The following is a 144179-nucleotide window of genomic DNA, read 5'->3' as shown; positions in this document are numbered from 1 at the left end:
TTTTTTTTTTTCATTTAAGAAATATAGAATGGAGAGTATTACAAAAGGCTTATTATTAATTATTCATGAATATAATATTTATGCAATAACATATTTTAATATATAATATCAATGACATTAGAAAAAAAAATAATAGTAATATTTTATTTATTTTTATTTACAAATTTCGAAAATTCAGAATATTAATAATAAAATTTTATTTACATATATAATTTTTAAATTTGAATGCAATGTTATTTATAATTATAAAATTTTAACTTATATGTATATATTTATATATAATTTGATCTATAAGGGATCATGTCAATGTGAATTTGGATCGACAACTTCGATCGACTTTCACTCGATGCGGTGACAGTGACGGGCTTTCGCGCTACTTAATATCAGTTCATAATACAATCACTTATTTATTATTTACCATATACTCAAAACGATAATTATTATTCTCTTTGAGTTTTATAAAAAAATTTCTATCATTGAACTGATGATTAAAGAAAACCCGAAATGAAAAATATAAATTTAGCGCATCAATAAGAATAGAAATTATCAATCAACGTCTACTATTTTTTTTCTTTAAATCAGAAGATTATTATCTTGACAAGCTGGACCTTTTGTTGGCCAATTACACGCAGCAGCTTTATTGTCAAAGGTCAAGTGAATCGGACAATTGAATATATGAAGTGTAAACTTTTTCTTCCAGCTGTCCCAATGACATGCGTAAAATTTATTACAGTATTTCGGATGTCTAAATAATCCAGGTCGCGCACACTCGGCTTTACCTTCTGGATTTAATTCAAGTACACCAACTTCTCCATAATCAATTCTATCATCAGCAGCAGGTGAGGCTATCGATTCAGTAACTTGATCGGGTGAATTGGTTGACCTAAAAGTACCGATACTTTTACCACTACGAGATCTAGCTCGCGTTGAATATTCTATGTCGCTAGCAGATACTCGTAAAGATGAAGAGGTCGTAGATTGTTGATTACTTGAAGATGGAGGTCGTCTTGTCGACGGTGAAGATGAAGACGAAGTACGATAGGCTGGCAAGTAAGTCGAAGAAGGTCTTCGTAATTTAGCGGACTTTGTTACTCCATTAAATTGAGCAACAACTGGAGTCACTCGGCTAGAAATTTTATTCAATGGGGATTTTGTAGATGAACCGTAAACAGTAATTGAATCATCATAATTGTCTAATGACGACTCTTTGCTCTTTTCTAACTCGACATAAATATCTGATTCGTCGTAATTACTTAAATCAACTTTTCCGTTAGATGAATCTATCAACAATGGTTTGTTTCCACGAATGGCAAATGGATCTGCTCTACAAGTACACTCAGCGCTTAATTTACCCAATAAAAGCGGATGTAGATCACTGAATTTCACGATTACTTTCCCCATCGCTGTTTTGGTTTGAGCAACTTCACTTGATCTTGAAATTAATTCGGATGTTTGTGTTGTTAAACTTTTTCTGTAGTTACCGGAGTACGTTGTAACTGATGGCTGATTTGTTGTGTAGGTATTTTTAGATAAAATGCCTACGGATTTTGATACTGATGACAATGATGATTTTCTAATTGACGGGAAATTTGTAGACTGATAACGATTACTTTCTGTTGGAGATCCGTCTTCGGATAATTCATATTTATTGGATTCATCATCAGTATTTGTTTCGTATTCTGGAACACTTGGCTGTGTGCCAGATAATCCAGAAGAGTAACGAATTTCGTCATAGTCGGCCGGAGCGTATTTAACGGTACCGCGGTTATAATTTGAGACTAGTTTTTTAATTTGATCGCGAGTAATCATAGGGTTTGATGATGTTGATGGATACTCTGTTGGTTCAAGAGTTGGAGCTTCACTACTGACAAATTCAATTGGTGGTTTACTATAACTCACATCGCTTGTATCATATGAGTCTTTATTTTCATCAAATTTAGATGATTCTGTGTAGGATATTATGAATGTTGGCTTCTTCAAGTCCTGAAAGTTATATTATTATAAATAAATTATGTACTGTGTAAAAAAAATTCGATAAAAAAATTTTCATATCAGCAAGCTTTCAAATTGGAGACAATTCAACTCTGAGTTTATCAGTTTTAGAACTTTAATGCAGATTCATTATTAATTTATATTTTTATATGTTTGCATAGAGTCAATACATATATATGAAACTGTATTCTTTAGGATTTCATATTGATATTTTTTTATGTACATAATAATTTAAATTTTAGTGCACTATTTGTATGCTTTTTGTATTTGCGGTCTTCAGAGGACATAAATTTTAGGGCCGATAATATAAATTTATTAAATAACAACGAGCAACTTACAGTCATTACGTGACTGCCCAAGTATTACTACCAAATTTATTAAATATAGTTTGAATTTAATTGCTTATTAAAGTCTCTACTCTAAAATTAACTCTAGAATCTTTTGTTTACAAATTAGGGGACTACTTTTATTTTTTTGATGAACATTGAAAAATCGAAAGGTTATCTTAAAATATGGTGACAGTTAAAATTTGAGCTCTTAATATTGATATTTAGAGGTAACTATTGATAATTTTCGATTTTTCATTTAGTAACATGGTAAAAAATACATAACTTCCGAAAAAATCAAGATACAAAAAACCTCTCCTCAAACATTTTGTAGCAAATTTAGTGATCTACAAAAAAGGTTTTTTATGATTTTTGCATAAATTCAACCATTCACAAGATATCCGACGTCAAAGTTTAATAAAATTCAAAGAACTTGTTTTTGCTCGTTCTGAATTTTATATCATGATAACTAATGAGAATTCAGAAATTCTCAATATTATTTTTTTATAGGAAATTGAATGCTCTACAAAAAAAAAAAGTCTCTTATCATTTTTTGATAAATCCATCTGTTCAAAAGTTATTGGAGCTTGAAGTCAAGTTAGAGTAAATTTCGAGATCTTTTTACTCTTCCGGTGAAACTATCGGACTAATCATAAAATATTATGGAATCTTTTTTGTAGGAAATTTTATTTCCTACAAATTATCTCTGAAAAAATTTTTTTTGAATTCGGCATTCTCTTCTAGTTATTTCCATTTTAATGTCGAGCTCCTAAAATCGATCAGAATACTTTTTTTAGGAGCTTGGCATTAAAATGCCTAATACAATTCCTATAATGTTATGGGTGTCGTTCCCATAATTATAGGAACTATTTCTATAATTATGGGAAACCTTCCTATAATTATAGGAACTGTGTCCCATAATTTATGGTCGTAATTCCTATACTGGTATAGGACAAAATTTTACAAAATTATGGGAACCATCCCCATAATTTTCTTTCCGTGTGGGGAAATTTTTTTTTGCTTTCTCTTAAATTCAAAAAATTATAAATTCAAAGTTTAAAATTGTCTCGAATTTCAAAATTTACTTATTAAATTATTTATAACAACTTTTTTCTATGCCGGTAGTATCAGTAATTAAAGCTTCCGCTTAAAATTATATACTAATATCAAAATTTTTATCATTAATCTATTAATTTTCTCGATATTCAATTAAAACCTAACGGTTTATTTGTAATTATATATATTTAAATTACTTTTTAATAGATAACGGTTAATATTAGTTCAAATTTATCCGTAAATTCAAATGTATGAGTATATATTTAATATACAATTTTAAAAAAATTATTATGCATATAAATAATGATTTTAAATATGCAATATAATAATAGTAATCAAAGGAAATTAATTTACTCCCGATACTGAGAAGTTATAAAAAAACAAAAAAAAAACTATTTGTTACCTCAGGATTAGCTGCAGTTCGTTGGTAAGCAACCGCTTCAGTAGTAGATTCTTTGTTATAAAACCTGCCTTCAAAATCGCTATCAGTTCGATCGTAGGTATATCCAGCAAATTCATCGCCCGTTTTAGTGACTTCATTATTATAATTATTTTCTTGTTGGCCACTAGTTTGTCCAAAGGATACCCTGACATTAAGGGAAGAATCATCGTTACCATTAACCGAATTTGTCATAATATTTTGATTATCAAAATTATTTTGATGAGCAGTTGCTACGGTAACTGAAGCCGCTGTCGGGGATATTACAGTTTTGAAACCGGTATCAATAACCGGTCGAACTCTTGGAACAGTCGGAATTCTCGCGGCCTCGAATAACGTCGACTGATAATCATCAAGGGGGCCGGTTGTGTAACCAACAGCTGGATACTTTCTCTGGGTAGTTTTAGACAGAGACTCTGAGTATTCTCCAGCAGAGGCAGCAGTAGATGTCTTATCATACTGATACATGTTTTCCTGATACTGCGGACCCGTTGATTTAGCGTAGGAGTACGTATTAACAACCGCCGGTGATGATGTTGCAACACTTGGATTATTGTATACATCAACATTCAAGAAAGGAGTAAGCGTAGGAATAGAATTATCTTGGCCTTGATAAGAAGCAGATTGCGATTTTGTAGAAATAGTATTTAATTGAACGGTCGGTTTATCGTATGAGTAACCAGATGTTACAATATTTGAATCCTGTTCACTTTTAGTCTTTGAAGAATCGACTGTATTTTTTTCACCTGTAGAATATGATTGTGAATTTTCTTCTTCAGGTGATTGAGTTACGGTACCGAAGGCATTCGCGCCAATTTGATCTGGTTTAGAAGTCGGTCTATTGTCAAGCTCAGCAGCTACATAACTTCCGGTTCCTCCAACCTGGGCAGTAGTAATTCCTGTTTTAGTCGGACCTATTTTAGTAAATCCCCCACGTGTGTAAACTCCACCGGAACTCAACGTAACCGGATTTGTCTGAGCGCTGTCTGGTGTTGGATTAATGGTAAAAGAAGTATGATGCAGACGTATATCATCTTCAGTATACTTGTGCGTAACTAGGCCATTGTTGTAACGAATTGTTCCGCGTCCACCGTTGTCGTGATATTCATTCGTTTTGTAACCAGTGCCATCATCAGCTGTCGTTATTGGAATTTCAAGATTCGTTGAAGTTGGATTAGCTGCTTGATTTGGGAAAAATTGATTACCGGCTGATGTTACAGACATTTCTGAAGTAAACAGAGTTCCGCGGGATGTACTGATATTTTTATTGTATCCTGGTTGGTTTGTGTAATAGGGATTTCCTGGATAACCAGTTGCTATTGATGGAGTAAAAGTAGTCTTACGGAAATCAGTTGTTGCGAATTTATTATTAATATCATTATTATTATTATTATAATATTCATTTTCAGTAGCAATAGAAGTTATTGATGGAGTATAACCGCTCGGTATATTTGAATTACCGTTTCCGTTGTATGAATCACTGGCTTTATTTGTGTAATATTCATTTCCAGTGGAAGTAAATGAAGTAAATGCTGGCTTAAATGTTTGTCCTTTAGATCCAGCAGCTCCATTATAATATTCATTTCCAGTAGAAGTAAATGATGGCGTAAACGTTCGTTCTTTAGATCCAGAACCGCTAGTGTAGTATCCGCTTCCAGTAGAAGCAATTGGTCTGAATGATGGAGTGAACGTTTGTCCTGGAGAACCAGCTCCTGTGTTATATATTGCGGCTTCGTTGGTGTAGAACTGATTGCCGGTAGTTAAAGATGAGCCTGCTGAGGTAAAAGTCCCTTGATTTTTGAAAGTAACACTTGGAGTAAATGATTCTCTGGCTTGATTGGGATAGAATTCGTTACCGAAAGATGTTGGTCTATGGGAAATTAATGTATTGCCGTTATCTAGGACTCCTGGGAATGTTTTACCTGCAGTAAATAGACCCGATGTGGTTCCGTAATCACTTTTGCTGTATCCTGTTTGTGAACTTCCGGTAGTTATGATGCCTTTTTTGTATACATCAGTTGTAATAGCTTCTGAAGTATGCGTAGCTTTAGTAAATTTACCAGCATCGCCGCGATATATAGGCCCTTGAGGAGTCGATAAGCTTCCGGTAGAAACATCGTATCCTTGGTTTATTGTGTATTCTTTGGTTCCTGGTTGAGGATAAGTATAACCAGAACTAGTGAGTTGTGGTTTTTGTGATCCAGAGATGAGAGTCGAGTGTTCAAAGCCTCCAGTTGAGTAGCCTCCGACGAGAATAGTTGGTATGCCTCCTCCAGCTGATGGAGTGTATCCACTGTGTAATACTGAGGGATAGCCGGCTTTAGAAGATGAATGAGCGCTGATAGTTGTGTATCCTTGATCCCCACCTTGATTTTCTTGGTCTTTCATACCGTAATTAACACTGGTAGTGCGGCTTCCATAGCCTCCATCATTTTCAGGAGAAGGCTCGTGGTAGCTACCATCATCTTCGGGGTTTTTACTTTCATGGGTATCGTAGCCACCTTGAGAAGATTCATCGTAGCTGCCTTGATTTCCTTCGTCTTTACCCCTGTTACCATCGTAACCATGATCCATACCCTTGCCTTCATAGCCATCTTCACCTTGTGGTTCATCATGTTCGGACTGTTCTGTTCCATCATGGCCACCATGGGAAGATTCGTCATAACCTCCCTGGTTTCCTTGATCTTTTCCATCATAACTATGATCCATACCTTGGCCTTCATAAGAGCCGTCGTTGCCGTGTGATTCATCATGCCCAGAAGGTCTTAACCCACCATGGCCATCTTGGTTTCCTTGGTCTTTTCCACCATAATCATAATCCATACCTTTGCCTCCATAAGAACCATCTTCACCGTTTGAATTGTCGTATCCAGAAGGTTTCGACACACCATGGCCATCTTGGTTTCCTTGGTCTTTTCCACCATAATCATAATCCGTACCTTTGCCTCCATAAGAACCATCTTCACCGTTTGAATCGTCGTATCCAGAAGGTTTCGACACACCATGGCCATCTTGGTTTCCTTGGTCTTTTCCACCATAATCATAATCCATACCTTTGCCTCCATAAGAACCATCTTCACCGTTTGAATTGTCGTATCCAGAAGGTTTCGACACACCATGGCCATCTTGATTTCCATGACCTTTTCCACCATTATCATAATCCATACCTTTGCCTCCATAAGAACCATCTTCACCGTTTGAATTGTCGTATCCAGAAGGTTTCGACACACCGTGGCCATCTTTATTTCCATGACCTTTTCCACCATTATCATGATCCATACCTTGGCCATCATAAGATCCGTCTTCGCCGTGTGATTCGTCATGTCCAGACTGCTCTGTTCCACCATGACCACCTTGATTTCCATGACCTTTTCCACCATAATCATAATCATAGTCCATACCTTTGCCTTCATAAGAACCATCGTCACCATGTGATTCATGCCCAGGTCCTGACCCACCATGACCTCCTTCTGAAGAACCATCATATCCACCGTCATTTCCGTTACCTTTTGCCCCATAACCACCATGTCCATGGGACCCATCCCCTCCACTTGATCCGTCATATCCTGGATGCCCTGATCCTCCATAACCCGAATTATCATGACCTCCATAATAATAACCACCACCACCTTGAGATGATTCATCATAACCACCTTCATTGCTTCCATGGCCACCATAATTACCTTGATTTCCATCGTAATCGTAGCCAGGTTGTCCTGATCCCCCATAGCCTCCTTGGTTATGTCCACCATACCCACCCCCAATTACTCCAGATCCAAATCCTTTGTTTTCATAATTAGTACCAGCGCATTTGGGAACTAGCCACGGCCATTCGCAGGCTAATTTATTTTCATCAAATACCAATCCGTAGGGACACTGGAATTCGTAAGCCAACATCTTGTCTCCTCCTGAAAATATCAATGACATCATATATTTGTAATTGGAAACAATAAATACGGGAGATCGGGGCACGATGAACCATTACAAAAATTAGCCAATAAAATTTCTTTTTTATAATCATCATATTTTATGAATGATCCTCAAGTTAGCAGACAATTAGTAATTTTCAGATTTTTTTTTTTCAACAATTTAATAAAAAAAAAAAAAAAAACTAATAATATGCACATGTAGAAAATTTTAAAAACTACAAGTGCAATTTTTTCAAATATTTTTTTTTGTATGATTTATTGTTTAAAAAAAAGTCCAAAAATTATTATACGTTGGCAAACTTTAGTATCATTTTTATGATGACAATTAACAATTGGATTTTTTTTTTCATCAAATCAATTACAAAAAAAAAAAATTTTTAATTTGCACATGTAGTAAATTAAAAAAGTTATAGTTGCAATTTTTTGAAATATTTTTTTTTTATAATTTATCATTTCTAAAAGAAATCAAAAAATTGTTAGACGTTGACTAACTTAAGTATCATCATATTTTTATGAGTTTGATTAACGCCTTAAAAAATTTTGAAAAAAAAAAAAAAAAAAAAATTTCATAGTATAGATTTATGAGTTTTATGTAATTTACAAATTTTCTCTTCAATAAAAATAATTTTTGATTAAAAAAAAAGTTCATTTTCTGTAAAATAAATTAAAAAAAAAAAATTGGCGACTTAAGTGGACCGCGGTGTCCTGGTCTCTCTTAAATGAATTATTTAAAAAAAATTTATTACCTAGATCCATACAAGCAAAGAACCATTGGCAGTTTTCAGGGTCAGCATAATAACCTTCTTTAGGACAACTGAATCTTCTTGGAGTCGATGGTGCTATTTCAGGACTTCCAGGACATGGTGAACTTTTCGATAGTGACCCAGGCCATACACAGACATCAGTACTTTCATCAAAAGCTAAACCAGCAGGACAGTCGAACTCAAAGACACTGTAGTTCTCAACTTGCTGATTAAATTTAACACATCGATAAAATCTATCCATAAATATCAACAATAAATTTAACATTCATATTAAATATTTATCGACTAATTATTTTTATTTTTAATAAATACCTGTTGCAACTGTGTGGGTGAACAAAATATCCTTGACGCGGACACGAAAATTCTGTTTGAATATTTTCACGTACAGCTTTAATTTTTCCCTGACTGTCAACGATTCGGGAAATCCTGAAGTCTGAAGATTTTAAATTTTTTGGGTATAAAGTTTCCGTACTCTATAAAAAAAGAAAATAATAAATTATAAAATCATAAAGTGATAATTGAAAAATTGATTACTCACATAAATATCATTTTCTAAAGAAGTTAAAACAGCTTCTCGAGTTTTTCTTCTGTTATCAGTTATTGAGTTGTAAACATCTTCAGTTATTGTATTTCCGCAATCATTTTTTAAATCATTTTCAATATCTCTGATAGCTAAGCCCGCTAAATCACGAAGTAAAATATATTTTCCCTAAAAATATAATTATTACAATGAAAATTAAATTTTATTTTTGTAATTTACGATGCTGAAAGTATCCGACAATTGAAAATTTTAGTGTTTTTAATTACCAAGTTAAGGACATTCTCAGATAGGGAAGACGTCTACTAGACAGGTTCCAATTGGAAAAGTAACCGATAAGATATATCCCAATAACCCAGATCCCTATTACCTGAATTACCAATTACTAATAATCCCGATGACCCAGATTTCCAATCACATAAAATCCCGATCACCAGTAATTTCAATTACTAATACTACCAATTACCCAAATTTCCAATTATCCAGAAGTTCGATAGCTTAATTTTTCGTTACCCCGATATTCCGATTGGACAGGTTTCGTAAGCTCAAAATCAATTTCTTTGTTATATAACAAAGCTAAAAATGGATTTCTTTGTTATATAACAAAGAAATTGACTTTGAGCTTACCTGTCCAATCGGAATGTCTTGTCACAAATGTTTCTGGTTAACGAAAAATTAAGCTACCGAACTTTTGGATAGTTAAAAATTCTGGTAATTGGTAGCATTGGTAATTGAAATTACTGGTGATCGGGATTTTAGGTGATTGGAAATCTAGATCATCAGGATTATTAGTAATTGGTAATTCAGGTAATAGGGGTCTGAGTTATTGGGATATGTCCTATCGGTTACTTTTCCAATTGGAACCTGGCTAATAGACGTCTTCCCCTCGGATAGTGCCCCCCACCCCCGGCTTTTTAAAAATTTTCAATGTCTTTCAACTGTCGTAATAAGTGTATCAAAATTTTATCAATTAATTAAAAAAAAATTAAAGCATTAATTGAAAAAAGAACAACGTAGTCGTAATTTCACAGAAATATAGATTTTTAAATAAATGACACAGTTCATATCAATTGAGACTTAAACCAAATTTGTTGAATAAATTTCAGTAAATTTTCATGTCAATTTTATAATTGGAATTCTCAAGTTTTGTAGGCCTAAATTTATTCAACAAATTTTCTTTAACTCTTAATTGATAACAACTGTAATTTTTTTAAAATTCTATATCTCAACGAAATTACGACTATGTTGTTCTTTTTTTCGCTGAAGGTTTCAACTTTTTTTTAAAATTAATTAATAAAATTTGAATACGATTATAACATTTGAAAGTCATTGCATATTTATAAAAAGTGTGGGGGGAGACACTGTCTTCGATGCCATTAAAAAAAAAAAAATAAAACTTTAATGGAAAAAAGGGTAACGTTGTAATTTCGCTGAGATATAGAATTTTTAAAAAATTAATTATAGTTGTTACCAATTAGGAGTTAAACAAAATTTGTTGAATAAATTCTAGCCTACAAAATTTAAAAATTCGATATAAAATCGATTTGAACAATTTACTTAAATTTCTTTAACAAATTTCGTGTAACTCCCAATTAATATCAACTTGAAGTAATTGTTGTAAAAATCTATGCCTCAGTGAAATTGCAACTACGTTGGCCTTTTTTCAATTAATGCATTAACTTTATTTTTAATCAATGAATAAAAATTTGAAATGCTTATGACTGTTAAAAGTCATTGAAAATTTATAAAAAGTGAGGGCACAGTCCGAGAATGGCCTTAATTGTCATCAGAAAATTTTTTAAAAAATATACACAATAAAATTTTTAAAAATTCTTCATATGCATTTCCAAAATTTCTGTCTGTCAATATTGATTATGTTTATTACAAATGAATAAAATTTTTTAATGTCTGCGACTTTCAGCGCCTTTTTAATTTCACCCTTAAAGCTCACACTGCCCTTGGTTTTTTTCAAATATTTCTGTAAATATTGAATTAAACAAAAAATTGCAAGAAACCTTCTTTGTAGTGTTTTAAATTCTCTACAAAAAACGTCTCTTGTACTTTTTTTTTAAACGCTATAGTTATTGAGATATTTGCAGTTGAAAACTAAAAAAATTAGTTGATAGAAATTTTGAGCCTAAAATTTTTTGGGCTCTGCTGGATCTCATGTGATCGCTAAGGGTTGAATTTAAAAAAAATGATTTTGTCGATGATAAACCTTTATTTTAGCAGATATTTTATCTTCAAAAGCAATCCAAGTGTTATTTGTGAATGCATAAGGCGCAGTAAGATCTTCGTCTCGTTCAATAGTCCATTCATCTTGACTAATCGCTTGACAAAGTTGGATCCGATTGATAGACACAGGATTTATTTGCTGAGTTGGTGCTCGCGGAGTGTTGAGATCCTTGATCTTCAGGGTAAATTTATAACCACTTGCTGGTAAGGAAACAAGAATTTTTCTCTTGGTAGCACCAAGGCCGTGAACAAGATCAACCAGGCTGTCGGTATTCAGTAAATCAAAGAGTCCCATAAGACGGGATGGATGAAATGTCTTGTAATTTTCCTCATCGTCAGTTAAATAATGGGTCGGAATAGTAAACAAGTCGACAAATCTATTTAAAGGAATAATAAATACAAATAAGATGAGTAATTAGTAACTAAATAATAAATCATGGCGTTATGAGTTACTTTTATTGCGAGTATTTATCTCTATATTTGGAAAATTTAAAAAAGTACGAAAGACAGCTGATGGAAAACATAAAAAAAAATAAACGCGCAATCCTTTCCAATTGAAGAACTAGTGCGTCGATTATCGCAAGAACTGGTCAACTAGACATCTGGCTCAAGGATATGAAGAGCCAATTAATCCTACTAATTGTTGTTAAATTACAATTATCAATAAAAATTAATATCGTTGGAGATTTATTACTTTGATCGCTAAATAATTCGTCTTAAATGGTAAAAAAAAATTACTTGTTATTTTATGTTTCAATCATTATCGATTTCTTGCTTATAAAGTGAGAGTTTAAATTTTCTGAAAATTTACTCAGACGAAAAAAATTATTTTTCAAAAGAGTAGACGTAAAAAATTTGCGTATTAAATGCGGAGTGGGAGTTTTTTTTACGCATCAGAGTAAAGTTTACGGTTTAAGAAAACAAGGGGTAAGTTGATCAGTTTGAGCCGTGCGGCTGATTCAAAATTTTTAGTAAAAAAAAGAAATTTATTAGCTCAATTTTTTTTTTTAAATTCTTTTTTTGTAATAGAAATTTTTTTTTAGCAGTCTAATGACGTATTTGGCTGTTTGTTCCGGGCTGCTTAGAACCTGAAAAATTTCAAAAGTGAATAAGATTTTCCGAACATTATCCGATAAGATCTCGACTTTTTCAACTTGAATTAAATTTTTTTAAACTTTTAGAGTTTTTTTCATCTTAGTTTCAACTTTTTCGTCTTAAATTGTGATTAAGTGAGCCAGTTAAATATAAACCGAGGCAAAAACTCAATGTATTTCATATCTTCGTAAAAAAATTCGAGTTTGTCTGATGAAAAACGGCTCTAAATTTCGACTTAGTAAACTAAGTCTAAATCAAGTTTTATTTTTGACCCGAGTACAAATCAAGATAAGGTAAAATAATCTTATTCATCAATAAATCTTCAGAATAAAATAATTTCTATTTTGTAAATTGACAATCGGATTCTTTCGGTATTAATCGGCTCTGCTCCAAAAAAAGAAAAAACAACACGCCATAAATAATTTTTCTTTTCGTTCATATATCAAATATATTTATTTATCAATAATACTATAAAAATAAATATAATTGATAGACTTCTATACTGACTCGTCGTACAAATAAATTCTTATCATTAAAATGTAGAATGTTAGGATCCTAGGGCGAAATAGAATGCCTCTTAAAAACAGTTTTATAAATTAAATTAAATTAAAGTTTTAAATGAAAAGGGCACCATAAATTTTTATAGAAAAAAAAATGATTTCAATCTATTATTCTGCTCCACAATCAATTATATAATTTATGATATAATTAATTACTTAAATAAATTAAATAAATCTTACTTTGAAAGTTCTTTAATGTCAAACTGCTTGGCAAGCTGCTCGGACTTGGTTGGCAAAGCTAAAATAATTCTTTTCTTCAATGACTTTCTTATGATTTCATTTTTCAACCCTTGAACGAAGTGAACTAATCGTTCTTTAGTTCCCGCCGTCACATTGAGTTCAACGCCATCCACCTCAAGCAATAAAACAAAATAATATTATTATTATTTTAAAACTTATGCCGGAAGTTTGTTGGTATAGTATACGATATTGCCATGAGGTTAGAGAGATTAAAGAAAGTAAGAACATTGAGCGATATCTAATAAGTAAGTGAACGTTAAAAAGCCTTTATACTTTCGTTCTATTTTTACATTCTCTTAAATCTATTCTTCAATTTTTCTAACCAACTGTCAAACCTTCATTGTAATTTATTAAATATTAAATTACACAACTAATTTATTTTTTTTTAACTTCCCGCCAAAAATATTTAAAATTTTCATAAATTTGGGAAGTTATTGTTTTCACCCCGATTTTCGAAAACCGAGTTTTCATCAAATGTCGACGTTTTGAAGTCCTAGGAAGCTCTTCTGACTAATTTAGAGATGATTCCCGAGTATAAGTATGTGTGTACGCATATACGTATGCATGAAAATATTCTATAAGTTGAATGGATTAATCAATTTAGATAATTAAGGCGGCATTCGAAGCAACTTATTAATTCTTCACTTATTAATCATTAATCACTTATTAATGAAGTGAAGAATTGAGCTTAATCAGTACTGTACGTTCGGAGTTCTTTGAATAATAAACTTTTTAAAAAAATATTTCTTTCAAATGACTTCCAACTTACTCCATGGATTGATTCCAAAATCTACTGGACTCTAAAACTTTATTAACTGCGTCGAATGCCACCACGAGCATCAAAATTAAATAATTTGTTCAATAAATATCGTTAATGAAAAAATTTCCAAAAAGTATCTTCTTGGAATAAAATCAAAAACTTTTCAATGATTATTTTCAAAAAAATTTGAGTATTAGAAACTAAAAACTGCGTCGAATGTTATGCAAACGTCAAAATCGATCAATTAATTTAAAAGATATCGGCGATGAAGTTACTGTTACGAAATTTATTGCAGAAATAAATATTATCATCCTGATAGTAAATATTACCATCCTGATAATAACTGTCACGAAATTTATTGCAGAAGTTATCATCCAATAATTATTAATTCTAGATGATTGGAGGATCTGCTGAAGCTCGAAGAGCTCAAAAATGCGAATGTATCAAAAGATATTCTCGAGCTCTTAAAGCTCGAATATGTATTTTGACAAAAGTGTTTTTGAGCTCGAAAACCAGCGGAAAGTTTTACACGGAGAGAAAATTATGGTAACAGTTACAATATGTTATGGGAATGGTTCTCATACTGCATGGTAACCGGTTTTTTTCAAATGTTGATTATAGGAACGGCACCCATATATATTATGGTAATCATCCCTATAATTATGGGTATAATTCCCATATGGTATCGGAATAATTCCTATGGAATCATGGTAATCGTTACCATGTAACTATGATAATGGTTACCATAATATTATAGTAACCATTACCATAATATTATGGTATTTGTTACCATAATATTTAGAAATTATAATAAATTTTTTTTTTGTAATAAGCATTTTTTTTGTATACTTAAAATTTTGCAATATAAAAAAAAACGCTTCTTACAAAAAAAAAAAAAATTATTATAATTTCTAAATATTATGGGAATTATTACCATAATATTATGGTAACCATTCCCATACTATTATGGTAACTATTTCTATAATATTATGGTAATCGTTACCATAATATCATGGTAATAATTTCCATACATTATGGGAATGATTACCATAATATGATGGTTATGTTTACAATAATATTATAGGAATAGTTACCATAATATATAGGGCGTATTCCCATATACACTTAGGAACCATTACAATGTGGTTATAGGATCGGTTACTATTTGCTTGTGGGAAATATTCCTATGAGTATGGTAATCATTACCATAATTCTTTCACATGCGATATGGAAACTGTTACCATAATGATAGGAATTGTTCCCATACTTATGGAAACTTTTCCCAGAAAGTATGGGTCTATATCCCATAATCCCAAGTAATCATTACCATAACGGTATGGGACGATATTTCATAAACGTACTAGGAACAGTTACTATAATTTTCTCTCCGTGTAGGGCTGGCTTGCCAAGTCTGCCGATTTTCAAATTTTCTTATTATTATTTAATTGTTTATTAATAAATAATAAATATTAAAATTACTTGATTCAATATTCTTGCTATTCGGGCAACACTTTCTTGTCGTGCATCAGCTGAAGTCATTAATCTGCCTCGAGCATCATTTATACTTATAACAAACTGGAGCACAGGATTTAATTGTACCAAGGACTTGTGAAGATCCGCAAGACCTTAAAAATAATTTTTTTTTCATTAATTACAAGCAACTTAATAAATTATTTAAATATTTACAAAAAAAAAAAAAATCATGAATAAATTACTAGACAAACAATTTGTAAGTGACAAATAATTAAATAATTACAATAGCACTTATGTTAAATGTCACGGTGACACTCGTCAATATAATTTGAATACATTCAATTTTTTTTTTTTTAAATATAATAACAATTGTTTAAAATATCTACAACAATTTGTATTGTTATGTATACGATATATTTATCTAATACTCTCATCGCGTTGAGTTCAATGCCAACACGTTTATAAATGAAGATAATTGAGAGTAAAAGTGAGTAAGAGAGTACGGTAGGTATTGAGGAATAAAAAAAAAACATAAAAGAAAGAGATGTCGATTGAATAATATAAGGCGGCGACCTCGTCTTGATAAATTAACATTACATCGTCTCTCGAGAAACTTTTACGTGTATTGGAGTGCATTAAAGTAAATGAAACTGTGAACTAAATTATCACTTGATGATTCGCGCATAATTATATGTAATATCTGTTTAAAATATATCGCGTGTTCAAACATACTTTCAATTTTAAAATCAACGCTCCATGTTAAATTAATGAAAATGAAAATTAAATTTCGAAAAATTATCAAACAATTTTCATTTATTTAATGATAAAATCCGGTTTCGTCGAAATGATGTAAAAAAAAACCACGATCTTGATACTTGATCTCAATATCAGTATCTGCTAATTTATGGCCTGTAACATTTAAAAGTTTAACGTAAATGCATTGACTATATATTTAAAATTTGTATTTATCTATTTAATGAAAAAAACTTTGTAGTTTGTTTTGCATTTTGTGTGGTCATATTACCCGTGTAAAAAAAATTGTTGAAAAAACGTTGACCATTCCAAACGTCAAAACGTGACACAACGACGAATTTTTTTTAAACTTTTGAAAATTCAAGAGAAAAATCAAGAAATATTTTAATATTATAAAAATATGCTTAGAAAAAAAATGTTCAGAAATAGTTCAAAATCAGCTTTTTTCTGAACGTATTTTGCACTGACATAATTATGAAACCTAGCACTTTTAATAATCATAAAAGCTTACAAAAGAGTCTAAAAACGTTCATATGTTATAAGTATTAAGTCAATTTTTCAGTTTTTTCTTTGCACCCAAATAGCACAGAGACAACTTTAAGATGTCATAAAGATGCTTATTGAAAGGATAAAAAATTTTTTTTTTGTCTCAAAGTCAATTTTTTTTATAAAACTAAGACGTAGAGATGTTAGTTCTAGGAGCCACAGAAAATTTCTGTTATTTTTCCTATCTTAAAAAAGACATTTCAATTGAAAAATCAATGACTCATTTGTAATCGTTTAGGTGACATAAATTTCTGATCATTTCGTTAACATTTTGATGCCTAATTGATATGTCAAAAAACAGCCAAAAAACTGATATAGATGTCACAAAGTCAAGTCTGCTACTTGGGTATTTTCGTAAGTTTAAAAATTGTTTTAAAATATTTAATCATTGTGTCACCTTTTGAAAATAAGAATCGTCAGGACTTTTTCAACGGCTTTTTTTTACACTATAATATATTATATTTTTCAACTTAAATGACCTGATCATCATTATTATTGAGGTATTTTATGTCTTATTATATATTGGAAATCCCCAGGACCTTCACTAACATTATATATATTAAGAGATTTTTCTTCGTTCCTTTCTGTTATATACATTGACTTTATTTACAAGAACTAAAAATTAAACATTAAATTATCAAGTAAATTTAAAACAGTAACAAACGATCGTGTTAATGTTTTATTGTTTTATAAATTAAACAATCAATTACGTTACTTAATTGAGTTTAGTCATGATTAAGCAAAACTTTTGATGTATTGCTATTAAACATCTACTTTGTCAATGTTACAAATAAAACAAGTAGCCCGATTGGCAAGTATAAAAAATATATATATGTATATGTATATAAAAAGGGGTGTGGCAAAATTTATTTCGTAACATTTAACATGTATGTTACATCGTTATTTTAAAAAAATGTTTATAAATGTATGAATGCAGAACCAGGCATCAACCGAAAGTCCCTTTGTGAAATATATATATATATATATATGTCTATTTGGATTTACGCAATTGATCACGATCTCATGTATCTTATGATGCCAACTTACATTATTTGAAGGGGTGGGGCGCGTGAAATTCCATATATGCGAATCGTTGAGGTACAACAAGAACAACAACAACGACAACGACGACGATAAAGACTACAACATAACGGTGAGTACCAAAGTAGCATTAAGATTTAAAAGTTGGAATGAGTTTATGTTTAACTCTTTGATATAATCCCCCGACGAGCAAGTACACTTGGTCAACCAAAAGCGAAAGTAAACTTGTAAATCCCTCGGGGAGCTTTACGATCCGTATCGTATATATAATCATAAATAACAATAATAATTATAATTATTATGATGATCAACTGAACCGGTATCGTTTAAATAAGCTTTTAAAGGTTTGATGCACGCTATTTTTATTAACAACAAAAAAAGATGTAGTATGCACGCTAAAATTGAATGGAATATTATTTTTATTTCATGGAGCGTGATTTTTACCAAAAAAATTTTACTATGCACTGGTAATTGATACCGTCTTGGGATTTCTAAGGTCTTTAAACTTTTTCAACGTTTACTTTCGAATTATTGAGCAAATTCAAGTAAACTATTTTCTTCCGTAGTAAATGAATGTGTAGTTTGAGATTGTTAATTAATTTATTGTAAATATAAGTAAATAATGCTAAAATATGTTGCTAGGAAGCATGTTTTTAATGTGTAGTAATAAGTTATCATTTTATTACTTGTGATTTAACATTTTTTTTATTTGCTGGTATTTAGTTGATAAAGGTGTGGACAAATAAATCTCGTAATTGGTTTTTATGATTTTGTACTATGTAATTTTAAGAATCTTTCACTGTTAAAAATCGGGAATCAGTTCAGAGTGAATATGTATTTTATTTCAACCGGAATTCACTCTGTATTTGAAGTTCTGGAATTCTGGAGACAAAAAATCACCACATACGGTGTGAATATGGAGTTTTTTTTCAGAAAGTGATTTCGGAGTGATGTAAATTTTATTTCAATCCGCATTCACTTCAATTCAAAGTTTAAATGTCAAAATGAACTCCCTTTTGATGTGAATTGACTCCGAGAGTTAAATAAATAAAAAAATCATCCGCTCCGCATTTAATTTACTCCGGAATTGATCCGCAAATTATATGCATAAAAAATATTTTTGATTTTTTCAAAATATTGTTGAATAACGTCGGAATTTTTTTTTTTTTTTTTTTGGAAAAGTTTAAAATTTTAATCACTGAAAATTAAGTAGAAAATTATAATTTTTTTTTTTTAAGATTTTATGAAATTCTACGCCTGACAATTTTTTTTTTTTATAAGCCTCAGTACACCATAAAATTATTTTGATTTTCTGTTAAATTGGTTGAGAAGAAAAAAATTTGACTCTTCTTTTTTTATTTCCTCAAAAATTAATTTGGCTAAAAGTTTAAAATTTTTCAAGTCTTAGTTTTTTGATAGTGCAAAGTATGTTCCAAAAATATGAAAAAATTTAACCGAGAAATTCAAAATTTTGTGGATTACCCCCTCATAATCCGGCCACTTTATCTCGCGTTATCCTCTCTTATATCATATGCATTATTTTAGAAATTATACATCAATTAATTTTCGCTTTTGACAATTTTTTCAAAACATTTTCTATCTCAGTAATTTTCTGCTCTCTTCGACGCAATTTAACAAACTCGATATCCGGTTACAAGTGCAAGGACATACTAGAAATTACATAATTTCCTGAGGATATTATTTCACAAGAGTTTTGTATTGTCAATTATAAATAAGATCGAATTTCAATACATTTAATAATAATTAATAACTATTATTTTTGTATTATTAAATAATATTATATTTATAAATTGTAGGTAATTGATAAATTGAGAATGTCAATAGTTAAATACTTACCAGTAGTTGTAAGATCTTGAAGATCATGACCTTGATGAACAAGAGTCGTGCACCTGCATATAGAATCTTCGAGCTGTTTTATATCAAAAGTTGACGTATAGCAAAAAATCTCCCTTCCAGGAGACTGTCTTTGCTCAGGACATTCTTGAAAAAAAAAAAATAAATAATAAAAAACTTTGTTTAATTTAAGAATAAGTAGAATTTAAATATTTAATATAAGTAAATAAATATCATCAATAATTAATGTATCAGTAGTCAAGACTTTTCTAAAGTTGACATCATCGGCTGCTTTTGACCTATGCAATAACTTCTATAATAATAATTAACATAATCACAGATATTTCCATCATATATAAACAGCAGCGATGGGATACAAGCATTAGGTCTTTAAAATATTACCGATAGTTTACATTTAAAATTTTTTATGTCACATATATTTATTTCTTAATGCAGAGTGATACTGAATTGTTATTATTTATATATCATATATTTTACATTAATGCGGTGTATGAAATATTTTTGACCCATGAGTCATTTTGGTGAATAATTTGGTGAATAAAAAAAAAATTATTAATTTTAATGAAATTTCATTTGCGTTAATCGTCTGATCTACTTGTTAATTGCACAATGCCCTTTTATAATTAACATTCAATTTAATCTTATCAATAAAAATATTAAAAAGTGTGCGTCATACTGGTTCACCTTTTTATCATCAACTGATTGCAGTAATAAATATTAAAGAAAAAAAAGCGTCTTACTTGCTGCACATCCAAGGGCGAGTAGTCCCAATAAAGGCAGAATCAAATGTCCTCTCATTGTTAATTGAGAGTCCACACTCTCTGAAATATAAATTTTTTTCCACCAAATTAAAAGAAAGAAGTCACTGCTATGAAAGAAAAATTAAACACTTATAAGAATATCAACAAATGAGTTAATTAATTTGGATAAAAGTTCTATTGAGTTTGAGAGCACGATCGATACTGGATCCTCGAATGAACAACGTGCTTACCTAGTGTTTGTTAAGTCTTGGTGTGGATGGAACAACGAGCGCTAAAGTAATCCTCCCGTACGTGTCTCTTTGCAATGAGGGGCCGCAAAGAGGGACCGAATGATCGCGATCCAAAGTGGGGTGGGGCCTTTACTTACATTTAAGTCCCCAGACGTTGATGTCTGTGCCCCAGAATAACTTTTGCCATACTTATTACAGTATTCTTTTTCTTATTTATCTGTATGTCACCAAATATGTTATACATCTGTATTTGCTACTAAATCAAAGGTTTGTATGTCACTTCATAAAATCAGTATATATATATATATATATATATATATATATATATATATCTATATATATGTACACACACATACATATTTATCTGAATGTAATTTAAAATGTGTGAAGTTGCTTGTGGCGGTTCTCGTGAGTCTGCCACAAAGACTTTTAAACTCAATGACTCTGAGATGGAATGAAAAGAAAAATAAATGTTCCCATACGCCACTTTTGGGCGATGATTTTATGTAATAGGGTGAGGTATATAATAACGATTGAGGTAGAAAGTCAATGAGTAATAGCAATAATATAATAATAAATATATACTTTTTGATATTTTTAATATAAAACTAAATAACAGTTTAAGGGACTGAGTGAGCAAAATGGACTCTAAAAATTTTTTTTCATCGTCAATTACGATTATCGACTCTTATCATTATTTTTTAGAAATGTTTCAGTGGACTCTGTATTGTTGGCCACAAAAAATATCTACGATGTCTTCTTCGCTGTATTTAAATTTTATATAAGTAATTTATCTTCAATATTTTTGTTTTTTCGGCACCTTTAATTACTGACAGTATTGCATATCTCTTTTTTGTAATTTGATTAGATATTAGCAATTTTGGTGATCAAAAATTTTTTTTTACTTTATTTTTTGGTGGTCCCATTTACCGGACCGAAAGAAATTTTTTTATGGCAACTGGGAATTTGGTTTGACTTCAAATGGACGTCAAAAGAAGAAGATTCTTTGAATTCAAATATACAAACATCCATTATTTTTTCAACGATCCCATTTTGCCCACCCGCCCCCTTCATATATATTTATATACATAAATTCTTTCGTGTTTTATTTATAATGAGTTGATTGAACCCAATACTATTTTTGGATTTATTAGGAAAAAAGATTTCAATTTCATTAATGCTTTCTAATCTTATCAGGAGTAACAAAAAAAATTTCTAATTATTAATTTTAAATAAATAACGGCCGTAGAGTTATGATAGTCATTAGTTGTAGTTGAATAATTATTTTATAGACTCAATGCAATTATATTTACAATTTTAATAAAAATAAATTTTTCACAATGACGTAATTTATTATGTCTAGTATTGTAAATAACAAGTTATCGAAATAGTATCGGTAACAAGTTACTACCCTTCTTAAATGGCAATTAGACAACAATTTACACCTCATTATAGCGATCATGAAATTCATAAACTTGTGTGTCCAGTTTGATACTCAATCATTTGCTTCAAATGCGTCAAAACAATTTGTCAACGAGTTTTATTATAAACTTCCTTTCTCTGTTTTTAACCTAAAAAAAACTCGTTATAATTTATCAGTTATTAGTTTTCAACAACTTAATTTATTGATAATTTATCATTACATTTTCGTAAGCTTATTAAATCAAAAAATTTAATTAAATAAGCAAAAAAATAAAATAAACTTATTTGGTATGAAGATTAAATCTTCACGCGTACGTGTAACCCAACCAACCTTTACTTATTTCCTCTCAATTTACACTGACGTACTGATGAGCATTCCACATTACAATTAACTATAAAGCCATTAAGGTTTTAAAAAAATTTTATTTGCATGCATTAATATTTAATGTGAGTATGATAACATTTATAATCATTTGATTTATCATAATTCAATAGAATAATAAAATATTACCATAAAACCATCAGATCATCAGAAATAAATACAAGATTAAATGAAAAAACGTCAATGATAACAATCAAACATGAGTTTTTTTTTTGTAAATTTATTACCATTATCATTATCAATAATTTAATAAAATAAATTTTAAATATGCACTGAGGTTCCATTCGTAAAATATTGAAAGATCGAGGTTATGTACCAAAAAATTAGTGATTGCATAATTTAATTTTTGAATTATGGATTTTAAAAGTGGGAAATTTGAAAAAAAAATTTCTCCTTAATTTGAGACCTCAATAAATTTTTTTAAATTTTTAACTTTTTTTCTTATTGTTCAATTTGCCAGGGAAAAATTTTGAAGCTGAAATAAATTTTAAAAAATACATAATTAAGATCTCAAACTTTAGAAAGAGATACAAAATAAATTATCTTTATTTTATTCGTAAAAAAAAATTACCTCATTAAAAAATAACGATTTATCAATGCATTGAATTGAATTCAATAAAAAAAATACTAATCGATCAATTCGTAATAAATCTCTTTAAGATTCGCGAGATTAATTATAGATTTCTAGTGGACATTGGACAATAAGTATCAACGTAATTTAATTGGGAAGTAAATAAAGTAAACTTTTTCATATATTTATGTTCTTACACCGTGCAAAAAAGTGGTGTTAAAATTCACTTACACGGGTGTAGAGGTGCTGAAATTAACTCCGATTGGAGTATGAATTTTTTTAGATCTACAAAACAGAAAAAAATAATAATGATATTTCGTTAAAATTACGAAATTATCATTAATTGAGATAAAAAAATTTTATTACCCACTTTATAAAAAATGTCGCTTTTTTAAAGCTGAATAAATTGCATAAATTTTTGATCACTTACCAAATTAAATATTTCGGAACAATATGATAATTATTTTTATTATAACTCAGATGTTTTTTCATGAGGTAATAACTAATTTAAAAATGATAAATTAATCATTAATAATTTTATTTTATTTTTATCGCTGATTTAGTTTGCAAAGAGACTTCAATCATAAAAATATTTTCATATTTCATACAGTAGCATTAAAACTTCATTACATACAAATATCTTTTGGATTTATCCATAAATAGATCAAATTCTCGTATGATTAATTTTTGAAACAATCAAAATATTTTTTTGTATTTGAAATACAAAGTCGACTTCATACTTCAAAGATAAAACTACTTTTTTTATCACTGCTTAACACTGGAAAAAATTTTAACACCCTGCCGGTATTATTTTAATACCGATTTCGGTGTTAAATTTAACACCCTGATAGTCCAGACTTACACCTTTTTTACAGTGTATCTATATGTAGTATAAAATAAATAGATTGATGAATTAGATAGTAGTAGTTACAGTGATATATATATGATATATATACATGATGGATCGCAAAATGAAAAATATTGAAGAAAAGTCACGATACGTCGGTCATCTGATCGCTGCAGGCAATCTGGTGCAACAGAATTTACAATTATATGATATGATGACCACGCCATTCTCGTGTTCTAAAGGAAAGGAATTTGAAATACGTCACGAAGAAAAATATGGCTTCGTGTACGATTAAGGATTGTATGTAGCGTGGGTGAATTTACGAATTTAGATTATAAAAGATTAATGGTTTTAAATTTAATAAAAAAAAAAAAAAAATAAATAAATAAATAAAATAATGTCTTTAGATCGCGGGAACTTATTGTTGTGAAATATTTAACTATAATTGGTTGGATATTTTACCCTCGTTGATTGTACTTAGTTTCGATGAGATCTATTTGTACATTTATATAAATACATTAGAGTTTTATAGATTTATATATAATGAAATAAAAGTGTTGATCACAAGAGTACGCAAACGCCAAGTGGATCTCTCTTGTATTTGCCAGCGGCTATTTTGTGTCTTAAAAGGAAGTTAAGTCCGTGATCATACTACTTCTTGGACTATTATCACACATTTTATTTAATACAATGGAGAATAAAAAATTGTATTGACTTGTGAGCGTGTATAAAAAAAATATACAATGCTTGATGTTTTGTATTTTTTTTTTAAACCTATAACACCTCAACGTGTATTATTAATCATAGATTAATAGCTTTTTTGTAAATGCAGGTATTGAGTAACGCTCTTCAAGGAATTAAATCTTCAGATACGGTAATTAAAGTTTAAAAAAATTAATATGTCAATTTTTTTTTTTAAGACAACATGTGACACAAATTTTTGTTTTCTATTTTTAGTATTTTTTTTTATGTTGTTAAAGTGCGCAGTATTCCGTGTGAATGTTTAAATCGTTTATTTATTACATATATCACAATTATATATTTTAAGTGGGTGGAGTTTCACACAAAACACAACGTTCCGCAGGCAATATTAACAATATTACTTTTAAAGACGCACGGAAGCCTGAGGACATGCTTTCCCTTTTGATAACCTACGACGTCAATTTTCTTTCTGTTTATATATAATTCACTGTACACTTTTTTTACTCCAATTATAACGGATACTTCTGGTTTTATTTATCATCTATTAAATTTTTTTTTTAAATTATTGTATGTAAATAATGAGAAAAAGAAAATTTGTAATTTTATTGCGGGAAAAAAAAATTTTTAAAAAACACTTAATGCAATAAACGATAGAGAATAATGAATAATTATATTTCATTAACACTTTTGCACTGTCAAGGTTGCTGTACTAAGAAGTTAAATGATGTAATAGAGCATATATTATTAAAGTAATTTATCAAATTTTCTTCAGTAACAATTAATGACCATTAGATTATAATAATACTATTAAAAAATTACTTGATAAAATGATAAATATTAAATAAAATTACATATACTTTATTTAAAATTATGGTAATATACTTTGTAATGATAACTTTATAAATTAATCATAGACTTTTTAAATTTTAAATATTCAATTACACAGAAAAAAAATTCTTTTAGCGTAAAAAATTTTTACTTGCCCTAAGAATTTTTTTGCATTATGAATTTACAAAACGAAAATTTTTTGAGGCCAGAAAACATTCCTTGCGTCAAGAAATTTTTTCTAGTCCTAAGAAACTTTTTGTTTTCATTTCATAATGCAAAATTTTTCTTACGCCAAAAAACCCTTTTTTTTTGTGTGTAAATTTTCAAAACAACTTGACAATAATTTTTTGAAAATTGACTGGACCTGGAAAAAAAATAATTTAAGTCTTCGTCGATCTACTGCACGAAGATTTGTAGAAATTCACAGAAATCTGCGATCTCTGTAGCTCTAATAAAAAAAATTGATTTTTATAACGAAGATCTGCATAATTTTAATTAAATCTTCATCGGCATTATTGTGAAATCTTCAAGATTTGCTGAGATCATTACAGATCTTTTCAGATCACCATAAATCTACAATCATGAAAAATTCGAAATCATTAAAGATCTACATGTATTCAATCTAAACTCATTGACAATGTGCCAAAATCATCAGAGATCTGAGATCTATTCCAAACTTTAGATCTACGTAGATCTATATGCTAGTAAATCTACATAAATTTGAATTATTTTTTCTCGGATAATATAAAAATAATAAAATTATTTTGTAAAAATCGACTCAAGTTACAATAAAATTGAAATATATATATGTATATATAAATAAGCGTAATAGGTTTAACAATTTATGAAGTAATTAATTCATTAAAAGATACAGTACTAACTCTACTTTCCCTTTAGTTGAAAAAAGTAAAATATATAACAATTAAATATATATATAAAGTCCACTAAATAAAGTAAAGTACATATACATTTTACATTATTGCATTATCGACGAATTTTTCATAATTGTCAAACGTTAAGAATCTTAATCGTTAAGACGTGACATGCTTTCGCTTTTCATACCGATCATACGTCTGATTCTCAACTCGTACAATTTTCAAACACACAGCGAGTCATTTAATTATACTTTTTTTTTTATTATTTATTTATCTTTTATTTCTTTCTTTTAAGACATTAAGCCTAATAATAAAAACCGGTATATAACTCGAAAGACTTATGACTTGAGTGCCGTTAAATTGTACGGATACTCTTTTATTTAACAGATTTATTGCACATTGGTAGTTATTTTGTGTTAAGGCTTTAAGATGCTTATAGATAACATTTAATAGCGTGTATGACCAAATCAATTATGCATTTTACGCAATAATTTTCACCTTGCGCGCTATATATCTTAAACGTTAACCGAATTGTGACAGGTGAACCCTTTATATTGGACTTGAATGACATTATGATGAACACACGGCATCATTTTTTACTTTTTGTCACATACTAAACAAAGGAACAAAAAAATTATTAAATTTGTGCGTATAAATAAATATGTACGTGCAATTTCATTTTAAAATATTTAACAGGAAACTTTCTCCGGTAAGAAATTGCATCATTGTAACAAGTACTGTTGCATCCGCCCCATGTAATTTAAGATGCTGCGGTAGGTAGTATTGTAATTCGTTAAAAAAAAAATTAAAATTTAATGGATTTTGTTTGTTGAGTTAATTTTTTTTCTCTGAATTTTCAGGGATAAGTACCGAAGATAAATAAGATCAAATAAAATAGTTAAATTGTTGACTTCGAGGTCACGCCTTTAGAGGAACAAGAACGAGTACCGCACTTGCCTCAATAATTAACTGGCTCGTCTTGCAGCCTCTTAAAAACCTCAGGAATCTGTACAAGTACGTGACCGCAGAGATGACAAATCGTAAATCTATTTATACGTCATTTCTCTGTAAACAAGTTCTACCTTATTTTAAAACTCGTTCAAATGATATAACTCTTTAAATAAATTTAAATCACATAATTTTATGTATTTCCGTTTAAATAATAAAATTTTTGTAAGGAAAAAATAAAAAAAATAGGTATGTTGAAAATTATAATAAATCTTTCATTTCAATCATTTCCTATTTAAATAATTTTTTTATCTGCTCTATTACATCAATTATTGATCATTAATCTTTATAAATAATAAACGATTGTGAATGGTAAAAGTGATTTATTTATATTTAAATACTTATATAAATTATTTTAGAAATCGTAATCACAAATTGTAGAACAAAATGTGGATATTGTTAAAGAAAAATTTATTAATGAGTTCATGTAATATATTGCAATTTTATTAATTTAATATTTCAATGAAACGTATATAAATATGTATACTTATGTATATATAACGACGGTCTCAGTAGAAAACCACCTAACTCTACATTTTTGAGAAAATGATTTTTTTGCATTGTCTGTTGGCAACCCTGATTAAAAGAAACGATTCAAAACGATTCAATTTTATTACTATATAGATATACATTCATCATTGAGTGAATCGTTTTTTTTAATGAGGGAAGTGTCATAATACATATAATTGATGCTTAGTTTATATTTTTTTCAAATTTTCAAATTATGAAAGTTGTCAAACAAAAACTGCTTAACTCCTACAAAAAATGGAAGAAGAAACTGATTTTTTGAAAAATTAAGATCAAAAATATTTTTCCCATGCGCAATTTTCGAACTCTTAGTACATTATTTTAATTAATGAAAAAGTATTATAAGAACTTGTACTTGTGTGATAAAAGTATATTTGTACATATTTTAAAAATTAATTACAGTCGAACTCCATTAACTCAGAATTTCCCCTCAATCTTGACCCCCACTACGAGCTACGCTGTCTCCCATTGAGGGCAATACGACCCTGCAAATTAATGTCGCTAATTGTAAATTTAAGAGCGCATGCGTTGTAGTTTACTTCTTAAGGAAGAAGGGGCTTCCGTTAACTCGGTAATTCCAAGAAATTTCCGCTCCTCCGTAAACTAACTGTCCATGTTAATATAGTTCTATACGTTTTTTAAAAATTATTTTAAGTGTCCAAAACTGACCTTAGACTGACCAAAAATGATACCTCTATCCTATGCATATTTAAATATTTGTTTTTTTTTAAGTTGAAAAAATGATTTTTTTACTGTTTTTTTAGCTCTCATGTATAATTTACAAAAATGGAGTTAAGTGATTGTTTAATAAGCATGAATATATATATATATATATATATATATATATATATATATATATATATATAAGTATTCTAGTCAAGGTAAAGTTATAAGATCAATCTTTATGTATAATAAATTTACTCGTATCGAGTGTTGTTACGCTCAAATGATCGTCACGGTCGATCGATACGCTCGACAAGACACCACTGCCAACAAATTTATTATTTAATACATATATTTAATAAACCGCAAATTATCTTACTCACCACATATTATTTAACTAATCGATCCATCCAAATTGAGTAATTGCTAAAAATAAAAAAAAGGTTAATTAATGAGATTGATCATATATTTTTTAAATCAATTGTATGAATATAGTTATAATTTCGTAATAAATAATAATAATAGTAGTAATAATAAAAAAATTAATAGAGAGTAAATTACGAGGGTGATATATCTTCACATGAGCAATATCCTCAGGTATAATAAAATTAATAAATTTGGCCCAGAGGCTTTTTGTGTGTTGTCGTCAGGCGAAAGTAAAAGAAACTTTTGATCTCGATCGTTGCCTTAAGGCGAGGCGAAGTTCACAGGACCACACCCCCGCTTTACTTGTTTAATTCTCATGGACGATAGTTCGCGTAATACAACAATCGTCGAGGTCGAGGAAATGTTAAATTATTGCCAGCAGACTCATTATTTTTCCGGTTATTTTGCAACCATTCGGCGGCGCAAGACTCAAGAGTAATAAAAAAGAGACTTAACTCGAGATAGATTGCGTGGAAGGGATTAAATGATGGATAGCTAGTTGTTACACTGGTTAACCCTTGGGAAAGAGAGGGTACTTGTGACGTTCACTGATCTCAATCTCTAGCTATCTATATTTAATAGACACGTGTCTGCCTCTATCAGTAGCCATCGTAATAAACAATACTGGTAATTAATTCAAACCTGATTGTTATTTACTTCATCATCAGAAGGCTAGGAAAGGCTGTAATCATAATTGTACTGCAGTGTGTAATTATAACTTTGGAGATATCAAAGAGGCAAGTAATTGAAAAGGTTGATGAGTAGTATGCCTTGCAGAACGTCTTTATTACTACGGTACAATAGAATAGTTTCGACAGTTACTTTGTTGTTTTTTTCTTTTTTTTTTTACTTTGGCATTATCCCATTATCCCAAGTCGCTCCAGAAACTCTTTATACGAAAAAAATTTCTTGCTACTAAAGATAAGATAACTTATGGTAACAAAGCTCTGACTTAATATACAAATAACGAAGTATTAGTTGTGGTTAGAATTTTTGTAATCCCTGATTAAAAAACTCCGATTACATATTATTGAAACTCAGCCGGATTTCTATCGGATTCAGTCATTTGATCGGAATTGCTCGTTAGTGTTCCGATTAGCTGATTGAAGTTCAATCGGAAAATAATAATTTTTTATTGATCATTTTTCCGATCGAAGCCGATTTGAAGTCAATCGAAAATTCTTGATTGAATCCGACTAAGATTTCTCAATCAGATTTAATCGGAGTTTTTGAGCAGTGATGTTAAGAAATTGTTTGTTAGGTCAAACAATAATTTGATACTGCAACAAAATTGATTTTTTAAAGTAACAAAATGAATTTGTAACACTGATAAAAATTTTTTGAATCATACTTACAGTAATGAAGGCCTGCTTTAAATTACGACGATATTGTTACAGTAAACATCATATGTTCTCATAAAAAATCGCTTCTTAATTACGACCCAAGTTCATTTATTATTCCGCTTTTTGTTACGATGATGAAACTCATTTTTTTCATGTGTTCACAGAAAACTCCATAGCATTTCTCTACCAAAATATGCCTATCGTAAAAACAAGCTATTCTTGAATTGATTACTCCAAAACATCTCTACTCAGATCAAATCTCCTGAAGCTCAAACTCTACTCCGAAACCCTAGTGGCAACATTGATCAATTCTGGAGCAAATCTTGAGCAAATCAAGGAGAATACAACGAAATATTACATCTATATATACTGTGATTTCGAGATCTTGACTAAGATAGCTACTAGGAAACTTCTCTATTCAATAACAAAAGACTAAACACTAGAAAATTATCGATAGCAGAGAAAACACGTTAATTTTCATGTTAACTAACGTGTTTTCTCAGCTACCGATGATTTTCCAGCTGAGTCGATAATAGATAATGTTATTTCGGACCGTCTTATCATTGAATAGAAAAATTTAAAAGCAGAGATTGAGCTTGAGGAGATTTGATCTGCGTAAAGATGTTTTGAAGTAATCAATTCAATAATAATTTTATTTTACAATGGACATATTTTCGGTAGAAAAATATTATACACTTGTCTGTGTATAAAGAGATTCTGGAGCGACTTATCACAATGCCTTCACTTTAACTTTTAGATAAAAATATGTATCCAGTATATCCTAGAAAAAAAAATATGTCATATGAATAATGTTTATTGAATAGACACGAGCCATAGGCACAGAGATATAAAAATAATAATTATAGTAATAAGGGGTGGAGTTGTATTATTATTATTATTACTATTACTATTTTTTTTATATCGTGATATGGTACATTCATTGTATAATAGTATTATATTAGTAACCCCTAGGGCATTGGTCGTGTTTGATTCATTGGCACGATCGGATAGAAACGCCCGCGACATAAGATTACTGTACGTCAAATCACTTAAACCAGTAAGATAAATTAAGAATAAAAAGTCGGGATATATGTATGCAAGATATAAAACTGGGCCAAAAGGAGAGGCCAGAGGGAGAAAGAGAATGGATGAAAGGGTATGAGTTGTCCTTCATTGGTATATTTATTCAGCTTTTTTTTTTTATTATTAGTACTGTTATTATTATTTAACTTTTATTTATTTATTTTAGTTTTTAAATTATCGGTGAGGTAAATTGTATGTACCTTGATAGTCTCAATTGCCTGTGTCCAATTTACCAGAATGGCCTCATTGAATGACCTTCAGGTGATAAGTATTATGAAATGTCTGCAAAGGCGTGAGTACTTTCTTTTAAAGCTTTTAGTAAGCTTGTAATTTATGATTATTTATTTTTTAAATTTTATTTATTGAAATACTTTTGATTTATTATTTAAATTAATTATGAGAAAGTGTTTTATGATTCTACAATAAATATACTCGGGATAAAAATTTTCAGAGTAATTTTAATTGCCTTTAGGTATTCACTTTTAAATCAATAAAAAAAATTTATTTTTTACAGGACGAGGGGAGGGAGCAACATGGGGCGCCCCCAAAATTTCATAAAAAAAGTTCGTTTTTTAAAATGTTTTTTAAACATTCGAAAATCACTTTTGTAAATATAATTGAGCATTAACTTGTTTGGTAAACTTTTAAAAAAATCGAAGTGTCAGTCGAAAAATGTCAATGACTTTTATTTTATGATAAAAAACTATTAAAACTTTTTTTTTTTCCTTTGCAAATATCGAATTGAAGAAGAAAAATGAACTTCGAAATTTCCAATTGGTAACTAATCAAGAATATTTATCACAAAAGCAAAATAAAAATTTTTTATTTTAAATTTCAAATTTTACAATACGTTAATTTATTATTCTTATATTTTTTAAATTTATTTACATACAAATTTTTAAGAAATTGATTAAAAAAAAAAAGTCAGAATTATAAATTGAAATTTTATTAAAAAATTGTATATAATTTAATCGCTAAGATAAAAAATATGTTTTCGTCCATGATACTTTTACGTAAATTATATAAATTGCTGTAATTACTTGGTTTGAAAAAAAATTTATACCTGATGAATAAAAGTTATTTTAATTGGAGTAAATATAGCTGCATTAAAATATTTAACTTTTACGACTCAATAACTTTTCAATAACTCACACAGGCATTTCATCAGAAAAAAAAATACTTCATGTAAAGTTTGTATCTAACAGGATAGTTCTGCGCAAATAGTGAATATTTATTAATTTAAACTAATTCAATTAAGGAGGTTCGATACCGATTTTCGAAATAACACCAAAATTCTGAAATTTTTTTTATCGAAAGAGTTATAAAAAAAAGGATCACTGTTAAAATTTCAAATCGATTCACTCCACAGTTTTTGAGAAATAAATTTTCAAAATTCGTCCTTGTACGCGGGCCTAAATGGGAATCATTTTTCAAACTGCTATAGTTTCTGCTAGAATAATACTATCGCTATAAATTATTCAGTATTAAATAATTAAACATTTTGGAACACATTAATATTTTTTTTGTTTAATCATGGGATTGTTATTAAATTATTAATGAAATAAGAGGCGAATTTTAGTTAATGACGTCACATGTGTCGTGAAGCTACAAAACGATGGCAACAGCGTGAAATGACACAACCGCGGGAAATTTGAATAACTAATAAGCTTGTAGCACCAGTATCATTCTGACTGTGTTTAACCTCTAATACGTCTAGCATGTAAACTTCTTTTTTCCGTTTTTCTAAAAATTAATTAAATTTTTTGAAAACATGTAGCGCATTATTTATTTAATTCTTATTATCTCAATTTTGATGAAAATTAAAAGTGTGTGGCATCAAATTAGCATCAATTCCTTATAATTATTCACGAGAATAAACAGAAAATTACTTTTATTCGTATAGTTTTCAAATAATTGTTGTGATTAAACATCGCGTGGGCGGAAAACAAATGTACGAAAAAATAATAGGGAGTAAAAGTTATTAGTTTTCATTAATATTGAATTAGAATATTCAAATAAATTTTTGAATAGCTAATAGTTGAAAAATTTATCTCTAAACATATACTTTTGTTTATATATATTGTGTAATAGTTTTTTAAAGTCAAAGTAAATGCATAAAATCATAGGTCATTTTTACCTTCAACTTTATATCAACTGGGACAGAATTTTTTCATATGAGTCATAAAAATAGATTATTCACCTGTGAAAATATTTTGAATTTAAGTTGACTTCTTAGTGATGTGAAAATAAAAAAAATGACTTACATTCAACGTAAAGTTAGTAAATGTTCACCATGAACACTCACTAAAAAAAATAATTATCCTTAGAAATAATATACTAGTAAAAAATAATAAGTAATTATTTATTTGGTATTAAGAATTTTCAAAATAAATATTTAATTTGTTTTTATTATTATTAGATATAATTATAAAATTGATTCGTTGTGATTCGAAAATCACGCTACATTTTGTTCCCATCAAAAGATGGCGCTAACATTGTAGTTGGATTAGCGGGAGTTTGCGTTTCGGATATTTTTGGTTTTTACCCCCACCACCTAAATTTAATACCTAAGACATTGTGCCTTGATAGTGGGGGTAAAAAATCGAAGCGCAAAGTCTCGCTAATCAAACTACAGACACTAAATTAATATAAAAAAGATCAAGCTTCTGACGCTTAGGTTATAAAGTATCAAAAATTGTTATATTTTTTATCTCAGTAATCTATATTTAGTAACACCGAGATTAATATTTATTATTTTAATAATAAACTATTGATAAATATATACTCAACTAAATTTTAAATAAATTTAATCAAAAAAATTACGTTCCAAGTATTTGCGTTGTTGCTGGATAAGATGGAAATTGTATGTGATTCCTATTCCGAAAAGCACAAAGTAATTTATAAATGGAAGATTCATGAAATAATAGCATTTATTGAGTCTACTAAAAACGATGAAGGTCCAGTAGAGCTTAAGTCATCAAACTTTACTGCAAATGGCAAGGATGAAGATTCATGGTATTTACAACTGAATCTATTAGATGAAAACGGATGGATATCACTATATTTGTGTCGAAAGGATGGGAAAAATAAAGTAAGAATAGAGTTTTCACTATTTTTTTTTAAAAAGAATGATAAAAAAAAAATTCGGTCGACTTCCTATACAAGTTACGACTTGAATGACGCGTACGGATTGAAAAAATTTCTTGAAATAAAAGAGTTACTGGAAAAGAAAGATGATCTTATACCAAATAACACCTTAACTGTAGGTGTTGGTATAACTGTTTATGACGATTATAAATCATTTAATACTGATTATCCGTTGCAAAAACGACAGCGTAAAATAACTGATGATCTTAAAGAACTCTATGACAGTAAAATAAACAGTGACGTTATTTTAGTTGTGGGCAATGAAAAATTTAAAGCTCACAAGTTCATACTGTCAACTCGCAGTCCTGTATAAAGTAAATGCATAAAGTGGTAAATAATTTTTACCAATAACTTTAACTGGATCAGAAATTTTCACTTATTATTTTAAATTTATCTGGTGCATTAAAAATAAATTATTTAGCTGTAATAGATATTTACGTCATAAGGCTGTGAAGTTGCAGTTTTCTGACAGCGACGATATTTCGATATGAGCTTAAGGTTTGTGGCGGGAAACTTCGAAACGGGCGTAATTTTAACGGAAATTTACGCTCGTTTTCGAACATTCGCGTCACTAACATTAAAGCGAATATCGAAAAAAAGTCGTTGTCAAAATCGCCACTAAACGGCCGAATGACGTACAATATTTTTTGTTATTATCGCTCCATAAGTTTAACTTTTGAGGGATAGGAGGCAAATAATGACATTTTTTTTTTCCATTCAATCACTTTTAGGTGAATATGAGTATAAATGTAGCAGACTTTAGACAAATTTTAAATTATTAATTGATAGAGTAAATAATTAATAAATTTAAATTTTAAAAAATGCGCATTTAAAAAATTCAAATATTAATACGTGCATTTATTATAAATATTATTTTTTAAATTATTTACTTTATTTATTTATAATTTTAAATTTGTCTGATGTCTGCTACATTCACACTCATAGGTGAATATAGATATATCTTACAATTTTAATATTCGTAAAAATATCTGAGAATTATTTTTCTAATTTAGTTGCTACTTATTTTATATTTCATATTTAACATCAGGATCCATAAAATTTTTTTAATAATTTTATCAATTGTAACAAATACAGTAGACTCTGGTTATACGTTATATTTCTGTCTATATTCTTACTTACAGGAAAAAATGAAATCGACGTGAGAGTGAGTAGAGCGTCCGATGTAACTTATAACCAGAGTTTACTGTACTTATAATTAATTAATTGAATTTATAAAATTAAAATAAATAATTGCCTGAAATAAAATAGTTCACGCGTTTGGCATTTTAAATAAATCGTGATGACGCGCGCAACTTCTCCCCACTATGGAGATGCGCAGACCAGGTCGGTACAAACGGCAGCTGTTAGGCCAGAATTTTTTGTGTTGATTAAATTAAATAATTTTTTTCATTATTAATAATTAACATTTTTGTATAAACTTTGCAACCAAATGATTCAGAAAAGATTGAATTATTTTAATTTGTACATTTCATTAACTGCATGGGAAAAATCTTTATCCAGTTTCCGTTAAAGTCGACTAAGACCTTACTTGCAAAACGATTTTGTTAATAACAAAAAAAATTAGAACTTTTTTTGCTAGGTTTTTGTTTCGAAAGATTCACCAAATTTTTCTCTATTTTATTCAACTTATTTTTTTGACTACGGCAATTTTCGGCCACTAAGTTTAGCACTAGGGGAAGTAGACTAACTTCGAATCTGTTCATTTTTATTCTTAAAATCGATCAATCGACACAGAAAGTCGAATTTAATCGATTTTTGAGTAAAAATTAATCTGCAATAAAATTGAAATTATAGTTGCACATCGGGTATCCACGAATAATCACTGAGTTCGTCGACCCGATTATTGATTTAAAAAAATTTCAAAATTTACTTAAATTTCATTTAATTTTATGCTTATCGTGAATCAAACAATTTTTCTGACACATATTTTTTTTTCAAATTTGCGCTATGTGAGTATCACCTGTACAAAAAAAAGACCAGCCAGATATACGATTTATTATTTATCGGTCCTAAAAGTATTACGGTACAAAATTTCGAATTTCATCGAAAACTTCATTAAAGTGGATTACCAGCTCTTAGACTAATTTATCTAGAAGTCAAATGTTGAGATTTGATGCTTGATTGACTTTAAAAACTAAAAGTCGATTTTAAAAAATCGATTTTTTTTAAAGAAAAGTCGATTCTCGATAAGAATCCAAATCGACTTTGCCATCTCTACTTTAGACTTAGTAGACTATTACAAAGCTAAAAGTCATTATATTTTTTCTCTCAAAAGTCGGAGTAACGTTGTGATTATTTTAATAGTACATATTATTATAATAATAATAATAATAATAAGTTATTAGTAAAAAACTATACTCAACTAATTATAAAATAAATTTAATCGGAAGAATTAGATTTCAAGTATTTATTGTTGTTAAACAATATGGAAATTTTAGGTTATTCCAATTCCCAAGAGCATCAAATAATTTATAAGTGGAAAATTAATAAAGTAATACCATTTATTGAATGTTCCAAAAACGATTCCAAGCACGTAAAACTTGAGTCATCTAAATTTAGAACAACTGCCAAGACTGAAAATTTATGGTATTTACGCTTGCGAATTGGAAATAATGAACCATTAGGGAAAAAAAACTGGATATCATTATTTTTGTGTCGAGATACTGGGAAAGGTAAAGTAAGAATAAAGTTTGGACTATTTATTTTAGACAACAAAAACGAAAGGAAATTTAATAGAACTTACTATGCCACTTGCGATGATACTTATAGTGGACGAGGAAGTTCAAAGTTTCTAAATATCGAACAGTTAATGGAAAAAAACGATACTCTGTTACCAAATAATACTTTAACTATATGTGTTAAACTAACTATTTATGAAGATTATAAATCATTTACTACTGGTTATCCATTGCAAATACCTCAGCGTCAAATGGTTGATGATTTTAGAGAACTATATGATAGCAAAGTAAACAGTGACGTTATTTTAGTTGTGGGTGACGAAAAGTTTAAAGCTCACAAGTTCATACTGTCGACTCGCAGCCCCGTATTTTTTGCAATGTTCTCCCATGAGATGAAAGAAAAGAAGGAAAATGCTGTAACTATTCCTGATATAGATCCTGAAATATTTGAAAAAATTTTAGAATTTATATATACTGACAATATTAATAATTTGGATGCGGATGCTGAGTGTTTATTAGAATCGGCTGATAAATATCAATTGCTGAAGCTAAAAAGTTTGTGCGAAGAATCATTATCTAAATCATGCAGTATTGATAATGCAATTAAATTGATGATTTTAGCAGATCTGCATAATGCTAATCAATTATTGGAGTTTATTCTTGAATTTATAATTAGAAATGTCAAAGATGTTATTAAAACTCCAGAGTATGGAGTATTGGAAAAATCTAAACCATTGTTATTATCTAAATTAATTAAGAAATTAGTGGACTTGAATGAAAATTAATGGTACATTACCTGTTTTATCTATTTTATTTATTTATTTATTTACGTTTCAAACCACGTTAGTTTTTTATTTTCCTTTAACTGGCAGATGAAAAATAATTGGGATACCGGAAGCTATTAATGGAGAGTACTCAGTTAATGAGAGGACAAGTTTTTAATGGAATGTTTAGTTAAAATTTTGATATTTTATTTAGAAAATGGTTAAGATGTTCCATAAATCTAATAATTTTTAGTTTTAGAAAATAAGATCTCAATTTATTCGATACCTGCTGTATCTGAATAGACCGTTTTTAGATTAACAATTAAGATATTTATTATAGTATTAATATCTTCTCATTTTTTTCAATACTAAGTAACGATTAATTTATACTAATTAACATTATTTATTTTCATATTTTTAAAATACTGTCCAATGTAAGCGTAAGAAATTCCTCACTGACGATTGTGGATCTCTAGAAATTTTTGTACTTTCATACCTTTTTTTTTAATAAATATTTTTTAACATGTATTAAATTGTTTGAAAACAAATTGCGTATTAGATATTTAATTACAAATACTCCAATATTTAATGTAAATTAAATAGAAACATCATAAGATTAGCACCGGTACCTTATATCTATTCCCAAAAATAAACAGAAAATAATGGTTTACATTTTTTTGTATAGTTTTTTTAATAACTGTTGTAATTAAACAAATCTCGTGGGTAAAAATCAAATAAAAGTGCGAAAAAATAATGAGTAACAGTAATTAATTAAAATTCATTTTGAATTGAAATATTCAAATAAACTTTTAAGTAGCTAATTATTAAGAAATTTATCTCTAAATATAAATTTTTGTATATATATATATATATTGTGTAACAGTTTGTTTAAAGTCAAATTGAATGCATTAAATCATAAATAATTTTTACCAATAACTTTAAACTGGAACAGAATTTTTCATTTATTTCAAATTTGGATGTTTAATAAAAATAAATTATTTACCTGTGAAAATATTTTGAATTTAAATTGATTTCTTAATGATAAAGAAAATGTTCACTATGGCCGCTCGCTAAAAATTAATTATCCTTAGAAGTAATATATGAATATTTTTTCTGCAATAAGTCTTTTCAAAATTATTATTTAATTTGTTTGTATTATTAAATGATTATTAAAATTGATTTGTTGTAATTCGAAAATCGCATAACATTTTGTTACCATAATAAGATGGCGCTTACGTTAATTAATAAAATTGAAGTATATAAAAAAAAGATTAGGCTTAGAACGTTTCAGTTTTCAGTTATGAAGCCAAAGTCGTAATATTTTTCATCTCAGCAATCAGTTATCAGTAATATAGTGATTAATATTTTGTCAGTATATATCATTATAAATATGAACTATAGATAAATACATATACTAAACTAATTTTAAAACAAATTTCATTGAAAGAATCTTGAGTTTCAAGTATTTATTGTTGACCAAAATAGAAATTTTAGGTTATTCCCATTCCAAAAAGCACAAAGTAATTTATAAATGGGAAATTAATGAAATAATACCATTGATTGAGTCTACTAAAAAGAATGAAGGTCTAGTAGAGCTTAAGTCATCAAACTTTACTACAAATGGCAAGGATAAAGATTCATGGTATTTACAACTGCAATTATTGAGAGAAAAAGGATGGATATCACTATTTTTGTTTCGAAATGATGGAAAAGATAAAGTAAGAATAGGGGTTTCACTATTTCTTTTAGACAACAAAGATGAAAGGAAAATTCTCAAAACTGCTTATGACAATCGCGACTTCAATGTTGGACGGGGATATCCTAAATTTATTGAAATAAAAGAGTTACTGGAAGAAAAAGATAATCTTTTACCAAATAACACCTTAACTGTATGTATTGAACTAACAGTTTATGACGATTATGAATCATTTCTTACTGAAACTCCGTTGCAAACACCACAACGTAAAATAACTGATGATCTTAAAGAACTATATGATAGTAAAACAAACAGTGACGTTATTTTAGTTATTGGTGACAAAAAATTTAAAGCTCACAAGTTCATACTGTCAACTCGCAGTCCTGTATTCTCTGCAATGTTCACTCATGAGATGAAGGAAAAGAGAGATAATGAAGTTGCAATACCTGATATAGAACCTGCAGTTTTCAAGAAAACGTTGGAGTTTATTTATACCGACGAAATAAATAATTTGGATACGGATGCTGCGGATTTATTAGAAGCTGCCGATAAATATCAATTACTGAACCTGAAAAGTTTATGCGAAGAATCGTTATCTAAGTCAGCCAGTATTGATAATGCAATTAAATTGATGATTTTTGCAGATCTGCATGATGCTAATAAATTATTCGAATATGTGCTTGAATTGATATCAAAAAATATCGAAGATGTTATTAAAACTCCAGAGTATAGAGTACTGGAAGAATCCAAACCATTGTTATTATCAAAATTAATTAAAAAATTAGCGACTTCAATAAAGAGTAACGGTGTTTTTTTTGTTATGTACTTTATTCACTTATTTGTAATTCGATTAACTCTTTTTTTTTTTTTTTTTTTTTTAGATTCAAAAAATGAAAAATGATTGGGATATTGTATACAAAGTCCACGATTGATTCAAGAACAGCCTTTGATTGGTTTATTTAACGAAAATATTTGGGTTTTATGATTTAAAAACCTTTGATACTTATACTTGGTAAATCTAATAATGAATATTTTTATTAAATAAGATTTACATACATTAGATATTTACTGTTTCTAAATATTTTATTTTTAGATTAACAACTAAAATATACATTTCAGTATAAATATGTTAACTTTTTTCAATACTTGGTAAAGATTAATTTATATTAATTAACATTATTTTACTTTTATTTTATTAAATTATTCTCAAATGTAAGTGTTAGGAATTCCTCAGTGACAATCGTAGACTTGTTTAAATTTTGTACTTTCATATCTTTTTTTCTAAAAAATATATACTATAATTTTTTTTATAAACTATTGTTATTATTAATGTAATATTTAAAAATGCTGAAATTTCCAACAAAAACTTAGCAAAAGCTCAACTATTTTTATAGTTCCACTTTCTACAGTATGATGGAGTAAAGTTCAGTGGAGTCTCTCTAACTTTGACTGAGACGAATCCAAAATTCCAGGAATTAAAATTGGAGTAAAGTTCAGTGGAGTCTCTCTAACTTTGACTGAGACGAATCCAAAATTCCAGGAATTAAAATTGTAGAAGTACCCCTTCTTTTTATTAGAAGGCGTGGCTTAAAAACAGTGAGTCAGTCGAAACGACCCACGAGCTTTTAAATTTTAAAAGTTAGGTTTTTTCCAAACTTAATTTGTCAATTTTATTTGTTGTTAAACTTCTTAAATAGAAAATCAATTTTTCCAGTGAAACTCATTTTCCATCATGTAATAAGTTTTTTTTTCTTTTTTATTGATTTTCACAATATTAAAGCTTATTTAACTTAAATGTTTATTTACGTACACAAATTTAGGGTTAGAATACTCAGTTTGTGCGCAACGCCTATACGCAGAACCGCGCTTCATCTTTGCGCATGTACAGTTGAGTGATGGTGGGAGAACACTTCCCCTGCTGTCGGGGGAGAAATTAAGGGAAGTCAAAGTTACAGAACGAAAAAGTTATAGAGACTCCACTGTAGTGCTTTATTTACTAACAGCCCAATACAACGGCATCGCTTTGTTAGAAATTTTATTAATCTCAGTGCCTGCGTTAACAAGAATTTTGACTAATTCAAAATTACCGCACTCGCAAGCGACCGCCCAGTGGAGTTTTAACAAATTCTTCATCATCTTTTGTCTGTTTACTAATAAGCAATGTTGCTATTTCTTTATTTTTCTTCATTTTTGAAATTTGTAATGGTGAGCATCTGTAATACTCTGAAGTTTTAGATCTATTAATTGCATTAACATCTGCACCGCGTTTAATTAACTCATTAACTATACGATAATTACTTGCACCAACAGCTCAATGTAACAGTCTCATATTCGAAGGTTTATTAATATCTGCACCAGCTTTTAATAGCAACTCGTACAACTCATAATTATTCTGATCCACAGCTATTCCAATGGGTGATCCTAACTTTTTAGTGCTTTTGTTAACATCCGCTTTATATTTTAATAATAAATTTACGATTTCAAAATTTTCTGTGCTTACTGCAAGTTGCAGTAGCGTGCAATTTAAATATTTAGACACTGGAGATGTACATATTACATTAATATCAACCCCACGTTTGAGCAAAAGTTTCGTAACGCTATCATTATTTACAGCAATAGCTTGATGTAAAGGTAGAACTTTATTCGGGAAATCATTGATTTTAGCTCCAGCATCTAAAAGTAACCGAAATAACTCGTAATTATTTTTTTCAATAGCAATTTAAGCGGTGATTCGCCGTTTTTCCCACAAATATTAACGTCAACACTGTTGTTAATTAGAAATTTAGCAACGTTGACACTTTCTTGCTGAATAGCAACATGTAATGGAGTATACCGACGAAAGTCTGACTATTTGTAGGAACAATAAAAATTAATGTCATCACCTATATATAGAAAATAAATACTGAGCAATTTCTAATGAATTATGATAAGCTGCCTAATGTAATCGATTGATATTTCGGTAAGACTAATCCACAGTAGCTCCGGAGTCAACTAATAATTTGAATATTCGATAATTGCCTTTTTCGATCGCTAAGTCTCGTGGTTTTTTACCATTTTCTGTCTTAGTATGAACGCTAGCTCGTTTATTTATTAGTATCTGAGCGACTTCAAAACTTTCAAACTTAATGGCGACGTGTAATGGCGTGCAATGATAAAATGGTGACGAGTACTTTGATGGGTAAATATCAACTCTAGCTCCTCGGTTAATTAAATACTCAGCTATTTCGACAGCATTATTTCGGGCTGTATAGTACAGGGGATTATCTTCCTAAATAATTTTTATGATATCTGCTCCAGAGTTTAATAATAGTTGAAATATTTCAAAGTTACCGGACTTGATAGCTACAACAAGGGGTGTTAGATGGCCTTCAGTTTTTATGTCTACTTTACCTTTATTTTAATTAGTTTTTAGAAGTATTTTGACGATTGCTTTGTTCCCTTGTTCAACAGCGAGATGCAAAGCTGTTTTATTTTCATAAATAATGCCAAAGTCGGCTTTATGGTCAACTAACTTATTAATTATCTCTATGTTTTGTGCTTCGACGGCTAAATAGAGAGCTGATGGTGGATTCTCGGTTAATGTTAACGTCAATTTTTTTATTCAATAAATAATCAATTGCTTTGATGTCTTCGTTCTTAATCGTAACAGGAAGAATTAATTCTGGTATAATATCAGTATCCATTTCTTCTTCTGATATTTTATTACGGAGTTTAGAGTATTTAGTTTTTTTACTGGGCGGTTCTTCCGTTGCCGCCATTTCAGGCTGCAAGTTTTTTTTGTTGGTCTCTCTAGTTCTCATCCTAGCTGCTAGTGTCTTTTTCTACGTATGTGTCTTACGCAAGATCGTGTATCAAAAAACCTATGTCAAGATTTGTTTATGTCTTGCTCATAGTATCGTACGCAATAATATTAAAGATATCTTGAACACGGTGCAATGAAAAGTGTCTGACGCATTTCTTGCACCAGTAACTTACAGTAGGTACTTACACATGCCTTGCTTAAAATCTGATCAAGACTCAAGGTCAATTTCGAGCTTTGAGCAGTTCTTAAGCAAGCCATGCGCAACTATTTTCAACTACCCAGACAGCTTTCAAGTCGGAATGACTGCTTTACGATGTCTTTTTGAAGGCATCCTTAAGAAGCCTTATCATGACTTCTTAAAGATGTCACTTTTAAGAACTCTTAATGAAGATTTCTTGAAGACCCCATAAATAAGACGTCAGTTTTGTGACGTCTAAATGTACTCTTTTTTTAACTTCTTTATGAAGTCAAAATTAGGAGCTCCTTAAAGATGTCACAGTAAATTCATACTGAAATCTTATTTGCGTAGTCAGAAAAAAGAACTCTTTGATACCTCTTTTTAAAGACGTCTTACTGAGTTTGCTAGGTGGCTCATTCGGCATCTTAAGAACTTTTTAAAGACTTCTTTAATATGTTGATGAGACGTCCAAATCATAAATAGGAACTCATTCAGAACTTATCAAAACGTCATTTTAATATATGGGTATTAGCCTTCCTCCAGAATTGAGTTGTAATCTGGCACGAATTTCTTGTGTAAGGCTTGCACTAGACTTGCAATTTAAATCTGGTCACAAGTATCTGCAGCAAAACACATGCGCAGAAAAAAATACTAGCGTGTATCGATCTTGAGAGCACTCTTGCTCAAGAATTGAAAAAGATTGTTATATGGGTTACTTAATAAACAGCAAATTATTACCAGTTTTACTTATCTGGTCAGTATTATTATCATTGTAATAGTAATGCTGATGAGAACCATTTTAAGAACACAAAAATCGAGAATCTAGAACAATCAAAAGCCGGTCAATTTATTGATCGGTTGTTTGAATCATTAAATGCTGCCTATGTTGAACTAAATCTAAACGAATCTTGAGTTGTCATAAAAAAAAAAAAAAAAAATAAAGCCAGTCAATAAGCCAGATAAGTTTTAAATAATAATTGTACTGTAAAAAATATGAACTATTATTATGGCCCGACTGCTCCCCGTATGTACTCTGTTGCGCTTATAAAAAATGCCAACGACGATACTAGATTCATTTATCTACTTGGTGAAGACTATAATTCATTGTATGATAAAAACTAGATTACAAGTAGAGTAGTTTGGCTATTTTAGAATCACAATTTTATTCAACAGTTGCTTATGTTTTGTGTGATTTAAGCTCAATTATTTTTTTGAAAAGGTGTAAAAATGTTGGAGAATTTTCAACGAATTGCAACAAGTTTAAAATAACAATACAGCTATTTTTTCCTACAAATATCAATGATTCTCATTGGGTTTTACCCTACGCTGATGTGATTAATGGACGAATTTATTGCATGGACCTACGAATATCTATCAGAGATGTTCTAAAGAAGTAATGTCACTTAATGTTATACGAAAGTATTTTTAACATTTATTGGCTTCATAAGACTAATTATCTAACTCAAAAGGAGGTAACTTTAATTGTGGGATATTTGTAATTCATTATATTCAAAAAATTCGGAATCAAAACTTTTTTGTTTTAACAACATCTGTAAATCTTATTTCCACATATCTACAGAAATAATTATAAAAAAATTTACGATTAAATTACTGATCACATATTTTTAATGACTACTTCTTTTGCACGATTTCAATTTTTCTTAGGAAAAATTTTCTTATTTTGTGTCAAAAATTAAATTATGAATTATAATAATCATAAAAAGCAAACTTTTATCCAGTGAAAATTTCGTGAAATTTAATACTTACAAAAGTATTCTTTTTAAATTTTTTTTTAGATTTAAAAAAAAATTACTCCCACTTGATATCAATTAGGAGTTAAACGAAATTTGTCAAATAAATTTCAGTAAAATCATGTCAATTTTATAGTTCAAATTTTCAAATTTTGTAGGCTAAAATTTATTCAACAAATTTTCTTTGACTCCTTATTAATAACAATTGTAAGTAATTTTTTTTTCAAATCTAAATCTCAGCTAATTGCAACTTCGTTGTCCGTTTTTAAATTAACGCTTTAATTTATTTTAAATTAATTGATAAAATTTTATTACGGCCATGACAGTTTTAAGCCATTGAATATTTTTAAAAAGTCGGGGGGAGGGGCATAAATGCCCTTAAGAAAATAAATGATTATTTTATATCATAATTGTACTCATACTCATATAATTTGTTTAAATAAAACAAACCTTAAGTGTATAAAATATATATATAATAATATTTTGGCCTAGATTTAATTCAATGTCAATGAATTTATAAGATTAATGGGGATTTGATGATATTTATAGTAGATAATGTGTAAGAGAGGGCTTTTTTGTTATTTATATTTAAGTAGGAGACGACACCCAGCCACCTCATTGATGGCATAATTTAATAAATTACTTTTTCCTGTGAATCCCTTCTCTTTAGCGATGACCCCTTCGTAAAATTTCCATTCCCCTTCGCTCCTCATCATCCCGCGTCATCAGCATCCTGGATGAAGCACTTTAGCTAACTGATTGAGCATCTAAGCCACACGATAAAATTTTTTGTGTCAAGCTAAAAGTATTCCAAGTCCTAAAAATTTTTTCTTAATTAAAAGTCACCTAATTATTGTTAACTAATAAGTCAATTAAATTTGAAAATATAAGTTACGTTACATCAGTATCAGAAATGAGTAAGTTTATATTTATTTTGAATTTATGTAACAACGAAACATAAAATTATTATAATAATTTATTTTTTTTAGAATGTGATTTCGTTAAATTTGTTTTAAAATGTTTTTTACTATCGTGTGAAATAAGAAACACTTGAATTTTATATATATTTTTTAAAAATATTAAATTTAAAAATTGATTTAAAATTAGTAAAATGTCTTTGAAGCAAAGAATAAGTGGAGCAGTCGCTGTCTTACGAGGCGCTCAAATTCCAGAATCGCAGTACGTTATTTAAATAAATAAAACAGTTTTAAAAAATTAAATACATAAAAAATATAAATTTAATTTACAGATTAAATGTCGAAGCTACGGAGAAAGAAGAAAAAACTCCTGATCCTGATAAGCCTAAACGTCATAATTTAAATAGAGTTAATAAATAAAAATAAAGTAACAAACTTTTATTTATAAATATATAATTGTAATTTATAATAATTATTTTAGTTTACTAAATGGCTTTCAATGAATCTATTACTGGTACTAACAATCGTCGGAGTATTTACTGGCTTAGGACTAGGGTTTCTTGGACGCTTAGCAAATTTATCATCGGACACAATAATGCTTGTAAATTATCCTGGTGAAATTCTCATGCGTTTACTAAAAATGTTTATTTTACCTCTAATTATTTCTTCATTAATTACCGGTAATTATTTATTTATTACAAGTGTGCGAATCGGGTTCAAATCGAATCGAATAATTCAAATCTTCTCGTATTTATTCGAATCTTTTCAAATTATCTGACAGTTTTTGAATTGTTCGTAACTTTTCCAATTACTCGATTCGAATCGACAAAATTTTGGTCAACTTTCAAATATTCAATTTTTATGTAATGGAGGGCTTAGTATTTATAGTAACCAAAAATAATTATTTCGTAGATTCGTGTTTTAGCTCTGACAAAAATTTAAATTATTCGAAAAACTAAACAATTTTAAGTCATTCCAAAAAAATTTTTGGAATTATTCGTAAACTTTCGAATACTTGCGAGTTTAAAATTATTCGAAAAATTTCAGATAATTCGAAAATTTATGAATAATTTGAAAAATTTGATTTGATACTAATAATTCGTGCATTCGAACCATTCGCACACCCTTATTATTTACTTGTATCCTTCATTGTATTGAAATTATTAATAGATTTTATTTTAATTTACTGATTGATAATTAAAGGAATGGCTCATATGGATCCTAGAAGTTCCGGAAGAATGGGTTATAGAGCACTGACTTACTACACAGTGACTACACTTCTAGCTGCAATTGTCGGAATCGCTGTAGTCATCACTATTCATCCAGGTGATCCACGAATTAAAAATTCTGTCTCTACAACTTCAGCCTTCTCTTCAGATGCTTCAAAAGTTTCTACTCTAGATGCTCTCTTAGATATTGGACGGTAATACTCCGACAATACTTTTTGTTTTAATACTTAAAATTTATTTTTGTCGTAAGATCGATGACAAAGTAAATCAATCAATATCAATATTTACTTGGATATCAAAGTTTCGCTTCACTTTCAATATTTTATATTAATTATTTATTGAGAATACTAATAAATTATTAAATTATCTTTAGCAATATGGTCCCAGAGAATTTAATCCAAGCAAGTTTTCAGCAAGTCCAAACTACGTATGTTAAAAAACCAGTTATTGTAGTATTTGGACGAAGCAATAACAGTGAAACTGTAATTGAACGTACACTTATTTACAAAGATGGAACTAATGTGTTAGGAATGATTGTATTTTGTATAACTTTTGGAATTCTAGTAGGTCAATTAGGTCCTAAAGCACAAATAATGGTTGATTTTTTTGGCGCGCTCAATGAAATAATTATGAAAATTGTTCATCTCGTTATAATTTGGTAAGAATCCTATTAGTTTCATTGATTAATTTTTTTTTAAGTATAGTACTTCACTTTTTCACCATACCCATACACCATAACTCAGTAAGACGTCTTTAAAAATAATTCTTTTATCTGACTTCGCAAATAAGATTTCAGTATGAATTTACCGTGACATCTTTAAGGAGCTCCTAATTTTGACTTCATAAAGAAGTTAAAAAAAGAATACATTTAGACGTCACAAAACTGACATCTTATTTATGGAGTCTTCAAGAACTCTTAATTAAGAGTTCTTCAAAATGACACCTTTAGGATGTCATCATAAGACTTCTTGAGGACGCCTTCAAAAAGACCAAGTAAAGCATTCATTCCGACTAAAATGCTGTCTGGGGTTATGAGCGTGACACTGGTTTTTTGACTAACATTGCAATAAAAATTACTGTATGGGTATTTGTGACTTTATACTTAACTAATTCTCTTTTTGAAATCTATGTTATTGTTAAATATGTACTTATGTATAAAAAGAATGTGACAAAGCCGCAGTTAAATCGTCAACTCAATTTTTTTGACCACGTTGCCAAACGAACTGTTGTTACTGTAAAAAATAATTCATTATTGCATTATGGTTTGGCAACGTCGCATTTCATTTAGCATGGATAGCAGTGCTCGCCACACACGATGAAAATCGTCGGGCGAGTGGACGCGAGTAACGAAAGGTTATGAAAAAACAAATGATAAAAATTAGCGCATGCGCTATTCTTCCCATAAACAGAGACCAAAATTTAGGCAATTATACACATGGGTTGGAATGCCATACTTTCCTCCCTAGGTGTGTAATATACTATTGTAAACTTTTTTTTTTACCTGATGTAAATAAAATTTTTTAGGTACTCGCCTTTTGGAATAATGTGTTTAATAGCCGGTAAAGTTATGTCTATTGATAATATCGTATCAACTGCACAAATGTTAGGTTTTTATATGATCACAGTAGCAATTGGTTTATTAATTCACGGCTTAATAACTCTTCCACTAATATTTTGGGTAATAACTCGTAAAAATCCAGCGACTTTCTTCAAAGGAATGGTTCAAGCTTGGATTACAGCAGCAGCAACTGCTTCAAGGTATTTGTTTCCATACTTAAATAAATAAATAAATATTAATAAATAGAATAAATAATTTACAGTGCAGCTGCATTGCCAATAACATTTCGATGTTTAGAAGAAAACAATAAAGTAGATGCTCGCGTTACTCGGTTTGTTGTTTCTGTAGGAGCAACTGTTAATATGGATGGCACAGCATTATATGAAGCGATTGCTGCTATTTTTATAGCACAACTAAATGGAATAAATTTAAGCTTTGGTGATATTGTAACAGTCAGGTATCGGTTTATATCTTTTACCATAACTTCAATGGCGTGCGAATTGTGTTCGAATTGAATCAAATAATCAGAAAGTTTTTGAATTATTTGTAACTTTTTAAATTAATCGATTCGAATCAAAAAAATTCTGATCAGCTTTAAAATATTCAATTTTAAGTCATTCAAAAGAAAATTCACGAATAATTCGAAAATTTACTAATAATTTGAAAACTTACGATTAATTTGAAAAATTCAAAAGTTCGAACTATTTACACACTCCTATATATCTTTAAATAAAATTTAAATTTTATTTTTAAGTTTTACTGCCACGCTTGCAAGTATCGGAGCTGCTAGTATACCAAGTTCGGCTTTGGTAACAATGTTACTAGTGTTAACTGCCTTAGGACTGCCAACAAATGATGTTTCTCTTCTATTTGCTGTCGACTGGTTACTGTAATTAATTAATTCATTATTTTATTTTATTTTAATTCATAAATTTAATCAATTCGATTAATTGGTTTTATATAACTTTAGAGATCGATTGAGGACTTCAGTAAATGTTCTCGGTGATGGCTTTGGGGCAGGAATAGTTTATCATTTGAGTAAAGATGAACTTGATTTAGTAGATCAAGCTAAAAAAATGGAATCTATGGAATTAGGCGACACCGAAGATGAAAATTCCGAAATTCATCCCCAAGTTGTTAATATATCGGAAACAAAAATATAAACTAAAGTTGATGATAAGCTAAAGAAAATTATAATTAATATTTTTTACAATATTTTTTTATAAATTTATATTGAAGTTCGCGTGACTTATTTGAACATTTTGATGTTTATTAAATGAAGTACATGAGCATGCGAAATACAAAACTTCAATGCAATTAACACTATTATTATTAATTATTAATATTATAATTATTGTAATTTCTTCTTTAGATAAAAATTAAATTAAATGCCACTTGTTTAATTTTATTTCTACTTTTGGTTTTTCATTGCGTTTTATTTCTTCGTCTTCTTTATCATTTTATTATTAATTACAACCATAATTACTGTAGATTTGACGTATTATGATGAAAATAATTATATAATTTTTATCAAACAATTAACTAGTAGCCTATTATTCAATAGTTTTTTTTTTAAATATATTATTTTCTTAGACATCAACATTGATAATTCAAAATGTGAAAAAGTGGAAAGTCACTCATAATAACATTATCAATACGTGCAATTTATTTACAAAAATTTTCCTAGTTTTCAATAAACATGGACCATACCATAGAGGAATCTATATTTTGTATTAAGGAAAATTTGTTTTTATTTTTATTTGTATTAATATTTAAGGCGTGTAGTTTTAAAACTGGGCATCTATGAAAAATAAAAAATTTATTTTTTCATAAATTCTTACTTCATTTTTTGAGTAATTTCTAGAGGTGTGCGAATTGGATTTGAGTCAAACAATTTTAAGTCTTTCAAAAAAAAAAAAAAAAACTCTGGAGTTATTAGAACAATTACGAACGATTCGAAAATTTACAAATAATTCGGAAACTTACGAATAATTCGAACTTTTGAACAAAGCGCACACTCCTAGTAATTTTTTATGCATGAGAAATTTAATACAAAACGTTACTTAATTTCCAGAAATTAATTTTAAAGTTTGCGGTTATTTTCACAACCGGGCGAATACTACGAACAGATTTAAAACTACGCGCTTTATTTTTAAAATTAATATATTAAATATTTGAAAGGATACGTCCAGAATAAAATGTACGTCTGCAGATGATGATGATGATGATATTTGAATTAAGGAAAATATGACACTGTAAAAAATTTAATTATTTTATCAAGTAATAATAATTATTTTTAAAGGATACGAATAAACCGCCGAAAAATCCATTTGTAAGTAAACTGTAACGACTAATAAAATATTTTTTCCAATTTCCTTTGGCTTTAATTAATAACATTGCCTAAAAAAAAAAAATAATATATGTTAGTAAATAATTGGAAGGCTAATTAATAGTTTAAAAAATTTAAAAAAACGTACCCATAAACTAACAACAGCGAAGATATAAAAACCAAAACCGTAGAGACCTGTGAGTCCTAATAAACCAGCAGTGCCACCGGATAATGCTGACATTGATATTTTACAGTATTCAACAACTGCTGCATTATTTCTAACAGCACCTTCACTGTATGCTATTACATCTAAAAAATAAAATGTCAAAACAATTATCATTATTATTTATTATTTTAAGGCCATGCAGTTGAACCTCCTTGCGGCCATCAAAAAATACAGAAAATATACATAAGTATCAACATTCTAATTAGCTAATTATCTAACTCCATTTCAAAAAAACCTCCTTTTTTTTCATCTAAAAATCAATTCCATGTCTAGTAAATGTATAATATTTTTATCTAGGTTACTCAAATAATATTTTTTCTGTTAGTATCTAAAAGTTGCACGAAATCACTTACTAAAAAATATTAAATTAGACAATTTGCTAATTTGAACGTCGGTATAATATATTTTATTTAAACTAAACAATTATATATTTATTATCAAATGTACTATGATAAGTAGACTGTATTTTCTTTTATTACATTTAAATTAATATTTGATTAAAATAATATGAAAAAAATCAATAGCTATACAACAAGTAAACTGATGAAATATTTAACTGAATCATCATTGTCAATGATAATTTGCTTTTAATATAAAAAATATTATAAAAACTGATTATTTTTTATTCATTTTAAAAAATTGACAAGTTTTTTAAATCTCAGATTTTTCATATTATGAGAATGTTAAGATAATATTTTTAAGATAGTAAATATTTTTTACTAATTACTATTCATATTTTGAAGTATCTAATATATATTTAAAAATATGTTGGAGTTGAAAACATTTACAATAATTTTTATGCACAGAATTATTTTATTAATTTGCAACAATTATTGTTGGCAAATTTTTTTACTCTGGTATTCAGGAAAAAAATATTTAGTATAAGAAACAAATATTTGTAATTGTGATGAAATATTTTTTGCAAATATGATCTAATGATTATTTATTAAAAAATAGTTGTTGCGGTACTAATAATTAATGACAGTGAAATCAGTAGACAACTGATCAATTTTTTAAATTTGAATTAAATAAATTTAATATTAATATAAATAATGCATAGAACAGACTTTTAAAAATTTGTTCATAAAACAAAAATTGATGGTGCTGCAATTAGCAGATATCTGAAAACTTTAATGTTTTTATTAATGAGCACTAGTCATTATAATAGATTGTAAAAAATATGCATTAAAATATTACTAGAAGTTTTTGATATGCATTTTTTAAACTTTTTTTTCTGCTAGTATTTAAATTTTTATCTTTTAAAGTAGCTGTTATTCAAAAAATTTATTTATTTTCAATAAACAAGGTCAATACTGACAGGAAAAAAATTTTTCAAAGTGCATGTGAAGAATTTAAAAAAAAATTTCTTGTGTATTTGTTACAAATTTTTCTGACAAAAATTAAGGCCATTTTCAGACAGTGCCTCCCACTTTTTAAAAATTTTCAATAACTCTCAATTGTCATCTCTGATTAAAAACTCCGATTGAAACCAATGAATTTTGATTGAGAGTCGATCGGATTTCAATCGGAGTCAATCGTAATTCAGCGGTTTCAATTGGAGTTTTTAATCAGGGATAAGCGTATCAAAATTTAATTTAATTAATTAAAAAAAATTAGAGCATTGATTGAGAAAAGGACAACGTAGAAGTAATTTCGCCGAGAAATAGAATTTTTAAAAAAATACAATTGATATCAATTGGGAGTTAAACGAAATTTGTTAAATAAATTACAGTAAAATCTTCATGTCAATCTTATAATTCAAATTTTGTAGGCTAAAATTTATTCAAAAAATTTCCTTTAACTCCTAACTGATAATAACTCTAAGTAATTTTTTTTGAATTTTATATCTCGGCAAAATTACTTCTACGTTGTCCTTTTTTGAATCAATACTTAAATTTTTTTTTATTAATTAATAAGATTTTAACACCGTTACGACAGTAAAAAGTCATCGTATGTTTTTCAGCTGTGGGTACTGTCTGAGAATGCTCTCAACTTGGTAATTAAAAACATTAAAATTTTCAGATGTCGGTTACTTTCAACCATAATTTTTTCATTTAAAAACAAACAAATTTCTGTGTACCTGAAGATTGAAACGTGCTTTGCGCAACGAAAATGAACAAAATTTATGTAATCCGACTGCTTAAGAAGTAGTTTCGAAAGTTTGGGATGGTCTAAGATTTTTGACTGACATACTAGTATCTGTATGTGAAAAATTTCAAACGTCTGTCATTCAGTAGAATTTTACTTTCAATTTTTCATTTTTTATTGCGCGAAAAACGTTTCGATCTTCAGGTACATAAATTCCTAACGTCTGTTATTTTCGGCATCATAAAAATTAATAATAATTACTGACAAGCTGTCAACTTGTTCAATATAAAAATTTCACCGGCTTAACCTAAAATATAAAATCATTATTCTATCAAAATTTAATCAGTAAAATCAAACATTACATTTTAATATTAATATAAATTTAACATAAAAATTATTTAAAATACAAAATATGATTTCAAGATGTCATCAATAAATTTACAAGTGTCAATAAATATGACAAGTATGTCAATAACTTAGATATAAACTACAGTACATATATAGACATCGATTACCTTCTTTTAAATTTTGAACAATTTACAACAAATCTCTATAAATATATATGAGATATTAAATTAAAAGTAAATTACAAAACCAAAAATATGAAAAACATTAAACGTAGTTTTAAATTTCCATAATTGGGAAATTTATCTACCAATAATTAATTATTAATAATTTAAATAATTAATCGTAACCTCAACATTATTATAAAGAATTTAAATATTTATAAATAAATAATAATAAATAAAAACATACCACTAGTTTTATCTTGTTTGCTACGATTTTTCGCAGACATTTTAATAATTATATATTTTATAATTTATTTATTCAACAACAATTAAATACACATACTAGTCAAAATATGATTACAAACAATATTTGTGTCTACGTGTGTCTTGTCATTCATTAATAAATAATAAAAATTCCAAGTCGATAAATAGGTCATTTGCCGATAAGAAAAATAAATTGCACAGTAGGTAAGTAGATAAATAAATCACTTACTACCTTATCGATTAAATGGTATAGAATAATATAATAATAATAGTAATGATTATACTAGTGCGGGAAAATTTAAATTTTAAAAATAATGTGTCTCAAGTTATTGTGAATTTATAAATACATGACTTAAATTCCGCTCCAAGGCGATACTTGAGAGTTATACTATTTTTAATGACTGTGAATTTAACTGACAAGTAGGAATTTTTTTAATTTTTGAATAAAGAAATAATATTTAAGCAGAATGAAAATTTAAAAATGCATATTTGAATAAATGAAAAATCAGTACGCGCAATTTTTTTTTAATTTCATTATTTTTATTTATTCATTTAGTTATTTAAAATTTACAAATTTATAAATTTTCTTATATTATTTTTACGTAACAATGGTTTGTCTTTATAAAATTTTATTTTATTTGTTTTTAAAAACTAAACCCACGCACGACTTAAGTATAAAATGAATAAGAAAATGATAATTTTTTAAATAATTTTGAATTGTTACATCGTCAGTACTATAAATAAATTAAATGTAGTTTCATCTATTAAGTAGTTTTCTTAAGAATATATATAAATATAATGTCATCGATGACCTATTTTACAAAACTTTCATCTTATATTTGTTCAAAACTTTAAGTCAAGTATTTATTTTCCCAAATATTTAATTATAATGACTAATTTATTAAACAATTTTTTTTTCATGTATTCGTATATTGAGCTTACGGAAGAATCAGAATGTGATTTTGAAATAAAAATTTAAAAAAATTTTAGTATAATAAATAAATAAATAAATAAAATAAACGACCGAGGGTTCTCAAAAATCATCCTGGGAGTAGTTCAGTTCAGGGCGTCGTGAAAAGTTGTTCGGCTCAATTGCTCAAAATAGCCAAGAGCCACTTGGTCTACTCTCGTCTTTCTTCTCTTCCCTTATTTACTTAAACATATCTTTGTCTTTTTATGCCGAGACACCTCCGTGGTATCCAACTTAAGTTTTCAGCCGGGTTATTTTTCGGCCAGGCGGAGTACTCTAACCACCTCTGTCTTCTGTGGATAACTATATCAACTCACGCATCACAAATATAAATATTTTAAATAACATACATTTATAAGTTTAAAAAAAAAACACCATAAGTTAATAAGTGTAAAGTGCATTTCAAAAGTATAATTTTAAAATTAATATCTAAGTAAAATTGTGTCAGTGCTCAAGTGAAATTTTACTCCATTAAAAAAGTCATTTTTTTTTTAAATCTGTAAGAAAATTTTACTTGCTCTATTTTTATTTAATTTACGATTTATTGCCGTAATATTAATAAATTTTTATTAAAATAAAAAAAAATTAAATTGACATGGCATCAGTTTTAAATAATTCGTGACTTGAACGAGCGTTTGTACGGAAGTTCCAAAAATAAATTCATTTCATAGGTGATTCATTCTAGAAGCCGCGGAATTATTAACATCATTTATTGCTATCTAAAATTTTAAAAATAAACCAAAACAATTACAATTTGAGATGAGTATTAGCCTACTTAAATTTCTTGTCACTCAATAGAATTTAATTGAGCTGAAAAAAAAAAAATCAAAAATCAAAATAACATTAGCGTAATTAATTTTATTAATGATTTATAAATTTTGGCATCTAGCCAACGTTGATATAAACGTTTTCACGTTGCGTATCGTTGCGTAAAAAAGGAAACATTCGAGTTATGAGAAAGCCGGTACATCAATACCTAAATAGAGATAAAAGCTCGTAGACTTTAAAATAGCCGGGTAGTTGCCGTAAAAAAGCTCTTACACTTGATTAGTTTGTTATTTAAATATTAGAAGCTCGTGTTAATTTAAAAAAAAATTTTATTAATTAATGATAAAAATTTTTTTTAATATTCAAATATAGTCGTTGATAAATATGAGATAGAGCTGAGTAAGATAGATGAATAATTATTATTGTGATTGTAATATATAGAGATAGAGAAATATAAGAGAGAGAAGAATAAATTGTTTATGACAACGCATGCGCAAGTTCCTAGAAGGGGTTGAATTCCACAGAAGACTAACACTAGCTTTTTCATCCCTCCAACGAGACGTTTGTTGATTGTTGGACAGGGTTGCTATCATATCAGAAAATTCCGTAATAGTCAGTCGTCGAACGGACGTTTGGACGTTAAGATCTGGTACACCACCTGCAGAATCTGCTGGTAGTGTAACACAAAAACATGCAGACACGCGGTTGGTTTACGTGACTTGTGATTATTATTATTGCTATTATTTAATAATAAAAAAAGTTTATTGTTATTTTATTGATACATTATTATTATTAGATGATTATTAAGTGTGTTAAATAAAATTGGATTATCGCAACGATATATAATATTGATAGTCGTCGTGGAGGGAGACAAAGACTTAAGGAAACGTCATCAGAGTCAGACCTACTCTCTGATCTCTATAAAATACACGAGGTCTGAGGATGGCTGACAGCGAGGGTGGATCCGAACAGGATGATGTTTCATTCCTTCGTACGGTAAGTTCATTTTTCTTATATTTTTTATCTTATATTTATCAGTAATTATTTTTAATAAATTTTTAAAAGTCAAAGATTTGGTAGAAATTTTAAAAAATTATTTTATAAATAAATCCTAGTTGACGATTGATTTTTTTTTTTTTAATAATAAATGCTAAGTCAAGTATTTTAAAAATATTATGAATGATCTAATAATTACGTGAAAGTGTTGAGCATTGAGGTGCTTCAAATCGACCCTGACCCTTATGTTAAAGAGAGTAATAAGTAATGGGAGAGATTATTTTTTAAATAATTCTTCAGCTCAGTATATACACACTGTAAAAAATTTGCGAAATGAATGCGGATTAAATCCGTGAGGCAAAAATTCATTTAATTTCCTTGAAGTAAAATTCACTTCTAAGGGAGTTTATTTTAATATAACTCTGAATCGGAGTGAGTGCGGATTTAAATAAAGTCCGTAATCACTCCGAATTCACTCCCAATTTTTTATAGTGCACATATATATTAATCTGCGTATGTTATTAAAGACGTATAGTAAAGAGTACGTGGGATTAGCTGAGAAAATCGAGTGTGATTTTATAATTATCATAGTGGAGGCCCTCCTTGGAGTATTACCACCTATTACAGTTTAAATAGACTCTTTGCTGTGTGCACAGTCTGCTGCGAATAGTTAAATATAATGGGGACCCTCGTGTATTAGTCTGGTTTGGTTAACTTTCTGCTCAAGATAATAGAGAACATATATATCGACCCCATTAAAGAAAGATGATAAAGTTACGAGGAGATAGATGTATATCAGATAAAGCACACACGTCGCTGCTCATGAGGGCCGATAAGTCACTTTTTATAGAACACTTTTTTATATTTTGCCTACCACTTTTTTACAATATTGTGTATTTTAAAATTCATTTTTCCTCCATTTTATTTTAAATTCAATTTTTTTCACCCACCCGGCTTATATATTTTTATAATTTCAGCTGATTAATAGCAGCTCAGAAAATAAATTAAATATACTTGTATTGTTTTCGTCTAATTACTGTACGCTACGTGCTGTTGTTAATTGCACCGCAGCTTCACTGCAGTAATAATGAATAAATAATAGAATTAAATAATTTTATTTATCATTTATTTATTATTTTATAAATATTTATAATTAGCCTTGTATTTCATGATTAACTTGCAATCTAAAAAAATAAATTTCTCAATAAATAAAAAGTGGTTAATTAAAATTATTGTTAATAAAAACACTTACTGGTTTATTTATCAAATTAAAAAAAAAATTTAACAATCTTTCTTTTCTTTCTTTTCCTTTTTTATTTTTTTATCTTCGGATTTTATTTTCTTTCCCTTTTTTCGGCCCTTCTTCGGGCTATTTTCTGATGAAATTGTTTTTTTGAAAATTTTACCGTTTTGTGATCGCGCTTTTTTAATATACTCTTCTTTTTGTTTACTGGTCATACTACACCAAATTTTTCCGGCTTCACAAGCAACCTCAGTGATACATTTACTCGGATTTTTATAATACATTTGAAGATAAAATATTATAAATGGATTAAGTGAACGTTTACTTTTTCGTTTTACTTTAAATTTTCTTTTTCGATGTTTTGTACCTTTTTGTTTTCTTTTACACACACAAGGACCTTTAGCCATTGCCGCTGGTTTAACTATTTCTGTTTTTATTTTACCATCTTTTTCAGGATCATCTTTTTTTTGCGTATCTTTTTTATCAGATGAAAAAAAACCCTCGGTTTCAACGTTGCTCGTTGGTCCTTCGTCAATATTTTCGCTAAAAAAATTAAAAAATAATTTTTAAATTAACTTATGGTTATTACTAATTTTTTTCACATATTTAGTATTGTTGTTTATAAATAATAATTTTTTTTCTTGTGCTAAACAAAGACCGTATTATTCTGGACCAGTTGACAATTGGCGCGAATCCAAAATTCGTTTCGCCTGAGATACATTCCCGCCGAATTTATTTCGTATCGTCGTGTTGTTTTTATTGCCGCAAGCTCGACAGTTGATTGATCGATCCTATCGGGATGCACTTTCAACATGACCTTGATATTTATTTTAGATCAAATCGGATCAATGCTCCCCCTCATTTCCCAAATATTTTTAATCCATTTTTATAATTTTACCATTTGCGTGCCATCGATTCAATTTCAAATAAAGTTTAATAAATAAAGAAAAAAAGACCATTGACTTTTTTTTTTAAATCCACTAACTACAAACTGCTGAGCTTTAAGCTTTGTAGCTTAAGTGGTTCTGTTCACTTGACATCAATTTAATAATTAATTTTTTAATCAATTTGCATTATAAATTTTTAATCTCCTTACTTTAATCAGTTATTTAATTCAACACAATTTACTTCGGAGCTAATTTATTAACAAATTACGATTTAATTATTCAACATGATTGTATTGAGTAAAGCTTAAGCTTAAATTGATCTAATAAAAAGTTAATAGCGTAAAAAAAAAACATGTAACCGGTGATCTATTAAACTCTACAGGTGTCTTAATAAATATTTAAATTTAAAACTGAAGTAGTGTAATTTATTTTCTTTAATTAAAAAAATTAGTTTAAAAAAGTGACATCAAGAGGTTATTAAAAATGACACATTATTAAATTATAATAAATAATTTTATTTAATTAAAAATAATAATTAATAAATAAACTTGCCTATAATCTCGTCCGTCATTTTCAACATCATCCATTTTAGTAATTAAGTATTTGACTATTAATTTTATTTAACTGTTAATTTTTTTTAAGTTTTTATTTGTGTTCATTAAATAAAAAAAAAAAAAAAAAAAAAAGTACTTGACAATTTTAAGAATTAAATTTTGAACGCGCCCATAATTAATGTACAGAAACAAGTGAACTCTTGTAATTGCACGTATACTATAATAGCCTTGACTTTATTATAGATATGATATATTTGTGGTTTTAAAAATATGAATAAAAACTTTAAAAAAATTATTGAGAATAAATATAAGGTAAAAGACCCTAATTTCGACCAGTACCATTAGTCGCTCATTGTCATTAATTAATGGGTTTTTATAATTTTTATAGAAAAAAATTTTAAGTAAAAAAATAATTATTAATAAATAATTATTTGTGAATTTATTAAAAATATCAATTATGATGTTTCACACAAAAATTATATTATTCATCGATTTGAATAATTTAATATAAATATATCGATAACAATAATATAGTCTGTTCAAATTAAAGTACGATTTATGAATAAATGATTAACTCTTTTGTTCTATATACGAAAATATATAATAGAATAATCATAATAATTCTGTATCTACACAATATGAAATGATGAAGTACACGCGACGTTTTAGAGGAATTTAGGTCAATGCTCTTTCATACAATTGTTCATATATATCTATTCGAGATGATGTGATGCACCCTTGAGGCTTTTCAATCAATTTTCTTTATTATTCATTTTTTTTAATTTAATTAATTAATCTATGCTACTATCAACGTGGTCATGTGAATTTAATTAAACTTTTTTTTAATAGTCTACTTTTTTTTTATTTAATTGAAATTAACATAATAATAATAATATTTATTGTTGCAATGTACAGTTACATAATAACTTTTTACATTTTTTTTATTAATATCTGCAGTTTTAAAATATTCTTTTGATAATTTCTATCAGACTTTTACTAAAAGTGTGCACTTTATACTTAACCACATTTCACAATTGGTCAATACTTCCCGTAAAGAAATGCATTAAATCAACATAGATTTATTTTTTTTTCATTTTTGAGATCTACGTAGACCTGCTCTGATTAAAAAAAAATTGAGAGGTTTAAAAAATGATGAAATTTAAATTCTTTACAATATTTCTGAATACTTTCATTACTTTTCAGTTTCTTCTCTTATGGAGCTTTAACATTGTAGATCGTTTTCAATTTTTTTTTTAATCTGGTGAGTAGAATTAAGTAGATCTAGTCAAGTCTACGTAGACACCTTTTTTTAAATGCATTATTAGATCTACATAGATCTATGCATTATTAATATGCATTATTAGATCTACGTAGATCTATATAGAGTGACGTAGATCTACGTAAATCTGTAGATGTCTAGATCCAATATGATGTATGTATAAAAAAGTGTGTCTACGTGGACCTGGGTAGATCTACTGAAATCTACTTAGACTTACGTAAATCTACTTAGAACTAAATAGACCCAGGGCCTTAGAATAATAATAATAATAATAGATCTAAATAGATTTACGTAAATCTACTTCATCTTCATAGATATAAGCATACCTATCTACATCAGCTACCTTAAATCTATCAATGCATAAAAAAGTGTGTACGTAGACCTGATTAGATCACGCAGACCTACGTAGATTTTAAAAATGGAAAAAATTAGAACTGCGTAGATCTAAATAGATCTAATCCATTTTTTCACAGAATCTTTATTGAAGTAAGAAATTTTTTTTTTCAATTTAAAGATTAGAGACGTTTTTGTGTTATTTGAAATCATAATTTGTCAGTGATAGAATAGTGTATTAATTATAAGACGAGTTTTTTTTAGTTATTTTTTTCAAACAAAAGTTTTAAACGTAAAATAAAATTCGATGATGACGCAGTTCTCTATAATTTAGTAACCTGTGTTTTTATTTGTTAAAAAAAAAAATATGGGCAAAGCTTCTATTAATACTGCAAATGCAATAAGAATAATAATGTTCGTCTACTTAAGTACCAACGAGCTAGAAGTGAAAATTCTTCTTCATAATAATTGAAAAAAATAACTTTTTCTATAAAAGAATTTTAAAAATTTGCCTCGAACATTTAATAATCGTTAGCTTTATATATTTCAATAACTACAAAAAGTTTGTAGTAAAGATTTACGGAGTGAACGTGGATTAAATTCGGAATGCATGCGGAGTGGATGATTTTTCATTTATTTAATCCTCTCGCAGTAAAATTATATCCTTAGCAGTTTATTATAATATTAAAAATGTGGATCAGAGTGGATAAGGATTTAAATGGTCTATATTGATTCCAAATTCGCTCCCGTTTGTTCAAAGTGTATTATTAGATTATTGATGTATTTTTTCTTTATATTCACATTCTGAATATTTTTGAATATTATCTATTATTAAAAAATTTATGGGAAAATCACTATGATGAGAATGATCGATAATCAATCAGCAATCAATTGAGCATACATATATTTAATACGTAATTCGAAAAGTAAAATTTTAGATAAGTAGTGTAATTTATCTAGAATCTTAAATTGTTCCACCTTTATCTAAAATATTTACGTGATTTTCCCATAAGTAAAAACCTTTCCGTGCAATTACTATTGCTTAATTATTAATATTAATTAATCACACATTAATTTTAGATGAAAGAGATATATAATTATTACAAAATGTAACCAAATATTCAATTTAATTTAACAAATATGTATAATTAATATATATATATACAGTGGACTCTCGATAACTCGAACCTTGTTAAGTCGAAATCCTCAGTAACTCGAAAAAAATTTGTATCCCCTTCCGCTGAACTCTTAAGGTGCTTTTTCATGCTGACGCTTGACGCTGCTTTTTAGCGTCAAATTCGGTCACGTGATGAAAATTTAACATGTGCGCCATCCAGAAAAAATGTAGCGATAAATTATAGCGTTTAGCGTCAAATTTAAGCGACACAAATAATACACGAGTATCGAAAGTCGATGTATCGCTGTCAAGTCTTTCATATACATACAAAGTTAACGTATTATCTTTGTACCTTATAAAATAAATATGCGATATCTCGAATTATTTAGACTCTGTAACTCTAACTTAGTATTGTTTCCCTTCCGGTATCGATAAGGCATATTTATACTCTATAACTCGAATTTTAAAAGTGAAACTCTATAAGTCAAAGTTAGTAAAATATAAAGACATGTTCAATGCTTCTTATATTCTTGTTTGTAATGTATATTTTCTCCCTAAGTTATTTTCTTGCAAAGTTGTTGACTGTTAATCAGTTCGTATCTAGACATCATGAGTGCTAAGCGAAAATTAATAACTTGCTTTATTACTTTATGCTTTATATAACAGAAATCGATTGTTTTCTTAATTTTTGGTCTAATCTACTTGCAAATTTCGAACATCTTGTTAAGTCAAAAACTCGTCGACTCGAAATTTTTATCACTTCCCTTGAAGTTCGAGTTATCGAGAGTCCACTGTATATATATATAAATAAAACTCTAATTTATTCATTGGAGTATTTAATTGAAACTTAAAAAAAAAAATAATAAACAATATTTTTTCTACGTCCTTGACCTGCGTCTGTATAATCTCGAAGTTTCCCCTGAGTTTCATCGCCTTACTATAGTCTATTTTACCCTGTCGTCAATTGAATTATTCACGTTTCATTCTCTCCGTTTAACTGCATACACAATCGCCTGAAATAAATCCTTGCGTATATATACATTTATATTACATAAGTACACATGTAATATATAGTTATGTAAAACTAATTAATCTTTTAACTTTTGGCCACATCTATCCATTCACTAATTTATTAAATTCATTTCCATATCAAATGAATACATAAAATAACATTTCATTTAAACTGTCTGTGAAATCACTTGATAGTAATTTATTGCCTTGTTTAATTACAAAAAAAAAAAAATTGAAATAGATTTAACTGTTAGCAATTTTTATTGTTACAACAATGAAGTTTTAGTGGTTTATAAAATTGCCAAGAAATCGCGTGCCATTTACAATTTCCGACCCTGGTTATGTTAATGTGTCCTTTTCTAACAATATTTATACATGCATGCTTTATATCAATAGATTTTACAACAAATCCTTGAGTAAATTTATTGATTGTATTGAATTTTTTTTTATTCATTTTTAAAATAAATATAATAAATAATAACTTTATTAACTATAATGATATTGTAAATTTATTTATTTAATTTACGCCAATTAATATCATAAACGAAAAATTAATCATATTAATTTAAAGAAAATCCCTGCTTGGCATGAGTGTTAGGAAGACATCTTATTGGTATTATAAAAAATTGTCATCTTTCTGACATTTATTCCGAGCGGGACAAGAGATAAATTATTGAACATTCAATTACGAAAAGATATTGCGCCATATTGCCCATATGAATAATATTACGTAGAATTAACTAGAACATAGTAGCTTTTTTACAATCGTAGAAAACATGAGAGATTTATAAATTAATAATTAAAACTGAAAATTGAATTTTTTTGTTTTAATTCATCGTTTTATGAATAACTCAAGTAAGTAAATAAATAAATAAATATATAAATAATAGTAACATTCTTTCAGAGTAATTTCATTAGTTGGCCAAATGAATCTTGGCAACGAATAAACATAAGTTCATTTGGAGCTTGATCATGTTTACATAATTTCTTACATTCTTTTGTAATAATAAATAAAAATAATAAAAATTATCGTAAAATTAATAATACCTTCTAAAGTAATTTAGAAAAAAAATTGAAGATTATAAAGTAAATGCGTTTACTTGATTAACATTTTAGAAAATTAAGTCAAAATTTATTTGAAACAAATGTAACTCTGTTTAATTTTCAAAATATTTATTTATAAAATATTTAATTATCTCTACATCAATAACATATTTATTTGCAACTATAAGTTATTTATCTCAGTATTATTTCTTAAACCACCATTATTTTTTTCTCGGTTTATTTCCAGCTATATCCTACTGCGACCCAAGCGTTAAAAGTATAGATCTTGTTTTGCGCTGTGTAATAACATTGGGTGGCAGGCGAATATACACGGACAAAATTTTATTATACTATCTATGATACTAAATTTTTAACTTTAACTATTCGAAATGGTAGCAAAATTTTTCAGTGGTAAAATAATTAGTTTTACCATTGAAAATGATAACAGTAACAATTGATGGTGGAGACGATTACTATCGAAGATGCTAATTGTAACTATTAAAGATTATAATTGTTACAATCGAAAACGGTAACTGCTACCATTCAAGGCTGGAAAAATTCTGAAACAAAAAACAGGATAAATTTATATTAATTTAAATCATTCATTGATATCCATATGTTAAGTATGTATATTTTGTCTTTTAAATAATTAAAATAAGTAACAATACAATCGTTTAAGTCTGAATATAATAAAAGTTGCCAAATATTGGAGCTATTATTGATAACTTTAAATGATTGGGCCCATATAATAATCTTTTTTAATTCTTGAGCAAGTCTGTTTTCAAGATCGATAGGTGTTAGTGTCTTTTTCTATGTATATGTCTTGCTGTAGATACTTGTGACTAGATTTAAATTGTAAGCCTAGTGCAAGCCTTACACAAGAAATTTAGGCCAGATTGTAACTCAAATCTGAAGAAAGACTATAGTTGAAAATAGTTGCGCATGTCTTGCTCAAGATCTGCTCAAGGCTCAAAATTGACCTTGAGTCTTGAGTAGATCTTAAGTAAGACATGCGCAAGTACCTATTGTAAGTTAATAGTGCAAGAAATGTGTCAAACACTTTTTCATTGCACTTTATAACAATTGATCAAGATATCTTTAATATTCTTGCGTACAATACCATGAGCAAGACATACTCAAATTTTGACATAGGTTTCTTGATACACGATCTTGCGAAAGACACATACGTAAAAAAAGACACTAGCAGCTAGGGGTCTTGCTCAAGATACTTACTCCAGAATTTGGCTCAATCACGTATTACTAAGGAGTATCGCATCAAAATAGCAATCATCCAAGTATTGAGTAAAATTCATCACGTACACTGTTAAACAAAGAGGAAATTTCATGTAGAGAAGTTTCAGACTGTAACATCGATATTTAAATTCTTTATTAGGTTAGATTGTAATTATTATTTGGGCTGATGGTATTTATTAACATCAGGTTATTAAGAATTACGATATTGATAAAAGTTATAATTAGTTAACGTAATAAAAGTTATAATTTCGGATTATTAACAATAATTGTAGATTTTGCCACATAGTTGGCAGATACTACACAGTGACAAGTATTGCGTTAAAATTAACACAATTTGAATATTAGAAACGGTCCACACAATATTTGTGTTCTTTTTTAACACAGACTATTTGTGTTGAATTTCAACCTCAAAATTTGTGTTAAAATTTCAACACAAAATTCGAGTAGTAAGATAAGTAATTTCAACACTTTTTAAATGTTAATGGCGACACAAAAAAAAATGTTAACTTTTATGTTTTATTTTTGTACCATGAACTATTTTTAGGTTATCAAGTGTCAACAATTATTATTTAACACTGAACTATTTTGTGATTAGCAGACAGTTAACAATGTTCGAATTTTTTTATCAACAAATCAATTACAAAAAAAAAATAAATACGCGCATGTAGAAAAGTAAAAAAGCCACAGATGCAATTTTTTAGATATTTTTTTTTTTTGTTCAATTGAAAATAAATAAAATCGATGTCACAAAAATAATAAGTAACCAAGCAAAACTAATGCTTAATGGCGCTTCCTGCGTGAATAGAAGACATTTTTTTTAACCCAATTCAATTGTCGCTTCAATACTTTTTTGTGTTGATTTTAAAGTAATACTTAATAAATGTTGATAACATCAATTTTTGTACTAGGTAACGCTTTTACAGTGTTGAATAGTAGATCGATTAAAAATTTTAAAGTAACACAGAGAATTGTGTTGATTTGACACAAAATTAATCAACACAACAAATTAAGATTATTTATCTAATATTTGAAATGATATTCACTACTATTGAATTCAGTTTGAGAGGATATGCCATCTATTCTCTTTCTCACACATATGTGAACAAACGAAACAGTCCGTTTTGCACTCACATTCGTAAATGGAAATTTTAAATGAGCCGTTCTCCGATATAAACTGAAATTTCCCAACGAGAATCATTTCATTCGATAAATAATAACTTTACGCATCGAATGGAACATTCTATTTAATGATTTGGGTCGTTATCCACGAAAACGATTCATTCGAAAATCACCTATTTCATTCTCTTAACAATTTTACTATATCTAGATGATAACTTTTACTATAAAATAAAATGAAGTAAATTGATATTTATTATTGAAACAAAAGTAAATGAATTCTAATTATAAAATATATATTTTGCAGGAGGATATGGTATGTTTATCCTGTACAGCTACAGGAGAAAGAGTTTGTCTGGCAGCTGAAGGATTTGGTAATCGACATTGTTTTCTAGAAAATATTGCAGACAAGGTAATTATTTATTCATTTAATCATACAACAATTTTGCACACCTTGAATATAGAGTGTTCTGTTCTCGGTACTTGTTTAAAAACTCTTACTGATAAGCTCTCTTTACATCGAATCCATAATTAATATAACAAGTCCACTAAAAGTATTTTAAAAAAAAATTTCTATGAAGAAAATTTATAGTTAACAAGTTTGATGCACGTTCAAGATTATTTATTTAAGTATTCATTAAAACTTGAGTATTTATTTAAAAAAAAGTAAAATTGATTTTTCAATTACAGTATTGTCGATCGATTTTATTTGCAAGTTTGTAAAGGCAACTCAATAAAATCTGAAATATCCAATTAACTGACCCAATTTCTTATTGTCATAACTTTATATATTACATCAGTGTAACATTTTATAGAAAATCATTATTGACACCTCTATCGTTCACTAACAATTAACAAATAACTGAAGGTGAGAAAATTTGATTCTATTAGTTGTTATGCTTTATCCTAATATTCGTCGGGTTTAGTAAGCAATCCCATGTGTTTGAGTAATAAAAGTTTTTAGTATTTATAAAGGAATACTCGAATAAATTCGAATTTATAGTCAGTTATAAAAACTCAATGTGCTTTTGAAATTAAAATTCGGGTAATTTGAGAAAATTAATAATGAATTATGATTTGTAATTATTTTGAAGCAAAGAAAAATTTTTTATTACATTTTTCGGATAGTCCGTTTTACCCGGCCTTCTCCTACATATATATTTCAGAACAAAATTTATGTATACATAATCTATATAAATAATATATTGTGGTATTTCAAAACTTATAAATTAATATCACTTACACTACAATGATAACACAGTCATACTAGCAGTAATAACACCATAATTAACAGCAGTAAAAGAAAGGCGAAGAAAGAAATAGTTTATTGAATACAAGATATATGCTGTTATGCTGTCAAATTATTACTGACTAGTCGCGTTTCTATAAAACAAGAAAAGAAGGCATTTGTTTTCTAGTTATGCAAATATTTTGAAAGATCAGTTTTACATTCGTTACAATATATACTAGGGTTGTTTGAAAAATAATTGAAATTTTTTATTTTCACTCTCACCCTTGAAAAAATTTATAGGGTGATCGGTCCAGTAAATGAAAACGACCAGTAAATTAACATTATTTAATTTTCACCTACATCCTTTAGATGTTAATCATAATTACATTAAAAAAATATTTCATTACTGTTTGATTGACAGCTTTAAGAACTTTGATTCTGATTTTGCTGCGTCCTCATCTGTTAAAATATTATGTACCTGAAGAACGGAACCTTTTTCCCGGCACGGAAATAAAAAAACGAAATGAAAAGTAAAAAATCTACTGGATCTAGATATCTGAAAAGTTCCGCGGGTCAACCGAAAATTGCAGTTACCCCCAATTACTCCTTAAGTCACCCTTGAGTAGTCAAATTACATACATTTTTTTTCATTTTCGTTGCGCGAAAAACGTTTCGATCTTCAGGTTCATAAAATATTTAAAAATACGTCTATACTGTCACTGGTTAAGTGCTCAAATACTGGCTCAGTTACCCCACGGTAAAAAAAAGGCTCACTAAGTTTGGATTCAAAACCTGAAGATTAAACGATTGTTCAAAAATTTTTAATTTTTCAAGTATGTAAATAAATACAATTTATTGTGTTTCAATTTATTTTTCTTGACACGGCAAACGTTATTAAAGTCAGTGCCAAATATTGACCAAGCTCCATTTAATGACCGGATACCTAAATATCTCTGCAAATAAAAAAAAAAATGAATTTAATTCATGAAAACTTTAGATCGTATAATTACATATTTTTCATTAATTAAATTCACCATTTTTTCATTCTTATGTCGCTTAAGAATATCAAAAACTCGGAAAATTTTGTAGTTTTCGAATTACCTCTTAACTTTAAGTTTTTAATCTCGAACTTGGTAAACAATTTTTTTTTCATATATTTAATTTTTGAAGAGTCCGAGCGAAAATTAAAAAAAATAAAATTTATTATTATTATACATATTTTACAAGAACAATATTTTAGGTGTGCAATTTTAATTATTTAAATTTTGTTTACAAAGAGAAAGAACTTGAATTTATGAAAATGGTAAATTTGAATAAATATGAATTACTTATTGATTTCAGAATGTACCTCCAGATCTTTCGCAGTGTGTCTTTGTAATAGAACAAGCTCTCTCAGTACGAGCTTTGCAAGAATTAGTCACAGCAGCTGGTTCAGAGACGGTAACGTAACTAAAAAAAAAAAAAACATTTTAATACCAAAAAAAAAAAAAAAAAAAAAATTTAATTACCGCAGTCAAAAATATTTAACTCCCATATATATGTTATTTACTTTTTTTATTTCGAAGCTTTTGAGACATCACAAAATTTAAGTATTGCTTATAAAAATAGACTATCTGGTGTTCGACATACATTTAATACACCATATTTTTTTAATGATTTTTTTCCGAATAATAAAAAATAATGCAAAATACATAAGTGTATTAATACATGTAAAAAAAAGGAATTACAAATTCTGAAAAATGCATCAGCGTGTTGCATCCACCTCCAAACAATCGCATGTGTCAATGTGATCCCTGAAATAACATAAATTATGTCAAAGTGACGTATACACTATTTATTAAAAAAAAATAAAAACAGTCCTCGTACACTGCCACTTAATTGCACTAAAAAATTAAATAAATACTTTTTTTTTATGGTGAAAATACCGATCAAATACATTGCATTCATCCTTATATATATTTTTTTTTTTTAAATAACTTAATTGTTCCATTTGTATGTAATTCATTCCGATTTGTGTTTTTTCATTTCCAGCAACAAGAGACCCTTGTAAGTATTTAATCATTAGCACGTGTATTGTAGTTTTCTTCTAATTTCCTAATTAATAAAATCTATTGTACTATTCATAAAATGTAACATTACTTTGCTATAAATTTATACACGAATGCTTCATTAATTACTCGTTTGCAATGCATTCAAAAATCTATACTTATTTTTCACAGCTTTCAATTTTGATTATAAAATTTTTATATCAAATAGAAACTATTATTTATTATTATTTATAGAGTATTATTTGTAGTACAATTTGACGTTAGAAAATTTTTTGTATTATAAACATTTATGGTAGAGGAGGGGGGGGGGGTTAATATGAACTCCTTAGAATATTTCGTGACTAGAATTTAAGGACTAAATGGGCTTACTAAGAATTTTTGCTAAAAACTGTATGAGTTTTTTTAGCAAAATGTACAGTATGGGGCAATTTGAGCCACTTAAAATTTTATACAAATAATTCAAAAATCTGCGGTCAAGTAGAAAATTTTATTTTAATAATTAAATAACAATTTCTCTAAAATAATTAGAGCATTACTTTGTTCTGTTTTTTTTTTTTTTTTTTTTTTTATTTTACTTATTAGAAAAAGTTTTTAGTTGAATATTTAAAAACTTAGAAATATTTTTTGATCAATTCTTTGATAGGACACTTGTTCATTGATCTCGTCTCTTTGAATTGAATGGCTGAAGAGTTCTATCATGACAATTTGTTGCCAAGTTAAAAGCTATATTGAAGATTAAATCATACTTCTGCTTTGAATAATGAATCACGTTTTTAATTTAAATCATGAATAACATGCTTACAGTCATTTTGGATTCCGTGAAGAAAAGTTAAAACTACCTTTTTTTTTAAAAAGCTCAATTTTAATTTTTATTATTACCTGGGGAAAAATAATTTAAATCTATGATCTAAGGCATTTTATTTAAATATAATTTTTCATTATTTAAATATGTAGGTTAAAACTAAAAAAGGAAAATTATTAAACGACAAAAGTTACAACTTGTGATTTTGAAAGAATTATGGGTCCTTATAAAAAAAAAAAAATCGCAGAATTATTCTTTTTAGCAGATCTCAATCTTCGTTGATTTATTCGGATCTCGAAATAATATCGCGCGCGCGTTTAATTAAAAAGAGGTAGAGTTTATGAGAAAATATTCAAGGTAATTTTTTCTGAACGGGTTTATTTTGCCTCCTCCTCTACTTTATTTAGACGTTCATAAAAAAAAAAAAAGATATGAAATTTAATTACAACTTATTTATTATAAATTTAATGTCAATATATGCTTATTTAATTATTCTCATCAATTAGTAATTAATGAATAATTTTTTTAAAAGATTAAAATATTTTTTTAGGGTAAAGGTACAGGATCAGGACATCGTACATTACTGTACGGAAATGCAATTTTACTCAGGCATCAAAACAGTGACATGGTATATATATTTTAAATTACAAAACAGATAGTAAATTTATTTCTCAAAAGTAAAAGTAAAAATAAAATAATTAAAAAAATTACAGTACCTTGCTTGTCTGTCAACAAGTTCATCCAATGACAAATTGTCGTTTGATGTGGGTCTACAAGAGCACTCTCAAGGTAAGTTAGCTACTTAATTAGTCTCTGTAGTGTATACAAAATTAAGAGATTCCTAAGCATCAAACAAATGGCTTAGAACCGCAATCCTCTTAATTATTTTGTATTTCTGTTAAACAGGAGAGGCTTGTTGGTGGACAGTACATCCAGCATCAAAACAAAGATCCGAGGGTGAAAAAGTTCGTGTTGGTGACGACCTTATTCTTGTCTCCGTTGCTACTGAAAGATATTTGGTAAGTTATTTTCATTGGTAGTTTTAATGCGAGCGATTTAATTACCCTGATTAAGAAAAATGATTTGAAATGATACAAAACAATTTGAAATGATTTAAAACAATTCGAATTGACTAATATATAAATATACACTTAGCATGGATTAAACAATTTTTCTTAATAAGGATAGTCATTTAAATAATAAAAATTACAGGGTATTAAAAATGAAATTTTATTGTTAAAAAATATTAGTGATAACTTTTTTAAATTTTACATTCACAATATTTTTTAAATGAATCGGATAATTTTTATGAGTCTTATATACATTTATCAGGACTACCAGTTTATTTATTTATTGAAAACTAATTGACACTTCCGGCACAAAACATATTAGTCATAAGGGGCCTATAGAACCCCAGTGTCTAGAAAAAAACTAATCAACATTTTTACAGAAATTTTTATAGATATATTATTTAAATATGTTTTTAAAAGCTCGTATAAGTTTTTAACATTAATTTAAATTGGGTCATAAAAAAAAAGTAAAAATTTCCATAACTTTTTCTATGAAAATAGGCATAATTTTTGTTAGTTTTTAATTAAATTTAGTGACAAATTATGGAGAAATTAATTTACTTTGACTAAGGGACAATCAGAAATAGTTTTTAAAAATTATATATTTATTTTACTAAATAAAGTAATAAATTTTTTATCGAAAATTTAAGAGCTATCAAGAAAAAAAGTGTGTTCGGTTTTTTGCAAATATCTCTGTAAAAATTGAGGTATTTGAAAAATTGAAAGATATCTTTTTTGTAGCTCTTTAAATTCTCTATAAAAATAGTGTCTTGGACTTTTTTCAAAAACTGAGTCGCTGTTGGGATATTTAGAATTTAAAATTCGAATAATTAGACATAAAAATTTGAAGTTGAAAATTGCTTAAGGTCTTTTGGATTTAAAATGACCATATACGGAATTTAGAAAAAAAATCTAAAAAATTTTATTCCAAATCTGATTTTTTTTAACATTAAAAAAAAATTGTCAGTTTACTAGATATCTTTAACTTATCAATTTCGAACTAAAATAAACGAAAGATCTTAATCAAAGTTTTCGATTACCACACAAACCAATTATCTCGGGCAATTCGCTTAGCTCGAGAGATGTCATTAACGAAGTAATTATTTACATATATCCATGCATCTAATATTATCCTAATAGTAGAAAATAGGTTTTAATACCTCAAAATATCGATATCCGTTAAATAAAATAAAAAGGTCTTTAAAATTAGATTGAAAGAGATAACTTGAATTTTTAGTCAATATTCAATTTTCTATAAGAAAAGTTTAAAACTATCTAAAATTGAATCTTTCTGTTAAATTTAATTTATTATTATTTTTTTTTTCTTTAGCATACAACAAAAGAAAATAATTTATCAGTAGTAAATGCATCATTTCACGTGACACATTGGTCAGTTCAACCCTACGGAACTGGAATCAGTAGGATGAAATACGTCGGTTACGTATTCGGTGGTGATGTTCTTAGATTTTTTCACGGAGGTGATGAATGCTTGACAATTCCATCTACTTGGAGTACTTCACCTGGTCAAAAGTATTTATTTTAATATATCATTTTTCTATCACCAATAAAACGAAACTACACTGTAAAAAATTCCAAGTTTGCGGTGTGGTGTGAAAATTTTCAACACCACTGATGTAAAAGTTATACGACGCACGGTGTTAAATTTAAGGCTGTGTGAATTAAAATGATGACACTACCATCGGTGTTAATGTTACTTTGATAGACACAATGAAAAACAAAATAATAAAAATAAATTCTCATTTGGGTGAGATAACAATAAAAAATGCTCTTATAGGAATTTGTCTTCTAAATTTTTACTTTTATTTAATATCATATCAAAAAAAATTATTATGTTAATAAAATCGTTAATTTATCGAGTTCGAACCTTATAAGGCCGTACAAATATTAATGACAAAGATATATGTGTATATTGGGGGTGTGCGAATAGTCATATTTGATTCGAAATTCGAATGGAATAATTCGAAAATTTTCGAACTATTTGTAATTTTTTAAATTACTCGATTCAAATCGAGAAAATTCTTATCAGCTTTAAAATATTTAAATTTTAATTAATGGAGAGCTTAGTTTTTAATGTAACAAAAAATAATTTTTTCGTAGATTCGTGTCTTAGCTCTATTTACCTCTAATAAGAATTTGAATTATTGCACTGATCATTTCTTAAAGCATAATTTCTTAGCTATTAAGAAATCATTTCTTAACTATTAAAAAATCATTTCTTGAATAGTAAGAAATATTTGTTAAATACAAAAAAATGATGTTTAATAAATGATTTCTTACATACTAAGAAATCCTTCTATCAGTGTGGAAAAAATATTATAAATTTAAGTCGTTCAAAAGAAAATTTTGAAATTATTCGTAAATTTTCGAATAATTCGAATTCCTAATTGGATAGTTCGATTCAATTCGATACGAATAATTCGTAATTTCAAACTATTCGCACACGAACACATTTGATTAATGAATACAATGTTACTTATAAAAAGTATTTTTTCATTTGAAAATACTTGACATTAAATTTTTTTATTGGTTTAGTTATTATTATATTTTTTTTTATTTATTGTTAAAGAAAATTAGTTGATAATTTCAGAATTTAAAGTTAAATTAATTAATCTTAATATCAAAAATAGTTATTGAGTTACTTTAACTACAGATCATATGCTCGGATAATGTATGAGTTTTGAACTAATAACATCGAACGATGTGATAGATAACACACACCGGATTTTCAAACCTAGGATACTATGTACTCGGTGTGAAAGTCCTCGGGGACCATTTTTACATAGGAATTTTTTACAGTGTAACCATTTAAAAACAAAGACATTAATTTCATGTTCTTAATTGTCTTTTTTTTATAGCCTTGTTATTTACGAAGGAGGTAGTGTTATGAGTCAAGCACGATCGCTATGGCGTTTAGAATTAGCACGTACCAAATGGGCCGGTGGTTTTATCAATTGGTTACATCCAATGCGAATAAGACATTTAACAACAGGGCGTTATCTTGGTGTTAAAGAGAATAACGAACTCTACTTAGTCGATAGGTAAAAATATGATTTTTCAAGATATTTTTAAAAAATTTTCAGAATAACCGCAGATTTAATACAGAGCAAGACATTTTTTATTTATTTATTCCCTCAGAATAAACTTTATTCCAAGAAAAAATTTTATTTATTTTATTAATTTAAAAAATCCGCGGAGTGAAAATTACTGATGTTATTTAAATAATTTATTCATAATTTTGTATAAAAAATTATTTATATAAAATATAAATCAGACAGATTGAATTCTGACTAAAAATAAATTTTGAATTCACTGCCGATTTTTTAAAGAATAATTTTAAAAATAGTCATAAAGTTCATAAGTCATGAAATCGTCAATGTAGGATAAAATATAATAATAATAGTTTAAAGTTTAAACACGTGGAATTAAATATAATACGCAATAATAAAGTATAAAATCAATAGACAATAAAAGTATATATACATAAAAAGTTATAAAAATTGAATTTACATAAAAATGTATGTTTAGAAATGAAGGTACAATTGAAACTTCGACCTTCTGGCTACGTCAGGAGAAGGACGATCAAAAAATAGTCCTCGAGGATAAGGATCTTGAGGTCATTGGTTTGCCAATAATTAAATATGGTGATTCAACAGTTATCATGCAGCATGCTACAACGTGTCTTTGGGTTTCTTACAAGGTAAAAATATATATCTTTTTTTTATAATACAATTCCATCATATTCAGTCATATTTAGACATTGATTGAGCTTTTTATAAAAAAAAAAAAAGGTCAGTTTAATTTTATCACCATTTTATTTCCCCCAGTCTTACGAGACTAAGAAAAAAGGTGTAGGTAAGGTGGAAGAAAAGCAAGCAGTTTTACATGAGGAAGGTAAGATGGACGACGGTTTAGACTTCTCAAGGTCTCAAGAAGAAGAATCGCGTACTGCGAGGGTCATTCGTAAATGCAGTAGCCTGTTTACTCAATTTATCACGTAAATATTTATGTTTATTTATAAATAATATATTTTTTCATTTTTGTGATAATAATATTTATTATAAGTTCGTTTATTTAATTTTTTAGAGGCCTAGAAACGTTACAGGTTGACAGAAGGGCTTCAATGTTTTTTCAAAATGTCAATCTTAATGAAATGGTCATGTGTTTAGAGGATTTGATTAATTATTTCGCTCAGCCTGAAGATGATATGGGTATTTATTTTTTAAAAATGTGATGAGTGATAATAGGTGATAATAATAATAATAATGTTTTATTACAGAGCATGAGGAAAAACAAAATAGATTTCGTGCTTTACGAAATCGACAGGATTTATTCCAAGAGGAAGGTATTTTAAATTTGATATTGGAAGCTATTGACAAAATAAATGTCATAACATCTCAGGGATTTTTGGTCGCTTTGTTTGGTGATGAAAGTGGACAGGCATGGGATCAGATATCGGGATATTTGTATCAATTATTAGCAGCAATAATAAAAGGAAATCATACCAATTGTGCTCAGTTTGCTAATAGCAATCGTTTGAACTGGTTGTTTAGTCGATTGGGATCACAAGCTTCTAGTGAAGGTACCGGAATGCTTGATGTACTCCATTGTGTTCTAATTGATTCACCGGAAGCGCTAAATATGATGAGGGTAATCAAATAGTTTTTTTATTCGATTACACTGCAAAAAATTTTGGTGTAAAAATGGTCCCAGACAACCTTACACAGCCGTTTAGTGTGAAATAACGGTGTGAAAAATCCTTGATATAAATTATCCATCGTGTGATTTTCACAGGGTGTGATATACTTTTTGTATACCATTTCGTGTTACTCGTTATAATTTTAATTAATGAGCAAACAAATGATATCGAACATTTTTAACGATTTAATAACTATATTACAGTCGGGCCTCGTTATAAGACTACGTGTTACAAGACTCTTTTGCTCAGTTTGTTAAAATTTGCTCGGAGCGCTTCCCCGACCAATAACTCAATGAAAATTTCATTATAAAATTCTGTTTATTTATAATTATACATAAAATAGATTCACTGTATAATAGAGTAGAGTTGAACCGAATACATAAATAAAACTCAAAATGGCGATAGTCTTATAGCAAGGATTAGGCGCAAATACTGTTATCAAGAACAATAATGGGGAAATCTCAGTTCTAAAAATTTTTCCCCCTGCATCAGCCCCGAACTAGTCTTTTAACGAGGCCCGACTGTAATTTTATTTAGATATTAAATAGTATTTTGAACATTTAAATATTTTTATGATTATTTTTCTTAATGCAAAGATATAAATTCAATACCTATACACTTGGCGGTATAAAATTTTTTAATTCATCACTTATGAAAAAAAAACTAATGAATACTTATGAACATTATTGAAAATTTATTAGTATTGTCAAGTGTTTTATTAATGATCATTAGTAACCATTAGTACTCTGACTAGTGAATTTTACAACACTATTGAAAGTGGTTAGATTTGAATAATGTTCTATTAGTGTTCGTTAGTACTCTGGCTAATCAATCTTGCAACATTGTTGGAAGTGATTAGTGTTGTATTTGTGATCATTAGTACTCCAAATACTGAGTCTTGCAGCACTAATTGAAATGATTAGTGTTGAATAGCGTTTAATTAGTGATCATTAGCAGTCTGATTAGTGAATCTTACAATATTACTGGAAGTGATAAGTACTGACCAGGTTTCAATAGTATTCATTATAGTAATCCGAATAATCGGTACTAATCTACTGTGAAATTCAAAGTAATTTTCACACCAAAATTTTTACACCGAGTCATTTACATTACACCGAGTCCAAAAATTTTTTTCAGTGTATGTAAATTTTGATTTTCAACTTTATATTGATGGATTTTGTTTCACAGGATGAGCACATAAAAGTTATAATATCTCTGTTAGAAAAACACGGACGTGATCCAAAAGTTCTTGACGTTCTTTGCTCACTTTGTGTCGGTAATGGCGTAGCAGTAAGATCGTCACAGAATAATATATGTGATTTTTTACTTCCTGGTAAAAATTTACTCCTGCAAACACAATTAGTCGACCACGTAGCCAGTGTACGGCCAAATATTTTTGTCGGTCGTGTTGAAGGTTCAGCAGTTTATCAAAAATGGTATTTTGAAGTTACAGTTGATCATATTGAGCAGACTACGCACATGATGCCGCACTTGAGGATCGGTTGGGCCAACACATCCGGGTAAATAAATAATGTTTTTATTTAATTTTAAATGCATTCAATGTTTTAGTTTGTTTGCATGAATGCACAGAAATATAATAAAAAAAATTCAAATGCATTCAGCTGATAATATTGATTTATTCCATTGTAGATACGTTCCATATCCCGGGGGCGGTGAAAAATGGGGTGGGAATGGCGTCGGGGATGATTTATATTCATTTGGATTTGACGGTGCATTTCTGTGGACCGGAGGTAGAAAGACACCAGTACTAAACAATGCAACTGAACCGTATATCAGAAAAGGCGATGTTGTTGGATGTGCGCTAGATCTAACTGTTCCTGTTATAACATTTACATTCAATGGATCAAGTATATCTGGATCATTTAGAAATTTCAATTTAGATGGAATGTTTTTTCCTGTAATAAGTTGCTCGTCAAAATTATCTTGTCGTTTTTTGCTGGGTGGTGATCAAGGTAGAATGAAATTCCAACCACCAGATGAATTTTCACCCCTCGTTGAAAGTTTACTACCGCAGCAAATACTATCACTGGATCCGTGTTATTACTTTGGTAATATGAATAAAGTTGTTTTGGCTGGGCCATGGTCAGTTGAGGATGACACGGCATTTGTACCAGCGCCTGTGGATACGAGTATGATTAATTTGCCGGCTTATGTTGAACAAATACGTGACAAGCTGGCTGAAAATATTCACGAGATGTGGGCGATGAATAAAATTGAAGCGGGCTGGATTTTCGGTGAACAACGCGATGACATGAGAAAAATACATCCGTGTATTGTACAATTTGAAAAACTACCGGCTGCTGAAAAACGTTACGACACCCAGTTGGCTGTACAAACACTGAAAACTATTCTAGCTCTTGGTTATTACATTACTGTGGATAAACCGGAACAACGTATTAAAACACTGAGGCTACCGAACGAACCGTTTCTGCAGAGCAGTGGTTATAAACCTGCACCACTGGATTTAAGTGCTATTACATTGACACCGAAAATGGAAGAATTGGTTGATCAATTGGCTGAAAACACCCACAATTTGTGGGCCAAAGAGAGAATTAGTCAGGGATGGACTTACGGGCTTAATGAAGACTCGGAAATGAGACGTAGTCCACATTTAGTGCCTTATCCTAAAGTTGATGAAGCTATTAAAAAAGCTAATAGAGATACTGCTAGTGAAACTGTTAGAACACTCTTAGTTTATGGATATATGTTGGATCCACCGACTGGTGAACAGCATGAAGGTAAAGATAATTTATAAATTTATATAAATTCATTAAAATTAAAAGATACGTTAAGAATTACTACTATGTTTAAAAATTCTGATTCAGTCTTGTAAAAATAACTAAATTTTCATTTGTTCTGATGGAAATTGAATAAGAGTTAATCAGAAGTGTTTTTTATAAGATTTAAAGAGAATTTTTAAACATGGTTAGGGGGCATCCATTAATTACGTGAGCTATTTTTCGATCAGTTTAGACTCCCCCCTACCCTTACGTGAGATTGACACTAAAAATATTTTAAACTGAATTTATTTTTACTATTCGGGAAAATAATAAACCGTTCAGGTAATAGATGATAAATGGATGTCCCCTTAATTTTGAAAGATATATTTTGAATTTACATCATAAAAATTATGCGCGCTGAAATAAAAAACAAATGTTATAATAGAAGAAACAATAATGTACAGGGATAAAATTATTATTTTTACACCAGTCGTTTAAATTTCTGTTCCATTTAGAGGGGAAAAAGTCGTAATTTCTTGTTTTTATGAGAAAACGAATAATAAAAATTAGCGTATGCGCCATTTTTCTCGTAAACAGAGACAAAAATTGAAACTTTAAGTACAGATTTGGTGAAAAATAGTACACACACCATAGAGGAAGGTATGACGTCCCAGTCCGCGTGTTTGCAACCTTTGTCTTTGGCTCGAGTAGACAATTACACACTCGGGTTGGAATGTTTTACTTTTCTTTCTTGGTGTGTACTAAAATATAATGTTGCATTTACAGAAGGAATTTTTTCTAGAAAAAAAGGGTTGTCAGTTATTTTTGTCCAGGTTTTCCTCTCAAACAAAACTCTAAACGCACAATAAAATTCGAATTGTACAGTCAATATAAGTTATGAGTATTTTTCTCTATCTTTTTGACTTGGAGACTTTCCTATTTTTTTGGGTCGCTCGTTATAAGCATTAATAATTTTTTTATAATGAGCTACTTGCGTCGATTTAAAAACGCAACGCTTATATTTAGCTCTTGCACTGAAAACTATAGTGGAGGGGGAGTAAGCCTTAAATTTTACTAAAAATTTTTTTCTCAGCCGCTGACGATTCCTTATACTGAGCTTTGACTCTAGTCAATTGTAAGAATCAATCAATAGTATTGAAGAATATAATTTTTAATATTAAAATATCAAAGTTATTTAAAGAATTACAAAATTTTACATCTCTGAGATAAAAAAAATTATGTCGAATTTTCAAATTACTGAATCAATTATATAATAATAATAAATAATTCTTTTAGCATTATTATTAGAAGCAAGTAGACTACGTCAATTGTGCTTCAGAACGTACAGAGTAGAAAAACATTACGCAGTAACCAGTGGGAAATGGTATTTTGAATTCGAAGTATTAACCGCAGGACCAATGCGAGTCGGATGGGCAAAGGCCGACTGCATGCCAGGAAATATGCTTGGAAGTGACGACCACACATGGGCATTTGATGGGTACAACGTATGTCATTATCAAAATAAACAGCAAATTTATTTTTTTTTTATAACGTAGACATAAATTCATTTTACTCATAATTTCACACTATGAATAATTTAATCAGCAAACACAAAATAATTATTTTTTAATTCATATAAAAAAGTTTAAGGATAAATAAAGCCTCTAGGATTTAAAAAAAGTATATAATGAATAAATTAGATGATGATGATAATAAATTTGATGGTCGTAAATATCAGGTGACCAAAATACACGGCGGTAGCTGCGATTCTTTTGGTTACAAATACCAAGTGGGTGACGTAGTTGGCTGTTTCATTGACATCACGGACAGAACGATCAGTAAGAGTCCCTACTAAACCCAACAAAAAAAATCCTAATAGACGATTCCCTATTTATAAACTAGCGTCATTGTTTTCTTTTTATTAATTTATTATTTTAAAACAAATATTTATGTTCATTTTCCTGGAAAAAATTGATTTAGATCTGCGTACACGGAAAGAAATTTATGGTAACAATTATAATTTATTATGGAAATTATTCCTACAACGTATGATAACCGGCCTTTTGGAAATATCAATTATAAGAACGACATCCATACAAATTATGGTAACCATTCCCTGCATAGTTTTTGTTCCTACACGGTATAGAAATAGTTCCTTTGAAATTATGGTAATTATTACTATAATATATGATAATCATTACCATAATATTCCAGTACCCGTTACCATGTAATATAGTAATCATTACCGTAATATATAGTAACGGGGACCATAATAGTATGATTGCCGTAATATATGGTGATCATTACTGTAATATTCGGTAATCATTACCGTAACATATGGTAACGGACATCATTATAGTCTGATTGCCAAACATTGTGATAATAATTACCGTAATATATGGTAACGGACATCTTAATAGTATGATTACTATAGTATATGGTGATCATTACTATAACTTATGGTAATTATTACTATAATGTATAATAATGATTACCATAATATTCTACGAGTTGTTACTATATAATATGGTAATCGTTACCGTAATATATGGTAACGGACACCATAATAATATATCATTACGTATGGTAATCATTACTATAATATATGGTAATTATTACTACAATATATGAGAATTATTACCATAATATTCTACTACCTGCCACTATATAATATGGTAATCGTTACCGTAATATATGGCAACAGGCACCATAACAGTCTGCTTGTCATACATTGTGGTGATTATTACCGTAATATATCGTAACAGACACCATAATAGTATGATTGCCATAATATACAGGAACGCGCACAAAAATAGTATGGTAATGATTACTATAGTAGTATAGGAACGATTACCATCATGTATAGGGTTTATTCCTATACGCACCTAGTAACCGTTACGATATGAATATAGGACCTATTCCTATGCGATGATGGGAACTATTTCCAAGAGCATAGTAATCATTACCATAATTCAGTTACCATACGATATAGAAACTATTGCCACAATGATAGGAATTGTTCCCATAGTTATGGAAACTTTCCCCAGAAATTATAGGTGTATGGCTCATAATTTCAAGTAATTATTACCATAACATTATTAGGTGATACTTCATAAACGTACTTAGAACGATTACCATAATTTTCTTTCCGTGAAGATATAATTTGTTCAATTTTTTTAGATCCACATACATCTAATTCGATCTACGTATGTTAACTTTTTGTGTCTAATTAGTTAATATACGTTGATAAATATGATTTACGTAAATCTAAACCATTTTTTTCTGGGTTATCATCACTGTATATTTTGCTTTTTATGTTCATTACCACATTTTTTTGTTGAATTGGGTTGTTTTCTTTGCATCCTGTCTTATAAAACAACGAAATTATAAGATTTCATTAAATATCGAAAGACATTTTACATGAGACTTAATACATAATTTAAAAACGACTGTAAAAAAATTATTTTCCATATGATTATTTAACGACAATGAGTATAATTACTAATAGTAAACAAATAATTTATGAGAATATAAATCAAGGCATAAATGTTAATACATCGGTCCTTGAATTGTTTGTAAATTTTTATTTTAAAGGAGGAAAAAGTATTCTCGGGCAACGCTGAAACATTTGGCAAACAATGGCAAGTTGGAGATGTTGTTGGTGTATTCCTGGATCTTATTGACCGAACAATTAGTAAGACGGAGTCTTTAAAACCAACGCTTCAGCTGCCATTACAAACTACACTTATAAATATATATATATATACATAAATATACAGGGTGTCGCAAAAGTACCGCACATAAATGAAGAGGCAGATAGAGGCTGCGATTCTGAGACGAAAAGTCTTCTAACGTTTTTTAATCCGACACACATGTAATTAATTACTAATTAAAGAAATTAACCAATCAGAAGCGGGCATTAGTGAAAGATGGCGAACCGAGACGCTAGAGGGGAGGGGGTATAGGTTACCCCCACTCTACTTTTCTGCTGAAGCGCGCTTCTAATTGGTTGCTTTATTTAATTAATAATTAATTATCTGTACGGCTGATTGAAAAACGCTAAAGAACTTTTCGTTTCCAAATAAGCTTCCATCTACCCTTCCATTTTGGTACATCCCGTATATATATGTCTATTAATTATATATAAATAAATATATATTTATGAGCGTAGTGTGAGACTACTGGATATCTATTTTTTCACCGCTAAATTAATTTTTTTTTTTTAAATAAATAGAAATAAAGCGTAAATAGTTAATGCTTAAAGTCTCTAATACTGCGCATGCTTTAATTAAATATGATATTTATAATTATTTGTTAATAAATAAATTAATAAATCATTTTTACTTGCTATCTAACAGCTTTTTTATTTTGATATCCAGTATTCTACTTGGCCTTTACACTGTTCAATATTAATCAATGATGAGTGGACCCAAAATTTTTTTGATGTATATATAAAAAAAAAAAAAAAAAAAAAAGTAGATTAAATCATCATTAATATATAAAACATTGGTCATTTTCATCTAATATCATTTATAAATTAATATGAAAATAAAAAATGTAATTAACTATATCGTTATTTATTTATATTTATATATTTTTTATTTACAAATTAAAATTAATAATTATATTTTTGACTTCCTCAATAATTAATGCATGAAATTTATTTTTAATCCGATTGTTAATTAAAATAAACTGTAAATATTTATGAAATATGCTGATGTAGTATTGCTTGTTCCCAATTATTTTTATTTATTTAAATTTTTTCTTTTCCTCAATATTTTATTGAGTAATAGCTCTGCTATTTTGGTTTTTAATACCTCAGTTAGCTAAAGACTTAACTTTTTTATTTAAATATTTAGATATAGTATTAAATACCTACTGTAGAAAAAGTCAAGTCTTTAATAATTCATTTAGTGAATAATTAAACTATTAATTGTAAGTGAAATTAATTTAATTTTTACTGTAATAGGCTTCTCATTGAATGGAGAACTTCTTATGGATGCACTGGGTGGTGAAACATCATTTGCAGACGTTCAAGGTGATTCTTTTGTACCGGCTTTTACACTTGGTGTTGGACAGAAAGCTAAGTTAACATTTGGACAGGATGTTAATACTTTGAGATACTTTACAACGTGTGGTCTTCAAGAAGGATATGAACCTTTTTGTGTGTAAGTGATTTATAAATAAATTTTTTGAAAGTACCTATATAACAATATTTTCAATTCTTGAGCAAGTCTGCTCACTAAATCAATAGGTGCTAGTGTCTTTTTTTACGTATATGTCTTGCTGTAGATACTTGTGGCCAGATTTAAATTGCAAGCCTTACATAACAAATTCCCACTAAATTATAACTTAATTCTGGAGGAAGACTATAGTCTATATAATCTATAGCTAACTATAATCTATAGATTTGATTGAACATTTAGCTGTTTTAAATTTTTACGATAGACGATATTAAAATAATTTTTTGAATTTAATTTTATGCAAATAAATAAATAATATATTAATTCTAGAAATATGAATCGAGCAGTAACATACTGGTACACAAAAGATCAACCGATTTTTGAAAACACTGATGACATGATTGATACACGAATTGACGTTGCGAGAATACCTGCTGGCTCTGACAGTCCACCGTGTCTTAAAATATCACACAATACATTTGAAACAATGGAAAAAGCTAATTGGGAATTTCTTCGTCTATCTTTGCCCGTTATTTGTCAATCATCTTTCATAACGGAGAATGAAAAAATGCGACGATGGCAAGAAATTAAAATGCGACAAAATAGATTGTTGATTGAACAAAATGAACAGTCACAAGCAGCCACGCCGTCAGCTCACATGGAACAGATTATGAGGTCTGGATTTAGTATGAGTGACATTAAAGGTTTGTTTTATTGATGATATACAGTCATTTTATTATATTTTTGCAGCAAGATTTAAGTTAATTCATAGACTATAGCAACTCAATCGTTAGCAATTATTCATTAATTTATTGATATTTTTTATGGATATTTGATTTAATAATTTCACAATTTAAAACGTGTCATTATTATTATCAAATAACGTTTGCTATAATCCTTGTTTGGCCTAATTATAATGTAATTTAAACTGAAACGTTGTCGTGTATTTAAATTTACATGAAATTTATGTTAATGAACTACTGAAATATTCAAATTTAATTACAGTCAGTTTTACATAAATGTAATGAAGATAATAATATAATATGTCTATCTGATCATTGTTTATTGATGTCCATTAAAACTAAATGGATGCATTTCATCAATTTGTTAACGGTTATCAGGATTTACGATTTAACTACGGTATCCCGGGTCGAAAAAAAATCTTGATTATGACTTAAAATTTAAGCAAAATTCCTTCAAATTTCAATTAATTTAATTTTTTTAGTCTGTAAAATCTCCATAACGGTTGACTTAGATTTGACTTTTGGTAGCTTAGTTAGGATCAATTTAAGACATAATAAGTCACGTTTAGGTCAAAGCTGGTTCAGTTTGACTGTATTTCCTTTCGATTTAAGACAAAAAAAGTCACATTCAAGTCAAAATTTCATCGATTTTAATAATTTTACTTAAATTTAAGTTAAAAAAAGTTTCATTTAAGTCAAAATTGATTCAATTGAAATATAGTTTATTCAGAGTTAAGACAAAAAAAAGTTACATTAAAGTCAGAATACAACAAAATTACACAGTTATAACGCAAATTTAAATAATACTTATACTTAGTAACATATAATTAATGATAGTAATAATTATTAGCGATAGTTATAATAATATTAATAATAATAATAATAATAATAATAATAATAATAATATGAACATCAATAATTATGCCGAATATATTATTATTATTATTATTATTATTATTATTATTATTATTATTATTATTATTATTATTATTATTATTATTATTATTATTATTATTATTATTATTATTATTATTGTTGTTGTTGTTATTGTCAACATTCATGGTAGTAGCACCAGTAATAGAAGTCAGACATAATGTTATGATAACAATAATTTATTTAATAATAATATTACTAATTAAAAAAATAATTATTATAAATATTCGAAAGTTAAAATTAAGTCAAATATAGAACTAGATTTCGAATCGATAACCAGTTGTTTTTTTAAGACAAAATAAGTCAAATTAAGGCATTGAAATAATTTAAGCCAAAAAAGTTAAATTAAAGGAAACTAAACAATTTAAGTCAAAAATAGTCTAATATAAGGCAAAAAAGTCAAAAAAAGTTTAAAAAGTTAAAATGTGGACTACAGTTGTCGGCATATCGACGATTTCAAAGGAAATTAAGTTAAATCAAGTCAAATTTAAGATTTTTTTTTGACCCGGGATGTTTCTACTTAAAGGCAAAAAAATATGAAATTTTCAAAATATTGAGAAGACATTGTTTTTAAATTGATTTTTGAGAATTGAGTTTTCAACGGCTGTAGGGGTTTTGAAGTTTTAAAAAGCTAATCTGATTAATTTTACCATAAATACGCACGCTCTGTGCGTATGTATGTTCATATAAAAGTTTTTTATATCTTTTGAACGAACCAAAACAATTTTTTTTGTTGTTTTTTAGTAATTCAAAAATTAATCAACCGATCGATTACAAAATCTAATCAGTTCTAGAATTTGATACACTGTAAAAAATTAGGAGTGAATTCAGAGTAATTACGGATTTTATTCAAATCTAAATTTACTCCGTCACTCAGAGTACCGGAATTTAAAAAAAAAATCACTCCGCATACAGAGTAAATTCGGAGTTTGTTTTGCCAGTGGAGTAATTTCGGAGTGATCTGGATGTTATTCAAATTCGGATTCACTCCGATCGGGACTTTTAATATTCGGAGTTTCAATATTAAAATAAACTACTCTTCAGAGTGAATTTTACTCCGTGGGATTCAAATAAGTAAACAGTAATTGGCTCCGTATTCACTTCGAATTTGATCCGGGTTCACACCGAAATTTTTTTACGGTGTAAAAGTATTCCATAGAAGGAAATAATATTTTTTTGCTCTTAGAAGTTAAAAATGTATCCTCTGTAATGTTTTTGATTTTTTGAAGCTTGAAAATCGTGGAAAGTTTCAGTGTTTTTTAGACTTTTTTTTTTTAGGTTGAAAAAAAATAATTTTTTAGAATTTCCAATATCTTGTATAATTAAAATATTATTTTTTGATAAAATTTTATGAAGTTTATTTTAAAAATTTTGATACAAATACTGTACCAACAAAAATTTAGAAAAAGTTCTCTAACGTAAAATAAAGAATTATTTTTTTTATCCGTTTAATATGAGAATAACTCACAAGTAATAACATTAATATAGTTAATTAAATCATATATATTAAATATATGGATAAATATAAGTATGTATGAAATTTTTTTTCAGGACTACAAAGAAATTATTCTGAAGACGCGGTTGAAGATGCTGAAATAATGAAGGAATCACCTTTACCACAAAGAAGTAAGCCCGCAAGACCACCAAGAAAAAATTCTCTCTACGAATCTCATAATTTAAATCACGACGGCGGTAATGAAGCTGAGATGAATGGGTTTGAAGAAATGAACGGAGACGCTAAAGATGATAAAAAATTGAAACGCGGCAGATCACCATTTAGGTAAATTAATTTTTTTAGTTTCTTATTAAATTAATTTAAAATTCTAAGTCTTATTTTAAAAATTTAATTGCTAGTACGCTCAAAGAAGAAGTGGAAGAGAGTCCGTAAGCCCAAGTGACTTATTTTATAATAATAATTTTTTTTGTCAATCATTTATATTTATAAAATTTATTTATCAAGTAGATTCTTGATCGTTAAAATTTTTTCAGATTTTTTTCACGTAAAGCAAAATCTCCTGATGCAAAATCAAGAACACCAGAGCCAACTGCGTTACTTGATATGGCTGATAAAACTGGACAAGGTGTTTCAACATCACGACTTTCCAACAAATCACCTCAAATCCGCGTATCAACGGTAAGTCTTATTAAATTATTAAATATTCAGATGAAAAGTTTAAAAAGAATAGAAGAAAAATTAAAATGAGTTAATTTAAAAATTTATTCTAGACTGATTTGAAAGTTATTCCACCGCAAATCCCTGAACGCAATGCGCCAAAAGCAATGTCAGTAAACTTAACTGGAAGTGGAGTAGAAGCAATTGGAAATGAACTTTTTGACGCTGAGTGTTTGAAATTAATGAATGAATACTTTTACGGAGTAAGAATATTTCCTGGACAAGATCCAACTCATGTTTATGTTGGTTGGGTAACATCTCAGTATCATCTTCACACTAAAGACTTTAATCTTTCACGTGTTAGAAAATCGTCAGTTGTTATTGTTGATGAATATGAGCGTCCTATCGAACAGTAAGTAAATCAATTATTATTAGAAGGGTCTTCATAATAAGTAGTGATCATAAAGAATAGTATCTTATAGTATCAATGATAGGCATTTAACGGCATTTATTTTGAGCATGTATTATACAAAATATTAATTACATGTTGAAATTAATAGAGTGGATAGACAGAGTTGTTACATGGTCCGCGCAGACGAACTTTACAACGAAGTAACTCAAGACGCTTCAGGAAAAGGAGCTTCCCAGGGAATGTTTGTCGGTTGTTTCGTAGATACAGCAACCGGAATCGTATCATTTACTTGTGAAGGAAAAGAAACTAGTCATAAATTTAAAATGGAGCCCGATACAAAACTATTTCCCGCGATATTCGTCGAAGCTACTAGTAAAGAAATTCTTCAGATTGAATTAGGCCGAACGTCAACGACTCTTCCGCTCTCAGCAGCAGTTCTTCAGAATTCTGAACGTCACGTGATCCCACAATTCCCACCGCGATTAAAAGTTCAGTGTCTGAAACCCCATCAGTGGGCGCGAGTTCCCAATCAATCTCTTCAGGTTCATGCTCTGAAACTTTCTGATATCAGAGGTTGGTCAATGCTTTGTGAAGACGCCATTTCAATGCTTGCTCTTCATATCCCCGAAGAGGATAGATGTATTGATATCCTAGAACTCATCGAAATGGATAAACTTCTCAGGTAAAAAAATAGTTTTTAAATATTCATTTAATAATACAATAAAAAATGATAAAAAAAAATTTTTTTTATAGTTTCCATGCTCATACATTAACTTTGTACGCTGCATTGTGCTATCAATCAAACTATCGAGCAGCCCATGCGCTTTGTCTTCATGTCGATCAAAAACAATTGTTGTATGCGATACGTGCTGAATATATGTCAGGTCCATTACGTCAAGGATTTTATGATCTTCTTATTGCTTTACATCTTGAATCACATGCAACGACAATGGAAATTTGTAAAAATGAATACATAATTCCTTTAGGTATTTAATTATAATAATTAGCAACAATTAATATTAATCGTTATCCACATGTCATAAATTTACCGTTGTAATTTCGTAATAGTTTGATATTACTACGGTTAGATTGGTCAGTTTATTTATTATAGTTATACAATATGTTTACCGTATTTATGCTGTGGAGTTACCAGAATACCATTGTAAAATTACTACTAAGATGCCTAACTTTTACCGAAAAATTATATTTAAAAACTAACTCTGTCTTCATCGTATACATAGCATACGATAAAAACAGAGTTACATTTCTGGTGATATTTTTATTGAATAGGTTCAAAAAATGGTAGAGATGTTTTTTGGTGGTGTATTTTGTTGGTAGAGATATATTTTGGTATAGTTAAATGCTGACATAATGGAAAATTGTAAAAAATTTAGTTTTTTTTCTTTACTTCTGAATTTGAAATCATCAAAAATGATTAAAATATGAAATTTTTATTTTATTCTAGTAGTTAAATATTTTGAATTTATTTCGTGAATTTTTGGTAATGACTCGACAAAAAAACTGGCCAAAAAAACTGAAGTTATACTACAACTATGCAGTATTTATACCGTGAAATTGCGGCATTTCCAAACCCGCGAGGGATTGGTTTTAATTAAAAGATGAACAATAAAATAAATTTATTAATTGTAGGACAAGAATTGAAAGATCTTTATGAAAATGAAGAAATGTGCCATAGTTTAAGGTACTTGGAGACAGAATCAGTACGACCGCAAATGAAAATGACTGATATCAGGTAAGTTTTAAACCCCAATGGAGTGACGAATCCCTTTACTAATCAAACGGCATCAAGGTTATTTCCTTCCAGTGAAAACCAAAACATCGAGAACATACGCAGCCTCTACAGTCCGTACTTTCCATTGGATATTGTACGCGATTACGTTATGATGGCACTAAACGAAGCTGTTGAAATAAATCAAGTGCACAATCGCGATCCTATTGGTGGCAGCAACGAAAATCTTTTTTTGTATGTCATTGAATAATTGCAGCTTCAACGATTTATTATTATTACTATGCTTTTTTTTCTTAGCACTTTTAAATAATTAATATCGAGTGTTTTCATATAATTATTGATGAGATTTATATTTTTAGACCTTTATTAAAACTTACTGATCGACTATTACTGGTTGGAATGTTGAGGAATGAAGATATTGAAAAACTTCTTATTATGATTAATCCAGAAACTTGGGACCCAACTTTTGATAAAGGTTAATAATTAGTTTTAGTTAATAAAATTATTTTGCTATAGTTAAGTCCGCAAAAGAATGATTTTTTCACTACTTGGCTATGATGAAGTACCTGAATTTGCACTAAGGTGCATACGCAGTAATGACTTATTACAGTATTAACTGTAGAAAAATGATGGGAAAAAAGATCATTCTTTTACGGACTCAGCTATAAATATATATAAAAGTGAGGCTTCACTTATTTTAAACCCTGATTAAGAAAAATCATTTAATCCATGCTAAGTGAATTCATACAATTCAATTTAACTCACTATCCTGATTACACTGTAAAAAATCGGGAGTGATTACGTATTTTATTTACTTTCGAATTCAATCCGTCACTCAGAGTATTTGAATTTTTGAAAAAAAGTAAAGATATAAGATCTGAGCTAGTAGATGTAATTGTGATTCGATTGTTATTCAAATTTAAAAACGTTTAAAATATGTGGAGCCGTAAAACCGCGCATTGACTAATATTTGAAACTAATTAGATAATAATTGCAAATTATCATCTTTTCTGTTTTTAGAAGGAAAAGATGAACACAAAAAAGGATTATTGCATATGAAAATGGCTGAAGGAGCAAAATTACAGATGTGTTACCTCCTGCATCATTTGTGTGACACTCAACTGCGTCATAGAGTTGAATCAATAATCGCATTTAGTCATGATTTCGTTGGAGAACTTCAAGCCGATCAATTACGCCGTTATATTGATATAAAACAATCCGATTTACCGTCAGCAGTTGCCGCTAAAAAAACCCGAGAATATCGTTGTCCGCCACGTGAACAAATGAACGCAATATTGAGTTTCAAAAATTTAGAAGACGACGATCCGGATAATATTCCATGTGGAGAAGAATTGATTGCTAAGATGAATGAATTTCACGGTAAACTTATGTCATACGTTTCACTTCAAGCAATCGAAGAGTCTTCAGATGCCGCAAATGAATCTGCAGAGCCTCCTAAACCGGAAGGCTGGAAAAAAGTTTTTAATATTATTCCCTGGAAATCACAGGCACTTATGATCAAAGAAGTTGAAGAAGAGCAAAAACCAGAAGAAGAACCTGTTAAAAAAACTCCTGAAGAAGTATTCCGTAAGGTTTTGATATCGACTATTGTCAGTTGGGCAGAAGAAACTCAAATAGAAACACCAAAACTTGTGCGTGAAATGTTTAGTCTTCTTGTACGACAGTATGACACAGTAGGAGAATTAATAAGAGCTTTAGAGAAGACTTATGTTATCAATAGTAAAACAAAAGATGATGTTGCTGGTATGTGGGTGGGTTTAGTTCAAATTCGTGCATTGCTGCCTGTCCAAATGTCCCAAGAAGAAGAAGAATTAGTACGAGAAAGATTGTGGAAACTCGTTAATAATCACACATTTTTCCAGCATCCTGACTTGATTCGTGTGCTACGTATTCACGAAAACGTTATGGCTATTATGATTAACACACTGGGACGTCGATCCCAAGCACAATCAGATGCCCAAACTCAAGCGCAAATTACTGAAGGCGAGACACCTTCTAAGGAGAAAGACACCTCGCATGAAATGGTCGTCGCTTGTTGTAGATTTTTGTGTTATTTCTGCAGAACTTCGCGACAAAATCAAAAAGCTATGTTTGATCACTTTAATTTCTTACTTGAAAACAGTAATATTTTATTGTCAAGACCTTCGCTGAGAGGTTCGACGCCTCTAGATGTCGCTTACTCCTCATTGATGGAAAATACTGAACTTGCGTTGGCTTTACGAGAACATTATTTGGAAAAAATTGCCGTTTATCTTTCACGTTGTGGTTTGCAATCAAATTCAGAGCTTGTGGAAAAAGGATATCCGGATCTTGGATGGGATCCTGTTGAAGGCGAACGTTATCTTGATTTCTTACGTTTCTGCGTGTGGGTTAATGGTGAGTTAATCGAATTTTTTTATTTTGAAAGTTATCTTAAAATTGTTTTATTTATTCTTAGGTGAAAGCGTTGAAGAAAATGCAAATTTAGTAATTCGTTTACTGATCCGACGTCCTGAATGTCTTGGTCCGGCTTTACGTGGTGAAGGCGAAGGTCTTCTACAAGCTATAATCGAAGCAAATAAAATGTCCGAGCGTATTGCAGATCGAAGAAAAGTAAGTAGAGTTAAAAAAAGAAATTGATCAAATAAATCATCGATAAATTTAATCGGTCAATTCGTGAGTAAAAAAATTTATCAATCGTGCATTCGTGTTTCCCTATAGTCTTATAGTTTTTTTTCCTTGATAGTTACTTTAACTTTTTAGTCTGTAATTTTAAAAAAGTTTTAGTCTTTTAATTTAGTCGTTGTATTTAAAACAATAAATAAACATTAAATGATTGATCGATTACTCAATATTTTTATTTTTGAAAATAATTTGGATGACGCACGATGCATGTTTCAAATACGTAAATTTAATTTTGTTAATTTAATAATAAAAAAACTCTAAAGCGTGAAAGCAACAATTACTGTCTCGATAGTTATAATAATAATAGTAATTTATCCAAGCATGATTGATGTCTCAGACTAATAGATTGTCAATGTAGCGTTTTAAACAGGTCCATGATGAAGCCGAGGGTAACGCCATAATCGCGCAGTTTGAACACCCGCTACCTGAGTCCGATGACGATGAAGATTATATTGATACTGGAGCGGCTATTTTGAACTTTTACTGTACACTTGTCGATTTATTGGGCCGTTGTGCACCAGATTCATCTGTCATCGAACAAGGTAATCAATAATATTTATTTAAATAAAAACATTATAATAACCCGTGCAAAAAGAAAAATTTATTCCAAAAACTATCCTGACAGTGAACTTCAAAAATTCAGACAATTCTGAACTTTGAGTTGAACATTTATGTAACTTTAAAATAATTCGAAGTGTGAAACAATTTCAACTAATGTGGAGTTTTTCGGGTTTCTATTTTTTTTTTTAATTTTTTAAGCAAAAATGATTTGAACTGACAATTTCGTGATTTTATATTAATAAGTTCCCGGAAAAATCAGCGTGCATGATCAAGCATGCTCATGCATGATTCAGAGAAGACCAAGCATCGATCATGCCTGAATAATGCACAATCAAGCATGATTCATGCAAGGTCATGCCTGATTATGTAAAGTTATATTCAATCATGCATGACGAGGAATGAATTGTTTCGCATGATTCGTGCAAAGGCATGCTCATACATGGACATACATGATTCATGGACAGTCATGTCTGATCATGTATGAAGGGCAATGAACGTTCATGCAAGAACTTGTATGACTCAGTATGGTGTTACATGAGCATACATGACCATGTCCGATCTAGCAGAGCCATACTCGATCATGCATGATCATAAATGATAATAATTCATAAAATTCATAAAAAATTCTAACAAAACTCAAAAAATGTTCATAAATATTTTCAAATCATTATAATTTGTTTTTGTCTCATAACTGAATAATTTTGGTAAGAGTCGTAAATGTTCATAATTCCTTTTTTTTCTTTTAATGTTCTTCGAATCCAATAAATTGTCAAATCAAATTAATTTTGCTTGAAAAATAAAACAAAAAACAGAAACGCACAGGAAAATCTTACGCCAGTTAAAAATTGTTCACTTTCTAATTTTTTCAAATTTCCAAAAACGTCCAACTTAAAGTTCAGAATTGTCTCAATTTTGGAAAGAACGAATTTTTTTTATACGGGAGTTTTATTTAACGAAAAATAAATTTTTCAGGAAAAAATGAATCATTGAGAGCACGAGCAATCTTACGATCTCTCGTTCCACTGGACGATCTCCAAGGAGTATTGTCTTTACGATTTACTCTTTTGAATCCAGCGGCCAATCAGGAGAGACCAAAGAGTGACACTCCGTCAGGATTAATTCCAGGGCATAAACAAAGTATCGTATTATTCTTAGAACGAGTATACGGTATAGAGACCAAAGAATTATTCTTTAAAATACTCGAAGAAGCTTTTCTACCTGATCTACGTGCTGCTACGATGCTAGACAGGAACGATGGTTATGAATCAGACATGGCACTTGCAATGAATCGTTACATTGGAAATAGTATTTTGCCTTTATTAATTAAACACTCGAAATTTTATAATGAAGCTGATAATTACGCTAGTTTACTTGACGCAACACTTCATACTGTCTATCGTCTCAGTAAAAATAGAATGCTGACTAAAGGACAGCGTGAAGCTGTCTCTGACTTTTTGGTAGCACTGACTAGGTACCTTATATATTTAAAAAATATTTACTTTCTCTAATAAAGTCAGTTGATTTTAAATTATAAATTTTTTCTGAATAATTTCAGCCAAATGCAACCGAGTATGCTGCTAAAACTTCTCCGCAAACTCACAGTTGACGTTTCTAAGCTATCAGAGTATACAACTGTTGCTTTGCGAGTATGTAAAAGTTTTATTTTTAATAAATCCCTGAACCATGCTAATTTTCAAGCATTAAATCCTTTTGAAAAAATCAAAATCACCCGTTATTTAATAATTTGAGGAGATTTGAATTTTCTATATACTTTACATTCATTTTTTCATGATACCAGCATCAAGATTTGAAGTTTCAGTGTCTCTGCAGCCAATCGAAACTGGCCAATTTCAGTCTAATGCCGCGAATTAATATTAGCAACTGCGTAAATTGCGAACTCTCTTTTCTTGAGAAGAAACAAATAATGTTTCTACCTACTGACTGAAGGCTTTTGCAATTTAAACTTTGATACTTGTCATTTGTGTAATAGGAATTTACTGTTATGCTAATAGTTAATCACACCATTGATCTTAAATTAATTTGTTTCTGACTGGCTGCTGATACTGAGACTGAATTTCAATGCTGGTAACCATGAAAAATCTAGTGTGTAACTCAGGATGAAACACGATTTCAGACTGCGGGTGATGTCAGCCAATTTCATCCTGGTCTGAAATCGTTTTATTTCATCCCTTGTCACACAATATGCGATTAATCACTAAATAATAGTCGAGTTTTTTAATTAATAAAAGATTTGGCGGGATTCGAAAATATAAAATTATTTTAAATATTCTTAAATACTTTTCAATCGCTTAATAATAATTGCACTCCATTTTATACAGAGATTCAGAAGAATTAAAAAATCTCATTTTATAGAAAGATTTGGAACACTGAAATCATTCACGTTTTTAAATACTTTTGATTTTTTTTTACCGCTAAATAATAGTGAAACCTTGATTCCTGAAGAGATTTAGAACGACTCAAAAGTACTCAATTTTTTTAAATACTTTTAAATACCTTTAAGTTTTCAGTCACTACAAATTTTTTTAATCGCTTTCAATACTTTTTAATTTTTATTGATAGTTCAGAAAGATTGAAAAACATTCAAAGTTATTCAAAATATTTTTTGATAACTTTTCTTAATCATAAATATTAAATATATTCAATTAAAATAAATTAATAAAATTTTTGAATAGCTCCTTACATTGCACTACGATCGTTGTGCAAAATATTACGGATCTACTGGCGGTCAGGGTTCAAGTGACGAAGAAAAGCGTTTGACGATGGTGTTATTCAGTAATATTTTCGATTCATTGTCGAAAATGGATTACGATCCTGAGCTTTTTGGTAAAGCGCTACCATGTTTAACGGCGATTGGTTGTGCATTACCGCCTGATTATTCACTATCAAAGAATTATGACGACGAGTGGTACAGTAGTAAATCAGCCTCCACACAATCAGCCGACGGACCATATAATCCAGCACCGATCAATACGTCAAGTGTTGTCCTTAACAATGACTTGAATCAAATTGTTCAAAAGTTTTCCGAACATTATCATGACGCTTGGGCTAATCGCAAACTTGAGAATGGATGGACGTACGGTGAATCATGGTCTGATGTCAATAAAACTCATCCGAGATTAAAACCCTACAATATGTTGAATGATTACGAAAAGGAACGATACAAAGAACCTGTTAGAGAAAGTTTGAAAGCTCTGCTTGCTATTGGATGGAGTGTCGAACATGCTGAAGTTGATGTTCCTTCAACAAATCGAAGCTCTTTGAGACGATCTTCTAAGAGTCAGGTATTTTTTCCGAATAGTAATAAAATTAATTATGCATAATTACGATTCCACTTATTTTTAATGAGTACTTTTTAATAAATTCCATCAACAAATACAGTCGACTATACGTTATAAGCCTGCCCGTAATAAGCTTCTTCCCATCGGCAGTGACTGAATTATGTACCAGGCAGCTCGTTATAAGCTTCCATTAAAACAGTCAAACTTATAAATTAAGAACAGGAAAAAATAAATTAATGATGAAAATTAACTTTGTGTTTTGCGGAAAATAATTAAATCAACATTAAGTAAAACATAATTTATTTCTTATAATTGTAATTATAAATTATATTCAAAACTTATGTGACAATTTAAAAGTTTAATGATCATCAATAAAATTATTATTATTATTAATAATGTAAGTAATGTAATACCGTTATTATTATAATAATTATAGGTATAAAAAGATTAGTATTTATTTTAGCACTATAAGCACCAGAAAAATCGGAGTAGTGGCGTATAAAATAAAACGTAAATATGACATTTAAAGTCATATAAAATGAACTTGGCTTATAACGGATAAAGAACAAAACTGAGTGCATAGTAGTGGGGAGACTGAAACTCCAAGAAAAGTTTCTTCTACATCCCCTAGACCAGGCTTATAACGGATAGTCGGCTGTAAATAACAGCTAGATATTGTGGTTATTAATATTTGAAAATGTGTGAAGCTGTAAAACAAGATAATTTTATGTGGACATTTTTTGGTTGAATATTGTAATAGGGATATTCAGTGAAGAAATCATTAAATTTATAAATTAAATTCATTTGCAGAGTGATGCAGGAAATCCATTTAATTACAATCCACATCCAGTTGACATGACAAATCTAACATTGAGTAGAGAAATGCAAAATATGGCTGAAAGATTAGCTGACAATGCTCACGATATTTGGGCAAAGAAGAAGAAAGAAGAATTAATAACTTCTGGAGGAGGAATTCATCCACAATTAGTACCATACGACTTACTTACTGATAAAGAAAAACGTAAAGATCGTGAGCGTTCGCAAGAATTTTTGAAATATCTTCAGTATCAAGGTTATAAACTTCACAAACCAAATCGCGGAGGTGAGACTGAAGTAGCTGGAGCTGGAGCAGCAGTTGAACTTCGGTTCGCTTATTCCCTTCTTGAAAAATTGATCGCTTACTTAGACAAAGCCACCATTAACATGAAACTTTTGAAACCATCTGACACGTACAGTAGACGTAACAGTTTCAAAACTTCAACCCGTGACATTAAATTTTTCAGCAAAGTTGTATTGCCTTTGATGGAAAAATACTTTAGTACTCACAGAAATTATTTTATTGCTGTTGCAACGGCAACAAATAACGTCGGCGCAGCTTCATTAAAAGAAAAAGAAATGGTCGCTGCATTGTTTTGTAAATTGGCTAGTTTATTACGTTCGAGACTTGCGGCATTTGGCGCCGATGTACGTATTACTGTACGCTGTCTTCAAGTACTTGTCAAAGGAATAGATGCCAAATCGTTGGTTAAAAATTGTCCTGAATTTATTAGAACGTCTATGCTAACATTCTTCAATAATACTGCTGATGATCTTGGTCACACGATTTTAAATCTTCAAGAAGGTAAATACAGTCATCTTCGAGGTACACATTTGAAGACATCAACGTCATTGTTTTATATTAATAGTGTTGTGTTACCAACACTTACTGCAATGTTTGATCATCTTGCTGTTTGTGAATATGGCAGTGATCTTTTACGTAAGTTTATTATCGATTATTTTTATAAAAATTCTATAAATTAAACTCCTAAATTGATCACACCACAAAATATTCAAAAACAAAATTATCAAAAGACAAAATATCTAATCATAAAATAACTACAAACAGTAAGGTTCCATTTTGAAACTACTAAAAATTTCGAGTATTGTAACAATCAGATGTATTCATTATTCTTCTAAGCAGGTCTAACAAAAATTTTGCTAAAGAAACGCGTAACTTTATCAATGAGCCAGGTGTAAGATATCTATTATATTCTTTCGTACAATGTCATGTTTAAATTATAGACACTTTCACAAAACTAACGCAAGATACACGAGATTGGTTCTTTACATACTATCTTGTGGAAGTGTATGTAGTACCTCGAGAAAGACTTTTGTGGTTAGTGTCTTAACCAGCAATTTTGTTGATGAGAGATGAAACCTCAAAATGAATATAAAATTATTTGAAACTTAATATTATAATATATAAGATATATTTATATAAATTTATTTTTGAGCAAACTTGCACCGAAAGTTTAAATTCTTGTCTTGTTTAGAGTGAAGTAATTCGTTCTTTTCTTTTATGAGAGAAAAAAATGATAAAAATTAGCGCATGCGTCAGTCTTCCCACAAACAGAAGCAAAAATTTAAGCTCAGGTACTGATCTGTCGAAAAATAGTATACACACCAAGGTAGGTCGTCCCAATACGCGTGTTAGCCACCCTCGTCTTCGGCTTGGGTAGACAATTATACACACCTTCGGTGTGTAATATACTATTTAACCATACTCTTGCACCGAAATATTGAATTCTTGTCCTGTTTAGAGGGAAGAAATTCGTACTTTTCTCTTTCCAGAAAACAAATGATCCAAATTCAGGTAGACAATTAAGCACGCCAATTAAATTATCCTATTTTCCTCCCTTAGTGTGGAATATACTAATTTCATATCACTTGCATTGAAACCGCGAATTTGAATGCTTGTTTTGCTAGTTGAAACAAGCCAATTTCGGACCAACGCGATTTACGGGTAGAAACTGATCAGTTCTTTCTCTAGGGAGGAAAATTATTAGTTTATGACTTGATTCAATTCCTGTCAGAATCGCTTTTATTTTTTGTAAGTTTTTAATCATTACGTCATTCTAATAACCAACCAAATTGACAGTTTAATTTGGAAAGTTAAAATAATAATATGAGTTCTAATAAAAAAAAATTATTGAATCAATAACAGCCATTGATCTGCTTGTTAAATTATTTAAATTTCTATATTCAAAGTACAGCATTATGTTTTTGTCACGCTATCGGTCAAAAATTATCCTGTTTCGAGTGATAAAACACATTTTCAGACTTTAGGTGATGTCAGCCCTCGCCTTCGACTCGAAATCAACTTCACACTTGTCTGAAATCGTCTTATTTCATTCCCTGTCACGCAATATACTATTGTCTTTGGATATTTTTTAGTAGATATTTAATATGGTTACCCAGAAACTATTGTTGTTATTAACATAATAAATTATTTATGATTACAGTTGATCAAATTCAAGTGGCGTCATACAAAATGTTAGCATCACTCTATACTTTAGGAACAGACGCATCTTTAACCCACGATCGGAAATATTTGAAGACTGAAATTGAAAGAAATAAACCAAATCTAGGCTCATGTCTCGGTGCATTCTCAAGTTGTTTTCCCGTAGCTTTTCTTGAGCCGCATCTTAATAAACATAATCAATTTTCTTTGCTAAATCGTATTGCTGATAATTCTCTCGAAGCACAAGACATTATGACGCGAATGGACTCAAGTATGCCGACATTAGAAACAATTCTAGCCGAAGTAGATCAATTTGTCGAGTCAGAACTAACTTATATCGATGCCCCACATATCGTTGATGTCATACTACCTCTACTGTGTTCTTATCTACCATTCTGGTGGGCCCAGGGTCCAGATAATGTTAATCCCACCGAAGGTACTTATGTTAGTATGGTAACCAGTGACCACATGAATCAATTATTGAAAAATGTATTAAAATTAATTAAAAAAAATATTGGTAATGAAAACGCCCCATGGATGACACGTATTGCTGCCTATACACAACAAATAATTATAAATTCCTCAGAGGAATTATTGAAAGATCCATTTTTACCGTTAGCTGAAAGAGTTAGAAAACGCACGGATAATATGTTTCATAAAGAAGAGTCATTACGTGGCTTTATTAAGTCATCGACTGATGATACTTCTCAAGTTGAAGCACAAATACAAGAAGATTGGCAATTACTTGTACGTGATATTTATTCTTTCTATCCATTGTTAATTAAATATGTTGATCTTCAACGTAATCATTGGCTGAGAAATAATATTTCTGAGGCTGAAGATTTGTACAATCATGTGGCAGCAATTTTTAATATTTGGTCAAAGTCACAATACTTCCTTAAAGAAGAACAGAATTTTATTTCTGCAAATGAAATTGATAACATGGTACTTATTATGCCTACCGCTATACGAAGAACTGCTACTGTTACTGACGGATCTGCTCCTGTTGGTGGCGGAAAGGTTTGTATTAACCCTCAATCGTCTACTTTCAGTACAAATCGTGACGGTTACAAAAGTCCTTTAGAACCTAGCGTCTTTGATCATCTGTAAAAATCAAAATAGACAATATTGTTACAAGAAATTGTATAGAAATATTATTTAAATATTTTTCTGACAGTTGAAATTGATTATTATTACAAATTTTCATTTCGAGCTAAAAAAAAAAAATAGTGATGAAGAAAATAGGAAAAATAATTTTTGGGCATAAAATGACTATGGCTCTGTTAATTTTTAATATTTTCAACTAAATCTTACAGGAAATTTTTGATGAATAAATACACTTTGACATAAGATCGATGAAAAAGTTAAATCCTCGAAAAAATATATTTATTTTAGTCAATAAAGTAAAAAACTTTTCATCGTAAATTTAAAAATTATCAAGAAAAAAGTGTGATTGGTTTTTTTCAAATATCTTTATAAATATTGAGTTATTTGAGAAATTTTAAAAAACTTTTTTTGTAGTGCTTTAAATTCTCTACAAAAAAGTAAATTCCCGTGTAAAAAATATTTGTTCCAAAAACTTTTTTGATAGTGAACTTCCAAAATTGAGACAAATCTGAACTTTGAGTTGAACATTTTGTGAGTTTATAAAAAGGTCATAATTAGTTCTAATCACTCATTTTTTGGACTATTTTTGAACGAGTCAAAAAGTGAAAAAAAAAAAAAAAACTGACCTTTCCAAAAAGTTCTAATAAAAGTAAAAAAATGTTAATAAATATTTTCACATCATTTTTTTTTTTACCTCACCTGAATAATTTAAGTAAAAGTTGTAAATTTTCATAAATCCTAATTAATTAATTAAATTTTTTTTTTTAATGTATTTCGAACCTAAAAAATTATCAAATCAAATTATTTTTGCTTTAGTAAAATTCCAAAATTCTTCAGCTTAAAGTTCAGAATTAACTCAATGTTAGAAATCCACTGCCATGAAAATTTTTGTAACTAATGCTTTTTACACGGGTTGTATTTTTTTTAAACTGAATAACTACAGAGATGTTTGGAGTTTAAAATTGCCGGGGTTCTTAAGGGTGGATGCGACCGTTGAAGGTTCAACAAATAAATTACTGAGTCTTTGTAATTAATAAGATATTTATGTAAGTACTTTTTTGTAACAGAAAAAGAAAAAGAATCGTGATAAAAAGCGTGATAAAGATAAAGAAGTCCAAGCATCATTAATGGTAGCCTGTTTAAAACGTTTACTACCAGTAGGACTTAATTTATTTGCCGGTCGTGAACAAGAATTAGTTCAACACTGCAAAGATCGTTTTCTAAAAAAACTTCCCGAGACAGATATTGCAGAATTTGCGAAAATACAACTGACATTACCAGATAAAATAGATCCTGCAGACGAAATGTCTTGGCAGCATTACTTGTACTCGAAATTGGGACAGAAGAAAGATATAGTTGAATCTGGTAAAACGCCACAAACTGAAGACGTTGTTATGAGAATCACCGACATGGCCAAAGTTCTCTATGGATTGCACATGGTAAATTATTTATAATAGATGCTTTTAAAAAAATTATAATTCATTAAAGGCTAATTAATTTTTTCTGATTTTTCTATGAGTTTTATAATTTTTTAATTAGTATGTTTATTTTTAATTATGGTTAATTTATAAATTTTTTTCTTGAGTAGATTGATCATCCTCAGCAGCAAGGCAAGAGTAGTTACAAATCCGTGGTCTCTATTCAACGGAAACGAGCGGTTATCGCTTGTTTCCGTCAGAACCCCTTACATTCCTTACCCAGGTATCCTTATTTTTATTTATGTGTGCTCCTTTATGATTAATTTATTAAATTTATTTATTTAACTGCTATTTTAACAGATTGCTGTGATTTTAAATATTTATAACAAATATAATAATGCCCTATTAAAAAAATCCATATGGGTATCCAGTCTAGATTCCTATGTGGTTTTCTACATGGCGTTTCCTGATGGATTTCTACAGGAATGAAGCATATTTATATACTCGTATAAATAGACGATAGACCCAGAAATCCAGATACCCGGATTCTATAAAAATTACTTGTATAGAAACCCAGATTCTAATGTGAATTCCCCATAAAGAAATCTATATATCCAAGTTTCTATATGGAAATCCAGGTATTGACAGTTTCCTATGTAGATTTCCCGTATGGAAATCAGAATACCCATGGTTTCCTCCATGGATTCTTATATAAATCCATACTTTTCTATATGAATTCCTATGGATTCACATGCAATCCCACATGGATTTTTTTGATAGGGTGATAATAATAATAATTTATATTTTTTGAAAACACTGTACATCAAATTTTGTCAAATGATAGGAATTCAATTTAAAAAATTTTGAGCCCCCATAAAATTAGTGAAAAATTATTATAATCACGAAATAAAAATTTTCAAATTGAACAAAAATTTTTTTTTGTCAGTTTAAATGAAAATTTTTTTAAAATTTAGCAAATTCGCTTCATTAGAACGTTACGGCAAAAAGCAGTCATAGAAATATAATTTTATGTTATTTGTACAATTTTTAAGGGCTATAATTTTTAAATTAGCCGACTGATTTCGGTTTTGATCAAGGTAAAGAATTGACAATTATCAATTTTTTTTAAGCTTCGGAAAACCGAAAACTTTAAACGATGGTTGATTTGAACTTCAAACTACCGTATTTTCAAAATTTGAATTAAAATCATATTAAAATTTGAATGAAAGATAGAAAAATTTTGAAAATTAATTTCATGAGAAAGTACTAAATAAAAAATTTGTAATTTAGGTAGAAATGTGTTAAAATATGATTAAAATTTAGATATTGTATTTAGTTTTATGAAACTTCAAGAACGTTACAAAAATCTGGATAGCAAATATTTTCCGGCTTTTTAAACTTGAAGAAAATTAAATTTTGCCTTCACCCAAGTAGCACAAAGACAACTTGAAGATGTCATAAAAATGTCCTTTAAAAGAATAAGACAAATTTTATTTTGTCTTAAAGCCAAGTTTTTTTAAATAAATAAGACGTACAGACGTTGGTCCTGGTAGTCATAAAAAATTATGTTCTTTTTCCAATCTTAAACATATGTTTCAATTTAAAAAATCGGTTAGATGACTTATTTGACAATTATTTTTAATTTACTTTTTGTCGTCACTTGTGTCGAGGCTTTTCAGCAGATTTTTTTTTCGGTGACATAAATTTCTGATCGCTTTTTCAACATTTTGGCTCCTAATTTGTAGGTCAAAAAACAGCCTCAAAACTGCTATCTTAGAGATGTCACAAAGCCAAGTGTGCTATTAGGGTATTTGTAATTTTACGAATTTTCCGTCGCCGATATTTTTTGAATTAATCAACCGATTTTGATGGCCAATGCTGCATACAACACAGCTTTTTAGCCTCTATTGCTGAAAAAAATTTAGAAATTAGTCAGTTCAACTAGCCACGTCAATGATCTAATTCAATTAATCCGTTCAAAAATTACAGAATTTTCATATACACACGTGTGTAAACTCGAACATCATCTTGAAATTGGAATATCTTCTTAGAACCTCAAAACGTCGAGATCTGTTCAAAATTCAGTTTTCGAAAATCGGGCCGTAACTAATAACTTCCCTTATTTGAAAGTTATCTTTTTTCTTGGTAGGAAGTTGAAAATGTAAACTTTGAGTTGTATGCCGTTTTGAATTTGGGATTTTTTTTTATTTTTACACGTAAGCTTTAAATTACCATCAAGATAAATTTCGCGCGTACTTGGCTCTATGATGAAAAATCACAAGAAATATCTATTTTAGTAACTTTATTAACGGATATCTGAAAATCTAGAACGGATACAAGATTTTTATTTGTACAACCGGGTTTGGCGAGTAGAAACTCATGTAAAATTTTATTCCTATCGCAAAGTTTGAGTTGTACGGTGTAGTAATTATTGACAGTAATAATTAATTTAAATATGATTATTAACAAAATTAGTTGTATGTGCATGCTAAACTAATAGGCTACTAAACCATCACCATCGAGAGACGGTTGGAAGCGTGTTTTGTGTGCAGCGAGAAAACGCGCTGCTGTTGCATGTCTTCGTAGTGAGCCTTTATATAAATTAAGAAGGTAAATTACTTAATATAGTATATTACATACCTAGGCCAGTGAAATAAGAAAAGTCTCAGAGCACATGTAATTGTTGGCCGAGGCGAAGCCGAGGCTGACAAACATGTGGTCTGAGGCTTTTCTTTTTACTGGCCAAGGTGCGTATACTATTTTTCTGCTCGACGAAGCCAGAAAGTTACAACTTCGTTCAGGGCAGCGGCCCGAAAGTCGCCAATTTCCGGCCGGAGGGCAGAAAAATTTTTTTATTTTTTCTAATAATTGCATTGTAAATTATTAAATCATCATAACAATGATAATATAATGCGTGATAAATTATTTTAGACATCGCGCTATAAATATATTTGCAAGAACTTATTATGAGTTGTGGCTTCAAGATGAAAATGTTGGACAGGAAAAAATGATTGAAGATTTAACGGTAATTTTATAAATAATTTATTGAATAAAATATTTATAAAACATGTAATTTATAATTATTTATATTATTTATGGGACAGCAAACTTTCGAAGACGCGGAACTCAAAAAAGTCGATTCTGCAGAAGACGAAGGAAAACCTGATCCCTTAACCCAATTGGTAACGACTTTCTGTCGTGGTGCAATGACTGAACGTACTGGTGCACTGCAAGAAGATTTTCTGTACATGAGTTACGCTCAGATTATTTCAAAATCTTGTGGAGAAGAAGAAGAAGAGGGTGAGGATGAAGAAGGCGGTGGTGGTGGTGGTGAAGAAGATGGCAGAGCTGCAATTCATGTAAGTTCTTTTTTTTTGTTTTTAAATAAAAATAAAAGCTTAGCTTGTGTTTTAAGTTTCAAGCGAATGAAATTTAATTGAATTGAATTAAATTAAATTGAATAAAATTACTGAATGATAATAAACTAATAGATAAAAAAACAATGAGAATATTAATGCATGTATTCTATTTTTTTTAAACTCATCGGCCAGCAGCCGACAAATAATCAAGTATTGGTAAGATTGAGTAGTTTAAATTTTCGTGATCGTAAAAATTTGTAGAGGCCGGGACAAAATGAAACATTATTTAAAAAAAAAGAAATTATTTTTTGTTTAAAATAATTTGTAGAAAAAAAAATAGGACAAGTTGACCAACTTGACATTGAGGCTGATTTAAAATTTTCTGTAAAATTTTTTCAATGTTTGTTATCTAAATTATTTTATCGAGAAAAGAAGAAGTTGTCTATGAGGTAAACTTTTTTACTGAAAATTTAAAATCGGCCGCATTGCCCGGACTGATCAACTTGCCATATTTTTTTCAAAAAATTACTAAGCAAAAAAAATTTTTTGTTTAAAAATCATGACCTATTTTGCCCCGGAAACCTACAAAATATATGGTGTGTCATTTTACCTCCGTCTTCCCTATATTAATTGTCGAAATTGATTATTAATCATTGTACTTATCATTAATAAAAATTGAAATTTTTCATTAATTGTTGTTATAAATTTTTTATTTAGTATCATTTAAGTATCGCATTGTATAATTTTTTTTTTCTTATAGTAATTAATAAGTTAATTTTTAATGTGTGATTTTTTTTGCTTACTTAAGAGGCCAATGTATAAATTAATGGTAAGATTAATAAATAAACTATTGCGTAAATTAAATTAAATTAATAATTCATGTACATTTTTTAGTATTGTTTAGTAATAAATATTTATAAATTAAAAATATTTTTTTAAACTTTTACATAAATACAGGCGCAAGAAATGGAAAAGCAAAAGTTACTATTTCATCAAGCACGACTTTCAAATCGCGGGGTTGCGGAGATGGTTCTTTTACATATATCAGCATGTAAAGGAGTACCAAGTGAAATGGTAATGAAGACTCTAGAATTAGGAATATCAATTCTTCGTGGTGGTAATATTGAAATACAGCGAGGAATGTTGAATCATTTGAAAGAGAAAAAAGATGTTGGTTTCTTTACATCAATCGCTGGATTAATGAACTCCTGCAGTGTGTTAGATCTTGATGCATTTGAGAGAAACACAAAAGCTGAAGGTTTGGGTGTAGGATCTGACGGTGCTGCTGGTGAAAAAAATATGCATGACGCTGAATTCACATGCGCTTTGTTTAGATTTATTCAATTGACTTGTGAAGGTCACAATTTAGGTAAAAAAATAAAATTTATTATTTTATTTTTTTTTTTCATGATACCAGCATCGGAAGTTGAAGTTTCAGTGCCTCTACAGCCAGTCGAAACAAACTTATTTCAGTGCAATGCTGCGAATTAATATTAGCGAATGCGTAAATTGGGAATGCCTTCAGCCAGCGGGCAGAAACAAACTTGTTTTGTCTCTTGGGAACAAACAAATAATCTTTCTGCGCACTGACTGAAAAGGCTTTCGCAATTTAAACTCTGATTCGAAACTCTGGTTCGAAACCGAATGTTAACAAATAGAGGGGTCCCTTTTTAGAGTAGAAAGGCAAGGTTGCATCTTTCTATTTTATCTCGGAGCAACCTATTGACCAGTACAAGGAACTAGTACCACGGAAGCATTTCCAAACCCTGTTTTGCCAAAGACTCTTTATTTCCTGAGATGACAGGAGGATGTGTGCAATCAATTGAGCACACATATATTTAATACGTAATTAGAAAAGTAAAATTTTAGACAAGTAGTGTAATTTATCTAGAATCTTAAATTGTTCCAACTTTATCTAAAATATTTACGTGATTTTCCCATAAGTAAAAACCTTTCCGTGCAATTACTATTGCTTAATTATTAATATTTATTAATCACAAATTAATTTTAGATGAAAGAGATATATAATTATTACAAAATGTAACCAAATATTCAATTTAATTTAACAAATATGTATAATTAATATATATATATAGTGGACTCTCGATAACTCGAACCTTGTTAAGTCGAAATCCTCAGTAACTCGAAAAAAATTTGTATCCCCTTCCGCTGAACTCTTAAGGTACTTTTTCATGCTAACGCTTGACGTTGCTTTTTAGCGTCAAATTCGGTCACATGAAAATTTAATATGTGCGTCATCCAGAAAAAATGTAGCGATAAATTATAGCGTTTAGCGTCAAATTTAAGCGACAAATAATACACGATAATAAATACGCGATATCTCGAATTATTTAGATTCTGTAACTCTAACTTAGTATTGTTTTCCTTCCAGTATCGATAAGGCATATTTATACTCTATAACTCGAATTTTAAAAGTGAAACTCTATAAGTCGAAGTTAGTAAAATATAAAGACATGTTCAATGCTTCTTATATTCTTGTTTGTAATGTATATTTTATCTCTAAGTTATTTTCTTGCAAAGTTGTTGACTGTTAATCAGTTCGTATCTAGTAGGGCTGTACATCTAAACCGGCTTAATCGGTTGAAAAAGTTAACCAGATTAATTAGCTGGCTAGCTCGTCAGCTTAGCTAATTTAACCGGTTAACTTCATTAACTTGGTTAAGCAGCCAAAGACTTTACCGGTTAACTCAAATTAGCTAGACTCATTAGCTGAGGGTTTCACCGATTAAATGGTTAATTTTTTTTTTTTCATCTATTCGCTACTACCTTAAAAAATCTATAGGAATTATCATATTTCTTTAATTTTAGACCGAAGAAGCTATAACAAAAAATTTATACTATTAGTTCAAAAAAAATTCACTACGATTTTTCAAATTATTTAATTAAAAATATATCACATTACTAATCCCAAAATCGCGTACCTCAAAATATACGCCCTTTTGGCTCTGTAAAACCAAAAAGACATATTAAAAAATCCTTTTTTTTTTCCGGATAAACTTAGGAATGTTACAACAAAATATATCTAGAAAAAAACGAAAAAAAAAATTTTTTGACATACGCCCTTTTGGCTTCATGACAAAAAACTTTGAAAGCCAAAAGGGCGTATCATTTTTGTTCTTTTCAATTATTATTGATACTTAGCGAAAAAAAATAAAGAGAACAGTAAAATAGATGACTTTACAACTCAATCAATTGGAAAAAATATTAAATTAAATAAAAAAACTTTTCCAAGTTAATCAGAAAAAAAAGACTTTCTTTTACGCCTTTTTGATTCTGCAGAGCCAAAAAGCGTATATTGTGAGATATGCCCTTTTGGCATTAGTAACGTGATATATTTTTAATTAAATAATTTGAAAAATCGTAGTGAATTTTTTTTTAACTAATAGAATAAATTTTTTGTTATAGCTTCTTCGGTCTAAAATTAAAGAAATATGATGATTCCTATAAATTTTCTAAGATAAAGTAGCGAATAGATGAAAAAAAAAATTAACCATTTAACCGGTTAAACCCTCAGCTAATGAGCCTAGCTTATTTGAGTTAACCGGTTAAGCCTTTGGCTGCTTAGCCAAGCTAATGAAGTTAACTGGTTAAATTAGCTAAGCTGACGAGCTAGCCAGTTAATTAACCTGGTTAACTTTTTTAACCGGTTAAGCCGGTTTAGATGTACAGGCCTAGTAAATAATAAATAGTATTCAGAGTTTTTGATTAATTATAAATTGCAAATGACAATTTACGCTTATGCTAATAGTTGATCACACCATTGGTCTTAACTTGTTTCTGACTGGCTGCTGACATTGACACTTTAAATTCCAATGCATGTAATGCGGATGTTAGCCAACTTCACCCTGGTCTAAAATCGTTTTATTTAATCCCCTGTCGCACAATATACTATTTTTTGAATTAATAATCAATTATTAAATTTTTTAATTCGTAGACTGGCAAAATTATTTAAGAACACAAGCAGGAAACACGACAACAGTTAACGTTGTAATATGTACAGTGGATTATTTATTGAGATTACAAGAATCAATAATGGATTTCTATTGGCATTATTCGAGTAAAGAATTAATTGATCCTGCTGGAAAAGCAAATTTTTTTAAAGCAATCAGTGTCGCTAGTCAAGTATTTAATACACTTACGGAAGTTATTCAAGGTCCTTGCGCTCAAAATCAACAAGCACTTGCACACTCGCGTTTATGGGATGCTGTCGGTGGTTTTCTATTTTTATTCTCTCATATGCAAGATAAATTATCAAAACATTCAAGTCAAGTAGATTTATTAAAAGAGTTGTTGAATTTACAAAAAGATATGATTACTATGATGTTATCTATGCTTGAAGGTAATGTTCATTTATTCATTTAATTCTTAATAAATAAGTAATGCAATTAGTAATTTAATTTTATTTTTAATTTGTAATCATTAGGAAATGTTGTAAACGGTACGATTGGTAAACAGATGGTAGATACTTTAGTAGAGTCAGCGAGTAACGTTGAATTGATCCTTAAGTACTTTGATATGTTTTTAAAACTTAAGGATCTTATTTCCTCGCCAAGTTTTCTTGAAGTTGATCTTAATAAAGATGGATGGGTGTATCCGAAAGATTTTAAAGAGAAAATGGAACAACAAAAAAGTTATACACCGTAAGATAAAATTTTTATTTTATTTAATAGCTTAATTAAATTTTAATTATGCGAAATATATCGTAAGATTCTACTAGTAAAAATTTTACTCAAAGTTTAAAGCAAATTACTAGGAGTTATTAACAAGTTTAAATCAATCAGATATATAAAATATAAATATCATTATAAATAAAGTTATTTTTACATAACTTTAAATTCTCAAGTCATAAATGTCATAAAAATTAAAACCTCGATGTATTTTATTTTATTTTATTTCCTTGCAATAATTGTTTTTTTTTTTTTTTTTAATATTTTTTATTTTAATATTTATTTTAAAGCTGATTTTTATTTGAAAACAATAATTTTAATTGAAAATTATTTTTGGCATGTATAATTAGTTTTTAAATACGAGAAATTTCATAACAAGACTTTAATAAACACAATTGTCAAAAACTAATTAAAGTTTTTTTAAAAAAAGTTAGTACTATATTTTACAAATTTTTTAGATTAAAATTTAACTCAATATCTTTACTAATCAGAACATATATTTTTAAATAGTCGCAATGTGTTTTCATTACACTGAAAAAATTTGCGGAATGAAAGCGGATTAAATCCGAAGTAAATTCGGAGTGAATGCAGAGCGGATGTCTGTTTTTTTATTAAATCCTCTCGTAGTGAAATTCACTCCAAAGGGAGGTTCATTTCAATATTAAAACTCCGAATCGGAGTTTTGCTGACTGATATGAAATCCAGATCACTCGGAAATCACTCCGCTGAAAAAACAAACTCCCTATTTACTTCGGATTCGGAGTGATTTTTCTAAAAACCAGGAGTTTTTAGAACTCCAAGTGGTGGAGTGAATTCGGATTGAAATAAAATCCGTAATCACTTTGAATTAACTCCCGATTTTTTACAGTGTAAAGATTATGCTTTAATTTTTTTAATTATGTAAAAAATTGATATTCATGTAAAATTACTAATTTTCATTAAAGTTCCATGACAATTATTTTTGAAAATCGAAAAAATTGTAACCATGTGTACAAGTAGAAAAAAAATGTTATAAAATAAGACTTGTAGTGTAAAATCGAAAAAAATAATATATACCGATAACTGTTAGTATAAATAAAAATTTTCAAGTTTGTTTTTTATATTAAATTTTGGTTCTGTTTACATAAATTTTGCATAATTTATTTGAAAAAGTTAACTTAAATTATTATTTGATACGAACTTTAAGTATTTAATTGTCAAAAAATTTATCTGGTTGACTTAAACAAAAAAAAAAGTCTACAAATAAATTGAATTAATAAAATTTGTTTTTCATTTATGTTTAGGGAAGAGATGGAATTTTTATTGGCATGCTGTGAAACAAATCATGACGGTAAAATAGATTACGTGGCTTTTATGGATCGATTCCACGAGCCAGCAAAAGAAATTGGATTTAACTTGGCGGTATTGCTAACAAATTTATCGGAACATATGCCAAATGAACCTCGACTAGCGCGTTTCCTCGAGACAGCTGGTTCAGTTCTAAATTACTTTGAGCCATTCCTCGGTAGAATTGAAATCTTGGGTGGTAATAGAAAAATAGAGCGTGTTTACTTTGAAATAAAGGAATCAAATATTGAGCAGTGGGAAAAACCGCAAATTAAAGAATCAAAACGGTCGTATTTCTACAGTACGGTTGTTGAAGCTGGCGACAAAGAAAAGCTTGAAACGTTTATTAATTTTTGTGAGGATGCTATTTTTGAAATGCAACATGCAAGTGCACTTATGGCCATTGAGGAAAGTGGAGGAATCGGTAAAGCGCGTGAATCATCGTATACATATATCACTGATGATGATGAAGAAAAAAATAAAGATCCAATTAGACGTGGTATTCAAGCTTTCAAAGATGGGGTTTCAACTTTCTTTACAATGTTTTCAATAACAAATATTAAAACAAAAATTGCTGAAATGCAACAAATGACGATACCTGAACTTATTGTTGGTTTCTTTAAAATTATATTCTATGCGTTTTATTATTCTGGATTTGGTGTTGGTATTGTTATTAATTACTTTTTGAAATTCTTATTGGCATTAATGCGTGGCCCACATGTCGAAGAACCTGTTGTTGAAGTTAAGGAAGAAGAAGAAAAATATTCACGGCATTTACCTACACTACCCCCTACACCTGATGAATCTAATTTACAAGTAATATTATTTATTTATTTTTTAATTTATAGTTATGATTGATTCACCCGGGGAAAAATAATTTTCATCTATGAACTGAGAAAAAAGATTTCTTTAAATACAAAGAAAAAATAATAGTATTACACACCAAAGGAGGAAAATAGGACATTCCAACCCGCATGTATAATAGCATGTAGCACACGCGGATTGGGATTCCCTATTTTCCTTCATAGTGTGTATAAATTTTTTCACCAGATCTGCACCTGAAAGTTTAAACTTTTGCCTCTGTTTATGAGAAGAATGGCGTGTGCTCTATTTTTTATCATTTGTTCTCTCATAAAAAAAATAATGACTTTCTTTTCTAAACAGGGCAGGAATTTAAACTTTTCAGATCCAGATCTGATGAAAAAAAAACTTTTCTAAGTCAATAAATTATTAATTTTTTAATTCAAACAAATTAATCCTTATGTGAAGAAAACGCTCGAGTCAAATTTCCAATAAATTTCTTTATTCTGACAAAAGTTATTCGACTTAAGCTAGTGTTCTGTGTTCTTTTTTCTTCGGTCAAAAAATACTTTTTGTATCAAGTGATGTCTTGATTTAAATTCACCAAATTTTAAAGAAATATAGTCGAGTCACGTTATAAGTCCGGCTTGTAACTTTTTCTTTTAACCAGACTCGCGTTAATATGAGTGAGACACTAAGAAGACTTATAACGTGATTCAGCTGTAATTTCGTAGTCCAAAAATGTCTACTCTTTAAAAAAGTTCTTTTTTTTCTGTTTAGAAGATCTCAATTAGGCATTATATTTAGATCTAAGTAGATCAAGTTAAAAAAATAAAATTTCAAATTAAATAAAGATTTCGTAGCCTTTAAAAAAAAATTCCAAAAATTTTTAGATCCACAGAGATCTACATGAATTCGTATAACTAGAAAAAATCTTTCGACATGAAATTAAATCTTAAATTGATAAAAATTAGATCCACATTGACTCAATCAGATCTGAATTAATTTTTTTTTTTTTGAGTTAATATTTTTTTTGTATCAATTGTTTATAATTATTTTTATTAGGTACAAGCATTTGGTATGGATATAACTAAAGAAGAAGGTGGTCAAATAAAAATAGCAGCCCATGAATCGAATCCCTCATCTCTACAGTCTAGTATAGATGAACCAGGAGAAAGTACTCCTGAAGAAGGATTAGTTGAAAATGCTAATAAAGCTGAAGGAGAGACTGAAGGACCTGTTACTTTAGCTGATCTTCTTGGGTATAAAAATTTTAAAATAATTAATTTTGATTAGACTATAATAATTTTGAAAGGGTATCTCCGTAAGCCCACTTTTCTATGGATTATAATGACATTTCGGGTTCAGCTAAAGAATAACCTTCTCTTTGCAAAATTACTTTAATCGAAAAGTGCTGCTCTTTAAATAGAGGAGATATTTTCGATCAAATTTGGCACTTTTGGCATACTTTGCCTGTACCAGTTAACCAAAAGTTACATATATCACTTCGTAACTTGAAAAATTTTCTATACATTTTTTCAAAAAACAATTCATTTATAATTTTGTTTATTACAAATACTTTTAATAAAAAAAAGGTGTTACCCGATTTATTGAAAAAATAAACATTTATAAAAAATACAAAAAAAAAAAATTTTCGGCTCAAGAAAATTTTTTCTCTCCTTAAGAAAATTTTCATTTTCTATTCATAATGCAAAATAATTGTTAGGGCGAGTAAAAATTTTTTGCGCTGAGAAATCCTTTTTTACTGTTATAAGTTTAAACTTTGTTCGATAAGTAGAGGGGATACCCTTTGATATATTTCGCTAATAAATGTGTAGTTTTGTGTATACATGTACACGTGCAATGTCTAAGCATTGGCTACGTGCGCTCACGTATACTACTATAGAAGTAAATGTGTATTGTGTATACATATACCCGTGAAAAATTCTGGTCCGCTTTTTTGGTGGCGCTCTCATTATGTATGTATACGTTTCACACTGATGGTTTAATAGTATTAGTATTTTCATGCACGCAGCCAATATTCAGTATAAGAGTACACAGAAAAAAAATTCTCGATTGAAGGTAAATATTCTTGATTCAAGAAAACTCTTTTTAAAACCTCGATTTCTTGGATGAAGTAGAAATCTCCTCTGACCAAGACGAATTTTCTTGGCTCAAGAAAATCTTGACTTAGTTCCCGAAAACTATTGTCTTCCAAAATATTTTCTCAAATCAAGATAACTTTCTTCTGTGTACAGTCTTATACAAAAAGAAATTAACTACTGACGTTCAAGTTATTTTACGTTTACACTAAAATTAATTTTCGAATCAAATCGTCACGGAGAAACTACCTCAATAACGTATCAATTTTAAATTTACTAATCCACGATGTTGGTATTTATATTTTTTTCAGCGGTGAACAAGCGAGAGCTCAAGCAGCAGCAACGGCGGAAGCAGCAGCAGCACAACAAGCAGCAATGGCTGCAGTTGAAGCTGAAGCTAAACAAGAAATCGTAGCCGAGCCATCAGCTGGTTATACATTTGATTTTTCAGCCTACACTCATCGTATTCTTTCTTGGTTGGCTAGAAATTTCTACAATCTTAAAATTATAGCTTTGTGTCTCGCCTTCTTGATAAACGTTACTCTCTTGTTCTATCGAGTAAATATTATTTTATTTATTGTAATTATATCATCTGTCAAATTTTTAATTACTATTAATTAATAATTTATTTGTTTTTTCGTTAATTAGGTATCATCTTTGGTGGATGATGAAGATGGCAGTGGAGATTCAATTGATGATATCTTGTCAGAAATGTCCGGAGCCAGTGGTTCAGGAATGGGTAGCGGTTTTGCAGAAACGGCAAGTAGTGGAGATGATGAAAACGGATCCGACGAGGATGAAGATCCTCTTGAATATGTTTCAGTACCAGATGATTATTATTATATGTCTCATCTGATGAGAATAATGGCCGGTTTACATTCACTTGTATCACTAGCGATGCTTGTTGCTTACTATCATCTCAAAGTGCCACTCGCTATTTTCAAACGTGAAAAAGAAGTTGCTCGTAGAGTCGAATTTGATGGTTTGTATATTGCCGAAAATCTAGAAGATACAGATTTGAAAGCACGTTGGGATAAAATTGTCATATCTGCCAAAACTTTCCCTGTTAACTATTGGGATAAATTTGTTAAGAAAAAAGTTAGACAAAAGTACAGTGAGACCTATGACTTTGATAGTATTAGCAACCTCTTGGGAATGGAAAAAACTTCATTTAGTCAACAGGAAGAAGAAGGATCTGGAATTATTCATTTGTGAGTTTTAAATTTTTTATTTATTATTAAATATCAACGATCACAAGGTCTTTTATCAGCTGTAGAAATTAAACTACCCTGGCGGGTCCGAATTAGGGTAATTACCGTAATTTGCCGTAATTTACGGTGTTCCGAAGAATTGCGGTATTTTACGGTGAACGTATGTTATTTTGCGGTGAACTTACAGTAGTTTACGACAAAAGTACGGTATTTTTATCGTAAATTTGCAGTAAGAGAACGATAATTTACCGTAAAACTTTGGAAAGCCTGCAGTATTTTACCGTAAAGTGAAGTATTGCATTGTAAAAACTAAAAATAAAGAAACATGCGGTGACTTATGGTAAGAATGTCGCAAATTGCGGTAAATTGCCGCATTTTTACTGTGATTCTCCGTTAAATCGCGTATATTACTGTAAATTGCCGTAAAATGCAGTAGATTACCGTAAATTGCAGCAAAATTGCCGTAGGAAAGCAGTATTTTACAGTAAATTACGGCAAGTACGATAAAGTACCGTAATTTGGATCCACCAGAGTAATCAAAATTTTACTTTGTAATTTTATAGAGATATTATTTGAACACTTTAAAAACCAGCTAGAATTTATTTTGATCATAAACTTTAATTCTAAGTTTGTATCTAAATTTTATGGCGAATTATCAGGGAATAAATTCACTTTAATATAGAATTGATGAAAAAATTAAATCTTATAAAAAGTATATTTACCCACGTAACACACAGACAACTTCAAGATGTCTTTTAAAAGGATAAGACAAATTTTTTTTTTTGTCTCAAAGTCACCTTTTTTGGTATAAATAAGACATGCGGATGTTAGTTCTAAGAGACATAGAAAATTTGTGTTGTTTTTCCTGTCAAAAAAGACATGTCAATTAAAAAATCGTTTAGATGACTTATTTTACCACTATTTCTAATTTACTTTTTGTCTTCACTTGTGTTATCTTTTAAGTAGATATATTTCCGGTAACATAAATTTCTCATCGTTTTGTCAACATATTGCTGCCTTATCGATACGTCAGAAAGTAGCCTCAAAACTGATATCTTATAGATGTCACAAAGGCAAGTGTGCTACTTGGGTATTCAAGTGAATAAAATTTAAAAATTTCGATCACAAATTTAAAAATGATCGAGAAAAAAATGTGATTGGTTTTTTGCAAATATCTTTGTAAATATTGAGTTATTTGAAAAATTGTAAAAAACCTTTTTTGTAGTGCTTTAAATTTTCTACAAAAAAGGTGTTCAGTACTTTTTCAAAAAATTGAGTTGCTATTGATATATTTGAAGTTTAAAATTCGACGAATTAGATATAGAAATTTAGAGTTTAAAATAGCTGGGGATTTTCTGAATCTCATGAGACTGTCAAGAATTAAATAATTTATTTACTTATTTATTTAGTAACATTTAATTATTTTATTTTTAGCTTTTTCAGTATTGATTGGAGGTACCAATTATGGAAAGCAGGAGTTACAATAACAGATCAAGTAAAAAATAAATAATCATAATTTATTTTACTAAAACAATTAAATAAACAAATTAGATATTAATTTACTTATATATTTTCAGTCTTTCTTGTACAGTTTGTGGTACTTTACATTCTCAATTCTCGGCAATTACAACAATTTCTTTTTCGCTGCTCACTTACTGGATGTCGCAGTTGGATTTAAAACCTTGAGAACTATTTTGGAGTCTGTTACACACAATGGAAAACAATTAGTATTAACTGTTATGCTGCTCACAATTATTGTGTACATTTACACAGTTATTGCCTTCAATTTCTTCCGTAAATTTTATATACAAGAAGAGGATGATGAAGTTGATAAAAAATGTCATGATATGCTGACGGTTTGTTGTTTCTTAATTATTTAAAAAATTTACATAAAAAGTATGTTCACTCATATTTTTTTTTCTTCTACAGTGTTTCGTATTTCATCTTTATAAAGGAGTAAGAGCTGGAGGTGGTATTGGTGATGAAATTGGCGAACCTGATGGAGATGACTACGAAGTTTGGCGAATTATGTTTGATATTACATTTTTCTTCTTTGTAATTGTTATTCTTCTGGCTATTATTCAAGGTAAAATTTATTTACTTTAAATATACAGTCCGTTCAAGCTCATTATAAGCCACCATCAGAGGTTGTAGGGGAAAAAATTCCTTGAAGAATCCAAGATTTAGGTTCCTCTTTCATTTTACTTTTCGGCGCACATTTTATGTATATGTGGTACGAATAGGAATTGTTGCGAGTCACTCCCTGGGTAAAAAAATTTCAAGCCATAACAACAATAAAACTTTTTCTCGGCTGAAAAAAAGCCCAAGTAGTGAACATAAGGCTGAAAATTAGCTACGACGAGAAATTACTAATAATGAGGCCTAAAAAAACTAAAAACAGGCTGACTCAATTTGCGGCCTGTATATTAAGAATAATAAAATTTAGGCATGTTTTCGGTTAACTTTCGACCTCTTCCAATAAAATTCTACGGTCTCAGCGAAATTTAGGTCCATAAAAAAAAATTGTAGTTGCTATAACAGCAGCTGTAATTGAGGTTACTACAAGTTGAAGTAAAGAAATTCCAACCCCAACTTGGAATAAGCTCAACCACATGTGTAGTAACGTCACTACTATTTATGTAGTTGCTACTATAATGTTTTACTACAATATTGTGGTTAGAAGAACCACATAATTTTTTCCATGCCTCTTTGAATAAAATTCTATGGTTTCGATGAGCAACGATTGAAGTTGTGTTAAAAAAAACCAATGATCAGTTATATTTTCTGTACAAATCAAAGTTAAAACATGTAAATGTTATGTAATTAAAAAACCATATATTCATAAAAAAATATAATTTTTTAAAATTTTCTTTGAACAAAAAGCGAGCGACGCTTATAACGATCGTCAACACATGAAATTTGAACGTCTGAAAAAGTGGGGGAACTTCGGGGAAGTCGTAATGAATAGCACGGTAGGGGGTGATTGCTTATAAAGGGATTGCTTATAACGAGCGTCGACTGCTGTATGTTTATTTATTTGTATCAATTGTTTATTTTAATTTAATTAAATGATGAATAATTGTAGGTTTGATTATTGATGCATTCGGAGAGCTTCGTGATCAATTGGAAAATGTTAAAACAAATATGGAAAGTAATTGTTTTATATGCGGATTGGGTAAAGAATATTTTGATACAGTACCACATGGATTTGATACACACGTTCAACAAGAACACAATTTAGCTAATTACATGTAAATATATATTTGTTTTATTATTTATATAAGAAAATGTATGAGTCCAGTGGACCGAAAAATCAATATCCGATTAATGGATAATTTACAGTTTGTTATTTTTCGGTTTACTAAAATACACTTTTAATTAATTATTGAATTTAGAAATACTACTAATATTTTTAAATTACTATGTAAAGGTTCTTCCTCATGCATCTTATTAATAAACCGGACACGGAATACACTGGTCAAGAGACTTATGTATGGAATATGTATCAACAAAGAATGTGGGACTTTTTCCCAGTGGGTGACTGTTTCAGAAAACAAAACGAAGCGGGCGAAGAAGAAGTCAAGAAAAAATAATTATAAGTGTTTTATTTTATTTTATTTTTTTTTTTTTATTTATAAATATCAAATTTATCATACAGACGACTAAATATAAAGACATCTGACAAAAGCAAAACAAAATTATAAAGTAAATGACAATCTCATATTGTAGCGGGCTTTGAGTTTACCGCAAACTCGACTGTCGCACTGAATCAAAATTTTTAACGATAATAGTCAACACTAACAATAAAAATAATGAGTGATCATTATTAATTTTTTTTTTATCATCACAAATAGTAACTATTCAATGCGAATACATACGTGATAATAAAGTGCTTAAAATTGTGGCTTTTTAAATTTTTAAAAAATTAACTTTTAATTATATTAGATAATAATAATATATTACTGATATCGATAAATACCTAAAACAAAATTATTAAATAAGTAAAAAAAAAAATTTTAGTAAAATTTTAACTAATTTTTCATAGCCAATGGAATTAAAATGTTATTAATAATTCCAAAACTATTGCAATTAAATTTTACCTATTTTTTCAACTTTATAATAGCTTAATTATCAAGTTAATAGTAAATTATTAGATCTAGTTTACTCTAGATATTAATAAAAAAAAAATAAAAACAAAAAAAAAATTGCACAAATTAATAATTTTAAATAAAATAATTAAAATATCGCATTATTTTCTACAAAACTTATTCTCAAGTGCGACATAAAATTATTACACACAAACTTAATAACAATTAATTAAATTTGTAATATTTAATGTGCGTTTTAAAAAAAAAAAAAAAAAAAAAAAAAAAATATTTATAAACAGTTACATGAATGGAAGTGTGTCTATCCTATTAAATAATTTATTATGTTGTTTTTGATTGTTATCCACGACTGAACTCATTAAAAATCATCTTTAATTACTAAATAAATAAACAGATATATAAGTAAATATATAAATATATTATAATATATTTGAGATTGTCAATATATTGTAAATAAAAACAAATAATAATAATAAATGATAAATCTTCGGCAGGGCTATCCGAATAAAAATAAAATATCATTCTATATAAATATATACATGTTTCTTATTTTTATTTTTATTTCTTAGGAGATTTGTTTGAGGAACGATGAATAGATTGCAGTAAATGTAAGAGTTATTTTAAAAATTTAAAATGTCATATAATCAATGAGAAATGTCAGGTAGAGTAAAGTGGAATTTTTCACAAGAAAGTGGTTGCAGTTTTGCGGCGATAGTTTTAAATTTAAAACTACATACTATATATATATATATATATATATATATATATATATATATATATATATATATATGTATTTTATTTGTGGGTTATAGTGTAGAGTTTAAGTGTGATGGAGAAAGAGTGATAGAATAAAGTAAAAAGATATAAGAGAAAAAGTATCAGCATCAACATCAACGACAGCAGTTGCAGTAGCAGTGGCAGTAGAAGTAACGAAATAAGGGGATGATATAGGAAGTAGTAATAGTAGTAGGGTTGTGAAGTAAGGGAAAAAATGGGGTCGCGCAGGCGTAAGTTACGGACGCCGGTGTTGTACGAGACAGGGTGAAAATGCACCCTTGCATGGGAGTGTCATCGGGTGCTCGTAATTGTCATAAAAACATAAATATGCAGCCTAGAAATGGTATTTGTGATAAAATTGAAAATTACATATCGGAATTGAGTCAGTGGTGAGTGATTACATTGATAATTATTATTTATTATAACTATAACATTATTTAAAGTGTTTTATATAATTATATGTATGTTTTATTTTTTTGGTATTATTTTATGGTGATGAGAATATGTGGTTCCGGCATTGCAAGGGTGGTTCCCGGGTTAAAGTGGCGGGTGTTTACTACTAGCTATGTTCCTCTTTAATGTTCTCGTTTTACCGGCTTAAATATATATAGTGCAAAACGTAGAATGTTATATGTACTATGTACTATTACTATGTACATACTACGTTGTTTCACAGTGCTATGTTTCAGCTGGCTCAAGATCTATGAGAGTTTTTAAAGTCTACTTTATTCAATTTTTATTTGCATTTTTTTGTCACGGAGTTTGCTCACATTTTTATTCTCTATTGTACTTGATGTCTTTTGTTATATTTGCTCAAGTTAAATATTTTCTCTTTTTATTTTCATTTAGATCATTATAAAAATATTCAAGACTCTTTAAATATTTGTCATATTAAAAAATTCATTGTCTCTAAGTTTTAAATTCAATTTCAGTGAAAAAATTTCTTAATATTCAAGTTTTATTTTATATTATTAATAAAAAATTAATTATTTTCACAATAAATAATTATTCAAAATTTTCAATACTAGGTATTATTGATTTATTCCAAGTTCTGATAGAAAATTTTTATGATTAAATAAAAATATAAATATCTATGTATCGAAATTTGATTCATATGTTGGAAAAATTTCAATTTTTAATATATGTTTCTTTGCTTTTATCCATGAATTTCAAATGACGTCAAGACAATTTCTTCATCCTCCATAAAAATTTTCAACACTTGAAAAAAATAAATAATTTAATATCCGTGTTTTGCTTTGAAATATTAAGAAAAAAAAAAAAATTCAAGTGTTTTATCTTGAAAAACATTTTATAATTTCTCTGAGTACTTTTTAAAAGAGTTTTATTTAATTAAAAATTTTTCAGTTCCTTTTTAATGAAGTAAAAATAAATTTGTTTAATTTAAAATAATTTAAAAAAAAATTTTTTTTTCTTGCAATATTTATAGGTCAGTATGGAGAACAATAATACTTGGACAATTTTTATCAATAGTTCTTTACTGGATGACACAATTAAATCATCATATAAACACTGTATCTTTACCGAAGCTCAGTATACCAACAGGTAAAAAAACATAAGTATAAAATAGCATTCATCTGTTCATAAATACAAAAAAACTTTTGAATTAATTGAATGTAAATTTATAAATAAGGTGAAAGACCCATTACCTGCTCACTTATCATCGGAGTGAGATTAAACCCCTCAATATAAATTGGTGAATGAAATGAATAATCATTTTTTTTTATAGTTATTTTTTGTAGTTTTAAATATTAGAATATATATTTTATTTTAAGAATGTTGATGATTAATTGTTATTCATTTTTTGAATAAAGTCGTTGAGTGTATCCATAGTCGCTCACTAAAAGTTGTGATCATATCCCCTTATTAAAAGAAACGATCAGAAAACAAAACTTTTAACTACTTTTTAATGCTTTTAAATCACATTTCTTATGGGCATTTAACAATGCAAATCGTTTCGAATCGTTTCCCTTAATCAGAGTCATTACTTGATCAACACATGGCTCTATACTCACTTAAAAACAATATCAATTGAACTATGATAAGTTTATGGATTTGAAAAGTAATTTATAAAATAAAATAGATTACTTCATTCAATTGTCACAAATTTAAATAATATATTTGATATTATATAATTACAACAAATATTAAAGAATTTATTGTAACCTAAATTTAATCTAACGAACAAACGTTAAAGTAAAAAATAACAGGCTGAGTGCGACTTTGAAAATAGTTACTTTTTTAAATTTATAATAAATTATAGAATACTTCGATACGTCATATTCTACGATATTTAGATTCACAAATAATTATTTATCAATGATAATTTTTATACCTGAAATTTTTTTCTATAAAAACACATTAATCAGTTGGAGTGACGGTTACATGTTTAAATATCACAGTCATAATATCACGAAACAAAACTTGGCAGTCCAAACATCACATAAAAAATACCATATATAATAAATTATCACTTGCTAAAAGATCACAATTTTTCAATACCAAATGAAAATAGTAGTTTATCTATCGAGTGCGATCGTGTTAAGACACGAGTGTGAAGATTGGTGCCCGAGCCGAAGGCGAGGGTATCAACACACAAGTGTCTTAGACTCGATTGTACTAGATAAATACATTAGTTTTTGTGACAGATATTTAAAATTTACTACATTTAGTGCCTATAAATGGCAGGTTATAAATCCGCGTTTATTTATTTGGTAAGATTGTTTCAAGTATTTGTTGAAAATTAGAGAGAAGTCGGTAAGTGGACGAATTTAAATGATGATAAATTTTGTCACAAGATGGCTCGTTAAGTTACTTCGATATTTTTTGGTCGTTTGCTATCGCACATGTAACCAAAAAATATTTTTTGATCCGATAATGACGTCACTTTTAGAACAATTAGGTATATTTTTGACCAGCTGTATCTTATTTAATATTTTTAGCTGTCGGCTATAGGCGCTAAATATCGTAGATTTCATCTGTCACAAAAAATATTATATTTATTACCATAAAATATACTAGTCATTGAATATCTGTATATACACAATTTTTATGATTTTTTTTTACGCTGTGAAATTTGGGCGCATGATATTCTAATAGATGATGATTAGACGTAAGTTATTTTTTTACATGATATTTTTTTATGTCATATTTTGGTATTGATATTTTTTTGAGTGAATTATGACTGCCCTATCAAAAATGTATGCGGGATTGCACAGGAAATGATAGGGATCCATGTAGGAAAGTTTAAATTTATGTAAAATTCCATAGTAATTAATGTAGGATTATATGAATTTATATGAGAATCCATGTAGGAAACCATAGGTATCTGGGTTCTCATGCAGAAACTTTACATGGGAAACTGGGTACCTGAATTCCCACGTAGGAAAGTCACATAGGGAATTGTGGGTATCTGGATTCCCATATAGGAACTTAAATATATGGATTTCTTTGTGAGAAATTCATATAGGAATCTGGGTTACTATAGAAGTAATTTCTATGGAATCTAGGGTATCTGGATTTCTATGTCTATCGTCTATTGATACGCGTATATGAATAAAAGAACAAATTAATATTCTATTGGCAGAATACTTGTTAACAAAAAGTTAATTAATTGATGCTCTTTATATCAATATTTGTAATAAATTATTGATTTATTAATTATCTCAAGAAATATTACAGATTTATAGAAATTACAAATAGTTTTAATAAAACACTAAATTAGAAATCTTATAGAGTCATGCGGGGCAAGTGTGCGCATACCCATTCATTTCGGAATGAAATGCATGGGTTTTCGCACACTTACTCACTGCATACACTTGTCCCATATAACTCTAAAGGTGTTGTACTCCAGGAAAGTTTATGAAACCACATACGCTTTTTATGGTATTTGTATCAATAACCTGACGCTTTTAGTTAATTTTCATGATTCCTAATCCATACAAGATTTCCATGTGGATGTTGACATAGTGCAGATTCCTATGGGAAATCAAGGTAAAAATCCACGTGGGAATTCATGCTAGATTACCATATGGATTTGGCATAATGAGGATTCCCGTAGGAACCCCTGTGAGAATCTATATCGGGATCTATGCTGTATTCCTTTAAAAAACCATACGGGGATCGATCCGAAAACGCCATGTGGGAACCCACATAGGAATCTCGGCTGGATTCCCATATAAATTTTTTTGATAGGGCGTGATAATTCGTCGTGTCACCAAAGTGAGCGACTAATGGTACTGATCGGGTTTAGGGTCTTTTACCTTTAATGAACAAACTTTTTATTTTTATGTGTTTTAAAATTTAAAAGGACAAAATCTCCCACATTATGTAATGTTGTGCCTGGTATACACGACGTGGATGTCTTGTCGAGGTGCCGGGAATGGATTAATTTCTGTTTTAAGAGCCCGAGGCTGGAGGTATTTATTACTTGCATTTATTGACGTCGAGGCTAACACTCTTATAACTTCCTCTCACCAATTTACAAGTTTGGCAAGTATCCAGGTACACTTTAAACTTTAAATCAACTTTTTATAATTGTCATTCATATTTATTGCTGTTTAATTACTTAACTTTGTGTTATACTTATATGTATATTACTTTAAAAAGTAAACTTTGAAAACTAGAAATCATTTAAATATTTAACTTTGAAACTACATATATTACGTTATTTGTTAAAGCTACTTGACTGCGTAGCTATTCCAGTAGCTCTAGCACTTTCATGTCTCGTTCTTGGTGTTCGATATCGCATTGTTCATATCGTCGGAATTTCCGTTTGTTTAATGGGCGTTGGATGCCTTGTTTGGGCTGGTATTGACGACAATAAAGATCTTGGAATAAATGGTAAATTGGTATTTATTTGAATTAAAAAAAGTGCATATTGAGTTCTTTAGGAATTTTTGCACATTATTATTAAAACCATAAGACGGTTGTGAACTTCAATATGAAATTCTGATTAAAATTTTATAATGATGTAAACTATGATTTAGACTGCAAGTTTTAATGCTTGTTTTATCAGTAGAAACAAGCCGATTTCAGACCAATGAGATTTAGCGGGTGGAAACTAATGAGTTTCTTCTCTAGGGAAGAAACTCATTAATTTCTGCTCGATACATGAGTTTCTGATTTCATGCCTGCCAGAATCGTATTCATTTATTGTGTCTGAAAAATTAAAAAAATAATATGAGCACCAATAAAAAAGGCCATTGATCTGCTTGTTTAATTAATTAAATTGCCATATTTGAAATATATCATTATTTTTTTGCCACACTATCAATCAAAAACTACCCTATTTCGCCTGACTCCAGATATTAAAATTTTCAGTATCAATGCAGCTAATATTAAAAATATAATGCGTGGCACGGGAAAAAACATGATTTCAGACTTCGGGTGATGTCAGCTCTTGTCTTCGGCTTGGACAGTCCAACTTCGCCTTTAGCTGAAATCGTCTTATTTCATCCCTAGCTACAAAATGTACTATTTATTATTTTCTATTGTTTTTCTCCACGCCGGATTCATGGAAAAATTTTCATCAATCACGTATTAGTTATTTTTTATATAGTTTTATACTTCTATAAATTAAAAAAATAAAAAAATTTTTTTTTTTATCAATCAGAAATATGAGAGCATGAAAAATTTGAAATTTATATACTAATTTAATTTCACAAGATTATGTAGTCACCCAAGTAGGAAACCCCAAAGCTGCTTATAGGCAGAGCCTGAGCCCTATTGTCACTTGCCAAGATTCAGCAGGTGACCATTGACAGCTGACCATTGGCCCGTCCAGGCTGAGGCTTCGTTCAATGGTTTCATTGAACGAAGCTTAGTCCGAGCTTTGTCCAATGGTCCCTTCCTACCAGTACACTTACTACTTATCAGTATTTTTAATTATTTTTCAAATGTTATTACAATTACTTTCATAAAATATTCATCAGAAATCCAATTTGAAGTTCACATAATCATCTTATCAACTGAATATTTATATGTAAGAATCCCTCAGGAATTAATTATGAACTTTTTTTTTCACAAGGCCAAATACTGACTTTGAATAATTTTGGATTTATAATTTTCATACAGGTAAAAATCAATTAGTAGGTGACATGTTATGTCTCGGAGGTGCTGTACTATTCTCAGTGACAACTGTCCTTCAGGAATTAGCTGTCAAAACGGTTGATATTATTGAATATTTGGGAATGATTGGATTTTTTGGAACTATTTTGAGCTGCATTCAAATGTAAACAATTTTAATTCAAATAAAAATATTTCATTGATCAGTATATATTTTCGAATAATTAATTGGTTTAATTATTTTAGTGCTGTGTTAGAGAGATTGCAAATAGAATCAGCGTCATGGAGTACCGCAACGCCAGTTGTAATAACAGCATTAGTATTTTATTGTATAACGCAATTCGTATTTTTTTCACTTGTACCAGTGATTCTATTTGAATCTGGTGCAACTGCGTTACAACTATTCCTTCTTACTGCTGATTTCTTTAATGTACTCTTGGGTATGCTGACACACCAATATAAGGTAAAATACATATTTACATTTGTTGGGAATTAAATAAAGTTTTATAAAATCGAACAAAATCTAATGACGAACTCTTTTTTTTTTTTACAATTTTCAATTATGAGCGAAAGATGAAAAAAATTAAAAATTTAATTTTTTTAATTTTAATATTTTCATATTTGAATAAGATTTTATTACAAAATTTAATTTAAAAAATGTATTTATATATTTTATTACAGTTCCACACGTTATATTTTCTCTCGTATACATTAACAATGACCGGCATATTTATTTACGCAATAAAAAGGACACCAATGTCATCAAATTCACGCAGACAACAACAAATAGAAACACCAGCACCAGATTATAGGTAAAAAAAAAAAAAAAATTTCTTTTCTATAAAAAGGCTTCTACTTATTTTTGATCATCATTAATTACAAATCAGTAAATAAAATTATATATTGAGCAATTAATGAATTTTTGAACTGATTAATCATAATTAATAAATTATTAATTGATTTAAAGTGACGTGATTTTAAGACGAATGTCACACCCAGACGGTGGAGAAGTGGAAATGGCCACAAGTTCAGGTATGTCTGCAGTTAGTGGACCTTTAGAAGCAATTGATACTAAAGTACCATCAATTATTGGAAGCGAACGAGAAACGATGGATGCTACTAGTTTACCATTAAGTGTTAGCTCCGATACGGCCTTTACATCTTTCTATGGTAGCCAATCCAATTTGTAAAACATTTAAATTAAATGTATTTATTTAATTTTTAACTTTTCACTTCACCGATAATTAAATTCATAATTCATGATAATTATTCATTAATAACAAGTACACTATAAAAAATTTGCGGAGTGGATGATTTTAAATTATTCACTCCCCTTCGGAGTGAATTTCACTCCAAAGGGGAGTTTCGGAAAATATTGATTACAAAAAAAATTACTAATACATAGTGAGCTTTCGTCTTCGATATTTTGACATTTATATCGAGTACGAAAATAATTATAAGCTCCCTTTCCACATATTCACGCGAAACCATTTAAAAAAATTATAAACACCTGATAATAAAACTTTGACAAATATAATTCCAGTGAGACACAAACTGTTATTTGACACATCAACCATACCATACGGAAAAAAAAATATTGTGCTTACCACTTAATGGTATCGTGATATTCACTTTCCTCGGTTGGTTATACTTTGAACACGGAAAGTGTTGGTCTATCGAATCGTTATTATCGCGATCCAGGCGGATCCCGAAATCATAAGATCGTTTTGCTATTGTAACGATCCGTTCTGTTATAATAATGGCAAATGCCCATTTAAAATTTGAGGTTAGAATACCCTCGCAGATTTGAATCACGGTGGAAATACCGTGGCTTTACCACCGTATATACATCTTGTTTCCACTGTGACTACGCGGTGTATCCACCGTGATTCCACGGTGGCTTTACCACCGTATATACATCTTGTTTCCACTGTGATTACGCGAAGTATCTACCGTGATTCCACAGTGACTTTGTGTGATTTCACCACCGTGGTTCCACGGTGTATCCACTGCCTAATCACAGTGGAAACACCGTGTACACACGGTGATAAAGCCACCGTAGAATCACGGTGGATACACCGCGTAATCACAGTGATAAAATGGAACAAACCCACGGTGTTTCCACCGTGATTCAAATCTGCGAGGGTAGATGAATTTTTAATTTTAATTTCATTACAATTTTATTTATAGTTAGAATTAATAATACTAATAAGTGCAATAAAAAATTATTATTTAATATCGCGAAATATAATCAAGTAATAGAATATACATAAGTAATTAATGTCAATTTTTTATTTAATAATTTGGTTATGAGTGGTGGCGCTTGAAAAGTAGATCGCGATAATCACGATCCGTTTTGGTATGATATGGATACGTTAATTGACGATCACTATACATTTAAGTATATTCACAATCCGTAGGATCATTATAATAAGTATCTAGTGTTTCATTCATATATATATATATATATATATATATATATATATATATATCGTGAAAATCAAGTAACAATTTAGTACTAATCACGATAAAACTGTCGCTCTCCGTTGGTGAGCGATAAGCGCAATATTTTTTTTTCCGTGCACAAGATATCATTTCATACTGTACCAAAATATAAAATATTCCCATAAAAACCTATATGTCACTATAGTTATTCAATGATTTAATATTTTCACTATATATTATATATATGAAATTATAATTTAGTGGGTTCCTAAAACATTTTATAAATTGAAAATATAATATTTCAAGTATAATTATTAATATCTGAATCAATTATTTATTGAAATAATTATGTTTCTAATTAACAGCTGTTTCTATTAAATATAAATTTATTTAAGTATTAAAACTCTAAACCGGAATAAATACAGATTGAAATAAAATCCGCGTCAATCTGAAAACACTCCGCCCATAAAAAAATCCCTATTCACTCCGCATGCGGAGTGATTTTTTTTTAAACTCCGAAACTCCGAGTGAAAGAGTGAATTCGGATTGAAATAAAATCCGGATTCACTCGCGATTTTTTACAGTGTACTTAATTACGAGCGTAATATTCAGTTTAACACAAATAAATAAAAGATAATAATGACAATTAAATAAAATTAAATATCAATCAAAAAATATATGAGAATAAATACTTTGAATAAAAAAATAATAATTAACAGCGTTCGTAATGAATGTATCGACAATTATTTTAAGGGAACACGATATAAAAAATAATAATTTATTATTTACAGTAGATACTAATGAGTATCGTTAATTAAATTAACGAATTATAATAATTATAGTTGCTAATAATAATAATTATTCTTCCTAAATGATTTAGCGTTATATTAAACGTTAAATTGTGATGAATACGTAAACGAATGATGTGGGTATTATTATACATAGGAAACTAATTAGGAATTATTATAAAAACAAAATAGATAATATAATAATGATTAATTATTAATATTTAATAGTTAGAATAATAATATAATTATTCAATTTGATTGAATTTTGTAAGAAAAGAAAAAAAACTTTCGGAGATCTTTAAATTTCTTAAACTATTATATATAATTATATGACTATTTATTGATAATAACATGCATAAACTTTTGTAGTTTAATGAGAAAAGAGTAGTAATAAAGAAAAATAACGAATAAATTTTTTTAATTGTAAGGGAATATGTACAATAATTTATAAATTGTGACAATCTCACATATGAGACCTACAGCTCGAAAAGCCGCACACACAAAATATTTTCTTTTATTTATTTATTTAATTAATTTAATTATTGTAATTGAAGATCGAAATCGATAATTAATTATAATTATTATTAATAATTATAGTTTGCTTAGGCTGTGTAAAGATCTCTCAGAGTTTGAAATTTAAAAAAAAAATCAAACCAATTATTTATAAATAAAATTTTTTAATGTGCCAAATATTTTTTATATTGTAATTATATTTTTTTTATCATGTTGATTTTGAGAAATATTATTTATATATTTTTATTTTTTATTTATTTAAAATGTAATTTAAGTTTTTCATACACTATTGTAATTAAATATAAAAACAATAGATTAACTGTATAAATATATGTAGTCGTGTAATCTTTTATCAATTTTATTTAGATCGCTCAAAAATTATATCAAATTTAAAATTTTTCTGGAGTGTGTATAATTATATAATTAATGTATTCTTTAACTAAATTTATTCAAAATGTAATTTAAAATATTTTTCGTTTTTGAATAAATAATTTTATGAGATATGTAACTCAATAATATGTAAATATATCGTAGAAATTTATCCAATATAATAAATTTTCCAGGATTCAAAATATTACTATTATTATCAATTAGGAATAAAACGAAATTTGATAAATAAATTTTAGTAAAATTTTCATGTCAATTTTATAATACGAAATTTTAAATTATGTTTGACTCCTAATTGGTAAAAATTGTAAGATAATTATTTTTTAAATCTATATCTGTGCGAAATTGTAACTACGCTGTCCTTTTTTTTTAATGAAGGCTATTCTTAGACCACTGCCCCCCTCCACTTTTCACAAATTTTCAACGATTTTTAACTGTCATAAACGTATTAAAATTTTATTAATTAATTTAAAAAAAAAATTGAAACATTAATTGAAAAAAGGACAAAGTAGTCACAATTTCGCCGAGATATAGATTAAATAATAATTACTTACAATTTATATCAATTGGGAGTTGAACGAAAAGTGTTAAATAAATTTCAAGAAAATCTCCATGTCAGTTTTATAACTCGAATTTCAAATTTTGAGGCTAAAATTTATTTAATTTACTGTCTAAGTGCAACAAAGATAAAAAGATACCGGTGGGTAATAAGACCTAGCTAAGGGAGATTTGGAATAGAATCGAAAATATGGCATTTAATTATCGAAATGTATCATTAATCTTTATTTCAATACATTAGCCATAAAATGTAATGAAGTAATGGTAATTTTTACCATAAACAAGCAAAAAATTATACTTTTACAAAAACCATACGAACAGGCCTTATTTTACTACGGTAGGGTAATAAGGCCTACGGTTTAAACATACTGGAATAGTTTAACTATACTTAATGAAATTGCTATTAGAGATGAATCATCACTTAAATTTAGCAACAATACTTTTTAAGAATCAGAAGACTAGATTGTTTTTTATAATTTCTTCTGTGCTACGACAGCATATGATGGATGATGAAATATAGAAGACCTGGAAAGTGGTATCAGGACTCTATAAATTTGTCGTAACATCTCTATGTAAGACCCTTTTACTAGAGTAGCCTTTAGCGGAGGCGGTTATTTTAAATATCATTTATGTCACTTAGGCCTTATTACCCGACAGGCCTTATTACCCGCAAATACCTTACCGTTCATCCAGTTGAGTGCGAATAGAGAAACAAATGAAAACGCGTCTTTATGAGCGGGATTAGGCTTAAATCAAAGATAAGATGATCTGCTTACGAATGTGTAAACATCAGTCTCTATCTCGCTTCCTCGCGTGCATATCCCAAATAGAATGAAATAGACACTGTTGGTTGCCCATACATGAACGGATCAGTTCAACACCATTCGGACCATTTTAAATCCAATAGAACATAGCCAAGGTAGCTAAATTCAAAGTGATGACATAAAAGAAAGAAGTGACAGATTAGTTATTGGCTTAAATCATTGAGCAGGGATATACTCCGCCGTTTTACTGAAATCTCGTGATTTAATATATAAAGTAGTGATTTAAAATACATTAAATACACTTTTGACCAATCAAGAAAGATCGTATTTTAATATGAAATTTTATGAGATGGAATTTAGGCCTTGAGCGACGTGTTCTTCGGGCATGAATTACATGAAATAATCAATATTTCTTAAGCTTATTAACACAGGTGAATTAATAAAGAATACTTGCTGAAGCAGAAGACATGATTTCGAAATAAGTGCATGCATGGCTTGTTATTTTCATTACATGTTTGAATTTTTATCGATTTATAAATATTCGTTCATCATTAAGTTTACTGACTGTCGGATCAAACGGATTATTTTCATAACAAAATCACTGATATAACTAGGTATATAAACCGGGTATTTTCATACCTTGGCACTCACAAGCGAACTTAAATTCTCAGCAATTGAATTGTTTTCTCACGTAAGTACATTATACATATTTTCGCGTTTTGTAGTCTCTTTCTCATTTCCAATAGTAAATTTAATGATAAAATTTTATATTTTATAAGCTTAAAAAATAAAGCTAACAAATTATAGGATACTGATAATAGAATTTAAATGAAAATCATCTCTGGAATATGCTAAATATGTTGGTATGAATTTTTATGTGGATACATTTGATAGTTTTTGATTGGTGACAACAAAATAACGTCTCTTCACACTCTAAAACCAAAAAGTATTACAAGTGTATTATTTTAATACACATTAAGTGTGTTCCATGCTTAAATTCGATTAGAAAAAAAAAATTTTAATACTTTTTAATCGCTCTTCTTATGGGCATTTAATATTGGAAATCGTTTTGAATTGTTTCTCTTAATCAGGGGACACAACGGGTTAAAGTTCGGACAAATACTCTCTTGGTGGAGGCAACTATATAACGATAACTATAATAATCATACAAATTGTGACTTCAATCGTGCTAAAAAATTATTTTTTGGTTGCATGCACTGTAGACGGAGAAAAATGTCAAGTAAATATTCCTATGCAGCATATTAGTAATGGTTACATTAACTTTATAGTTTCTATAAGCAGTCATATACCAGCGATGTGACACAAACTACAGAGTAAATCGTCAAAACTCACGTCTTATACGACGATCGTTATCGATATACCTATAAGCACAATAAATTATAATTTTCATATTTAGCCCGATACCATTTCGTAATTTTTTTTAATATACAAATTTTACATCTTGATAAATTTAAATTTCAGATGATTACCAATAATTCCTTACAAAATGATATTTAAGTTGACGTTTTTTATTTTATTGTTTATACTCTTGTCAACCGTCGCAAATGTCGAAGCTATTGTCGGCGGCGTAAGTCCAAAAAATTTTTTTTTATAATAAACTTAAATTATTTATTGACTTTAAATATTATATTGCTATTACAGAAAGAAACATCACTAAATGAATATGTAGTAAGTAAATATAAAGAAATATTTAAAACAACATTTTGTCTCCCGATAAATTGTAAATTAATTTATCAATTTCATTTTTATTATAGTTTCCGGTGACCATAAGAATACCCGGTTCATCACATATAAGAAAACATTTGAAAAAAGATTTTTCATTCCAATAAACTTCATTTATTTTATTTTTATAACAGATTTATCTTTGGACAGGTGGTCTCAGAGTAAGTATAGAAAAATATCCAAACACATATTTTTTATTCCAGTAAATTTCAAATTAATTCTTTTTTTTATGTAACTCATTCCCAAAAAATACGTCGTCAATGTCTAAAGTTAATCTCATAATATTTTACATTAAAATACAATCTGTTTTGGACGGTCTAAAGTTTGATTTAATATATTTTAAATCACTACTCTATATATTTAATTACGAGATAAATTAGAAAATTCATAAAAAATCTAAAAAAACCAGGACATTGTCATTGTCTAAAAAAATCCATTGAAAATTTACAGAAAATCCATAAAAAATTTATGGAAAATCCATTGAAAATGTATTGAAAACCTCCCTGTTAAGAAAATCCCATAAAATTTCATAGATTCTCATAAATTCCTCTAGAGAATTTATAAAATTGAATAAATTCTATAAAAAACGCTATAATTAAATATAAGTTCTTATTTATTTATTTATTTATTAATAATTTTTCGACCCTGGAATCGAGATTCCCTAAGGGCCGCAATATACAAAAGTATTACAAAGTATAGTATAATAATAATATTTATAAATATATATATATATATATAGTGAGTAAAAAATTTAGTAAATTAATGAATTTAATTAATTAAGCTAATAATATAGATAGTTCGGTCTTATACATATAGCTATAAGAATCTATCGGATTTTTTACGCAAGGCTGAACATATTATTTTTAATCTTTGAACTATGATAACAATAATAAACGTAGAAAAAATGTTCATTATAATCGATATAGAGACGTAAGATCTTTGGTGCTGATTCTAAAAGATTAACGATTTTTCGTATGTTATTATAATTAATAATTCATTTAATATAATACTAGCACACAACAGTCACTACCTGAATGCACGAGTAAACATCACTACGAAATTTATTATAATTTACATTTAATTATTTATTCAAGTCTTGCTAATTTATAAATTTTTCTTTGTTAAAGCAAAAAATGGGAATGCCATTTTCATTCACTGTTCAAGGACAACAATGATAATATCATCTGTCGACTTAAGTCAAATCATTTCACCTATTTAAAATAAATTTTTAAAGATTGAAATTTTTTTTGCTGGAAAAGGAACAATGCTGTAATAGTAAATAAATTTTCACTCAATAAAGTTTTCCTTTCAATACTATTTTAAAGTGATTGTTAATCATTTTTCAAATTTTCTATATGTGCATGTACATATATATTGAAGTAATAAAAAATCAGTGACATAATTATTTATTTTTTTTATATTTTTAAAAATATTATTACACAGTTGAAAATTTTGTGTTCTTGTGTATAAAAATTCAATGGTTGAATGTTTTGTGTTAATTATTTGACACCGCCGTGACGTGATTATTACAGTCGATTACTTCAAGACTACCGTGCTTCATCAACGTGTGAAGAGGAATTATCTAACCGGATAGAGTCTTGGTTTCGCGACTACATATTGGATCTAAAGACGGTCCAGATCTACTTCCAGTATTATTGGCGCTAAACTATGATAGCGACCAGCGATGAACACTTCTCCAGCATCCAATGTTGTCAAGTGTACAGTCTGATAATTCAGAAGAGTCATGCGTCCTTCTTTTTTGGAGGCTGCGTAACAGCTTATCGCAGCACAGTGACGGCCGGATTGAGCGATTTCTCGATCGGCTGACATAGAGAAGACGTTGCATTCTGCGGATTCTTTTTTAGAGGTTGTAGAGAAAGCCAAAATATTATTTTGATTGATAGCATTAAATAGATCGATTGGGGTTTAGTACGGAGATATCGAAGTTGAGGTAAAAGTTGTCAAAATTATTCGAATTCGTGATATAGTTGTAATTTTGATTACTTTTGTTCTTGGAATCATAATTGTTGAGGTATTGGCCTGAATAATAAATTACAGACAGTTGCGTTTTATTGTTTTTATAATATAAATACGCTATTTATTAATTTTTTTTTTTTCAAATGAGTCTGATTTTCTTAAAATAACGGATTGAAAAATCATTCAAAAAAATAATAATTGGTTTTATCTTGACGTATTATGATCGAAAAAATCTATAAATAATACTTGCTATACTAGCAACAATAATATAATCCGGTTAAAAAAACCCGGATTTGAAATCTGGCCGAAATTTTTTAGACAATACGAAATCCTACCAAAAACAGATTCTCTGTAGAACATCGCGCCAAGTACACGTTTAAAATTTTTTAAAAGTAAAAAAAAAAATTATTTTTTACAAAAAAAAAGTCAAATCGAAAAAATACTAAGTACCTAGTATGATGCAAAATCATAACAAACATTTTCATAAAATTTCAAAAAAAAATTGTATTACAAAATTTTAATGTACTTGGTGTGCGTTACTACATGTACTCAAGCAAAATTAATTTCTTATAAAATCAACCATGCTTTTTTTTACTCTTTTGTAAGCACACCAAGTACATTGAAATTTTGTTATACAATTTTTTTTTGAAATTTTATGAAAATGTTTGTTATGATTTTGCATCATACTAGGTACTTAGTATTTTTTCGATTTGACTTTTTTTTTGTAAAAAATAATTTTTTTTTTTACTTTTAAAAAATTTTAAACGTGTACTTGGCGCGATGTTATACAGAGAATCTGTTTTTGGTAGGATTTGTTTTCTTTTTGTCCTGTTGATTGTGAATAGTTTTAATGTATACTATTAGAAATCGACTTCCAAACTAAACTCAAAAAGTTCGTCTCAAAGTAATGCGTAGTCGTGATATATAACACGTGAGGGTATACTGTTTATAGTATTATTTTTTAAAAACAATATAATAGTACTGATAGTTGTTACCAACGTTCGTAGAAAGTTGACGATAATCTACTACCGCAACCTGTCACCAACTTTCTGAGAAAATTGAAGGCAACTTTTCGTCAATCCTGTCAACTAAGGGAATGCCAGCTATTGGCATACATTGGAACAGTATTTGCGGCCAACTTGATAGCAAGTTGCTACAGTTGGTTGCCACTAGCTTGCTTCCAAATTGATTATCAGAAATCGCTTAATGAAGTTGTATATTTGAGCTCCAACTTAACTCCTCATTATAAACCAACTCAATATAAACCGATCCGATTTATTTCAATTAATATCGTTTGTTGGTCGTTCGTCGATCAATGTTGACCTATCAAAGTTGTTTAAGGGTTAATTGCTCAATTATGAAAAAGTGAATAAAAATTAACCTTTAATTTTTTTCATTGAACCCCTCTATTTCGATATTTTTTAAATTTTTTTATTTAAATTGCTAGGAAACCGTTTGTCGGTGATTGTTGCCGTCGCGGTTTTGATTCACCCTGGAAACACCCCGGAAACACGGTGGATCCACGGCGGTTACACGATGGGTTTTTTGTCATTTTCTCACCGTGATTCCGCGGTGATTACACGGTGTATTCACCGTGATTCCACGTACACCGCGTAATCACCGTGGATACACTGTGGAATCTCGGTGAATACACCGTGGAATCAGGGTGGGTACACTGTGTTACCATCGTGGAAACACTATGTAACCACCGTGTATACACGGTGATAAAATGACACGAACCCACCCTGTAACCACCCTGGATCCACCGTGATTCCACCGTGTTTCCACTCCCAGGGTGTTCCCAGGCTGATTTAAAACCGTCAGGGTGGTGAAAACAAATAAAACAGTAATTTATTTATAACAAAAATGTAATTAAAAAACTAGAATTTCCGTTAGTAGTCTTCAATAAATAATATTTTTTTTTTGTATAATGATATTTTGTTTTTGTATAATGATATTAAATCTTCCGTTAAAAAATTAACTTAAAAAATAATTATTTGTTTCCATTGATTAAAAACCTGATTTCCAAATTTCGCCAATAAGGTATTGACAGGTAGCGCCACAATGTTGTTAGATGTATGAAATTACGCTAAAAGCCACTTTAGATTAAAACTGACAGTAATTTGACAATTGAAATTATCAAAATGTGCTGCCTGAATTGGCCGACAATTTGATAGCAAAACTTGAAAATAAAATTAGCGGTTAATTTTTTTTTTTAATTTAGAGGTTACTTTTTATGCTAGAAAAAAACCCTAATAAAAGTTCCCATGAAATTTTTGTCAAATGTCTGTCAAATTCGGGCTTTTCCGTTTTTGACGATAATTCGTATACGACTTTCAAAATGAATTTGCATTCGAATTCGGGTAGTAAATTTACGTCAAATTGTATAGCAAGTTGTATGCAAATTCTCGTCAAAAACGGAATAGCCCGAAGTTGACAGACATTTGAGAACAATTTCATAGGAACTTTCTCTAGGGTTTTTTTTCTAGCCAAAAAAAAGTAACCTCTAAATAAAAAAAAAAATTAACCGCTAATTTTTTTTTTCAACTTTTGCTATCAAATTGTCGGCAGATGCGGGCGGCAAATTTCGGTAATTTCAACTGTCAAATTACTGTCGATTTCAATCTGGAGTGACTGTTAGGGCAGTTACGGCAGACGTCAACTAACCCTAATAGCACAATTTGCTTGAGCAAAAGTTTACTGTACAAAAGTTTCGTTGAGTTTTTCCTCAAATTTCCGTCAACTTTGGACTTTTCTATTTTTTACGACTTGTATGCAACTTATTATTGAATTTGACGTAAATTTACTGCCCGAATTTGAATGCAAATTCACTTCAAAAGTTGACTAGAAAAAAGTTGTCTTTTATTTTCAGGCAAATTTTATGTCAATTTATCGTTAATTTGACTTGAAAAATTGTTAAGTATATTTTTACGCTCAAATTGTAGACAATTTTACGTATAAATTTGCATACCTTCTGAAATGGTAAGAATGAACATTGTCGACCGTTTTTTTTCGTACAAGTTTATCTTAAAATTGAAGAAAAATTAACCGCAAATTTTCATTTTCAACTTTTGCTGTGATATTGTCTGCAGATTCAGGCAGCAGATTTCAGGTAATTTCAACATCAAATTACTATCAATTTCAATACTATTAGGGTAAGTTTAGTAATTCCAGGTATTGGCCGTGCTTAGCTGAATTAAGTCCTTTGTAAATTAAGTTAAGATTTAGCATAGTAGAAGCAAAGCATACTTATTAGACTAAATCTTAACTAAATCTTATTAGGTTCACGTATAGGATTTAGTTCGGCCGAATACGGCCATTAATGACAACATCTGTACCTATCATCGCGCTAAATGGCACGATTTTGGTACCACCTTTAAACGTTACACTCTGAATATAATTGCTTAGCAAGTTCTGCAGTGGAACATTTACGGGTAACTTAACAATAAGTTTCTGGAAAGTCTTGGCTGGATAATACTTGCGTGCAAATTGATGCAAATCAACTACCGTCTGAACGTAATTTGACAGAAAAACTTGCCATCAATTTGAAGTGAAACTTACAGTCAACTTAACGTCATTGTCTAACAGTAACACTTGGTCGAATTGAATTCAAGTTACAGACAATTTACTGTCAACTTGAAGGTAACTGTTTGCTCTCCAATACTTTTCCTTCGAATTGGCTAATACGGCAGTAGCTTAAAGTTAACTCACGGTTGGAGGCTATCAGGGACCTCGCGAATATAACTAGAGAGAACATACAACATTCAAAAGTTTTTAGCAATCCACAAATTATAATTCCTAAATGAAAGGTATTATTTGACGCAAAATTTAGTTTTAGTCAATAATAATAACTAAATTAGAGATAATCATACGGATTTTCAACGCAATCACTAAGTAAACATTATACTTTAATTGATCACTACATAAATATATATACATAGCACTAATTAAAAAGTTGGTGTCAATTAAATGCGACCAAATTGGTGACAACTTTCAGCTTTTGGAAGAGTTCCTATAAGTTGTTATCAAGTTTCTTATAACTTGGCAACCAATTGCGGCTAATTTAAGGAAATGCCAATTTCTGCGGTCAACTTGATGACAAGTTGCGACAATAGATTGTCGTTAGCTTGCTGTCAGCTTGACTATCAAGGTTGATACTGCTTAGCGAATAGAACTACACCATAAGGACGTTAAACATGAGTTTTACATAATCGTAAAAGTTTTTTTTGCAACTATATAAAAGCATTCCTAACAGCACAGTTTGCTTTAGCAAAAGTTTACTTATAAAATTTTCCTTGAATTTTTCATAAAATTTATGATTATGAAACGAATTTATTTATGCTCATAAAAAATTTGGGCACATTTACATCTCTACCGTCAAAATCTCTACCTCAAATGTAACTCTACCAAGAACAAGTCCACCCTAACTTCTTTACCATTTGCTGATTATACCGCATTAGAACCCTACCAATATGTTACTATATCAAATATTAATTATACCAAATTTTTTCTTTATCATGAAATATTCCTACAATTTAATAACTTTCCCATTCGAAAACACTACCATAACCAGTTCTGCCATGAAAATCTGGTACATTTACATCTCTACCGTAAAAATCTCTACCTCAAATGTAACTCTACCAAGAACAAGTCCACCCTAACTTCTTTACCATTTGCTGATTATACCGCATTAAAACCCTACCAATATGTTACTATATCAAATATTAATTATACCAAATTTTTTCTTTATCATGAAATATCCCTACAATTTAATAACTTTCCCATTTGAAAACACTACCATAACCAGTTCTGCCATGAAAATCTGGTACATTTACATCTCTACCGTAAAAATCTCTACTCCAACTATAATTCTATCAAGATCAGTTCTACCCTAACATTTCTACCATTAGACAATTATACCATATAAAAATCCTACCAAAATATTACTGTATCAATTATTTTTTATACGAAATTTTTTCATTACCACGAAACATCCCTTCAATTTTGTAACTTTACCATTTGAAAACTCCACCACAACCATTTCAGCCATGAAAATCTGATCCAAATCTATGTATACCTGAAATATCTATGCCATTTAACAGTTAAACCAAATAAAGTCTGTCATAAATATTTCTACCCCTTATTAAATTTACCACAACACAACTTTACAAAAAAAATGCTTAACCAATTAACAAATTTACCTAATAATGTTTCTATCTTATGACAACTCTAACACTTTTTTAAGTCAACCAGTTTAAAACACTACCATAATAATCTCTACCATGAGAATTAAACTTCTTTACCTTATAAATATGTTATCATATGATAAAAAGTACAGAAAATATCAATTAACTTCCGTCGGTAAGATAGACATTGTGGTTACATAGCTATTATCTAGATTAAAATTTAAATATTATCTTTTGATAAAGCTTTGTAAGAGCATTATACTTTTGGAATTGGTTGTAAAAAATTTGATACAATTATTAATTTGGTGCAAAATATTAATAGTCTTTATAATTCCGGAATATTAAATTTTTTTTTTTTTAATTTATTACTGCAGAGTTAAAAATTCCATAATTATAGATTAATATATTTTTTATTAATATATTTATGGATAATTAAAGTTACTTTTATTATTTAAAATGGATGATATATTCGTTTCATCAATTAATCATTAAGAAAAAAATTACTCGTTTAAATAATCTTAAGTTATAAATTTTTATTTAATTTTCAATGACATTAAGAGTACATTAAAATAAAAAGGAATTTGTTACAATTTGTTACACGAACGGCGCTTTGAAGTCTAAGCTTATTGAGGGGGCACATGCGCCCAATCATTTTTATATGATTAGGATACTCTGTCGAATGATTTAAACTTTTCAAAAGCATAGAATGTCCTCTAGGAAGTCCCACGAATCCTCCACACAAGTGTATACACTGTGATAATTCTACTCTATAAATTATTGATCATAAGGATCAACTGATAATGCTAATTTACCAGTGAGATGAACTGCTAATGTATTTAATTTTTGAATTTTCGTGAGCTGACGTCCAATGTTTTTTCAATTGCCAATTTCCACATCTTACTAATCCTATGCTGCCATTGCTGCTACAACTAAGAAGATGAGTTGGGTCTGGTATAAATGTTACAGAATTTACTGTACCTACAAATGGAGTTTAAATAAATATTAATTGGTCAATATGTGATTAATAAGTTATGAGCAACCTACAGTCACTATGTACTGTAAAAATTTGTAATATGCTTTGAATTTAACTATTTATTAAAAACTCTACTCCAAAGTTTATTCAGAATCTCTTGCTTATTTTTATTATCATTGAAATTTAATAAGAAAAATCTTATCATTCATTCGCAAACTTATTCATTTCGGCGATTGTATTATCAGGAGATTCTATAAGTGGGGGGAGCACTGAGAATGTCCTGAATTTCAGTAAAAAAAAAAAAAAAAAAAAAAAAAAAAAAAAAAACTAAAAAAATGCATATGTAGAAAACTTAAAAAACTAACGGTGCAATTTTTTTTAATATATATTTTTTAATTTATCATTTTTCAAAAATCAAAAAATTATTAGATGCCAGCTAATTTCATTATGTCTGAATGTGAATGCAGCAGACATGATACAATTTATAAATTTTAAATAATTAAATTCAAAATAATGCGTGTACTGATTTTTCATTGATTTAAATATTCATTTTTTAATTTTTATTCTACTAACATTTTATTTATTTAATCAAAAATTTAAAAAATTGCCACTTGTCAGACATTCGCACTCATAGTAATATAGATAGTAAAATATATAGATAAATAAATATGAATGTGAATGTAGCAGACATCAAAATTTATAATTATTAATAAATAGAGTAAATAATTAATAAAATAAAATTTTTATAAAATATGCATTTCAAAAATTTTGAAATTAATAAGGGCATGTTTTATGAATATTATTTTTTAAATTATTTACTCTATTTATTTTTTATGTATAATTTTAAATTCTGATGTCTGCTACATTCAAACTCGTTAATAAATTGATTAATTACCATTGTGATGGATCAATTTTCAAGATTCCGTACGACGTTTTATATCATAAAAATTTATACAATCATCAGCAGCTCCTGATGCCAAATAATTTTTCCTAGATGATGCTGTTCTGATACTGGCAGTATGATCTTTTGTAGTTAAACTTTGTTCTAGTTTATATTTCTGCCAATAAAAACAATTTTTAAAATTTTATTCACTTAATATCACTGACTTAAATAATTAATAAACTTAACCTATTAATTAAGTACTATATAATTACTATTATAAAATAAAACATACATTTTCCTTCTTGTGACTCAAATACAATAATTTTTTTTTTTAATGATAAATTAAATAAAAAAAAATTTTGAGTTACCGTTGAAAAAAAAAAAAAAAAAAAATT

The 144179-nt window shown here is 28.8% G+C and overlaps 7 protein-coding genes and 1 long non-coding RNA gene across 11 annotated transcripts; 5 read left to right on the top strand and 3 right to left on the bottom strand.

Moving 5' to 3' along the window:
* Positions 1–308: 308 nt before the first annotated feature.
* Positions 309–22597, bottom strand: LOC103571413 (uncharacterized). 2 transcript variants are annotated; one of them, XM_014439949.2, is made up of 12 exons: positions 22547–22597; positions 22367–22427; positions 20363–20443; positions 19605–19748; positions 15414–15559; positions 13115–13287; positions 11263–11656; positions 9045–9215; positions 8819–8979; positions 8489–8739; positions 3778–7721; positions 309–1983 (listed from the first exon to the last, which is right to left on the bottom strand). In XM_014439949.2, the coding sequence occupies exons 3-12, from the start codon at positions 20418–20420 to the stop codon at positions 574–576; spliced, it is 6852 nt and encodes a 2283-aa protein (XP_014295435.2). In that variant the 5' UTR covers positions 20421–20443; positions 22367–22427; positions 22547–22597; the 3' UTR covers positions 309–573. The 2 variants fall into 2 exon arrangements, with proteins under 2 accessions (XP_014295435.2, XP_014295434.2); XM_014439948.2 differs by lacking the exons at positions 22367–22427; positions 22547–22597 and adding an exon at positions 20614–20737.
* Positions 22598–34145: 11548 nt separating this feature from the next.
* On the top strand, positions 34146–34751 carry LOC103571414 (TD and POZ domain-containing protein 1-like). The gene is made up of 2 exons (XM_053740767.1): positions 34146–34382; positions 34521–34751. Exons 1-2 carry the CDS (start codon positions 34146–34148, stop codon positions 34749–34751), a joined length of 468 nt encoding a protein of 155 aa, XP_053596742.1.
* Positions 34752–41908: 7157 nt separating this feature from the next.
* Positions 41909–43355, bottom strand: LOC103571417 (putative ankyrin repeat protein RF_0381). The gene is made up of 3 exons (XM_008549575.1): positions 43218–43355; positions 42616–42865; positions 41909–42270 (listed from the first exon to the last, which is right to left on the bottom strand). Exons 1-3 carry the CDS (start codon positions 43353–43355, stop codon positions 41909–41911), a joined length of 750 nt encoding a protein of 249 aa, XP_008547797.1.
* A 2711-nt stretch (positions 43356–46066) lies between these two features.
* Positions 46067–50239, top strand: LOC103571407 (excitatory amino acid transporter). Its single transcript, XM_014439897.2, has 10 exons — positions 46067–46245; positions 46318–46507; positions 46578–46653; positions 46727–46925; positions 47449–47668; positions 47848–48132; positions 48999–49232; positions 49295–49489; positions 49787–49921; positions 50003–50239. The coding sequence occupies exons 2-10, from the start codon at positions 46440–46442 to the stop codon at positions 50193–50195; spliced, it is 1605 nt and encodes a 534-aa protein (XP_014295383.1). The 5' UTR covers positions 46067–46245; positions 46318–46439; the 3' UTR covers positions 50196–50239.
* A 182-nt stretch (positions 50240–50421) lies between these two features.
* LOC103571408 (ER membrane protein complex subunit 6) lies at positions 50422–54581 on the bottom strand. The gene is made up of 5 exons (XM_014439898.2): positions 54432–54581; positions 51510–51670; positions 51340–51432; positions 51219–51238; positions 50422–50753 (listed from the first exon to the last, which is right to left on the bottom strand). The coding sequence occupies exons 1-5, from the start codon at positions 54469–54471 to the stop codon at positions 50723–50725; spliced, it is 345 nt and encodes a 114-aa protein (XP_014295384.1). The 5' UTR covers positions 54472–54581; the 3' UTR covers positions 50422–50722.
* Positions 54582–55700: 1119 nt separating this feature from the next.
* On the top strand, positions 55701–120282 carry LOC103571418 (ryanodine receptor). Of its 3 annotated transcripts, none has more exons than XM_014439916.2 (53): positions 55701–55917; positions 56628–56907; positions 56983–57182; positions 67328–67432; positions 69593–69691; positions 70283–70297; positions 71652–71729; positions 71815–71890; positions 72008–72120; positions 73502–73701; positions 75048–75230; positions 75718–75889; positions 76017–76186; positions 76276–76400; positions 76469–76839; positions 78077–78408; positions 78539–79647; positions 80926–81134; positions 83224–83323; positions 84599–84797; positions 85143–85516; positions 88040–88268; positions 88478–88622; positions 88715–89013; positions 89162–89695; positions 89767–89999; positions 90664–90766; positions 90839–90997; positions 91123–91238; positions 91784–93160; positions 93222–93376; positions 93819–93990; positions 94982–95480; positions 95565–95655; positions 96703–97311; positions 98119–99064; positions 100590–101608; positions 102763–103134; positions 103284–103396; positions 106045–106138; positions 106218–106472; positions 107430–107841; positions 110428–110832; positions 110917–111133; positions 112444–113302; positions 114353–114549; positions 115701–115947; positions 116038–116600; positions 118035–118095; positions 118178–118456; positions 118530–118686; positions 119686–119851; positions 120031–120282. In XM_014439916.2, the coding sequence occupies exons 3-53, from the start codon at positions 57129–57131 to the stop codon at positions 120191–120193; spliced, it is 15330 nt and encodes a 5109-aa protein (XP_014295402.1). In that variant the 5' UTR covers positions 55701–55917; positions 56628–56907; positions 56983–57128; the 3' UTR covers positions 120194–120282. The 3 variants fall into 3 exon arrangements, with proteins under 3 accessions (XP_014295402.1, XP_053596708.1, XP_053596709.1); XM_053740733.1 differs by having other exon boundaries at positions 90824–90997; XM_053740734.1 differs by lacking the exon at positions 70283–70297.
* A 1471-nt stretch (positions 120283–121753) lies between these two features.
* LOC103571409 (solute carrier family 35 member F2-like) lies at positions 121754–129950 on the top strand. The gene is made up of 8 exons (XM_008549568.2): positions 121754–121872; positions 122931–123046; positions 125811–126004; positions 126181–126343; positions 127577–127733; positions 127814–128030; positions 128249–128379; positions 128535–129950. Exons 1-8 carry the CDS (start codon positions 121754–121756, stop codon positions 128755–128757), a joined length of 1320 nt encoding a protein of 439 aa, XP_008547790.1. The 3' UTR covers positions 128758–129950.
* Positions 129951–133517: 3567 nt separating this feature from the next.
* On the top strand, positions 133518–135987 carry LOC103571410 (uncharacterized). Its single transcript, XR_549048.2, has 5 exons — positions 133518–133713; positions 134505–134610; positions 134685–134711; positions 134798–134926; positions 135893–135987. It is a non-coding gene; the product is annotated as an uncharacterized LOC103571410 (long non-coding RNA).
* The last annotated feature ends 8192 nt before the right edge of the window (positions 135988–144179 follow it).

The sequence above is a fragment of the Microplitis demolitor genome, chromosome 7, assembly GCF_026212275.2.
Source record: "Microplitis demolitor isolate Queensland-Clemson2020A chromosome 7, iyMicDemo2.1a, whole genome shotgun sequence".
Taxonomy (NCBI): domain Eukaryota; kingdom Metazoa; phylum Arthropoda; class Insecta; order Hymenoptera; family Braconidae; genus Microplitis; species Microplitis demolitor.
Note: the sequence above shows the minus strand (reverse complement) of the source record. Positions and strands in the feature narration are given on the sequence as shown.

Coding starts and splice junctions, on each gene's coding strand:
- LOC103571417 (XM_008549575.1), bottom strand. CDS start 43,355: ATGGCGGCAACGGAAGAACCGCCCAGTAAAAAAACTAAATACTCTAAA. Junction 42,866..43,217: donor TTAAGAACGAAGACATCAAA/GCAATTGATTAT, acceptor AAAATTATTTAG/GAAGATAATCCCCTGTACTA. Junction 42,271..42,615: donor AGACTTAGCGATCGAAAAAG/GCAATTATCGAA, acceptor GGTTACTTTTAG/ATGCTGGAGCTAAAATCAAT.
- LOC103571414 (XM_053740767.1), top strand. CDS start 34,146: ATGGAAATTGTATGTGATTCCTATTCCGAAAAGCACAAAGTAATTTAT. Junction 34,383..34,520: donor GAAAGGATGGGAAAAATAAA/GTAAGAATAGAG, acceptor TTACTGGAAAAG/AAAGATGATCTTATACCAAA.
- LOC103571408 (XM_014439898.2), bottom strand. CDS start 54,471: ATGTCTGCGAAAAATCGTAGCAAACAAGATAAAACTAGTG. Junction 51,239..51,339: donor GATTTTTCGGCGGTTTATTC/GTATCCTTTAAA, acceptor CATCATCTGCAG/ACGTACATTTTATTCTGGAC. Junction 50,754..51,218: donor ACGTACATTTTATTCTGGAC/GTATCCTTTCAA, acceptor TACAAAATATAG/ATTCCTCTATGGTATGGTCC.
- LOC103571409 (XM_008549568.2), top strand. CDS start 121,754: ATGCACCCTTGCATGGGAGTGTCATCGGGTGCTCGTAATTGTCATAAA. Junction 121,873..122,930: donor ATATCGGAATTGAGTCAGTG/GTGAGTGATTAC, acceptor CAATATTTATAG/GTCAGTATGGAGAACAATAA. Junction 123,047..125,810: donor GAAGCTCAGTATACCAACAG/GTAAAAAAACAT, acceptor AAAATTTAAAAG/GACAAAATCTCCCACATTAT.
- LOC103571407 (XM_014439897.2), top strand. CDS start 46,440: ATGTCTTTGAAGCAAAGAATAAGTGGAGCAGTCGCTGTCTTACGAGGC. Junction 47,669..47,847: donor GCTCTCTTAGATATTGGACG/GTAATACTCCGA, acceptor AATTATCTTTAG/CAATATGGTCCCAGAGAATT. Junction 49,233..49,294: donor GCAGCAGCAACTGCTTCAAG/GTATTTGTTTCC, acceptor AATAATTTACAG/TGCAGCTGCATTGCCAATAA.
- LOC103571418 (XM_053740733.1), top strand. CDS start 57,129: ATGGCTGACAGCGAGGGTGGATCCGAACAGGATGATGTTTCATTCCTT. Junction 91,239..91,783: donor GGACCCAACTTTTGATAAAG/GTTAATAATTAG, acceptor TTCTGTTTTTAG/AAGGAAAAGATGAACACAAA. Junction 99,065..100,589: donor ATATGGCAGTGATCTTTTAC/GTAAGTTTATTA, acceptor TTATGATTACAG/TTGATCAAATTCAAGTGGCG.
- LOC103571413 (XM_014439949.2), bottom strand. CDS start 20,420: ATGAGAGGACATTTGATTCTGCCTTTATTGGGACTACTCGCCCTTGGA. Junction 19,749..20,362: donor CGCCCTTGGATGTGCAGCAA/GTAAGACGCTTT, acceptor TTTTTTTTCAAG/AATGTCCTGAGCAAAGACAG. Junction 11,657..13,114: donor GACATTAAAGAACTTTCAAA/GTAAGATTTATT, acceptor TCCTTTAAATAG/ATTTGTCGACTTGTTTACTA.